General features: G+C 33.0%; 4 protein-coding genes, 1 long non-coding RNA gene and 1 pseudogene across 7 annotated transcripts; 3 read left to right on the forward strand and 3 right to left on the reverse strand.

The window, feature by feature from the left end:
* Nucleotides 1–21,343: 21,343 nt before the first annotated feature.
* Nucleotides 21,344–23,212, reverse strand: LOC133203978 (uncharacterized). Its single transcript, XM_061339768.1, has 2 exons — nt 23,200–23,212; nt 21,344–22,419 (listed from the first exon to the last, which is right to left on the reverse strand). The coding sequence occupies exons 1-2, from the start codon at nt 23,210–23,212 to the stop codon at nt 21,344–21,346; spliced, it is 1,089 nt and encodes a 362-aa protein (XP_061195752.1).
* A 2,794-nt stretch (nt 23,213–26,006) lies between these two features.
* On the reverse strand, nt 26,007–79,741 carry LOC133203866 (uncharacterized). 2 transcript variants are annotated; one of them, XM_061339665.1, is made up of 10 exons: nt 79,660–79,741; nt 58,377–59,003; nt 55,241–55,294; nt 52,390–52,460; nt 51,125–51,356; nt 40,060–40,179; nt 37,212–37,347; nt 33,259–33,357; nt 32,470–32,491; nt 26,007–26,268 (listed from the first exon to the last, which is right to left on the reverse strand). In XM_061339665.1, exons 2-10 carry the CDS (start codon nt 58,999–59,001, stop codon nt 26,260–26,262), a joined length of 1,368 nt encoding a protein of 455 aa, XP_061195649.1. In that variant the 5' UTR covers nt 59,002–59,003; nt 79,660–79,741; the 3' UTR covers nt 26,007–26,259. The 2 variants fall into 2 exon arrangements, with proteins under 2 accessions (XP_061195649.1, XP_061195647.1); XM_061339663.1 differs by having other exon boundaries at nt 33,263–33,357; nt 79,660–79,738.
* On the reverse strand, nt 59,792–68,877 carry LOC133204232 (uncharacterized). Its single transcript, XM_061339975.1, has 9 exons — nt 68,825–68,877; nt 65,185–65,484; nt 63,715–63,792; nt 63,455–63,511; nt 63,064–63,188; nt 62,410–62,481; nt 62,116–62,174; nt 60,341–60,569; nt 59,792–59,945 (listed from the first exon to the last, which is right to left on the reverse strand). The coding sequence occupies exons 1-9, from the start codon at nt 68,875–68,877 to the stop codon at nt 59,833–59,835; spliced, it is 1,086 nt and encodes a 361-aa protein (XP_061195959.1). The 3' UTR covers nt 59,792–59,832.
* Nucleotides 69,712–88,291, forward strand: LOC133204233 (uncharacterized; annotated as a pseudogene).
* Nucleotides 88,292–109,819: 21,528 nt separating this feature from the next.
* LOC133203869 (uncharacterized) lies at nt 109,820–110,700 on the forward strand. Its single transcript, XR_009723489.1, has 3 exons — nt 109,820–109,932; nt 110,068–110,126; nt 110,636–110,700. It is a non-coding gene; the product is annotated as an uncharacterized LOC133203869 (long non-coding RNA).
* Nucleotides 110,701–112,844: 2,144 nt separating this feature from the next.
* Nucleotides 112,845–116,136, forward strand: LOC133203867 (multiple epidermal growth factor-like domains protein 10). 2 transcript variants are annotated; one of them, XM_061339667.1, is made up of 4 exons: nt 112,845–112,912; nt 114,266–114,318; nt 114,482–114,630; nt 115,797–116,136. In XM_061339667.1, the coding sequence occupies exons 1-4, from the start codon at nt 112,896–112,898 to the stop codon at nt 115,812–115,814; spliced, it is 237 nt and encodes a 78-aa protein (XP_061195651.1). In that variant the 5' UTR covers nt 112,845–112,895; the 3' UTR covers nt 115,815–116,136. The 2 variants fall into 2 exon arrangements, with proteins under 2 accessions (XP_061195651.1, XP_061195650.1); XM_061339666.1 differs by having other exon boundaries at nt 114,482–114,619.
* The last annotated feature ends 15,746 nt before the right edge of the window (nt 116,137–131,882 follow it).

Below are 131,882 nucleotides of genomic sequence, written 5' to 3' on the forward strand. Positions count from 1 at the left end.
ATTTCGGCGGCATATGTATTTGCGTGCATGTTAGACGGTCATTGGATTCTGAAAAGGGAGCGCTGGTAGATGGCAAATAAATAATCTGTCCTTAGGAATGCTGACTGAGAAAATAAATAAATTGACCTTGAGTGGTGGTAACTACACCCACCCCCAAAAAACTGAGTTTTCGGGTTTGGGCGGATTTTCTTCTTTTTGTTTTTCTCCTTGTCTCTGGTCATATTGGAAATAAATATTCTCTCCTGCGAGAGAATGAAAATAAATAATCGGATTCGACACCCCCCGAGAATCAAATGGTCGTCCCTTAGCATGCACCGCAAATAGAGGAGCCGAGTTTGTGTTTGTAGAGAGTGCGCGATCGGAATTGTGGGAAGGGTACCAGACTAAGTTTGTGATGGGCACCTGAGACCTTTATACAGACTAAATTTTATGACCAATGACATCCTTCGTAACGAAATAAATAAACAATCCTCGGATACAATACAAATGAAAAATTATCGCATACAAATAAGAAATTATACAATAAAAATAAGAAATTATACAATGCAAATGGAAAATATAGAATACAAATGAAAAATTATACAATACAAATGATTTTTTTTACAGCACAAATGGAAAATATAGAATACAAATAAACATTATACAATCCAAATGGAAAATTATAAAATCCAAATGGAAAATTATAGAATACAAATAAAAAATATACAATACAAATTGAAAATTATACAATACAAATGAAAAATTATACAATACAAATGAAAAATTATACAATACAAATAAAAATTATACAATACAAATGGAAAGTTATACAATACAAATGGAAAAGATCGAATATTGCAACGTTTGACATGCCATAGGTTATATTGACGTTTTTTATTTACTTCGATTTATTTCGAAGTTAAGAAATGAAAATAATGTTATTGTAATTTTTGGCGGAAAAAGAATGCCTACTTCACTAAGATGTTATTCTAGCTGGAGTTGTAACACCCCCCCCCCCCCTTCCCCTCAAAAAAGCAAAAAAGAAAGGAGGGATAAAATAAAATCGGGTAGTTACATTAATATTGCTCCTACGATCATGAGCTTTTTGCCCCCGTTGAGATGGCCAGAGACATAAATAACATATAATAAATGTGTCTCCGAGATGGCGAATGATTATCCACGTTGCCACAATATCACATTTGTAATGGATAAACTCAGAAAGATAATACAAATATGTGTAAATTTTCATTGGAAATTTGCTACATATTCTGTTCATATATATTTATGATTTCTTATTTCTTATTAGAGAAATATAACTTAGTACTTCTTTTGTCTTGAACACCCTAATTTAGCGTGAGTGTAATGCACATGCGCAAGATTGTAAAATCCAAAAAATCCAGATGATTTCCGGAATTTTCTGAGGAATTTTCGGTGATTATTAATTAGCGAGGGTTAATTGAGAAAAAATAAAAATAAATTGGTAATCTTCAAGTACCAATTATGTTTAAAATATATAAAACAAAAGACAGTAATCTTCCGATTTATCGGTATTAAAGGCCAAAAATTCGAGTCTATTATTTTAATATAGTAGTATAGATAATGTTTGTCCTTTGAGGAAGATATTTTCTAAGTAGATCTTAATTCAATTTGAAATAAACCTTGGAATTTAATTTTTTTTATAATTTTTTTATGTCAAAAAAAAACTCGACGCGAGCCATCCTCGCAATGCTTGGGTTCCTGAGTCAAGAAGACCCTGGCATTGCGAGGATGGACGCGAACCCATTGCAGAGTGTCTGAGAGGAACGAACGACAACTCTGCATTGGAGATTGCTTAGACCCAAGTGACATCATTCGTTTGGCAGAGAAAAGTTTGTTTAAAATGACTCAGAAAAAGAAGTTTCCTTGATGCTCTCTATCGCCCGCCCACCTGTTTTCCGAAACAAACTGAAAGCTGATTTTTTTTTTCTAAAATGCTTTGATTGCTGTTTGCTGCTTACGTTTTCTGAATAAATGATACTTATGGTAGGTATGCTGATTCTGTGCTGATTAAATATGTAAAAGCTACCAGGAGCAGCATTAAATTCCAACTGTTAGAGGGAGACGAATTATTTGTCTTGATTTGAAGCAATGATGTTTTACATTTGAATAATGAAAACATATCTTAGACATTCTTTACTAATATGCATCGAAAGAGGTAATTTTGACAAAAAAAAAAGAAAGAAAAACATTTACGCTGAAAAAACTAATGCCCCAAAAACTGATTTTCTTTTAGTAATGACACATGTAGTGATCTTTGCAGATTTCTTTTTATTAACATATATTTCATTACATTTCATTATGGTCACATACATATAAATCGTTTGCAAGTTATATGTTTTTGGAAGAAATAATGAAAGCAACTCAATGCATGATAACTTAATGTCATAAGTATACAAAAGAAAAAAAAGTCTCGATAAAAAAAGGGAAAAAATAAAATCGATGCACTAGAGACGATTAAGAAGAGAAATACAAATAAGAAAACGCAACACTCCTTTTACCTTCTCTCAATTTCCGTATACATGATTGTAATTATGAAACATATGATTATCCTGTTGATGCTTAAAATAAGAGTACATCTTGATATGAGGATAAAGTTACAGTGAATTAAAATAGTAACTTTCCGTCTGTGCTGTACTAAGGTAAGCAGATTAGCAGATTCACACATATCTTTGACAACTCTGCACACTCGTTCAGATCAGCTTAGGCCGTATTACATCAATCTACAAAATCTACTGAAATGAGGTAGAGATAAGCATAACAAATTCAAAGAATCTGACCATAAAGTTGATAACAGATATGAGTAAATGACATTGATATCGTTAGACAGGAAAGAGATGTCGAAGATAAGAAATTGATAATATGCGATTTTTTCAAAATATTAAATAAAACAATTCAACACCAATTACTGATGTCAAACAGGACCGGTAATTTTTAGAACAAATATTTAGTATTAGATTGATACATGTAAATAGTAATTTGAGATTTAAAAACCTTTAATATACATTATCATAACAAATATATATATTTATTATATGATTGAATAATTCCCATCTCTCTGATTGGCTGAGATCAAAAAATGTTAGAAAAATACTACATTATATTGACCTGCACGTGACCTACCAGGTCAATATAAGGAATTATTTATTCTACATTGGACCAAAAATAGATAGGGATATTCCAAATTGATGCAAATAGTTTTGGAAAATAATTTCACTTGCACATGACATTATGAACATAACATTGATTAAGGCACATAGATTTTTGGGTGAGGGGTCGGGTGGTGCAAGAGGCCTGCCCCTCTCCTCACCTTTTGAGAATGTTAAGTTTTAATTTAGATTTTAAGGAGGAAAAAAAATGTAAGCCCCCCTCCCCTTGAAATGTTTATGAACCTTTACCTCCCACCAAAAAAAAATTGATTTGGGAGAATTCTTTTCCTTTTTTATGGTGGGGGGGGGGGAGGGGGCTAGTCAGAGATTTATTTTCAGGTAAGTTGTCATTTTTTTATTCCTTTTAATGCCCCTTTTTTTCAAAATCAATCCTATATATGTGCCTGACATTTATTTTTTCTACATTGCACCTAAACTTGAATTAAAAATTCCAAAATAATACAACTGGTTTTTTTTTTAACCCTGTTTCTCTCATTATGTTCGGCTAGTAGTTCAGCAGATGTGAACAAGTAAGATGGCACGGATTGCTTAATGAGTGTGTGTCATTTAATCATTGAATCATGTAATAAAACAATTATTGCTGTTTTTTCGGTCGATACGATGATTTAGCCACCTTCGAAGGGGACGGGAACACACCCTTTTCACATTGGCTTCTCTGGGTCTATGAAGAACAGTTAATACACAAAGATAATTTATAAAGTATTTTTGTCTCATTTCTTTTTATCTATAATTAACAAGTCTACCTGGCCATTACGAACTATAAAAGTACTTATTGTATTATACATTTTAACTATTCTTGTCTAAATCTCTAATTAAATTGGCCTTTCAATTATATTATTTACAGTGATTAAAGCTGAACATGATTCGTAAAAGGAATATGTCCGCCATATTTGACTGGTTTCTCGCTATATCTGAGGGCCCCTAATAAAGCCACTGACTTGGTCACTGTTCAGTGTAATATATAGTCACCGGTGTAGACGGACGTATGCTATACAGCACTCGGTAGCGACAAAATATAACTGTGTACTTCTTCTAATGCAGGAGAGAAAGATACCAAAGAAACTTACAACAGTTGCACAGGTCAGTGCAGTATACAAACACTTGTCAATACACGTAACTGCGATAAGATGCAAAAAAAGATAATGCAAGATAACCAGCACGAACACGGGTTGCCATTCCACGCCGATACCCGTGACAATAAAGCAGTCAGGTGTAACGAATGCGGAGAGTATACCCAGGTGCTGATATCGTAGATAGTAATATCGATAATGGCGTATGCCTACTAGTATTTACGAGTCGTGTTCAGCTTTAATTATCATACGTGAATAGTAAAGGGGAATAACTTCTCTTAGTAAGAAATAAATTAATAGAGCCTTGCCCAGCACCAGAACACTTGACCAAGTGGTAGACTTGACCCCTGAACCTTGGGCCACAAATTTCAAAATTTTGAAACCCTTACTCATCATACTACTTAGTTTATCTGCTTAATACCCAGGAGCAAAGGAGAAAATTTTCCAAAAAATAAATTATGCATTTTCACTATTTTAACAATAGAGACTCATCCTAACATCAGAAACCCTGATCCAGGGGCCATGAAATTCACATTTTGGAAGATGCTTCCTTGCTTATCCTGACTATGCACTAAGTTTGTTTGCTAAATACCCAGGAGCAATGCCTTCAAAAAAAAAAATAATAATAATGCATTTTCACTATGTACATATAATCGATAGAGGCTGCTTCAACACCAGGAGGAATGGAACTCAAAATTGTGGAAGAGGTACCCTTGGTCATCATAATAATGCACTTAGTTTATCTGCTTAATTTTCAGGAGCAGAGAAGACTTTCAAAGAATTTATGCATTTTCACTATATATTCAAAGGAGTCCCAACCAAATACCAGAACCCCTGACCCAGGGGCCATGAAATTCAAAATTTGGAAGAGACACCCTTACTCATTAACTATGTATTTATTTTGTTTGATTAATACCCAGGGATAGAAAAGAACATTTTAAAAGAAATAATGCATTTTCATTATATAATCAATAGAGCCCCCCCCCCCCCTCCTGCCAGAACGCCAATACCCAGAGGCCATGAAATTTACAATTTTGGAAGAGGCACCCCTGCTCATCATAATTATGAATGACCAGGAGCAGAGAAGAAGATATTCATTGAATTTATGCATTTTCATATATAGTCAATAAAGCCCCCCCCCCCCCCCTTTAACACTAGAATCCCTGACCCAGGAGCAACGGAATTCACAATTGTGGAAGAGGCACCCTTGCTCGTCATTATTATGCACTACATATGTTTGCTAAATACTCAGGAGCAGAGAAGAAGATTTTCAAAGAATTTATGTTTTTTTTTTTCACTATATAATCAAATACAGCCCCTCCCTCACCACCTGAACCCCTGACCCTGGGTCCACAAATTTCAAAATTTTGAAAAGACACCCTTGCTCATCATTTTTATGCATGTAGTTTATCTGCTAAATATACAGGGGAGAGGAGAAGATTTTTAAAGAATTGATGCATTTTCACTATGATCTAAGAGCCCCACCCTATCTCCAGAACCCCTTCAAATGGGGTCATTAATATCACAATTTTGGTAGAGGACTCAATGCTTATTACAATGATCATGACAACCGTTCAACTGCTTGTTGTTCAGGAGCAAAGAAGAAGATTTTCAATGATAATTTTGATGGTTTTCGCCCAACCCCTCAGGCCCCAGAGGGGGCAGGGACAAAAATTCACAAGTTCTGTTCCCCTCTACTCATATATGCTATATGCCGAAATTGGTTGGAATTGTTTTAGCATTTCCAGACCAGAAGATGAAAATATTCAAATGTTAATGGACGACGCAGAACGCACGAGGACGGACGAAAACAGCAATATGTCACCTGAGTGACTCAGTTGACTTAATAAAAATGATTTTATTCTGTTTCAAGAGTCCTGATTATGAAACCAAGAGCATGTACATTAAAACACATATGTTAATGCCTAAATTTAAAAAAAAAAAGACTTGTTTACCGATATTTGTTTTAATTATTAAATGTATTCTTATGTTACGGATGATAAGGAAGAGATAATTGCATTTAACTGTTACGATTTTTTTATAACCGCACATGTTAAGGTAGAAATAGGAATTTCTTAAATAAGTAAACAGATCAACACTCATGCTTGATTTGCACATGTAATTTCAGCTTCCGTACAGTAATTCTAGTTGAATATTTTGAGAAATTTCAATAAGTTATCCATATATAATTGGTTCCTTTTCTATCAGTATCATCTTTAAATATTTGCAGATTCTTCACAATATATGAGAGGGTCAAAGCAAAGTACATTTAGCTTCCCAAAGGAAAGTTTGCCCTCATTTACTTCGCTTTTACAGACAAAAAGTCCTCAGAGTTAACGTTCCTTTCCATATAGAAATTTACACTGGATTTATTTCAAGGATATTGCGAACTTAGTATGTAATGGAAGTACCGCAGATTATGAATTGGCTGGACGAAGTGCGCTCTAGTATTTGTGTCAGTATAGACAATACTTAACAGCACATGTACTTCAAGTATATACGGAAAATTCATGTCATTGACTTTTTCTAATCGTTGCCAATATTTGCATGTGTATCACTAAACGCTGATATGTGGTTTTCCATTTCTATTGCACTTGATTTTCCTGATTACCCCACTAGTGTGGGCCAATCACTTTTGAAGTATCACCTGAAATAAACATATAAAGATGCATGTAAATGCTTATTACATAATTTATCTATATTTTATGCTTAGTCTGCCAAAGAATTTGAAATGCATTTTCATTCGAAGCTATCATAAGCTACATACTTTATATAAGTATACATTAAAATTAAATGAAATCCCACCCAAGCACTTGAAAAATATCATTTTAATTAATTGACGTTTTCTCGCTACATTTAAGCGAATTTATTTGATACTTGGTATCTATGTTATAGATAATGTACTTCGGGTGTTCTGTTTCCATTTCCATGATGGATAAAAAAGCGATTATACACATTTTACCGATATATTTGTCAGCACATTTTTTGAAAAAAAAAAATGAAAAAAAAAGCGTCGTCAATATATCTGAAGAATTTCTTCTTCTCGTGTGGAACGTTTTGAATAAATTCTGCTTTATAAGTATAAAAAAGGGAGTCGGCCATTAAATGAGCTCAATAAATGCCTGTCACAAATCCAACAGTTTGTTGGATTAGATGCTCTTAATCGGATACTTCATAAATGTTATAAAAGAGGAACTCCAACATCCTTTTAATATCGGAGTACGTGTGTGTAGAATCAGAGTGATTTTTAACAAAGTAATTTTGTCGATGATTAAAAAAAAAGAAAAGAGAATTCAGGAATTTCATTTCTTTTGAAGAAGCAGTTGTTTAAGAAATCGAAAAGTCTCTTTTTTATTTTATAGTGAAGAACTGTTGTTTGAAGTGTACGAAAGTCATAAGGAGTTTTTGAGAGTACTTATCAGATTTACACCAATTATAGAATATGCTGTAGCACAGTACGAATGGGCTCATTACAAAGTGTGCATAAAATACAAATTATTTCTTTTTTCTGCGCTAGATACATCTAGCAAAAAAAGTGTCCATTTATTCAATAAGCATTCACACCTCTATTTCCAACTAAGAGATTTGTAGAAAAAAATGAGTGAGGATTATCACTCCTCACTTCACAAAAAGGTTTTTTTTTTACCTTTTAATCCTATACATCTGTCATATTACCTGTCTACAGATTAAAGTCTTTAAATTAAAATAATGAAACACGGATCCTCTACTTGTATTATGCTTGTTTTCAAGTTCGTTCAATCATCAGGAGAGCGCTCGCTCCGTGATCGGAAGGTCGTGTGTTCGAATCTCGGCCGCGACTGACCTAAGTCGATAAAAAATAGGTAGCAACTGTTCCTTCGCCATGCGCTCGGCACTTTGAAGTGAAAGCTACGGGTCCTTCGGATGAGACCTTTAAAACCGAGGCCCCGGCAGGCGTTGGCACGATAAAGATCCCTCACTGCTCGATGGCCCTAAGTGCCGAGAAAAAGTCAAAATTTGAAGTCCTTCACTGGCATATGGTGACGTCTCAATATGAGTGAAAAAACGTAAAAACAACATAAAATCAATCATTCAATCAGCAGGATGGAGCAAAACAATTTTTAAACGGAAAATTATGACAATCAGAACAAAGTGGGACCAAAGTACGCAACATTTTTTTCCTGGTTAAATTTCGATCACTTAGGTCCTGCATGCAAACATCACAGTAACTGAAATATAATTTCCTGTAATATTTGATTTTCAGCCCTTGTGAAGAACTGAGATTTCCATTTAATATGTTTAGTATCTGCTATTTGGAAAGCACATCAGTACAAAACAGAATCAGAAAATATAAAGTTAAGAATATTCAAAAGCATGTTTTTGAAATCAGGTCATTTTGATACTATAGTTTTCGATCTGTCCGTCCGTCCGTCTGTTTATCCGTTAAAAAAGATTAAAAATCCATTACCTTTGATCGGTGTGAGAAAGGATTTAAAACGTGTATTCCTTTTTACAAGACCCTTCTAGGGGTACAAAAATATTTGATCTCTTTTTTTTTTCGAGTTTGACACACTTTCGCAAAATCCTTAAAAAAGGTTAACTTGGCAAGAACTTTAGACCAGTTAATTGTTACTAGGGCTTTCATTCTTCACAAGTGTGCTTCGTGTTCTAAGAATTTCCCTAGATTACATGTACTTTTGGTCTTGATATTAGAGTTAGACCGACCTATTTTTGAAATATATTAACATTGGCCATGAATTTTTAAATGTTATAGCTACATGTAGGTCTTTTATGCTTTACATGTGCTTTCTTCCGGTGTTTTTTTTTTTTTTTTTTTTTTTTTTTTTTTTTTTTTTTTTTTTTGACATTTTGACTCTGGAGTTTGACTTATTTTTTAGAAACTTCGATTTTGGATATAACTTGATTTTTTTTTTATGCTAGGGCTTTCATATTTCACCTGTGTATTTCTTGTGATAAGACCTTTTCCTAAGTACCAATATGTTTGACCTCAAAACCTTGAGTTTGGCGTTTCATCTACTTTAAAAAATTTTGTTGCAAGGGCTTTAAAGGTGTATTCCTTGAAGCAAGACCTTTTTGGTACATTATACATGTACCAACACTTTTGATCTCTTGACCTTGAACTTAGAGTTTGACTTTCATTTGATAAAAGCTTACCTTCAATGTGAGCTGCCATATGGGGCATCAGTGTTTCCCAAACACATTCTGTTTTTTAAGTATTACAAATAACGGTGTTTGTTGAATATATCATTCTTTTCAGTTATATGGTTCTTACGATATCGTGTTTCTACATGTAGAGAATGTAGAAATAACGTCTTTCTACATTTTTTAGCTGCAAAAATTTGAAATTATCAACTTTTTATCTTTTTTTTTTTCCTCTTTATATTTGGAGGAACAGGCAATGTTACATTGTACATGTCATTTATTGTTGTATTTTTGTCTTGTATTATCGATTATCTCACAATTTCTGCACCTAAAAGAAATTAAAATTAACTTTCCGGTTACTTTCATGGCCTTTTTATATTGATTAATTCCTACTGTTCTATATTTTGTTAAACTGCACATTCAAATGACAATGATTTTCTTTTGAAACACTGTATACATCATGAGTTATATTACCTTCTTGGACGTTCCTTGTTTTGCTTGTTCTGCATCATTGATTATGAGGAATATTCTTTCTTTTTTCTTTTCCATTGGTCTTCATACATGTATATTATTGATGCTCCCACAGCATTTTCAATCCCAATACTTCGATTTCAGTAAAAGCTTGTTCAGGGTTAAATATAAAAGGCACAAAGTAAACATACAAACCAGAAAGGACATGATTGATGATTGCAAGGACGTCGCGCACAGAATTGGGGCCCATTTTGTAAAATAGTGTCATCAAAACGCAGTTAAAGTTTACATTCAAGTGAAAGTACTGACACTTCCCAATCAGAAATGTTGACTTTTTCTTACGAGAATTTTTTTTTTTTTTGGATTATCTTGTCTTCTTTCATTCTCTTTTTTCTTCTTTTTCCACTATTTAATATTTTATTCTGCTGATGACAGATTTGTATTTCCCTTAAAAATGGCAAACTTGCAAGTAAAACTATTTTTGACGTTAGGTTGTCTAAGCACGAAAAACGTTAAAAATTGAATGCGTAACAAATTAGACTATACATCCAATTTTTGCTCTGTTTTCTTTAAAAAGGTTTAACTTCTTTATATATATATATATATATATATATATATATATATATATATATATATATATATATATATATATATATATATTTTGATATAAAATTTTATTTATTGGCACATTTCGAAAATAAGACTTTTATCGATAACAAGTATTCCACTTAAAACAGAAAAGAGCTCACATCTCTGATATACGTCTCGTAAAATATCATAATACGCTTATTTGTGTAATAGTAACAAAACCGACTATACATCAAAATCACTCTACCATCTCTTCAATTACTTGCTTATATCTTTTTATAGAAAAATGTGTCTACTTCTTGATTTGCACATTTTATTTCTCCCTTTAGTTTTACCAAAAGAACTTGTTATATGGGAAAAATTCTTTACCAAACATTCCATCTCTCCTTGTTACTTGTCAAAATCACGACGTATTACGAAATGCTATAATTTTTACGAACAGTAGGAATCGGCCAGTATTGGAAATTTTTTAATGAATTTTGTATGACATCATCATAGGACATTATAGAACCTTTGTGCAAATTGGCGGAAAGATCCATGTGGCCAAAACGAAAAAAAATGACTAAAAACTACTAGCGCCCGTCTTTTAGTGTTACAAGTTACGCAATTACGTTACTCAATACTATGCGCGACGTCAAGAAGATTGTCAAAAAAGCGCGGCTTAGAGTGGTCTGTCATTGTATATATTACGTTTTTTTTTTTTTTTTTTTTTTTTTTTTTTTTGTATGAAAAAATATAGTTTTGTAATAGAGAGAACGCCCTTCTGTGTGTCAAACCCAAAAATTATAACTGAAACGAACAATCGTGTTTAAAAATATCAAAAAAACAAAAAAACAAAAAAACAAAAAAACAAAAAAAAAAGAACAGGAAGGATAAGAAATTTCTTGATTTGATGATGTCTCTTCATTGATTTTGAAATACTTTAAGAAATAAAAGCGTGCAATATATTGAATATATTATGTCAATTTTTCCAACTTCATGTACCAACCACAGATAAGAAGTACAATTAAAAGCTGTACATGTAATTGAAATTAATAGGAAGATAAAATCAGCAAGTTACATTTCAGAGTAATGCAATCATTTGATGAAAGAATCCTTACAATTACTCTGCTTTTAATTTAATGTTCATGTATTGCAATAAACTTTCTAATTTTAGGGTTATAAAATATTTGAAATATATTAATTGAAATATATGATGTGAGTATTGGTTTAAACTTTTCATTGTTGGAAATGTACAACGGATATAAGTATTTTAAAAACTGATTTTCAATACTTTACCAATGTTGAATTTTTTAGCATAATTTAACATCATAATTTAACATCAGAATTATCACGTACGTGCTTTGCGTTGATTGTAGTTATACTCATGTAATTAAATGAATTTCAAACATCCAGTATTTACACCCTTTGGCCTCTTTATACAATTCGGATACAAATATATAAACACAATATCGCTAAGTGCCATTTCTTTATATCTTTTTTACGTAATTGATGATGACGTGATGTATCCAAGTACACAGCGTGTACATATCTCTAACTCATTTAAAACATAGCATGGATTTACACAATTGATCTTTTCTTGTCCCTCAGTGTTTGATATACTAAGTTTCTAAAAATACCCGTCATTCCTTCCTTATAGTAATTTAAATATTCAAACAAATAAAACTTCAGTATCCTGTTAACTACATGTATACGTAGCATACGATGGAATACGAAAAAGGAGAGAACATGATGTTTTACATACAAGGGTCTCTAGCACTGCAGAATTTTATTATATTCATCTTCATTCCTCGTGCATATCTGCAGGGTTGTGATGGGTATGTAATTTGCACTTTCTGTAATGTTGATTTTCTTTTACCATTCAGACAAGCTTATTATACTCCACATTAAATGAATATAATATAATATATACTCAAACAGTGGCTTTTAACATGATTATACATGTACATGTAAATAGATAAATAAATGTTATTAAAACAATGAAGGAGTTTAAAGTCATATAAGATGAAAAGAACAGTTACGTATAATGCTATTATACAACATCATTTTAAAGAAATCGTGGTTGTTGCTCAGGATCACAATGGAATGAAACATTAAACAAATGTCTGCGTAAGTAATTATTTAATGAAAATGTATTTTTGTTCCTGAACAAGTCATGTCTTTTTCTGAAATGTTCTTGAGTTAGTGCTTAACATGCAGGCTTTTTCTCTCAAATGCAGCATGTATGGATGGATATACTGGGCTTAACTGCAACAAGACCTGTCTGTATCCTAAATACGGTTTTAGATGCCAACAAAACTGTACCACCTGTGACCGGACTTCTTGCAATTTTTCCACAGGCTGTCCTTTTCCTCTTATTAGTAGGTTTATTATATTATTTTTTCTAAATAGCAACTTAAAGCAATTGTCTGTATAGCTTCATTTAAAAGAGAGAGAGAGAAAGAGAAAGAGAGAGAGCATTTCCATGTTTCAACAAAATATGTATGGATATAACTCTTCTTATATAGATCACAGTAATTATCATTATGCATTTTCAGTCACCTGATGTGACGATACACTTAATTCGTACTTAAGATCTAGAGTCTCTTCACATAACTTAAACTTTGACAAGAGCAAACACTTTAAGGGATACAATCACTTTCGTTTGCAGAAAGGTAATGCGAATTCAAATTAATTACTAGAATTCATAAAATACAATGTCAGATATTTGATTGTTGCATTATTTTACTAAAAGATAACATAGGAGCTAATGAAACGGATTTTAATGGAACAACAAGAAGAAGATCAACAACTACAACAGGATCAACAACTAAATTCATGAAAGGAGAAAAATCTTTAAAGAATAACATTGTGTCTTTGAGTGCATTAGCTGCATCTAGTTCTTTAATCTTTGTTGCCATCATTTACGCTGTTTGTAGCGTTCTAAAATCCAAAGGACTTAACATTTTCCGACAACCCAGAGAGGAAACTCAGGACATATCTCACCCAATTGAAAACCATTATTGTGAAATCAAGGAAATGAGTATGTTAACTCAGATCGACATCAAAGCGTAAAATCATTCATGTGAAATAATTTTGTACTTTTCATTTTTTTTTTAAATTTCGTTATTGGATTAACTTTCCCATTTCCTACTTGTATTGAGAACATTTAAGGTGTAATTTTGTTTTCAAAATTCAGTGAAGTTGTGCTTATCTTAAAGAAGATGGGCGTATTTGGCCTGTGATTTGCAGGAATCATGTGTATGAAACATTTATATTTTAAATGTCCACGATTTGGTCAGCTGATCACAGCTGTACAGGCTTTACAAAGTTATGCACAAAGGAAAATGTGACATTAAGTTTGAAATAACGTCAAATTTTAATATTTTGGTCCGCTTATCCTAATAATCAAACTATAACATAGTAATGCCTCACATAAATAACAATGTTCTGAGAGTACTGCAGTAGCAATACCCTGCCAGCAAGTGTAATCTGGTCCCTATTAAAAATTTAAAATGCCGTATTTCCGTCAAAAAATCATTGAAGCGGAACATAATGCAAACTTGATCTCGTAGAAAAAAAAGTGCGGAAAAAATTAAAAAAATAAAAAGGCAGTAATTCCCAAGAAAATCATTGAGGCGGACTTTTTTGGGAAATGTTCATTTTTATGGTTATGGGTATTCTCTCCATTTTTTACAAATGATTGTTTCTTTGAATTAGAATGCATACAAATAACGTTTGAAAATCATGTAGAGACGATCCACATATAGCAAATTTTTATAAATGTGACATTTTGTACCAAATGAATCATCTAGCCTATTTTCAAATTATTTTTTTAGTAAATCAAAATACAATATCGGGAAAATATTTGCCTTTTTCACGGGAACCGAAATCATCAAAAGAATGCTAAAACTTCATGTGACAGAACGATGAAATTTTCACTTATCACGTGCGCCCAAATTCCTGCCGAATGCCAATCAAAAGCGCCCTGTGACGGTACATATTGTCGTTTTGTACATATTGTCGTCGGCGAGAATATGTACCTACCCTCACTCCACATATATTCGTCCATCGTTGCATATTGTCGCGGGCGACAATATATACCGAGACAAGCCTTATTTTCCTCCTGCAAAATTGACGACAAAATGTACAGTCAAACACCAGGACATATTGTCGTTGGCGACAATATGTACAGTCAAGTTCGGCATATATTGTCGTCGATATATTGTTTTGACGAATATTTGCTTGAGAAAGGAAAGAGAAATTGACAAACATACACACGAACGGAGGGAGACAGACAGCATTACTCGCAATACTGTAGGGAGAAAACTCTTTGGTGAGAAGATTGTGTCCAGGATTGATGTACATGACTATGATATGCCAGCGTACCGTAATTCTTGAGATATCTGATAAATCAGCCTATTCTTTTTTTCTTGAAATATATACTTGGAGATTGAATACATGTATTAATCTTTTTCAGTAATAATGATTATAATATTTGGAAATTATTTTTTGCGCTATTCTTATATACAATAATGTGCCCATATACATGTAATTGGTCTTGGGCTTGATATTTTTAGATCACTTGAACTGGAAGATCTTCTTGATCACATTTTGTCTTACCGTCCCTCTGTCTGTATATTTTTCACAATTTCAGCTTCTTCTCAAGAACTACTGGGTCAATTTCAACCAAACTTGCCACAAAGCATCAGTAGATAAAGGGGATTCAAGTTTATTCAAATGAAGGGACATGCCCTCTTTCAAGTGAATTAGTTAAGAATTAGTGTTAATTTAGTGACATTTTTAAAAGATCTTCTCAACAACCACTGTGTCAGAGAAGTTGACACTTATATGAAACCTTCATTATGAAGTGTAGATTCAGTTTTATTCAGATCATGTCCCTCGGGGGAAGGATGTGGCTTCAATAGGTGATCAAAGTTTTTCATAGAATATTTAGAAAAAAATCTTTCAAAATCTTTTTTTTTTTCAAGAACTACTGGGTCAGAAGAGATGATACTTTTGTGAAAGCTTTATTACATAGCGTACGTTCAATTTTGAGGTGCTGACACGAAAAAGACCCCTCACTGTTTAATGACCCTCAGTGCAAAGTATAGGTCTAAATTTGCAGCCCTCCACCTGGATGTGGTGACGTCTATACATACGAATGAAAAATACTCGCGATGGATACATTCTTATTGTTTTAAATATCCATTAATTATTTTTTTTATTAATTAGCACGACCATACCATTTGTATAACGAATAAGTGATTTTAAAATATGTGTGCTTGTGTAATTGTAATGAACAGTGGTTCAGTTGCGAATTTGATGGCCAAAATGCTGCGAATAAAAGTGGTTCACGTAAAGTCTGCAACATAGTAAAATTTCAAATGATGGAGAACCCTATGGACGACAATATGCGCAGTGAGGGTAGGTAGATATTGTCGCCGGCGACAATATGAACAAGACGATGAACAATGTACCGTCACAATCACGCTGATGAAATAGCATACGGACACGTCAGTGTGATTCACACACCAATTACATTCACAAAACTACCAAAAAACAACAAAAGAAAATCTTAAAGCAACGATATCTGTGGGGCGACAATATGTACCGTGAAGGTGAGGCACATAATGTCGCCAGCGACATATTTTTTAATGTGGTCAATACAAAAGTGTATTTTATTCAAAATAATAATTGTAGATTAACCTGCACTTCTTTAAACTATCAATATTAATTAACTGTGACATTTTTAGGGTCAAGTAACAATCTCTTTTGTAAAGTACGTTACAGTGATTTACATTACATTTGATAAATTTCATATTGTATCCATAAACAATTTTTTTGTTTTTTTTGAATCGTATTTCATTAAATCTTTCACCCAACTTTATTTTCATTAAATGACATACAGAAAAAATATTGTCATCTTTATAAGATAGAAAATAAAGTGAATATTTTTTCAAGGTCATTTGCACTACTTAATTAAAGAAAAGACATTTACATGTTGCTTTAGATAGGTACTGCTATAAAGTTCAGTATCTTAAATTAAAAATGGATCTAAATGGACAGAAAATGTAATAAATTAATATCGAAATTGAACGGTTTACCACCTGAAGAGAATATCCAAGGACAAAGGTAGATTTATGGTGACGCAGACGAACAAATCATTGTAAATATTTTTTTTTTTTTTTTTTTTTTTTAAAAAGACAGAAATATAATAAATATTACTATATAGAAAGTGTTTAAGTCCTTTGTTCCATTCTCTGTAGAAATGTTAAAAATACCTTAAATGTGTTTTTAAGTATTGTGATTTATAATAACTTGTCACCCGAAAGTATGTAAATCACACATACGTGTCTCTTTTGCTATTTTGTGCAGCACGATTGTGACGGTACATATTGTCGTCCTACTCATACAGGTATTGTCGCTGGCGATATTGCGCACCTCCCATAACTGCACATATTGTCGTCTGTCGGTATATATTATCGTAGGATGTTAATATTGTCGCCGGCAACACGTTACTGCACATATTGAAATAATGATGATGATGATTATAATGATGAAGATGATGATAATAATAATGAGGAAAGTTAAGGAGGCTAGGTTGCGCAAATTGTACATACATGTACTGATATATTCAATTCGAAATGTTATCCAAATTGCCTCCTGGTATTACTTAGCTCTGAAATAAAATACACAGATATCCAGTGCACTAAAGGTTTAAACCTATTTAATAAAACTTCTTTAGAAGCAGGTTTAATTTAACGAGAAGACTTTTAATCAAGAGGCTCATGGGCCACGACGCTCAAAGAGACACTTTGGCCCTGCTGTTTTGCATAAGATTTTTCCCAATTTAGATGTATTCGTATGTAAAATATTAATCGCATTTTGTGACACCACCCTAAACACAGGGACAGTAATTTGAACAAAAAATTGAATCTACTCTACCAAAGGATGCTTTGATATGATTCATCATGGCTTTCATGTTCTTAAGAAGGGGCAATTTAAGGATGATTTCCTCTTTAGTCCCTATTGTGGCGTCACCCTGCCCCTAAGGGTCCATGATCTGAACAATTTACAACATATATTACCTCCGTTGCCTCCCAAAATTCCTCTTTTCTGGTCCAGTTGTTCTTAAAAAGAAGATTTTGAAAAGATTTTCCTAATATATCTTAATGGAAAACTTTGATTCCCTGTGGTGGCCCTACCTACCCCCCCCCCCTCCCCCGCCCCGGGAACCATGATTTGAACAACTTACAATCTACACCATCTTAGGAAGCTTCATAAGTGGTCTTTAAGAGGAATTTTTAAAAATATTTTACCGATATTTTTCAATGTTTATCTTTTATCCTCATTTGTTGCCCCATTCTATCAGGAAAGCAAGCTTTCATCTAAATTTCACCTTTCTTGGTCTAGCAGTTCTTCAGAGGATTTTAAATTATTTTTTCCTATATATTTCAAAATAAAACTTTGATTCCCTCTGATGGCCCCACCCTTCCCCTGGGACCATGATCTGAACAATTTAGAATCAACATTACTTTAGGATGCTTTCACCTGAATTTCATCTTTTTTGGTCCAATGGTTCTTGGAAAAAGCTTTTTCCTATATTTCCAATGGAAAAATTTGATTTCATATTGTGACCCTGATCCATCCCGAGGGGCATGATTTAAACAATCTAAAATTTACACAACCTAAATTATCTTCCACATAAATTTCAGCTTTCCTGGTCCAATGGTTCTTGAGAAGAAGATTTTTTAAAATGACTCTCACCTTTTTGCCTTTTCTTGATTATCTCCCCTTGTAAGGGGTCTTGGTTCTTTCTACAATTTAGGATCCCCTGTACACAGGAATGCTTTGCAACAATTTTTTTTTAAATTTGTCTGTTGAGAAGAAGTTAAAAATGCGAAAGGTTTACAGAAGGACGTAGAGAAAGAAGAACGCCAGGAAGTGGGTGATCAGAATCTTAAGCTCACTTGAGCTTTCAACTAAGGTGAGCTAAAATATGGACCTCCAAAATATTATTTAAATAATTGCACCTACCCTCACTGCAAATATCGTCGTCCAACGGTACATATTGTCGCCGGTGACAATTTGTACCGATACGAGCCTTTTTCTCCTGCGTACAGTCAAGCATCGGCACATTTTGTCGTCGGCGTCAATATGTACTGTGAACATTTGCACATTTTGTCGCCGATATATTGCGTTGAAGAATATTTACAAAGGTCGTGAAGAGAGAGAGAGAGAGAGAAAGGGGGAATTGACAGAGTGTATGACTGATAAATAAGTAAAAAATTAAGACTTAGTTGTATTTATTCCGTAATTCTTGAGACATCTGAAAAATCTTCCCATTCTTTTTTTTCTCGTTATATATAAATGGAGATTGAAAGTTGAGTTTTTTGTTCAGTTGTAATGGTTATCTGAAAAATAATTTTTGCTTTATTCTCATACAAGTGCCGATATAATGGTGTTGGGGTTGACATTTTAAAGTTCTAGTGAGCTTTTCTATCGTCCGTCTGTCTGTCTGTAAACTTTTTTACATTTTCGGCTTCTTCTAAAGAAGTACTGGTCAATATCAACCAAACTTGCCAGAAAGCAAACGTGGATAAAAGGAGTCAAGATTGTTCAGATTAATTAATGGTCATGTCCTCTTTCAAGGAAAGTAGTTAAGAATTAGTGAAAAGAATGAGTGCACTTTAGTACGTCATTTGGAACCTTTTCGGCTACCCATTTTAAGCTTTACTTACAATATATCGCTTAATTAATCTATGATTATTGTGCAAGGATATTCTTTTGATATTTATTCCTTGATTTTTTTGTCAAACATATTTCTATAATTACAGACAATGTCATTGAAAAGAACACGTACAAGCCTTAAATTCCGGAAATTTGAACGGGACCACTTTCGAATTTAAGGTATCCGCAAATAGGCGGAGACATTTAAATCGCATGGATGTGGAATGTAAACATTAGCACATACGATTTTTTTCGCACTGCGAATTTAAATGGAGAAGAGAGAGATTGTGTAGTTTCATGGTGCACAAATAATAAATGATTCTAGTGTTTAGGGATGGGGAAGATGTCTCGCCCTGCAGACCATTATACAGAGGCGACATGAGCCTGTACATGTACTTACTAATCACACTGTCAATACCAGAATTCTTTCAAAACACCCCTAATGAAAAATACAAAGTAAAAATAAGAGACATATAATCTTCAAACCCTATTAAAATTTGCGCAAAAATCTTCCATAGTTTGAAGTTGGAAGTATGATAGATACTGTCACAATAGAAACTTTCAATGACAAACACAATGAAATGTTCAATGAAAGCCTTAGCGTATCGAACAGTGGAATGTCACGAGAGTAAAGTGATTATAATATCAATCGTTGACACTCGGTGAACTGTTAATTTAGTGGCTAATTCGACCGTAGTTTGGAGACTTTTTCAAAAAATTAGATATGAGCCGCAATTTGTCCAACATTGTCCTTTGGGTATGTTGAAGTTTAAATTAAAATACAGATTCTGTGCAAATGAGAACAATGGACAAGTTGCGGCTCGATGTAAACAATGTCGTTGAAAACTGGTATGCATATGAATAACAACAGAAATGTGACAAAACTGTTGGACCCCCGTCTCAAAAGCTAGTGTCGATCGGCATTATCTAATATCCTGGCGTCATGGGTTTCCGATAGTCTAACAACAACCAAGGTCCGATTTGATTCCCAGTTTTCTCAATGATTTTTAAATCGTATTATTTTTTAACCTTAAGCATTGCATTAAAAATCGCCGACAATAAATTGGCATAAAGTCGTCATCATATGCATTTTCTAGGCATAAATAAAATGGATACCGTATTTGACCAATCAAAACGAGCGTCATATGTTTCCGATAGTTTGATTCGTCAATATATTTCTTTACTAAAGTAAGGTGAACAACTGGTGCAATAATCAAAATAAAAAGTTATTTTATCGTAAAAATATGTTTAATATATTTAATCATATACACATATCTTAAATTCGCAATTATACAACTATGAATGAAATTCTACTAAATATTTACTAATATTTAGTGTATTGAAATACAATGCTAGCATAATAATAATGCTTGGAAAATGGATGTTTCAGTGAGTTAACCATTTTCTTTAAGTGCACAATTGTTTCAATTGCAATTATATTTTGTAGATATTATCTATTCACAGCATGGACAATTAAATGGTGTATTTTTCCTGACAACACGAACAGGTGAACAGTACTGGAGATGAACCCAGTGTCCACATGACTCACACTGAGCCCATTTGACAATAGCAATTTCATACACATTTCTTGACTTCACATAGAAATTTTTACAAACGCAACACTTCTCATTTTCACTCATCTGCGATTCATGTTCTTCCTCATCTGAGTTTAGAATATAATCATCTGAATCAGTAAGGTTGATACAAGATGGTCCAGGCTGTTGAGAGTCCGATGATGCGATACACTTCTTGTTCTTCTTTGTTTATTTTTGATTGGTTTTCTCACAGTTTTTGTACTTTTAGAAGTTAATTTGTTGCATGATTTTTTTGGTTTTTTAGCAGTATTGTTTAAATATTCTCTCATTTTCCCAAGTGTTTCATCCTCAGTTACAGCTTTCCCTCCAATACATGACTGATATTTCTTCTCTTCTTTTTTAAGTTTTCAATTTTACATTGAACTTCTCCCCCTTTCTTTGAAAAGAAATCTTCATTATTTGATAGGTTACTATCTCCAGTGCAATTTGTTTGTTTCTCTCTGCAGGCTGTGTCTGAATTTGCAGATGTCATTTTTGATGTTGCAAGTTCATTTGGTTCAGTGGTATTTTTTTCTTCAGTTTTAATTTCAAGATTATCTCCTGTTTCATTTTGGTAGAGGATTGATGGAGTAATTTTTTGCTATAGTTTTTCTATCATGCTATCGGCTGATTGAAAAGGATAGATACCAGATTTTGAAAATGCTGCCTGAATATTGGTTGGCGACAAGGCAGCAGTGTAGGCTTTGCAAGCAAGAGCACATACATCATAACGGGTGACTGTTTTGTGATTCAAACGTGAAAAAGATAGACATTCCTGATTGTATTTTAGTTGAAAGGGTCCAAAGCAACCTACATCCATTGGTTGCAAAATATGTGAGCAGTGAGGAGGCAGAACAAATAGAATAACATTGTTGTTTTTAGCCCAATCTATTAGATCTAAAGAAATGTGGCTTCTGTGACCGTCATAAAGGGCAAGTATAGTCGCAGACTGATCTCGACCTTGAACATACTTTAAAAAGTGGTTTTTCATATACGAACGGAAAACTTCAGAGTTTGACCATCCGCTAGGTGTCATCGTTCCGTCAGCACCAACGGATTTCCCTCTCAAAAGTTCCGGCATCATCCGCTGACCTGGAAAAACAAAGTATGGCGGGATTTGATTTCCTAGTGCATTCCCAGCACCGATAACTGTAATTGTTTTACTTTTTTCTGACATAACAGTTTGAGGATGGTATCCTTTTCCTGCAACTATATTACGGGGCTTAAACTCGGTATTCATTCCCTTTTCATCGATGTTATATATCAAATGGGGCTTATCCTTTAAGTTATACTTATCAAGAATTGATTCAAGTTCACTGAAGTATGATCTTATTGAAGTTTCTGATGCACATCTGGCCCTTAATTCCGACAAACTTGATGGTTTAACAACTCTTAATTCTGGCCATCTGCCCATAAAACTGTAGAACCATTGCTTGCTTAAGCATTTTTCTTCCATCCGTTTCTTTCCAAGATGAATGGCATAATCTGTTGCCATGGTGAGTACTTCTGTCCTTGTATAACCATATCCAACAGAAGCTAATTCTTTCAAATGGTTTACAAGTTTGGCCTCCTCAAACTGAGACAGAAGTGGCTCTGGACCAGTTTTTGTACAATCAATGTTAACCCTATTGTCAACACGGTCTCTAAGAGTAGTTAAGGGAACAGCATGTTCCTTAGCTGTAAGAGTAGCTTAAGAGTAGTTAAGGGAACAGCATGTTCCTTAGCTGCCCTATATACAGGGACTCCATCTTGTTTCACTGACTGATATGCCCTGACAAGTGCAGATGGGGAATAACAACGTTTTCTTTTATTTGATACAGCCTAAAATATTACAAAAAAGTGACGTTATTTACGCAAATCATCTAATTTTATGACGGTTTTAGGCTTCCATACATAGAAAAACTAATAGAGTCACATGATTAATTTCAATACCAAAATACCTCACCGGAAGTGTATTTTGTCAGATGATGAGCGTCTTTAGATACAGTGCGAATTAAAAGGGTTTTCAGACTATTTTGATGACCACAATTTTTGGTAATAAGAAAAATGAGTATTTTTACCACTGATTGCATTATTTTTATGATATTTACCTTTGCACGCAGCATATTATCGATCTTTTGCATATATTGATGTTGCGAGATTCCCTACGTCAGGTGTCCTTAGTAATTACAAATATGACGTCATTTAAGGGAAAACTCACGCGACGAAAATAGACTATCGGAAACATATGACTATCGGAAACATATGACGGCACGATACTTTCATGTAATATAATATACCAAAACCTACTCTTAAGACATTGTTTAATACCTATAAAACATAAAGTTTATGAACTCTGAATTTTATTTTGCGCAAAACGCCGGGACCCAACTCTCATAGCTTAAGTGCACTCATCCTTTAGAGACATCTGTTAATAATTTTCTCAAGAACAATTTTATCACAGAAGTTTAAACTTACGTGAACGCTTCATTATAAAGTGTAGATTCAGTGAAAATTTAGAGACATCTGTTAAAAATTTTCTCAAGAACAATTTTATCACATAAGTTTAAACTTATGTGAACGCTTCATTATAAAGTGTAGATTCAGTTTTATTCAGATAATGTCTTGGGAAAGGCTGGGTTACAATAGGTGATCAAAGTCTTTTATAGAGTATATAAGAAACATTCTTTCAAAATCCTCTATCCAAGAACTACTATGTCAGAAGAGATAATACTTATGTGAAAGTTTCAGTACATAGTGTACGTTCAATTTTGAAGATACTGGCACAATAAAGATCCAACACTTGTCAATGTCTCTGAGTGCCGAGTATGTGTCTAAAATTGGACATCTGCGGAATAGCGGACAATGGATTACAGACTTCAGACTTCGGACTTTAAATAAGGGGAACATTTCAAAGTGTACACAATATTAATCACCTTTTTATTTCCTCAATGGCAATTTCAAATCATGATTATCGAATAAACTGCAAACTTCTGTGACATCTATAAATAGGAATAAAAACGGAATATTAAGTTTACATATATAATTCAGTCACAGAAGTCACACCGAAAGCCTAAAATAGTACGGAACTTTTTTGCTTAGAAAAGCATAATATGCCCCACTAATTTACACGCAGGGTGTAAGAATTTGAGTTTCTAGTAGATAAACTCCTTGTTTATTTATTTATCTAATTTACTAAATTATTCTTTATTTTTTAAAATATATTATTTAGTATTATTTATTTAGCCTGTATTTTTTACACCTCCCCCCCCCCTCCCCCGGAAAAAGTGCTATGTGCCCTAATCAGGCCCGTAGGAAGCAATTTCACTTTAAGGGGGCACAATCATACATTTTCAGTTGGGGGGAGGGGGCACTATCAACTACCAAAATTCCTTGGCATAGTCTTGGCTTAGTCTCTTTTTGTGGCATGAGTTATTGAAAACAGAATAAAACTACAAGAAGAATAGCCTTTTAAAAAAATTACAAAAAAATTGATTTTAGTAACCATGGCAACATAATTCATCAAAATAAACAAGAGGCCCAAGGACCTTGAATCGCTCTTTTAATTAATTGTACAACCTATCACTTCTACTTGAAGCTTCTAAGTATTCTGTATAGTTGTATACTTAGATTAAGCCTTGAAATTCCAGAAGAAGGTCATCATGACCTTTATTTTGGTTAAAACACTCCGAGAACCCTGGGTGAATCAACTGACAAAGTGTCATGTTTCGAAGCCACCTATATTATCTCAGACCTGTTTACCCATATTGTTGTCTCTCAGTATTTTTTATTAGATTTGTCAGTGAGATTTGGCATTTCCCCGTAAGATTTCACTTTTCATCGATTGTACATATATTACTAAAAAACAACTACATTTCGGATTACCAAAAATAAACATGGTTTAATAACAAAGAAAAACATAATACCTTGCTTTCTTTCGAGTGGTTTCTGTCATTTTTAAACCACCGCGTTTTGGCAACCCGACATCACTCTTTTTTAGCGATTAAAAAGCGTCAAACGGAGACATCATAACGAAAACTAGCTGCTAAATCCAAATGAAAGAATTTCCCGATTTCCGTATTTTTATTATAGCAAAACGTGAGACGTATTTTGGACTCAAAATCCCTACAAAATACGGCGAAATCGTAAGAGTAAACAGGTCTGTTATCTTAAATATTCAGATATAGCCCGAGTTTATAGCATTCCAAAACGAGCAAACAAACATGCACTCATACTTAATTTTACAAAATAAGTGTTCAAAACAAATTTCTCAGTTCCATGGTTATGAATGGATTAACCCTTGTGTGACCTCCATTGATACGTAGAATATTACTTTTCACAATGTGTTGTCCAGCTGCGAGTGTACTTATTAAAAATATTCTAGAACTTTTCCTCGATCTAATTTACGTCATAGCAGCGGATTTGGTTGATCTGCAGAATAGAACAACTTAAAAAATGTTGCTATAATTTTGAGTGTCCTTACAATATTTACCAAAATTTTTTTTAGATAGATAACGCTGCAATTGTTGTAAACTACCATAAACATATTCAAACTAAAGAGAGGGAGAGAGAGAGAGGGAGAGAAAGGTAATCTATAGTCCCACCTCCTTTGAATATCGATTTGGTGATCTACAATCCACTCTGGGTAGATTTCAAATTCCGGAAGGCGACATTAATGCATCTATCGTTGCTTCAATATTTAATCTTGACACCAAGTAATGCTTTTGTACAAATGTTTTGCTAATATAATCGAGCATATGTCTATCCTTTCCAGCTTGGTAGAGGGTTTGAAAAAAGACCCAAAATAGAGTGTTAAGTCCCTTCAACCTTTTCATCAATTTTCATTTAATTTGGTTAAGAAAATACAGAGCACAAATTTGCCCATCTACCAAATTTATATCTTATGCACTAGTATGAAATGCATCTTGCATTGTATAAAAATCTCAGATAGTAAGCTTTCGCTCTATGTTTCACGAAGTGAAAAGTATCTCAGATTTGACGAAATTATATCGGAACTGAGGAAATTCAGCATCATCTTTTAGCTATAGACTTTATGTACGCCATGAATCAAAATGAGTGCTGTTTTTATTTTAAAAAACAAGCTTCATTTTACAATATATTAGTTACAATTTCAACTGTGTTCTGATTTTTTATATCAAATAATGGGTAAAATTCAGCCGTTACTAATCTTGTCCTTTCCAAATTGAAATTTCAAATACAAGGTTCCATTTTTAAAATGCAAACTTTCACGGTCACTATCGAGGTTTATTAAATCAATTAAATCATTTCAACTTCTTGACATTTATTCCAACATTCTCAAGTAATGGAGCATTCGCAGCTCAACACAACGTAACATTAAAGTCAGTGTGAAAAGTTTATCTTCGCTTTGTGAGTAAACTTTGAAAAAAAAAAAAGAATCCTATCACTTATATTTAGAATCATATCGTGACACGTTGTAAAATGCTGGTTCTTTTCCAGAACTAAACATGTGACGATCATTTTGTCTCAATTTCTCAAGTGTCTTTTAGTTCTCCTTGTTCAGTCATCCTACAATAAAGAGGAATCTTCTATTAAAAGTTATTTTTTGCAATATTGCTTCCCAAGTAACATGAAATGTGTTTGAATAAATCCAGTAATTCAGAGATGATTTGTATAATAATACATTTATATCGTCACAAACCACGGTTAAAATGTATGATCCTCTCCCATTCTGACCATAGTTGCATGAGACGAGAATATTTCAGCTCATTAAAATATTGACCAATGCGATTAAGGCATAGTCGGGAAATAACCTTTGATGCCACCTTGCATTATCCAATCGCAGTTTATGTAACATTTGTTGTTTATCGTTTAAATCAATATAAACAATTATTTTAATTGGATAGACGTCAACCATATTGAATAAAATACACACTGAATGACTCAAGTTTAAACGGTGAAACACGATTGGATAATATTACTAGTTGTTTACGGAATCAAATATGGCTGACCCGATTGAACTCTGAGCCTAATCGAGGGTGAAAATGGAGCTGATCTTTCAAGACGGACGATCAACGGTCCCTCAAATATTGTGAGGATGACCAAAAGCAGTTATATTTTTAAACATTGCTCTAAGAAAGAGTGCAACAGATAACAAGTGTGGAAAAATTAAGGTAACGCACGAAAAGTGCATGGAAAAAATGATGTAGGGTTAACGACGGTGACCTAATTCTCGGAAGTTCGAATATTTTTTTTCTAAGTTTTAATGAAGTAAGGTAAATGATCAATTTATGACAATAAAGGACAACATTCTGCCTTTCGACTGGCAAAACTGTTTCATGGGTTTTTAACAAAAATCGAAGTTTTTAGAGTTTGAAGCGAGGCACCGAGGAATTAATGGCGGCTCGTTAGGTCCCTTCTCCCCTATTATACTATATATCCGATTTTGCTAAGATTGTCTCAAGTCCCTGTGGCACCGCCTGTAAGGGAGTCTTTGAAACACTTTGAAGATAAAGGTTTTGTCAAGCGGAAAGTATGCAGTAAACTGAGAGCGACATCCTAATCATTAATAATGAACACATGGCATGATCACGGCGTGACCGAAAGAAAAAGATGTCGAGATTTTCAAAAAAGGAACAGCAGACCTTTGTGTTTATGTTGCAAAATAACTCGTAATTAACAGGTACCAGTACATCTACGAAAAAAGTTTTAGGTTATTTATACAATCAACTGCGATACCGTAAACAAAGTCTGTTGTGAAAGTTGATATTTTTGCACACTGATTTGTGCGTTTCAGTAATAGCTATTTCATCGTGTGTTTATAAATATTGATAAATAGTGTGCATTTCTAGCTTTGCTCATTTACATAGCTCTGTCCTGATCTGAATAACTTGAGTATGATGACATATACGGAGACTTACTAAAGTTTTTGAGTCCCGGGCAACAGGAAAGATAACTCTAAAAAGGAACATTCATTTGATACCAAAGATTTTGAAAATATTTTTTCTACATCAATAAATTTTATTTTAATTCAATTTCTCGTTGGAAATTAATTTATTAGTGTTTCTTCTATACTATCAGGAGTCTTCCTTAATTTTTTCTCCATGAGAATTTTAGAGAAAATGAGTTGTATTTATTTATTTGTAACTTTTATTACTTTCTTTTAAAAATATGTTGACTGATAAAGGTAAGATTTTGTGGTTGTTTTGTAAGCTTACTGTAATAATATACCATAGGAAAAAAAAAACGAAATGTTTTGCGCCACGTATCAAATCTCAATAGGAAACAAGATGTGTTTGTGAAACACTGATGCCCCCGTATGGCAGCTTATGGCGAAGGTTAAAGTTTCTTCAAATGCAAGTCAAAATCCAGGCCAAAAGATAAGAAATGTTGATACCCAAAGAAAGGTCTTGTCTCGAGGAATACACCTATGAAATTTGAAAGACCTAGATACAACTGTTCAGAAGTTATGGCGAAGGTTAAAGTTTTTTAAATAAAAGTCAAACGTCAAGGTCAAGGTCAAAGTGGTTGGTATCCAAAGGAAGAACTTGTCACAAGGATTACATATGTGAAGTATGAAAGCCCTAGCACCAACCGTTCAAAAGTTATGGCCAAGGTTAAAGTTTTTCAAAAGTAGGTCAAACTCCTAGGTCAAGGTCAAAGGGTCAAAGTGGTTGGTATCCAAAGGAAGGTTTTGTCACAAGGATTACATATGTGAAGTATGAAAGCCCTAGCATCAACCATTCAAAAGTTATGGCCAAGGTTAAAGTTTTTCAAAAGTAGGTCAAACTCCTAGGTCAAGGTCAAAGGGTCAAAGTGGTTGATATCCAGAGGAAGGTCTTGTCACAAGGAATACACATGTGAAGTTTGAAACCCTAAGCACCAACTGTTCAAAAGTTATGGCCAAGGTTAAAGTTTTTCAAAAGTAGGTCAAACTCCAAGGTCAAAAGGTCAGAGTTGTTGATATCCAAAGGAAGGCCTTGTCACAAAGAATACACATGTGAAGTTTGAAACCCCAAGCACCAACTGTTCAGAAGTTATGGAAGGTTAAAGTCTCATAAAATTTTGCAAAAGTAGGTCAAACTCCAAGGTCAAGGTCAAAAGGTCAAATATGATGGTACCCAAAGAAAGGTCTTGTCACAAGGAATACACATGTGAAATATGAAAGTCATAGCTCCAACCAATCAAAGGTTATGGGCAAGGTTAAAGTTGACAACAGACAGACAGACAAACAGACAAAGAGACAAACGGACGAACAGACAAACAGACAAACGGACAAACAGACAAACAGACAAACAGATAAACAGACAAACAGACAGACAGGACAAAAACAATATACCCCCGGGATCTTTCGATCCGGGGGCATAAAAATATCTTCAAACTTATGACATTAAATATTTAATAAATCAGTATAAATTGATATGCTTGTTTAAAGTAATGCTCAGTAATGTGATAACATAAGCTGGGGGTGTGTGGAGGACCCTTAAATCCAGTTTTAAAACCCCTTCAGTCTTTATATGGACCATTTTAAATATGCTTTAATGTATCAAGTACCATATGTAGAATTTTTATTAGTATTACATATTTTTTTATTGGAAAAATATTGACGAGAGAAATATCTCTTGCTAATTGATGTTTTCTTTTCTTACAAGCACATATAACATTGTGATATTCTGACTTAGGAAGATGCGCTTTATTATGTTTTCTAATATGATTTGAATAGGTACATGTATACCACTAAATATTATTTTCATATATACTTCATATTTCATTTTTATGTTGTGCTAATAAATTATTACTCTTCCTATTCCTGTGTTATTTTTTTTCATATCATGGTCTGACATAAAAATCACTTCTGAAAAAGTAAGCATAGTGAGCATAGTGACGCATAAGATACTCCTTAACCAGTTTTTATAAATTCGAAATAACTAATGACAGATATACTACAGTAAGATTTTACATACATGGGGCTGTTCAGTACTGTTCAGTAACCCTTACATTGTAACAGTGATGCGTGCATATCAATTGTGTCTTATAGACTTAACTAGAGGCTCGGTGCCTTAAAGGTCACCCGAGTATAACGCAACACTGTAATGTTTCCATAGCTTAAAACAAATTGATAGATGACGCTACGTTGCCCAAAACTAAAAGAAATTGGTTGATCAGGGATCATCAAAATAATAATTAGTCTAGTACTCCTTTATAAAACTTAAACTGGATCTGTTTATTTGTATTTGCCCAAATTAGTCACTATTACCATGTAAAATATCTAAAACAAGAGTACTTGAGTGCTATTAGTAAACACATATCATTCCCTCTCACACTGACCTCTCTTGGTCTTTGAAGAACATTTAATGTATAAAGAAAAGGCATTTTAAAGCAATTTTTATTTCTCTATTATCAATAAGTCTTCCTGACCATCAAAAACATTAAAGTAAAAAAAATTATAATAATAAAGTGTTTGACTACACATTCAACAAACCCCGGATCAGAATCAATGATCAAGGGTCCTTAAAATGCACAATTTTGGAAGAGGCACCCTAGCTCATCATTTACTTGCTCTTAGTTTGTTTGCTGAATACCAGGGAGCAGAAGCAAAATATTTTCAAAGAAATAATTTATTTTTTACTATATACATGAAATCAATGGAGTGCCCCCCCCCCCCCAATACCAAAACCACTGATCATGCCACAAATTTCACAATTTTAGAAGAGAAACCTTTGCTTGTCATAACTTTGCACTTAGTTTGTTTGCTTTATACCCAGGATCAGAGTACATTTTCAAAAAAAAAAAAAAAAAAAACCTACACTTATGTATGCCATGTGCCTAAATTGGTTGAAATTGGTTTAGCAGTTCGAGAAAACAAAATTTTACATTTTAAGGAACAATCACATCTGAAAATGAACGCCAACGGAGAAAAATTGATAGGAATAGGTCACCTGAGTGACTCTGTTGACCTAAAAAGTCCAAAATTAAACCTTATTTTCCAGTGTTAAATTGAGGATGCCAGTCTCATGCATTTAAACAATAAATTCATTTTGCTAACTTTTGTGAAATTGATTCTGCTCCTCAGAAAAATACGTACTTCAATATTTTTGGTTAATTGCAATAAAATAATTTTCTTTTTTAGAAAAGCACTTTATCATCCTTTATATCCTTTGTCTACAGAATAATAGAACGGTATCTTTTTTTTAATTTCAAGTGCACAAAAACGTGAAGGCATGCATCAACTAGTATATTTACTTAGTTAAAAGTTATGATTTATACAATAAATAAACTAGAAATATGTCCATAGGACATGAATGCCCCGCCAAGTGTATATTAGTAAATCAACATTTTAACACAAATTGAGAAAAGTGAGGTCAAGGTCAAAGGAAAGGTCAAGGTGAAAAAATATTGATGCAGTTGAATAGCTTACATCAGTATGTATCAGCATATGAAGTTTGACACTAATTTAAGAAAAGTGAGGTCAAAGAAAAGGTCAAGATCAAAAATTTTGATGCAGTTGAATAGCTTACATCAGTATGTATCAACATATGAAGTTTGATTACACTATCTTGAATGGTATCTTTAAAACTGAGCTAAACAATAATTTAAAAAAAGTGAGGTCAAGGTCAAAGGAAAGGTCAAGGTCAAAAAATGTTGATGCAGTTGAATAGCTCTCATCAGTATGTATCAGCATATAAAGTTTGATAACACTATTTTAAATGCTATCTTTAAAACTGGGCTAAACACTAATTTAAGAAAAGTGAGGTCTAAGGTCAAAGGAAAGGTCAAGGTAAAAAATATTGATGCAGTTGAATAGCTCTCATCAGTATGTATCAGCATGAAGTTTATTAAAAATATCTTGAATTGTTTCATTAAAACTGAGCTAAACACTAATTTAAAAAAAAGTGAGTTAAGGTCAAAAGAAAGGTCGAGGTCATAAAATGTTGATGCTGTTGAATAGCTTACATCAGTATGTATCAACATTTGAAGTTTGATTATACTATCTTGAATGGTATCTTTAAAACTGAGCTAAACACTTATTTAAGAAAAGTGGGGTCAAGGTCAAAGGAAAGGTCAAGGTCAAAAATGTTGATGCAGTTGAATAGCTCTCATCAATACCTATCAGCAAATGAAGTTTGATAAAATTATCTTGAATGGTATCTTTAAACTGAGCTAAACAGTAATTTAAGAAAAGTGAGGTCAAGGTCAAAGGAAAGGTCAAGGTAAAATATATTAAAGCAGTTGAATAGCTCTCATCAGTATGTATCAGCATATGAAGTTAATTAAAAATATCTTGAATTGTTTCATTAAAACTGAGCTAAACACTAATTTAAGAAAAGTGAGGTCAAGGTCAAAAGAAAGGTCAACGTAATAATATGTTGATGCAGTTTAATGGCTTACATCAGTATGTATCAACATATGAAGTTTGATTACACTATCTTGAATGGTATCTTTAAAACTGGGCTAAACACTAATTTAAGAAAAGTGAGGTCAAGGTCAAAGGAAAGGTCAAGGTCAAAAAATGTTGATGCAGTTGCATAGCTCTCAGCATATGAAGTTTGATAAAAATATCTTGGATAGTTTCTGTGAAACTGAGCTTTGAACAGAGCTAAACGCAAAGTGTGACGGAAGGACAGACAGAAGGACGGAAGACGGACATGACAAACCTATATGCCCCGGCCATATTCATGGCGGGGCATAAAAAATAAAAATAAAATGATATACATGTAAAGGTCTAGCTTGACTGATATAAAAAAAATTAACTTTTTAATTTTTTTTTACCTGACAGAGTGGTAGGCCTTCTCTACAAGAAAATAATCACACATTAGTCAATTTCATCTTCGCAAGAAAAAATACATACTTAACTTGATATGAAACACTCTTCAGCGTATACAAATATTCAACATTAAAAAAATCTGTTAAGCTTAAGTTATGCTGAAAACTTCAAAAATTAAGAAAGCGTATCTCAGGGGAAAGGATATAATAATTTATTTAAATATTTGGTAAATTCGGGTTGGCTTCTTCCCTCACTCTATATATAAGTTAATTTCTGCGCGATAATCAACATTAAAGCAAGATTTTGGTGCAGTCAACCAGCAAAGTTCACCTTTCCCTCGATATTTCACAATTCCACAATATTTGAAGTGATATTTCAAATCTTTGATTAAATAATTTACCAACATTCTAAGTAAACGTTTAGCTATCGAAATTTGTGATATTTGATGATCTTGGGGAAGTAATTTTTCAAAGTATATAAAAACCATAACCCCCCCCCCCCCCCAACATTTCATCATAAAAGTATGCAAAATAGCGAAATAAATAATATTAAGTTAATATAAAACAAGCGATTATTGCATTCAATAGATTCCATTGAAATGCTGTCTTTTTAGTGTTATAAATCTTATGTTGAAAGGAAAAAACAAGATCAAGATAGAAGAAATATTATATAAAAACGTGTAATCACATGTAAAACAAAGCGTCTGATGTCGTACAAGTCACTAGTGTCTTAAAGGTACCTGAATAGGATATTTCTAAAGCAAAATATTTCGATACTTAATCATATGTACCTACTTACTTGTATTCTTCTTTCTATCAATCCAAACATATGTTAGCATAATCAATATCAGAGACAAGAGGGGTAACACCACGCCAAAAGTAATAGCTAAATCCCTATAACAGACAAAAAAGAATAATTAATTTTGCATTTAAACACGAGTAATACTAACATGTGGGTGTAGAAATGGGTGGCTATTTCTATCTTCTTTTTTTTTTTACTTTTAATGTAATATTTTTATAATGTAAATCTTAAGATCTTAATCCTCATCCATAGGCATCGGAAGCAAATTGAAAGTGGGGGAGGGGTGAAAGTGTGTGTGTATTGGGGGGGGGGGGGTAAACCAACAAAAAATGTTTGGTGACTAAGCTCCAATTTTCAATGCCTATATTATGTCTATCTTTGCAAAAAAAGTGTGTGTGTGTGTGTGTGTGTGTGAGGGTGTGTGTGTATGTGTGGAAAAGAAAAAGGGGCCTACCCCTCCCCCTCCCCCCCCTCTTTCCGACGCCCATGTCATCAGTGTAAACTTTTGGTCATCTCTAACAAAAACACAAAATACTACTTTAAACAGCTATTATATGTATATGTAACCATGATAAATGGCCAGTAATACATTTAAAAGGTGATCTTCCATTCTTTTAATAGACTCCGTTCACGTCGCTTTCTTCGGCAGTCGCCCTAAGTTCTCTCTGTCCCGTATCTGTGTATTCAACTCTGCATGTTTCAGGGAGCAATGAAATATACCCGTATATACCATCTTAACACAAATACAGATTTTCAAGTGATTATATATTTAGTTGGTATGAAAATTAAAGACAATGAAGGGCAAGCTTATAAAAAAGGTATATTTGTATTTAAATATGCATTTAGTGCACAAACACAAAAGAGCAGAAAAAAGAAAAAAAAAATAAGGCATATATTTAGCATGCTCCAGACAGAGTTCAAGACACTTTTAACATCGTATGGATAAAAAAAAACATTATTATAATAGACTAATTGTATACTTCTGGCAGAAAAGCTACTTCAAGTATAAAGAGTTAAAATGACACACAGTAAAACATGGCACAAAGATAAGAGAAAGATTTTCCTGTTAACTATTTATAGGTGCATTAATTACATTTAAGCATGTTATAAAAGTTGCTTTTTTGTTAGTATTTGAAATGAACAACAGCTTGCATATGTATGTTAATATCATACTAAAATTATCTTTAAATATTTACATTTGTTGTGTTTTTCTACTAAGCCAACTGTGATATAGATTTGAAAACCATTTTTGTGTATACATACTCACGCGTAGAAATATACACGAAGAAACTTGCGCTAAGTTGACGTCACAATGAAGCTACAGAGACGTTAAAAAAAATATGACGATATAGGGCAGCAAGAAACCCAAACATTGAATATATTTTTGGTCTATCTCAAATCACCCATATACAGAAACTTGAATATATATTTAGTCCAACAATTGAAGTTATACCGGCTGTTTGCACTTTTATAAAACAATCATTAGAATTAAGAAATAAAAGGTCCACATCAGTGTAACAAATAAGGTGTAAATTACTTAAATTGCGCCTATTGTATAAATACATTCATTGTTCTTTGGGTTTTTTTAAATTATGGATTGTATTGCTTGACCCATATGGGTGTATTATGCAATAAAGAATTTAAAATGTAAAATGCAAAAATAAGGAATGTTTTTATGTTTAGTGTGAATTATTGATGTGGAAATCACACAGATTTGCACTTAGGCATATTTTTCATGAAGCGATTAAAACTTTTTTTTTAATTTTTTTTTTTTAAATTTATCATTTATGCAGAGACAAAAAAAATACTGGTAAGTTGAAAATACAATAAATTACAAATTGGACATTGCAGATCATATTCTAATGTTTATATTCATAATTACAGTATTAACATCATTTTTTCTTTCTAAGCCATTTTCATTACTAATATACAATATATATAAGGCCAAATAAAAAAATATGTGTGGTTCTGGTTACCCGACCGTCCCTATTTTATACCCCCGACCCTAAACTTTTTTCCAGCAATTTTCATATTTTTTCCAGAATTTTCCCCGACTTCCATCATCGGCTCCAGTATTAGTTTTAGTTTCAGCGATGGCGGCCTCCTTGTAAAACATCATTTCAACACATGGTGCAAGTTTTTGATGGTGTTAAAAATCCAAATCAAGCTAGCATGTAGGTGTCCCCTACCAATGTTGACTAGTATATTCTCACGCCACATCTAAATGCCACTTGCAAAGCAGTGATAGGTATTATTTTAAAAAAATTAAGAAAATCATTTTGTAAAAAAAAAAAAAAAAAAAAAAAAAAAAAAAAAAAAAAAAAATCCCTACCTACCTACCCTAATTTTTTATGCCCCCGGATCGAAAGATCCAGGGGGTATATTGTTTTTGTCCTGTCTGTCTGTTTGTCTGTTTGTCCGTTTGTCTGTTTGTCTGTCTGTCTGTTGTCAACTTTAACCTTGCCCATAACTTTTGATTGGTTGGAGCTATGACTTTCATATTTCACATGTGTATTCCTTGTGACAAGACCTTTCTTTGGGTACCATCATATTTGACCTTTTGACCTTGACCTTGGAGTTTGACCTACTTTTGCAAAATTTTATGAGACTTTAACCTTAGCCATAACTTCTGAACAGTTGGTGCTCAGGGTTTCAAACTTCACATGTGTATTCTTTGTGACAAGGCCTTCCTTTGGATATCAACAACTCTGACCTTTTGACCTTGACCTTGGAGTTTGACCTACTTTTGAAAAACTTTAACCTTGGCCATAACTTTTGAACAGTTGGTGCTTAGGGTTTCAAACTTCACATGTGTATTCCTTGTGACAAGACCTTCCTCTGGATATCAACCACTTTGACCCTTTGACCTTGACCTAGGAGTTTGACCTACTTTTGAAAAACTTTAACCTTGGCCATAACTTTTGAATGGTTGGTGCTAGGGCTTTCATACTTCACATATGTAATCCTTGCGACAAGACCTTCCTTTGGATACCAACCACTTTGACCCTTTGACCTTGACCTAGGAGTTTGACCTACTTTTGAAAAACTTTAACCTTGGCCATAACTTTTGAATGGTTGATGCTAGGGCTTTCATACTTCACATATGTAATCCTTGTGACAAAACCTTCCTTTGGATACCAACCACTTTGACCCTTTGACCTTGACCTAGGAGTTTGACCTACTTTTGAAAAACTTTAACCTTGGCCATAACTTTTGAACGGTTGGTGCTAGGGCTTTCATACTTCACATATGTAATCCTTGTGACAAGTTCTTCCTTTGGATACCAACCACTTTGACCTTGACCTTGACGTTTGACTTTTATTCAAAAAACTTTAACCTTCGCCATAACTTCTGAACAGTTGTATCTAGGTCTTTCAAATTTCATAGGTGTATTCCTCGAGACAAGACCTTTCTTTGGGTATCAACATTTCTTATCTTTTGGCCTGGATTTTGACTTGCATTTGAAGAAACTTTAACCTTCGCCATAAGCTGCCATACGGGGGCATCAGTGTTTCACAAACACATCTTGTTTGGAGATGTAACCGGAACCACACATATTTTTTTGTTTGGCCTAATAATATTTCATAGTGCTTATTTATGTTATTTGTTCTGAGGAGGATTATTTATTCAATATGGTTTACATGTGTTTCTAAATACATATTATATTGTAATGTTAAACTTTAATTTGAAGCAATGCTTCGGTTCCATCCAAAATTGGGCTTGATTTGAACAGCATTCGAACTACATTACTTAAAAATATTCATTTAAATAATTCATTAATTTTGAGTGAAATATTTGTCAAGAATTGCAGATTTTAATTTCAAGTATTGAATTTGAATCTAAATAAGGTTGAACAAGTAAAACAAAAGTCCACAGATGCAAAGATAACGGAAACACTCATGCCATTCCTTATATCATAAATCAATGCTAAAAGATCGAAATGTACCTTTGTAACTCAAAATTTGAGTTGGAGTCATTGTTTGTTGGAAATTCTGTAATATTTTTGGGAACAGGTTCTTCTCCCCTACTTATATCCGTTGTATGTGGAATTTCCTTTGGGGTAATATTGAAACAATCTGCGTCTGTAATACATGTACTGAATTATATTATGACATTTTCAGTGTAATACTTCACTGTAATATCAGTTAAACAAAACTTACTTTTCCCCCAGATCATTTTTCACCCTCATTTCAACCATGCCCAACCCCCTTTCATTATGTATTATAATGGATTCACAAGTCTACATAAGGATGTATACATGTGACATATTTATACCTTTATCAGTTTTTATTGTCATTTCCAAACAAACAAAATCACTCTCTAAACACTTCACTGTAATTATTCATCTACTTGCTGAAGTGACTAAGCAGCGATATTTATAATTGACATATATAAAAGGTATTGTTTAAGTACACACATTAATCTTCTTTTTTTAGTTAAAACACGGAAATGTACAATCTGTGAAAGAGTATTAAGTCTAAATTGAGTATTGAGTATATCATTTGTTATAGGTTAAAGCATCTTCCAACAATCAAAAAAATGTCCTTCATTAAATGCACGTGGCAGGAAAGGAAAACTTGTACTTACATTGTTCATGGAATAAATAGCAATTAATACGGTTTAAAGTAAAGGAGAAACAATAAAAAAGTCCTAAAAGGGACGGAAATGTGTATTTCACACATACATTTGCACATGTATTTCTAATAAAAATATGATCAGAAATACATCTTGAGTGTAATGAAATTGTGTGGTTCAATAGCTTTACTTGTATAATACAACATAAGGCCACAACAATAATTTTTTTGTTCATCTGAACCGCGCGCTCGTATTTAAACAAAACTACACAAATAATATTAATTTTAATTTCCCGCACCGTGGAAATCATGTGTTATTTTCTATTCCATTTCCAAGAGATCTCGTACAAACGGTACTCAGAATTATTTGTTACATGGATCATTCTGATTAAGGGAAAATTATAAAACATAATTTACGCTACATTTGTCAAGATCACTTTAAATACATTGTAGCAGGATGTTCTAGGAGTTCAGGATGACTTAATTGCCCTGGCGAGTTGCACCGATGGCTATTTCTCATGCAATCTGGAGTATGCGCAAACATACTTTAATTCCCCCCATAGCTTTCTGTTTAACCTCACCTTTATGCAATAATAATGCCCTTTTTAAAAGGGGGGGGGGGGCAACTCCTTGATAGGATCTCCGTAACGGTACAAGTGCGGGAGTGATTCACTCCTGCACAAATTTTGGCTCAAATTATCAGTAAGTGACTATTTTATTAAGTAAACAATATTTACTTGACCTTATTCTGTTCACTCATTGGATTGGACCATTTTTTGCAGCATGGACCGCTGTGTGCAGTAAAAACAATATCCATATAAGGTAGATTCCTTGACCTGGTAAAGGGCTGGATAGGTTATTTGTGTTATATAAAAAATCAATTCTATTTGAAAGAAGTAGAATGCGAAAGGTATTTATTTTGCCTGCAGCCATCCATATTTAAAAATATATATTCACCATCACCAAGATCCTTTTGAATTGTAGCCCTCAACTGTAAACACCAGATAAAAATATCGGAGAGAGCTGCATTATTGCAGTTATATTACTATACTCTCTGCTTGGACCTCTCAGAGTCCATGCATTCACGATTGAGGCAAATGATAGGATCTCCACTATACATGTTTATGTATATGGTAGTGATAATAAGTGTATAATTTTTTATTACAGTGAAAAAAAATATATTCTAAAGAAACAAGAGCCCCACGGACCTTACAGGTCACCTGCAAACTTTCCCACAATTGAATTTGGTTCGTGTTTTAAACCAGAGGCCATGAAATTAACAATTTTGAAAAAAGGCACCATTTATACTCAGGAGCAGAGTAGAAAGGCATTCATACATTTTCACTACAAAATCAATTATTGACACAATAGAGCTTCACCTTAACACCAGAACCCCAGACCCAGGAGCCGTGAAATTCACAAATTTGCTGGAGGCACACTTCCAAATCATAACTATGGACATGGTTCATTGGTCTAATAGCCAGGAGCAGAGGAGAGGATTTTCAAAAAATTAATGCATTTTCACTATATAATCATTAGAGTCCAGCCTAACACCAGGGGCTTTGAAATTCAAAATTCTTGAAGAAGCACCCTTGCACATGACATGAAACTCACAATTTTTGTTCCCCTTCAACTATAGATGCTATATGCCAAATTTGGTTGAAATTAGTTGAGTAGTTTCAGAGAAGATTGATTGATTGTATATTGTTTTACGTCCCATTCGAGAATTTTTCACTCATATAGAGACGTCACCATATACCGGTGAAGGGCTTCAAATTTTGACCTTTACTCGGCACTCAGGGCCATTGAGCAGTGAGGGATCTTTATCGTGCCAACGCCTGCCGTGACACGGGGCCTCGGTTTTTAAGGTCTCATCCGAAGGACCCGCAACTTTCACTTCAAAGTGCCGAGCGCATGGCGAAGGAACAGTTGCTACCTATTTTTTATCGACTTAGGTCTGTCGCGGCCGAGATTCGAACTCACGACCTCCCGATCACGGAGCGAGCGCTCTACCGACTGAGCTACCGTGAACGGTTGTTTCAGAGAAGAAGATAAAAATGTTCAAATGTTAACACTCAACACACGACGCACGCCGATGGAAGAAAACGGATAGCAATAAGTCACCCGAGTGACTCGGGTGACCTTAAAATTAATCTGCATATCATTCTTTGGTACCATAGATCTGTATGTATTTTACGAAATTCACAAAAGCGTACTTACATTTATATGTATCAACTGATGAATAACTTTCTATTGGACAAGGTTTTGGAAATTTTGTACAATCTGTTTGATAATTTTCCTGTATAACACCCCCTCCTTCATTGTATTCTGCACAGTGTCCTAAAATAAAATTATACAGGATAATGTACATCATCCCAAGGTGTCCAAAATTGCGTACTAGTATATTAACAAAATCAGCTTTGGTATCAATTTAAAGTTCTTAAGAGCATCGATCAATATCATCCTAAATATGCATGTAGATTCTTATTCTACTGGTAAACATTTTACAACCGGACTGTTTTGTTTGAAGTAACTTACAAATGTAGCAATTATATTGCATGCCATGAATAATACTTCTGAAAATTCTCTCTCTCTCTCTCTCTTTTCATTTAAACATACAAGTATGAACTTGACTATACGATATAACAAGTCAAAATTAAGGGAAAAATAAAATATATTCATTATTTAAAACCTATATAAAAGTCGTGCACTATTTCTAAAGCTTTAATTATAAAAAGAATAAAAAAAATCGATAAAATTTTTAAAAGTATTACTTTTCTTTCAAGGTCATACGAAACAGTTTTTAACGCTAGGGATTTTACTTTTTAAACATAAAGATTGGTATGAAAGAATGTCAAATTTTGTTTAGTACAAAAAAAATTTGTTTTGTTTAACTGAGAAACGAAGCTGTACTCTTGAGCACTTGATAAATTTGTTACCCGCTTATCGTTCTTGATTTTGTGGTTATAGGACGTCACAAAGACCCGTTGATATATAAAGAACGCATTAGACCTAGTGTAATTTTACTGTATTTTATTGAGATAATTTTAGCCATTCTTTATAGATATAAACATGATTTATGTTTTCAGATGAACTATCTGATTCTATAGTGCAGTCGGCTCTATTTGAACTAGTCGTTAATTAAGTGTAGCAACTGAAAACGAGAGCATTTCATCATTGGATGATCCTGATGAATACCCCATAGAAATCAAGAAAACCCTCTCAAACTTTATTTCTTATTTAAAACTAATACTAAGAAACAAAAACCTCTCATTCCTGTTTAATACATATATGATACGCACAAGAGGATTAAGATACATGATTTTATTGATGTGCAATATAAAAATGTGGTTTTTCATTCGAAGTGAAATTGTATAATTTACAATTAAGAATAGCGTAATTTATTAACAAAAGTCTGAAGCTTCTTTCAGTAAAAATTTTCTAGGCAAATAAAATTTTGTAAAACAAAGATATGGAAAAATACCCAGCTCACAAGCCCCCCCCCCCCCCCCCCTTTATCAAATTAAAATGGTATTGAAGTTCATGATAAACGTGGTTTAATGAAAAATGTCGGCGTCTTTGAAAGTGCATTTTCTGCAATGTGAAACCCGAGGACTAATATTAAAACGATATATAGAAATGAACTACCCGATTTAATGACGACATCATTCTGCTATAACAAATAAAAAAATACTTTAAAAAAATATATGGATTAGAACATACCGGCATTATGAAGATGTGTATACATACACTGTACAGAGCAAATACATGTAACAGTTTGTCTCAGCTATTGTAATTTGAAAACACTTGTACAGCTCGTGCACAAATTGATCAGTTAAAAAATTCATATCCCGATTGTTTGCGAGACTTATCCTGATCAATTTTTAATATTAATATTTTTACAGTTGAACAAAATTTTAAAATCAGATCTTATGACCTCTGTGATACTAAACTAATACAAATTTAAACAATTTAGTATGTAAAAGTACACGGAAAAAATAAGCAGGTTTACATTAGATAGAACCGCGTTTAAAGTTGGGTTTTCTAAATTATTCTAAATTATTTCTAAATTAAAACTATGATAATTACAGTGTATGTAGCAATTTTTTTTTTTTTTTGGAAAAAAAAAATACGGGAAAATATGTGTATGTATTCATTAAAATGAAAAAAAAAAAAGATTTCCACTATTTGTAACCCTTAAGTTACTTTTATAGAGATTATTCAAGGACTCTCTCAAGAGAGGGAGAGAGAGAGATTATTTAAAGTCTCGAAGGATAATACCCCGGTAATCCAATTGAATTTACACAGATAAAACATATTAAAATCTTGCAAATATGCAATGGAATTTGAAAAAAAAGAAATAATAATTTGTTCACAGGTACTTGTGGACAGGACTCCCCCCCCCCTCCCCCCCGCAATTCAACCTCGAGGTTTGTTGGATATTTTTTTCACAAATTATATTTATTAGACTTATTCATCATGTGTAGTTAGTTCTGTAACAGATAATGGAAGATATACATGTTTTGCATTTTTTGCTGATTCAGCATTTTTCTTGATTTTGGCAACATTCAAGGTCAAATTAAAATTTGCATATAAAAATGTCAACTTTTGCATGTATTTCACATAAAAGTAGAGGAATGTCTCTGATGACATCCGAATTCAAACACGTGGGTTTTTTGAAAATTAGTGTCCGTTGCCTAGCAACAATAATGGATGTTTTGATATATAAAAAGTGAATAATTGTGCAGTCTTATGCAGAAAAATTGTATAAATTGTTATCTTAGAGTACTAGAAATAAATTTTAAAGTGATAAAACATAAATCAGACTTATTAGTAAATTAAAGACTATGGTACAGTTACTTATCTCCATGGCAACAGCAAATTCCCCATAGCAACAAGGCCACAAAGCTTAATTTTGGCAGATATTCATGTACATGTACAGTGGTAAGAAATGTTTCAAATTTAGTCCTAAAATTGCAGTTTAGCAAAATTAAAAATGTATTATGGACCTCATAAAAGTATTTTTGTTATATAAACTTCCCATGGAAACGATTTTGATAACAACCACTTGATTTCATTGAGTGTTTGAAAGATTCATTCTCAGTCTGTATTTATATGAGCAGGAGAATACACAGAATTTCTTTTCATTGGCATTATGTGTTGTCAAGAAATTGTTACCTTTAATTCATATGAGGCAAAGATGTGTTGCTATATTACATGGCTACCATGGCAACGTACTCTAAATTTTGAAGAAAAAAAAAACATTTATGAACATGTTCAGAGTCCAATTATTAATGTTTACAGCAATTCAGAAAAGTGACAATGACTGTGTGTTAAAATCAAAAACTTACTGTCTTGTATGCAAATGGATAATGTAATTTTGGTCTAAAGAAAGTATTTATGTATTAACATATCCCATGACAACAATTTTGAACACATACATGTAACAACTAAGATGTATCTGATAAAGAGTTAAAGCATTTTTTTTTATATAACCATTGTCTTGAAGAAGAGTAATGGCACACAAATTATAGTTGGAATTCGATGTACTCATCTCAAAAATTCACTAGAGGAATACATTGTGCAAATAAACATAACTTTAAACTTTGAGATGATACAAAGATGGAAACCCTTTGTTAGCATCGAAATTGGTCCTTTAATGCTTCAGGGAGTACGAAGCACCCATGACATTATAAAATCATTTTTACATTAGAAAAAAAGAATAATATTACTCTAATGACAATAATCGATGATCTGTGTGAGAAATATAATAAACCGTGATATGTTTCACCATAATTTGAAAGAATGAAATTTTTAACTCATTTTTTACGTTAGAAAAAAAAAATATCACTCTGACAATAACCAGTGATCTGTATGAGAAATATAATAAACTGTTACATGTTTTCACCATATTTTCTTTAAAAAAAAACAAGATGGTGTTTGTGAAACACTGATGCCCCTGTATGGCAGCTTATAGCAAAGGTTAAAGTTTCTCAGATGTAAGTCAAACTTCAAGGTCAAGAGATCAAAATGTTGTTACCAAAAGAAAGGACTTGTGTCAATGGATATATCTGATAAATATGAAAGCCCAAGCACCAACCATTCAAAAGTTATGGTCAGGGATTACATTTTCTAAAAGTGGGTCAGACTCCAAGGTCAAGGTCAAAAAGTCAAAATTAAATGGTACACAGGGGATGGCTTTGTCATAAGAAATACACAAGCAAAATATAAGAGCCTTAGCACCAATGTTATGGCAAAGGTTAATGTTTTTCAAAAGTAGGTCGAACTCTACATTGAAGGTCAAAAGGTCAAAAATGTTTAAACCCATTGAAAGTTCTTGTCAAGATGAATACACCTGTGAAATATGAAACCCCTATAGCTAGCTCCAACTGTTAAAAAATTATGGCCAAGGTTAAAAATGGGTAAATTTTTGCAAAAGTGGGTCAAACTTCAAGGTCAAGAGGTCATATATGTTGGTACCCAAAGGAAGGTCTTGTCACAAGGAATACATATGTGAAATATGAAAGCCATAGCTCCAACCAACCAAAAAATATAGGCAAGGTTAAAGTTTTTTTTACAGACAAACAGACAGACAGACGGATGAACAGGACAAAAACTACATTCCCCCGAATATTTGATTACGGAGGCATAAGAATTAGAGACACCTTATATATTGGTCAATTAGAAGCCTTCAATTAGGTGGTGTTCTTGCCATCCACATACAATATGTCCATCTGTTATTAAATGCAAATTATATCTTCATCTATTTAAAATACAGACCTGACATTTGAACATATTTACAAGGAAGATGTATTTCTTATGTACAATAAAGGTCAAGGTCATATTAAAAAGTCAAATACTTTGATGTCCTCTATCGGTTGCATTAATTTTTTGGCATTGATTTTTTTCTAAATCGACAAAATATCTTAAATCACTAATTCAATTGTCCTCATTTTGAAACATTTTAATCTGTTTGTTTGTTTGTTCCTTTATTGTTTAACATCCCTCTCGAGAATTTTTCACTCATAAGGAGACGCCACCAATTGCCGGTGGAGGGCTGCAAATTTATACCTATACTCGGCACTCAGGGCCATTGAGCAGTGGGTCGGTTTATACGGTCTCATCTAAAGGACCGTTCTCCACATCCGGCAGTGGATTCGAACCCACGATGTAAGGATCAGTTCCTTACTTCGCGACTCTAGAGCAGACGCTCTAACCACTGTGCCACGCGGGAGACCATCTTAATCTGGTTTCCATTTCAATCATTATGTTGTTTTTTTCCCTTTAAAAATTGAGTAATTTATTTTCTCTTAAGAGAATTTAAAGTATAGTAAATGTACATGTGAATTTTTAATTCCTAGGCTACAGCCCCTGCCCCCAGAAAAAATCCAACATACAGCAAATCAATTTTTACCAACAACTCAAAAACTCGCATTGCTGCTATTGGTACACACTCAAATCACCATTATGAAGAAATGACAATTATGAATTCGTGCAGGATTTCCGAAAACTAAATATAATGTTGAAAGTATTCATCAAGTGCATGAAAACAAATTATTTAAGTTCAAAGTTATGCTTTTTAAAACAAATACTCAATTTTTTTAGTGAGGTAGGTATTAGTATTTGCCTCACTTTCCTCAATGATTGTTACGGCCTTGATTATGAGGTAATCTAGTGACTTTTTACAAGATCTTAGTTACCAGGGGTAAGGAGTTTTTATCATGCCATAGTATAAGTAGTATAATTTTTTGTGCTTGCTAATGTATTCATTAGATGGGTGTAAACCCTATTGGAATATAGTGTAATGGTGGAGAACTTTCTTTGTGGTTTGGAGGTCCTGGGTACGAATCTTGTCCCCGACTCCGCGTCAAACCTATGACATTAACATAGGTAGTTCCCTCGACAAGTCCAGCATAAGTATTAAATGTCATAGATCTTTTAGATAAGATATTTTAAATTAAAACAGATTGCATGTCATGTTAGGCATTCAGGCAAAAAAGATCTCCCAAAAGCAGCGCTGTCTTCCTTTTATTGATAAATGGATTCAGATTTTTAATTACTTTGAATAAATAAACCAAAAAAATGACTATGTAAACCAAAGTGACTAATTAAATAAGAACATAACAAATAGTTGCCACTTACGATATAAAGACTATATTTTAGAATTTATCTCTAAATAGGTGATAGCCACGGCTACACTTGGAATACATTTTATGTGCTAAAACATTCCATGTTTATTATAAATACATCATGTATGAGTTACATTACAAAAACTCAATTGCGATGGCAATGGCAAGAGAAACAACAACAACAAACAAGATGTGTTTGTGAAACAATGATGCCCCCGTATGCCAGCTTACAATACAAATCAAATATGTTGGTACCCATAGTAAGTTCTTGTCCCGAGGAATATACCTGTGAAATATGAAAGCCCTAGCAGCAACCATTAAAAAGATATGGAAAAGGTTAAAACTTTTCAAAGGTAAGTCAAACATCAAGGTCAAGGTCAAATGGTCAAAATAAATGGTGCCCAAGAAATACACCTGTGAAATATGAAAGCCCTAGCACCAAACGTTCAAAAAATAGTGCCAAGTTTAAAGTTTATGAAATGTAGGTCAAACTCCAAGGTCAAGGTCAAAGTTGTTGGTATCCAAACGAAGGTCTTGTCACAAGGATTACATATGTGAAGTATGAAAGCCCTAGCTCAAATTTTCAAAAGTTATGGCCAAGGTTAAAGTTGGGTAAAATTTTGCAAAACTGGGTCAAACTCCAAGGTCAAGATCAAAAGGTCAAATATGGTGGTACCCAAAGAAAGGTCTTTTTACAAGGAATACACGTGAAATATGAAAGCCATAGCTCCAACAATCAAAAGTTAAGAGGCAATGTTAAAGTTTTAGCGGTCAAACAGACAAACAAACAGAGAGACAGATGGACGGACAGGACAAAAACTATATACCCCCGAATCTTCGATACGGGGGCATAAAAATCCATCTAGTGATAAGATATGGAGAATCAAATCTACGAAATTAAATTTTTAGACCCTGTTACTGCAAAGAGCACAAAATAGGTCCAATTTTGGTTATGATACCGAAAAGAAACAAGATGTGTTTGTGAAACACTGATGCCCCCGTATGGCAACTTATAGCAAAGGTTAAACTTTCTCAAATGCAAATCAAATATGTTGGTACCCAAAGTAAGGTCTTGTGTCGAGGAATATATCTGTGAAATATGAGAGCCCTAGAAGCAACCATTGAATAGATATGGAAACGGTAAAAATTTCTTCAAAAGTAAGTCAAAAATCCAGGTCAAGGTCAAAATTAATGGTGCCTAAGGAAAGGCCTTCTCACAAGAAATATACTGGTAAAATATAAAAGCTGATGGACTAATCGTTCAAAAGTTATGACCAAGGTTTAAGTTTTTCAAAAGAAGGTCAAACTCCAAGGTCAAGGTCAATGGATTACAATTGTTGGTATCCAAAGGAAGGTTTTGTCACAAGGATTATATATGTGAAGTATGAAAGCCCTAGCACCATCGATTCAATAGATATGGCCAAAAATAAAGTTTTCCAAAAGTAGGTCAAACTCCAAGGTCAAGGTCAAAGGGTAAAAGTTGTTGGTATCCTAAGGAAGGTCTTGTCACAAGGATTACATATCTAAAGTATGAAAGCCCTAGCTTCAACGGTTCAAAAGTTATGGACAAGGTTTAAGTTTTTCAAAAGTAAGTCAATCTGCAAGGTCAAGGTCAAAGGGTCAAAATTGTTGGTATCCAAAGAACGGTCTTGTCACAAGGATTAAATATGTGAAGTATGAAAGCCTAAGCTTCAACTGTTCAAAAGTTATGGCCAATGTTAAAGTTTTTCAAAAGTAGGTTAAACACCAAGGTCAAGATCAAAGGGTCAAAGTTGTTGGTATCCAAAGAAAGGTCTTGTCACAAGGATTCCATATGTGAAGTATAAAAGCCCCAGCACCAACTGTTCAGAAGTTTTGGCCAAGGTTAAAGTTGAGTAAAATTTTGCAAAACTGGGTCAAACTCCAAGGTCAAGGTCAAAAGGTCAAAATATGATGGTACCCAAAGAAAGGTCTTGTCACAAGGAAAACACATGTGAAATATAAAAGCCATAGCTCTAACCAATCAAAAGTTATGGGCAATGTTAAAGTTTTTGCGGACGAACAGACAAACAGACAGACAGACAGACGAACAGGGCAAAAACTATATACCCCGGAATCTTCGATATGGGGGCATAAAAACGTTCAATTTTCTTAATACATGTATCATACTAGTAGTGTACATCATGTTATGTAGTTTATTATTTATTATTAGCTTCAGTTAGAGATTGTGTGGGGCCAGAACTGAAAGCCAGGGTTATTGTTAATACTTTTTATATATCAACTTCAAAAATTTAATAAATTTTAATGAATTTCCATATTTAAAATAAAAAAGTGAATATTTAATTTTTTAAAAACTTTTTATACTTTTTTTTTTCAAATATTTTCCATAATACATGTATTACATGTAATACATAGCAATGCTCTATATTTAGAGTAAGTTCCAAACTTTATTAAAATGTAGAAAATTAGACCACACCCTTGCCTATAAATTTGCATTTCACTTTTTAGAATGAAATGTTATTAAAAAATATCAACAGATAAAAACTTGCAGAGAGTTAATAAGAAATTCCTTTTCAATATTATTTCCAAAGTAACCCTTGTCGATCAAAGTTATCTTGAAATATCCAAACCATTATTGCTTTTATTTGTTGAATGTTTAACCAAAGTTAACAAAGAAATATTAAGAAATTATTGCTTTTCATACTTTGTTTCAAAAGTAACAAGACAGCAAGGTTTTTTTTTTAACTTTTAGACACAGTCATTGTCACTTTTCTGAATTGCTGTAAACATTAATAATTGGACTCTGAACATGTTCATAAATGTTCTTTTTTCAAAACTTAGAATACGTTGCCATGGTAACCATGTAATGTAGCAACACATATTTGCCTCATATGAATTAAAGGTATCAAATTCTTGACAACACATATATCAAGTTAAAAGAAATTCTGTGACTATGTATTCTTCTGCTCATATATAAGAGCCAAAGTAAATACAGAGAATGAATCTTTCAAACACTCAATGAAATCAAGTGGTTGTTATCAAAATTGTTTCCATGGGAAGTTTATATAACAAAAATACTTTTATGAGGTCCATAATACATTTTTAATTTTGCTAAACTGCAATTTTAGGACTAAATTTGAAACATTTCTTACCACTGTACATGAATATCTGCCAAAATTAAGCTTTGTGGCCTTGTTGCTATGGGGAATTTGCTGTTGCCATGGAGATAAGTAACTGTACAATAGTCTTTAATTTACTAAGAAGTCTGATTTATGTTTTATCACTTTAAAATTTATTTCTAGTACTCTAAGATAACAATTTATACAATTTTTCTGCGTAAGACTGCACAATTATTCACTTTTTATATATCAAAACATCTATTATTGTTGCTAGGCAACGGACACTAATTTTCAAAAAACCCACGTGTTTGAATTTGGATTTCATCAGAGACATTCCTCTACTTTTATGTGAAATACATGCAAAAGCTGATATTTTTATATGCAAATTTTAATTTGACCTTGAATGTTGCCAAAATCAAGATAAATGCTGAATCAGCAAAAAATGCAAAACATGTATATCTTCCATTGCCTGTTACAGAACTAACTTTAAATCTGATATCTTCGATTTGGGTTCTTAAAACACTTAAAATGTGTATCTTCTTTATGCTAGTAAATAGGAATAATTTTATTCATTATAATTTACATTTCATTTCAAGTCTTAAAGGATAAGTGACTTGTTGTCCTACCACAGGGAAAAATTGGCCGGTTGCTAGGGAAATTTCTTTGACCAGGTTTCCATAGTAACCATGAACTAAAACATTTTTTATTTTACATACAAGGATCATAGTGCAAGAGAAATCTATGTGTTGAAAATCATCAAATTCTGAGAACCTTCATGTATCACCTTTAGGAGTGAAATGGTTCACCGCGGTATCGATTCACTGCAGTATTTTTTCTCGGTTTGATACACGGCGCAGAATCTTTTCTTTTCGATTCGGTTCATTTTTTGGTCGGGATCGTTATTCAGTTGGGTTTGGCATAAGGTAAAACACGTTACACAGTATAAATAAGTATAGAAAACGTAAATTTTTGATGACTGATAGCTTGTAAAATAATTTTTGACAGTCAAATAATTTTAATCAATTTCTTCTAGTCAATTTGCAAATAAAATTTGTAAAATATGTGACTAGATTTAGAAAAAGAAAGCATAAAACAACGTTGAATTTGTTTCCTTCTATCAAAATGTATCGTATCGAAAATAACCGAACCGAGACAAAATTATACAATACGTATCGAACCGGGAAGGAGGTGTATCGTTTCACCCCTAATCACCTTTTGTCTGATTTTTATATGAACTGGTACTTAATCTCTCTAGGGTGTTATCATAATACATGTAGTTAATATATTCTCTATGCACTTCCGTTGCGTTTACCTAGAAGGAATTTTCAACGCGCTGACTACAATGCTGTTTATTATGTATTATTTGTGCAGAATTTATGTACGTGTATATGTATAAAAACTATCTGGTTTATTTCTTTTTTATGTCTTTCTCCTATCAATCATGCAACTCTTTCTCTCTTGTGTATATGTATATTGTATTACATGTATATGACTATATATAAATGTTAATTTACAATGTACTTTCTTTTTGCCCCATGAGGGCCCTTAATTGGTAAATAAACTAATTGTTCAATTGTTCATATAATGTATAGTGGGGGTATTTTTGTGTGGAATGATTATTTTGGGATTTTCACGATTTTTTCCTATGGTACACATGATGAATAAATGTAATAAATATAATTTGTAAAAAAAAAATCTCCAACAAACCTCAAGGTTGAATTGCCGGAGGGGGGGAGGGGGGGGGGGGGTCCTGTCCACAAGTATCTTTGGTAAAATGACATTATCTTTTGTAACATACATGTAAGTACTCTTCATAGCGCTGAGCATCGACTGGGTCTTACTGACATCATAAGCAAAAAGAGATTAGCCGCACTGGTTGAAGATCATTTTTAATAATAATTAATAGTAATTTTGATCGACTCTGCTGTCTCTACATTGCATAAAAAATCTAAAATATATTTTCATGCAGGCTTATTAAAATAGCTCAGATGAACTCATTTCCATACACAACTCAAAAACGTTTCGTATGATCTATAAAAAAAATATCACAAAATTTACCGTATATAATGTCGACGGCTACACTGCAAACTTCAACAAAGCTATTTAGGTAATGATTGGGTAAGCAGTGATATAAAAATAAGCGTGAAGATGTGCAATTTTGAGGAAATGATGAACAATTCTTTAGGCGACGGGCTTGTTCAAGCTCTGACAAGCTCAGAGGACATGATCGTACATAGTTGACCGTATCCTTTGTCTCTGGACAGGAAAGGATCGGCTGAGGATTAACAACCTGTAAAAGATAAGATTTTTTTTATCGCAGATTCTCCCTAAAGTACAGATACATACCGTAAACAAAATGTTTTTGTGAAACACTGATCATGATGTCCACTGTGTCACAGCTCAAGACTACCCCCACCCACCCGGGCTGGGTTTTTCAGATAAGGTGCCAAGTCACTAATACTAGTACATGTATTTGATGGATCTAAGAGGTGTTAACAATTTGTTTAAACATTTTGAGTGAAAATTTATGGTAATTGCTCATTATATTTTTTAATGAATGAAACTAAGGCGCAGCTTTATAAAACATCAAAACTAATAATAACATTGTTTTTTATTACACTGAAAAAATAAATAATTTTTCAAGTATTTGATAATTGCGAAATCTAGATGCATTATTTATCCATTTTTTCTACAGTGACTATAGGTCAAGATCATAACATACCCTCAGGTCATACAGTGTAAGTAATCTTTGTGTAAAGTGGCAACTGCCAACATCCCAACATTATTTTCAATAAGAAAGATAGACCGGACACAATTTATGAACTTTTTCTTTCAGTGACCTTGAACTTGCCAAAATGACCTTGGGTCAAGGTCATGATACACCCTCAGGTCAGGAACAATCTTTGTGTGAAGTAAGTAGATTCAAGTTTATCCATTAGAAAGATTTGGACTAGATACAAATTATGAACCTTTTCTGTCAATGACCTTGAACGTGCCCAAATGACCTTAAGTCAAGGTCATGACACACCCTCAGGTCATGAACAATCTTCATGTGAAGTAGTAGATTCTAATGTTCCTCCATATGAACCGGACACTGATGCAGTTGAATAGCTCTCATCAATATCTATCAGCGTATGAAGCTTGATGAAAATAACTTGCTAATAAATTGCTAAATGCAAAGCGCAATGGAAGTACAGAAGGATGGAAGGTGGTCATGACAAACTCTATATGCCCCGGCCATATTCATGGCGGGGCATAAAAATTAAAAAACACTTAGTCATAATTAATTTACATTGTGACAAAGATTTTTTTAAACCACTTACCTGTAAAAGAAGGAAAAGAAAAATAAAGAATAATATTCCTTTTTGCCAAACTTGAAACACATTTCTTTTTCCTACAAAAAAATATTATCTAATAGAGTTTCCCTCATAGCTTTGTGCTATATAAGGAATGTGTGTTGATTTGTGTCTGTGAGGGTGTGAAAATAGCACATTACAGAGAATGTCACTATTTTTTATATTAAATATCAACCTCAGCATCAAAATAGAGTTCAACTGTGGATAAAAGTATTATTCTCTAAAAAAGAGACATATTGGCCACAACGCACACCTGATTCACTATGGACCTGCTGATCTTCATCAGCTCCCCTATACAAGTAGTTGAACTGTATGTAATGAACTTTTGCATAATGTTCTTGTCTCAAATACAATGTAAAATATTTTGCCCACCCTATACTCATAAGTCATGATTTGAACAGGAAAACTTGAACTTGAATCTTCACAACAAGCATATGCTTCAGTAAAAAAAATGACTAATTTCAGCTTATTTTTCTTGAGAAGATGATATAATTTTGAATATTTTTCCTATAAATTCCTAAGTAAAAGTTTGATCACCCATTGTGGTCCCATCCTACCTCTGGGAGTTATGATATGAGCATACCTCAATCTACACTAAGTAATGAAGTTTTCACAAAATATTAATGTACTAAGTTGCATCTTTTCTGGCCCAGTAGTTTTTGAGGATTTTTTTTTCAGACTCTTAAATAATAGTGAAGAACAGCAGATTATTTTTTGCATTTACAAGACATAGAAAAACACATGGGTCATGTCAAACTTATGTGCAAATACATCGCAAGAAAGTGTAAGATGCATGTGAACCTGCGACACACAGTTTATTTGTAAATCCAAGTACAATGTACTAGTAGTTCTACAACAAGCATCCCCAATTCCAGGAAAATCAAATTGTTTCTACACCTGGTAGAAGCAACTAATATTGCAGGGATATTGCAGCAATCTGATTAAGGTAATTTAGAAAGCTTTAATAATTAGTTAGGAAACAAGAGGCCCATGGGTCACATCGCTCACCTGAGTAACTTTGGTCATGCTGTTCTTTACCAGATTTCCCCCTTGTAATACTTATTATGGCCCTGTCCTACCCCCAGGGGTCATGATTTTAAGAAATGAAATGAATTTAAAATCTACACTATCCCAGGATGCTTCCACATAAGTTTCAGTTTTTCTGGCTCAGTGGTTCTTGAGAAGAAGATTTTTCAAGATTTTTCTTACATATTTCAATGTAAAACTTGGATTCCCTATTGTGGCCCCGCCCTACCTACCGGGGTCATGATTTTTACAATTTAGCATCTACACTACCCCAGGATGCTTCCACATAAGTTTCAGTTTTTCTGGCCCAGTTGTTCTTGAGAAGAAGATTTTTCAAGATTTTTCTTACATATTTCAATGTAAAACTTGGATTCCCTATTGTGGCCCCACCTTACCCCTGGGGGTCATGATTTTTACAATTTAGCATCTACACTACCCCAGGATGCTTCCACATAAGTTTAAGCTTTTCTGGCTTAGTGGTTCTTGAGAAGATTTTTCAAGATTTTTCTTACATATTTCAATGTAAAACTTGGATTCCCTATTGTGGCCCCGCCCTACCCCCCGGGGTCATGATTTGAACAATTTAGAATCTCCACTACCCCAGGATGCTTCCATATAAGTTTCAGTTTTTCTGGCCAAGTGGTTCTTGAGAAAAAGATTTTTTAATGACTTTGACCCCACCCTATTTTTGTTTTTTCTTGATTATCTCCCCTTGTAATGGGACTTGGCTTTATTTTAACAATTAAAACTCCCCTTTACCCAAGAATACTTTGTACTAAGTTTGGTTAAAATTGGCCCAGTGGTTCTTGAGAAGAAGTTAAGAATGTGAAAAGTTTACAGACAGACGGATGGACAGACAGACGGACGAACGGACGGACAGACGGACGATGGACAACGGGTGATCAGAAAAGCTCACTTGAGCTTTCAGCTCAGGTGAGCTAAAAATGATTTGTTATAAATCTTGTCAGATTATTCCATCTTCAATGGCTATTATGAGAAGGATTTTCTCTTATGTCTACCTTTATGACCCCCCCCCCCCTTTCCAAAAAAAAAAAGGAATGGAAATAATTAATGACAAATTTCAAAAATTTAAAAAAAAAATAATATTAGGAATGTAGAACTGTGTCTAATTTGTAATTTTGTAGTAAATATATTGAATAAATGATGTTACATTTACTTATATATTTTATTTTACCTGTCAATTAAGGTTCTTTTCAATCTTATTGATTTTTCCCAATTTGACACAAATGTCGATGATTTTTCCCTATTGTAAAGGCCCAGGCCCCTTTTTAAAAATGTAGAAAAATCACTGCAACAGTTTGACTGCTTGATGTCCAGGAGTACAGAAGACGATTTTTAAAGATTGCATTAATTTTAGTGGTTTTGGCCCTACTCCTCAGGCCCCAGGGGGGCAGGGACCATGAAATTTACAGTTTTTGTTCCCCTTCACCATAGATGCAATATTCCAAAATTGGCTGAAATTGGTTAAGTGTTTTTAGAGAAGAAACTGAAAATGTTCAAATGTTAAGTATAACGCACGACAACAGACAAAAACAGATAGCAATAGGTCACCTGAGTGATTCAGGTGACCAAATAATGACAAAGGACTCTGCAATTTTGTGATGTTTCAAACTTCAAGCATCTCCTGCTGCCCAGTCTTTTAATACCTTTGGGCTGGAGCAATACTTGGATAAAGATACAGGGCAGGGAATACAACTGAGCTTTCCAGGCTGACAGAACATCTAGGCCTGTGTTACAAAAATGAGTTTAAACAATTTGTACTTGCACTTACTTGGAAACCTGCAATATTTTGGAAACATTCTGTCATTCTTTGCAACAGCATTCTCTGTAATTGAAAGCATTGAACATCTTATTCATCAAAAATATATATTCTAATCTACAAATTACAAAATTATTAAGTAGGACAACTAACAAGTGGTTGTGTGATATCTTTAAATGATAAATGAATGAAGATCCAATATGTATGGAACATACATGTTCATGTATGCGGTGAATATATGTAAATATAAATTACACTCAACTCTGAAATGGTGTGCACTTTTTGTTACACACAATAAATAATGCATAAATCCATAACTCTTATTGTCCATCCTATTTTTTCCAGACCAAAAAGAAACAGAAATGCAGCTAGGTAAATGGATGAAAAAGATTGCATTTGATGAGAATTATATATGTGTAGAAGTATTTCAAAAGCAATTTGTAAATTCAATGAGTAGAATAAATTTCACGTAAATATCTTCATCTTATTAATACTCACATGAAAATTAATGACCCTTAATTAGTAAATCAAAACTGGAAATTTTTTTGAACATCTTTTTTAGAAGACAAGAATGAAAAGGTTCTCTCTTAAATAAACATAAATGTAATAATCATTTATTTCATCAAAAAACACACTCAATATACAATGTACTAGTACCTTCATAATTTCTAGTCTTTTTTTTCTAGGTTTTCGAGATATATATCTCGAGATATGCATAAACTATCAAAAATTTGATGCATGGATTGATATATTATTTTTTGACTGATTTTGAATAGAAATGACATAAATAATAAATCCCTAAGATATAAAAAAAATCATAATTTTTCTTTAGTGCTTAGATATGCAATTTTGTGTTGTTTTCTATGTAATTCTAGACAAAATTTTGTACACTGTGACAAAATCTTATAAAATTCTCCAACTTTACCTGGCAAACATTTTTCAGGTTACCTATTTGAATATAAATCTATGAGAAATATTGCTGATTTCTGAAAAAAGTTTGTTTGTGTTATTTATCCTTAAGATTTTTTTTCCCCGTTTATTTATTTATTTTTTGTCAAATTAAAGTTCTCATGTCTTTCAACAATGAGGAGAATACATATTTGCTATTTACATGTAAAAGTGTTTGTTGGAATTACCTTTTTTTGATTTCTATTTTCCATTTCTTTTTTTTTTTTTTTCATTATAATGAACTCATTTTTCCGTCCCTTTTAGGACTTTAGTATATTAGTGTTTCTGCTTTACTCTTAACCATATTTTTATGAAATATATCTGAAATGAAGAATTATAACAAAATGTTAAAAAGGAGATGGGCGAACATAGTGTACAAAAAGCCTATAACAGCTTCAGATATATAAAAATCATGTTCAGTTAGTGAATTTAGTATTTGAGTAAAGATCTCATTATTGAAATTTATAAAATGATGATAAAGAAAACTTTTCTGAGGAAAATTTTCTTGGCAAAATTTATTCTTTCATTAAAAACTAATGAGGTATTAATGGGGCTCGAACCCTGGCAATAAAAATCCTGAGGATCATTTTCTTTCCAGACTAGCACGCCAACCACTAGACTACACAAGTCGGTGATTTTTTTCTACCCATTGGGAAAGGGTCCGGTACAGGTTTAATTGGGGAAAAAAATAGCATATCGAAGTAGAAAAAAGGCGAATTTTCTGTCATTTAAACAAATGAAACGTATTTTGCGTTTATTCCAACCTCATTACCTAATACCCCGTGTTTCAAAGAATAAACAACAAGTATTTATTGTTTTTCATATCAATGTCCCTTGTTTTTGTATTTTCATGCTTTCAGTTTGTCAAAATATATGACTGTCACACTACACTGTTTACACCACAGGTCCCGCCATATTACGACTAATCTCTACTTTTGATTTCACCGGAACTGAAACTATTAGTCAACTTGTTCAATGTTTCATTTAAAAAGAAATATGATGTCATGATCGTAGTCTGTTGCTTGGCAATTGAATTGGGAAATTTTAGTCTCAAAATTGGGAAAAATTAAAATTTTTGGGCATTGGGAGTGGTACCATTTATCGGTACCAGTTATATAAGGGAAAAAAACACTGCAAGTCCTGATTTCTTTTTGATTTTTTTTTATTTTTTCATAGTGGCATTTAAATCATGTTTGTGATAAGACCTTTTTTTCAATTGACTTCAAGTGCTAATGTTATGTCATAAAAGTATATTTTTAAGGTATAGTGGGTCTTTGCTCCCTGTTTTTGGAAACTAAATTATTTTTATGCAAACTATAAGGATTAACTTTCAAAAAAAATGTAGCGAAGACCCACTCATATCGAAAAAAAAGTGTTATGAGAAAATGACTCTTTTTGCCCTTTTTAGTGTGTGTATAATATTTCATAAGCAAATAATTTCAATCTTTGTGAGAATTTTGCCAATACGTTCTATTTCCATTATTGAAGAGTTATAGTTCTTAGTGCGCTCTTTTGTGAAAAAGTTGGAGAATGTACAAATCTCGCGGGATTTCTGGGACAAACGTAACATAAACATGTAAACAACACGTTGAATGTCGATGAACAAATCCTAACAAAATGAATATGAAATATTTTATTGTTGTGAACTTTATTTAAATCAAGAGTAGAGATGACAAGGATATTAATTTACATCTATTGGTGATCGTATGTATCTATTTATCGTAATGGTACATTTAAAGTCAATACACATACCTCGGAAATGTCGTATTTTTATTTATGGACAATAAAGTTAGGGTTTTCGCTCATTTTCATATGTCTTTTAGTTCTTCTATTCTTTAGTTAGAATGACAAATGCACTTAACATTTAAAATTGGTTAGATACTGGCATGTTTTGTATTATCTGCAATGCCATGCTGTCCCAGTCAGACGACCAAACTCTCCTCTAATTCTGAAGAGTTCACTAATGGAAATACAACGTATTGTAGGGTTTGTACATAAGTATATTTTAATGTAAGATGAAATATCAAGGAAAATTTTGATATAATTGAGATTTAATTTTTCACCTTCATGTTTGTCACACTATAGGCTTTTCGCTTGTCATGTTCACCAATCTTCTTTTATTAATGTACGATTTTTTTTTTCTGTGATTCCTGAGCATTCACAATTATTCTCCATTTATATAAATAAAGTGTTATATTACCTTCATATTTGATAGTTTGAGGAATGCATTTCTTTAATTTTGTCCCATTTATCTTGCTCACAAAATCCTTCTTTACTGTATATTTGTCATCTTTTCCACTCCATTTTAAAGAGGTCTTTACTTCTTCCAAAAATATATTATTAGGTTTTCCTCTGGTATGATGAATTGAAAATGATTGTGTTTCCTCTTTGCACACACTTGTTGAAGAATCTCGAATATGCAGCTGTTTCTGTCCAACTGGATATACTTGCACAGAAACAGCATTTAAATGCCTTAAAGCTTCAAACAGTAATGATAAATTTGGATGTCTTGAGGTAGAAACTGTACTTTCAAAGGTAGATGAAGAATAACTTAAACATGGAAGAATTTCTGACATCCGAAGATTCAATATCCTTGTGCAAACTAGTTTACTAATGTACATGTACAACTCTGAAATTGAACTGGATTTTTTTACAGAAAGATCCAAATTATCTTTTGAATTGGGATTGCGTGTGATCATCAGAAACTGACAAGGGCATTCGATTTTAAAATTTTCCATGTAACCTTTGGGTAAAAAGACTGGGTTGATTAACGGGTCACATCCTCCAAGGCCTTGATGGTCTCTATCCATGGATAATATATGCATGACTGAAAATGAAACAAGAGGCCCAAGGGCCTTAACGGTCACCTGAGTACAATTTAGAGGATCCATAAACTGATAAATGAAGCTTATGTTGTCCAAAAGCAAGAAAAACAGTATAATTAGGATCAACAAAATAATTGGTCTATCTGTCCCCCATTTACCATTATTACATGTACCATGCAGACTATTAACAAAATATTTATTTTTTAACCCTGTATTATTACCTCTCATATTGCCCTTACAGAATTGCAGCATAATTGCAGTACATATGCAGCACATTATCAGTATAAAATCCCAGTAGACTATCAGTAGAGCTACAGTAGTGCTGCAAATGTACTGCAGAGCTTTTAAATGGAAAAATGAAATGAAGCAGCAGACTTGCAGTATGTTTCAAATATGTTAATTAAGACTGCAATTGTACTGCAAAAAGGACTGCCAGGCAGTATATGCTGCCCTGCAGTAATTCTTGAATACCTCTAGTCTACTGGCCTGCAGTACTTGTGCTGTTAAGCAGTAGACATGTTTCAGTGTGTTTCAAACATCTACTGCACAGCAGTACTGTATACCCAAATATGGAAGCTTTGGTTGGCAGTAGAGTTGCAGCATGTTTCAAATATTTAAATTAGTACTGCACAGCAGTACTGTATACCCAAATATGGAAGCTTTGGTTGGCAGTAGAGATGCAGCGTGTTTCAAATATTTCAAGTACCCGTTAGGACAGCAAAACAGAACTGATGTATACCATGAATATGGTTGGCTGCCTTTGTAAAATACAACAACTATTAATAAAAACTAATGTGAATTCTTTTATCACACACATATGTATATTGAAGTCTACTCTACATGCTGCACAACCTTCTTGCTCTTAGCTCTTGCAGATGATAATTTTGCAGCCATTGCTTGACGAATAGCCCCTTTTGTTGCACATGACTTCTGCGCTGAAAAATCTGAAAACAAATTAATGAAAATAATAGATATTTAAATTTAAACATCATTAATTTAAAAAAAATGTCAGGTCTAAGGTGATTCTTAAAATGCAGGTCTATTATAAATTGTATTTATACAGAAAGATACGGAAATGAAAAAGACAGATGGAGCTCTTTTATAAATGGAAGGAGGTATAAAAAGGGTTAGATGTACATACACTGATATCCAGTGATCAAACAGAAGAGATAGATACAAAATCTCTTTCTTTTTTAAATTCCAAATATGTTACTCTGTTTACTTTGTTAAAAATAATGACTATTTAATCTGTATACTTTGTTAAAAATAATGACTATTCAATTTGTAAAGCCATAATGTTATGACTGACATGTGAAAGAACAATATAATGAAAACATACTGATAATTGCACTTGTTATGGTTTCATCTAGCAGTAGATGGCCTTTAGCATTGGGAGACAGCTTGCAATCAGGAAAGTCTTTCTTGGTGAAGAATATATTCATGAGGAGTTTTGCCATCCGTTTACCATAGGCAGCTGTTCCTTGGGCAGAAGGGTCTCGCACTCTTTGTACGTGGTCAATATCATGTTGATAGAGGTACACACCTGATCCAGGTGTTAGTTCAACCATCTGAAATAATACTAGATTACTGATTAGTCTGTATTTTTAAGATGTAGTCAGAAAAAATCTACATTAATCAAATATCAATGAAATTATTTACGTCTACATCTTGATTAAATATTTTTATATCATACTGTGGTCCTTGTCTACACCTGGAAAAAGTCCCTTGAATCAGCAGATAATTATGTTCCCCAAACGAAGTTTGGGAACATATTGTTTTTACTCTGTTTCTTATTATTATTATTATTATTATTCTTTTTTTCTACTTTCTTCTCCGGTACTTTTTTGTCCGGGAGTGTTCTCATAGAACCACTCATCCGATTGACATGAAACCTTTTTAGGGTTAATAGGCATGTTGTGTAGGTGTTCGGAACGAAGGTCATTTTGCGCGCACATGCATGCACGTGCGCGCGCGTGCAATGAGTGAAATGACTGATATACTTGATGAAGCCGTAACTTTTATATTTCTTGATGACTTGCTTTGAAACTCAAAATATAAAGATATATTAGTAGTCTAGACAAGATAACATGGTCAAATTAGCGTGAACTCACGCGCATGCACGTGCCCTCTTCTCTGATTGGCTGATACAAAAATCTCAGTAATTTCCTTCTTTTTTGACAAAATACTTTGAAATTTAGAATATAAGTATATATTATAAGGTGCTACAGCATGTTATATAGGAAATTTCTTGAACACACGCGCATGCAGGTGTGCTGCAATCTGATTGGTTGAAACTTTAAATGTCTATAACTCCCTTGGTTTTCAACAAAACAGGATGAAATTTACGACATGGATAGGCACATAGAGCTCCTACATTATGATACTATCAAAATTGAATGCAAGGCCATGCATGTGCGTATGCTGAATTCTGATTGGCTATTACTTAAAGGGTTACATCTCTCTTATTTTTCAATGAGATTCTTTAATATTTAACACAAATGTATGTATTGTGAGACACTATAAGAAAATTAATTTGAAAAATGTAGAAAACATGTGCAAGCACAGGCGCTGAAATTTGATTGGCTAATACCCATATGGCTATATCGGAGTAGTTTTCCAATGAAATACTCTTAAAAATAAAGTGTCCATCTATATTACAAAAGTATTGTCTAATTTATTGAAGCTTGTAGGGAATGGGGCATCATAAGGGATTGGGGAGCCGTTTGGGGAACATCTGTAACGGTTCCCGTTACAATTAGCACTAGTTGATTATGAAAGATATCATGATGAATAAACTGTACATGTGTCAAATAAGCAAAACTTTTTGCATTTTGGGGATAAAAAATTTCAAAATATTCAATTTAGTAAATACAAACAATTAAAAGCCCAAGCTGGATTCGAACTCGGGATGTGTGGTTCACAATTCCATACATTAACCATTAACCACTTGGCTATGGAGTTCATTGAACAAGATGGTCATTAAAACCATTTTAATAATTAAAACTAAATGGCTTTTCGAACAAGGTCAGCCATATTGATTTAAACTTTCCCCTTAAAACTTATTATTTGAATCATAACAGCTAGTACCTATAATACTTTAAATACATCAGTTACCTTGTATCTTTTTGCCACATCACTCGAAAGTTTACCAGGCTTTGGCATGGTGTAATCCTCTGTAAAATAATTCAATTTTTTAAAAATGTGGGGTTTCAATGACAATTGCAAAGTTTCTGTTTTTTAATGCAGACCCATTGAAACTATTAAACAACTGTTATGTGTTTACTTTATACATGATTACTAAATAGTCTTATGTAGTTCCATAGATTCTGAACCAATACAATTTTAATGACTATTGAAACTTGCATTGTCACACTAATTAACTGTAATTAATGACAGAATGAGATATACCATTATTTTCTTTTGACATATTCTGGCTTTTCAATTTCAACTCCTCCAACTCTTTGTAAGCCTCTGAAAGTTCTAAAAAAAAAAAAAAGTTGCACAATTTTAATATTCAAAATGAACAAAAAAAAGTCAAAACTTAGAAACCTAAAAAGCTGTAATTTAAATAATTATTAGAGAGGTTGAGATTTCAAACGTGTACAAGGGGAATCACCTAAATTCATCGCATATTACGTCCTCCGTTTTTGTGACGAGAAGGTTTTTATGAGTTAAATCTCTAAACTTGAAAAGTGTCGTCTACACTAAGTACAAACTTGTGCTTTTACAACAAAAATAATCTAATTGATGAGTGAATATATTCTTGTGATACATTAATTAGATTTTTAAACTTTATTTGCATGCAGATTGATTAAGAAATTCACCATTTATTTGAAGTTAATTAAGTAAATTCATGTACACGTTTATATCCTACAGGTTATGAAATCTCAACTGATAAATTACAAAAACAGGTACGTGTACATGTAGTTATACATGTAACACACGTACACGTTACCTGTACACGTCTTAATCTCAACCTCTCTAATAACTAAACTTTGACTTGTACAATTTACAGAAAAATTTTGCATCGATATACAATTTGAAATGATTAATTTAACCTACTGCATTTTAGAATGCCATTTTCTTTAATTGCTTCAGCATACTTCACCTCCAGTGCTCGGTTTCGAGGGGCTTTTTGAGCCACAGTATTGTGCCCTTTAGCATTCACTTGTTGAACTGGCAGGTCCCTATAAACACAATACAATGTATCATACTTTGCTACAGAAGCATAAACATTTTCAATTTGAATTGAATTACTAAGGATAACAATTATTACTCTAAATTCAATGTAATGGGAACAAACTTATATTTTGTTAGAATAATAACCTACATCATAATAAAATATCACTCATTATTTAGGCGATTGAATAACTCAATTAACCCTCTTTTGATGCAAACTCAGATTTTTAACAAAACTTCAATCTAATACAAATGTGAAATCACTTTTGCTTACGTTAAAGCAATCAATTCAGCATCGAGTGCATCCTCCTCATGATCAGAGTCATCAGCTCTAAAAAAAAGAATGATTTACCATATTAGTGTTAAAAAAATGTGTAACTGTTAATTTACCACACCAAGTAAAAACAAGTTACATATTATTCAAAATTTTACAGCAATTTGTTTTAAATTTTTAACATTGTTTTACTTTTAAATATTGTATAAATATACATATTATTTTAAGATGAGGAGATATCTTTGAGAACTATTACTCACAACTGTGTAAAGTCAATGTCCTGAAGAGGTAGTAGAGGTAGTAAGTCTTCCTCAGTGTCTTTGTTCTCGTTTTGAATTCTACAAATAAATAAAATATGAATGAACAACAGTCAATAATTGAAATGTTACAAAAATATTGACCAGTCAATATTTTAAGAGAATATTTTTTGCAATGAAATGGCTGACTTATTCTTTGCTACTGATAAAAAATGCGACATTATTAATTCATAATGGGTATGCAATTTAACAATTGCTTAAGGCTTTAAGCAGCAGTTTGCTAGCTATAGAAAAGACTTCCAAATTAACTGAAAAATAGTGACAAACTGCTTGTTAGCCAATTGGTAAGAGTTTATCAGGGTTGTCCCTAAGACCCGGGGGCAGGGGAATTTCCCCGCCTATAATGATGTAATCCCTTGGTTATTCTGGTATTCCCCCTCAACCCCCCCATCCTGTTAGGGAGGAACCCAAAAACCCCTTCTACTTTTTTAATGTCACCTGCTATTTCAATTCTTAGGGACAACCCTGTTTATACCTTGTTTTCCTTATACACTGATACTGAAACTGTGTTTTATTTTAATTTCTATTTCTTTGTTTTTATACATGTATAATACTATAGTGCTGTAACAGTGATTTTTCTACATCCTCTTTAGGTCCGAATATCGGCCCTTTCCCCTCTCAAAAATTACCGATTTTTTCCCCAATTTCTATTGCTTTTTTCCCAAAACAAAACCGATGTTGTTTTTGTTATATTGAATTTTTTACGTACGACTTATCTAAAATGGAACGCTATTGTTCTCGGTCATTCAGACTCTTAAAATAATAGTAAGAAACAACAGATTACGTCGTGCGTTTACAAGACTTAGAAAAACACATGGTCATGTCAAACCTGTTGTATAAATACATCGTAAGAAAGTGTAATGTGCATGTGAACCGGCAAAACGTAGCTCTATTTGTGAATCCAAGTACTAGTAACTCTACAGTAAGCATCAAAATCAAACTGTTTCTACATCCGGCAGATGCAACTAGTATTGCAGAGAAATGGCAGCAATATGATTAGCTAGGGTCATAAAAAAGCTTTAATAATTAGTTTGAAAAAAAAATGATTTGTCATTTATCATGTCAGATTAGTTTATCTTCAATGGCTATTACAAGAAAGATTTTCTCTTATGTCTACCATTATGACCAAAAAAAAATGGAAATATAGGTTGGTCACAATTAATGACAACTTTCAAAGATTAAAAAAAGGGTTAAGAATTTAGAACTGTGTCTAATTTGTTACTTTTTAGCAAATAAATTGAATAAATGATGTTACATTTACTTATATACCAGTATTTCATTTTACCTGCCAATTAAATTTCAATCTTTTTGATTTTTCCCAATTTGATACAAATGTCGATGATTTTTCCCAATTGTAAAGGCCCAGGCCCCTTTTAAAAAATGTAGAAAAATCACTGTGTAAAAAATGTTTACCTATTGAAGTCAATATTCAACTCTCGCAAAACTTTGGTATTTAGCTCTGTCCTGGCTTTTTTCTTCAGAATTGCCTCATTTTTTTTCTCTTCAAATTTCTTTTTTCTCATTTCTTCCTGTGCCTTTTTCTTGTCAATCGGATTGACTTCTTCCATTTTCTTCTTATTTGCTTTTTCGACTTTCTGCTTCTTATTCCTATCTTTACCCTGAAGCTGCTTTTCAGCTGATTTTTCCTGAGGCATGCTGTAAAATGTTTTAGAAAAATGAATAGAAAATTTACAATATTGCTCAAAGCTAAAATCATCATGTCAAAAATTTAAGTTACATTAAAAAAATGTACAAAATTAGTTGTAAGTGGTATATTAGTATGTAAACGCAGAGGCTAAAGTATTTTTTAGCAGTGTTTGTACATGTATCATTCATACCCAGCATGAAAAAAAACAAGAGGCCCAAGGGCCTTAACGGTCACCTGAGTACAACAATTTAGAGGATCCATAAACTGATAAATGAAGCTTTGTTGCCCAATAGCAAGAAAAATAGCACGATTAAGATCAACAAAATAATTGGTCTAGTATCTTTCTATCTGTCCCCCATTTATCACTATTATCATGCAGACTTTTAACAAAATGTCTATATTATAACCTCTCACATTGGCCTCACTTGGCCTTTGAAGAACATTTAAAAAGATAAGTTATTTTTGTTTCATTTTTATTCATCTATTATTTCCAAGTCTACCTGATTATTAAAACTATGAAAGTACTTTTTGTATTATACAATAAATGTTCTTGCATAATTCTCTTATTCTATTATCCTTTCAAATACATTATCTACAGTGATTGATTATCAAACTTAAGGTGAATGCCAAAGGGGAATAACCTCACTCAGTAGATTACAAATTAATAGAGCCCTGGCCAGGACCAGAACACTTGACTAAATGGTCCAGATGTTCAAAATTCTGGTAAAAATACCTTGCTTATTAAAACTTTTACTCTGTTTGCTTCCAATATGCCCAGGAGCAGAGGAGATTTTCAAAGAAATAATGTATTTTCACTATTTAACACAGCCCTACCCTAACACCAAAACCCATGACCTAGGATCATGAAAATTTACAAAATTGGAAGAGGTACCCTCATCATCCTAACTATGCAATTAGTTGAAGATTTTCAAAGAATTCACACATTTTCACCATATAATCTAATAGAGCCCCCCCCCCCCCCCCCGAGAAAAAACAGAACCCCTGGGACCACAAGTTTTAAAAATTTTGTAAAAGCATCCTTGCTCATCATAACTATACACTTGTTTCTTTGTTTCTTTGTTTTATAACCAGGAGTAGAAAAAAATATTTTGAAAGTAATTATGAATTTTCACTATATAATCAATAGAGTCCCACCCCCACCCTTTTACCAGAACCCCTGACCCAGGGGCCATGAAATTCACAATTTTGGCAGCCATGCTCATCATAACTATGTACTTAGTTAGTTTATTTCGTACCCAGGAGCAGAGAAGATGATTTTCAAAGATTTAATGCATTTTCACTATATAATCAATAGAGTCCCCCCCCCCCACACCTAACATCAGAACCCCTGGCCCTGGGGTCATGAAATTCTCAATTTTGGTAGAGGCACTCTTGCTCATCATAACTATGTACTTAGTTTATTTAATATCGAGGAGCAGACAAGAAGATTTTCAAAGAAATAATGCACTTTCACTATATGATGTATATAGCCCCACCCTAGCACCAGAACCCCCGACCCTGGGGCCATGAATTTCACAATTTTGGTAGAGGGCTCAATCCTTATAACAATCAGGCCAACAGTTTGACTGCTTGATGTCCAGGAGTAAAGAAGAAGATTTTTAAAGATTGCATTAATTTTGGTGATATCAGCCCTACCCTTCAGGCCCCAGGGGGGCAGGGACTATGAAATTCACAATTTTTGTTCCCCTTCACCTATAGGTGCTATATGCCAAAATTGGTTGAAATTGGTTGAGGGGTTTCAGAGAAGAAGCTAAAAATGTTCAATTGTTAACGCAAAACGCACGACAAATGCCGATGGACAAAAACGGATAGCAATAGGTCACCTGAGTGACTCAGGTGACCTGAAAATGTAAATTTTAGCAACTTATCAGTAAAGGGGGGGGGGGGGAGTCACTGTTAATTTTAATATATAAAAAATGTTGTATTTATAGAGTAAAATATTTTTAATTTCTGCATGCAATCACACTGTGAAACATATTGGATACAAATCCCATTTAAAGGCCGAGGTTTTCAACCGGTTGGTTTTCCTCAGGTAAGTTTGGTGTGGGGTGGAGCTTAATTGAAACGGCTGTGAAGCCCCAAGGGAACCAAGCTGGCTTGTGTATACCTACCCATATACACAGGATGTTACCTGTATATTACCTGTAAATGTTTTCCTAAGACATAGTTTAACTTCGCGTGTTGCTCAATCGTAATGTTGATCGTCAAATTTATGAAATAAAACATGCTAAATTTTTTATGTAGACTGATTCCTTTAGTTCAATTCTTTTTTAAAAAATATGTTTGAATAAAGGAGACAATTTTAGTTTAATTTTGTGCGTTAATCAATTTCAAATCTTTGGTTGTAAGCTGACGACACCGAGGGAAATAGTCATTTGCAAAACGAAAGTAGAAAAAAGCGCGGTCCTGAATAAGTCTCTAAAACTTAGAAATCCTGTTTGAAGGCTAAATTTTGTAGAAAATATATAATAAATTAGGCAAGTATTTTTTATATAATTCCTATGTGATTAACCCATGACGCATGTTTGAACAGTTTCGTAAAAATGGTCATGGCATCTGCGTATTGTTTCTCCGACAGTTAGACGAAACGGGAATATAGTCACTTTATCCTACTTTTTCCTCGGGATCCATAATTCTAAACATAACTTGCATATTCAATGACAGCTTTTATAATACTGCTTATTTCTCTTAAAAAAGGTTATTTTACCGTAACTTTCATCACCATGTCTCGGAGAAATATTACACGTCTTGAAATTTTTTTAACTTGGACAATATGACTATCTCATAATTATAAAAAAGAAATTATTATTTTATTAAATTACATGATGCTTCCAATGCAGTTCGGTATTTTCTGTTGTAAGTAAAATCGATGCACGTGTAAATTTGGATAACCTATACTGCATTATAGATTGTACAGTGAAATGAATCCCCCTTTCTTAATTACAATTTAAATAGATAAATGACTGATTTTCTTTTTCATTTATTTAATTGTCTGACAGACTGATTAAGTATAAATTATATATGGGTAATTACTTTATCATAAAGTAAAAAAAATAATATCAGCTCTGGCTGCTTCTTTATCACGATGTTTCATATATGCGGTAGGAATCAAAGACTGGCTGTTAATTCAATAATCGGTACGATCCCCAGCCAAGGTATACAAGATATACACAACGGCAGGTAACAAAATGTCAATCAATTTTCAGTATCCAATCTCAGGCTTAATTTCATCTGATTGACAGGGGTTCACAGACCAGGTAAAATTGAGGGTGGTGCTTATTTCCTCCCCCTTTAAACAAAAAAATTATGCTTACCCCCCTTTTTTTCAAGTTCAATACAGTCAAATAGACCATAATCAATAAATAAATCAATAAGTATAATTACCAAGTTTCTTCTTCAGTGGAACACAATCTAGGTGTTGTCCTAAGGAGATCCATTTCATTGTGTAATTCTCTTCTATCATCTATTAAAATGTACAGTTACATGTATATTGATTGTTACAAACATTTAGAAAGAGTTTAATTATCTTCATATTCCTTTGAATTAAAACTAATTAAAAATTTTAATAGCAAAAGTATTATATATTATGCATGATTATAATGACTTCTCACTGCATGTTTTGGGTGAAAGCCGTTTTAGACTTCACAGTAAATAAGGGAAATAACTCAAGATTTTCAACATTATTCTTATTATCATTTAAAATAGTGTTAAAACAAGAAAACAAGATATTTATCGTCTGTTGAAATGTACAATAAATTATAAATGAGACACATGATTTTAAAGATCATATTGCTCATAATTTATAATCTTGTGAACCTACCACCCATCTTTAAAATTTTGGCGGGATGTGACCCCGGGAATCCTTGGCATTTGGCGTAAACGTCTAACCCAACTGTGTAATCTTCAAATGGGAGAGGCGGGTCATCTATGGCACGTAAATTTATCACACCGAGGGGGAATCCTTCCTCCTGCCATTCGACAAGGGCTAGTAATAATTTTGACATCGTTGTCTAGGCCTAAATATTGCCGCGCTTTCAACTAGGAACTTTATGTACCGGAACTAAATGTGGTTAAATACATCGTACGATGTTCCTGTGCGCATCCACCGTTTTTTATTTATATAAACTAAAGTAAACTGACTAATTCACAATTTATTTATAATAATTTCAGTTAAAAAATATTATCAGAAATGTGAGATATCCGTGAATTGGAACTTTGGAAGAATAAGTTACGAAACGAAATAGCTTATGCACGATTTGCCCAAGAAAAAAATGGCGTCAAAAAAACGCGGGCCATATGCAGGAACATCGAGGACATCGAAGTGGAGAAAACAAGAGAAAGAGCAAGAACACGAGTCAAATGTTGAGGAAATTGCAGGTATATAGAGTTTTTTTGGTAGTAAAACGGTTCTGAATCTGTATAAATTTTATTGATTAATTAATTACGTGCATACATTTGGAAAGGGGAGTCACTCTATTGGTATTGTAAATAATAATGAAAAAGGGTGTCCGTTGATGAAATTAACGAGTGGAACTACGACGGCAAATTTATTGTGTACAACCTTCCTTCCCAAAATTTTAATCAAATGATGGGTATAATGCAGTTCATAAGTGATTTATAATTTTATATACACCAGTCATGAAGCCAGTTTTGAAATACAATGAACCTGAATAACTATAAATTATTTTAAAAATAACATTAGAGTAAGAAAAATTTTAATATGTGCAGCTTACTTTACAATTCTAAGAACTTTACCAAAGAAAAAAAATATAGTAATGAAAACAGTGTTATAAATTTGATGATGAATTATTTTATTTAACATTTAATAATAATAATTATAGCATCAACTTTTTCTATTTTATTTTATCCACCTCATCCCATTACAATAATGTATTACTATTTACTTTAGTTTCAGAAACAATTGAAGAATTAACCGATTACAATGATGAAGTTCCAAATGAATTTGACATAATGGTGGAAGAAATGCTGGAGGAAGAAAAACAGAAGTTAGACCAAAAAAGTAGTGATAATCAGAGAAATATTGACAATGAACCTATATATCAAGGAAGCAGGCTTACTGTTAGCATGAGTATGCTGCTGATTGTAACATTTGCTACAAGACACAATTATCAGGAGTTGCCCTTTGTGATTTATTAAATCTTATTGAAGTGCATTGTCCTCCAGATAATATATGCAGGGCAACCCTTACAATGTACCAAGACTTTTTTAGGCATTTGAAAACGCCTCTAATATACAACTATTTTTGTGAAAAGTGCTTCCTCAGCATTGAAAAGGATGCAAAATATGAAAAATGTCCAAACTGTTCATTGACTAGCATAAAATATTTCATCACCATACCCCTAAAGGACCAAATGGAAACAATTTTGAAAAGTGAGTCATTTTCATTTTAGACTTATTTTATCATTCTAGCTTGCAAGTAAGATGTAACTAGCGTTTAACCATAAATTTTATTGCAGTGATTATCAATGATATAATAAAAATTTTGGCCATGTGTTAATATCATGAAGGACTGTTTTGGGGCCCTGCACTGACATGCATGTGAAAGAATTAGAAATAAAATCAAACTTTAATACTGTAAAATTTAATAAAAGTATTGGTAAATACATACGCCATATTTAATACTACATACAATAGATAGTTGTCAATCCACAAAATTCCCTCCATGGCAAAAAAAATGTAACAATGTAAAATTCACTTTAATGTATATCCAACAAATATATTGATGATTTCATTTTATATTGTATGATGTATTTTTTAGGACCAGGCGTTCTTGACATTATAAGAAAAAGCAAAATTGAAAGGAGTGAACTTGGGAACACATCCATTATTGAAGATGTCTACAATGGAAATGTATACAAAACTCATTTTGATAGTAGTGGTTTTTTCCATGGAACAACCAAGGAAGAGAGGAATCTTCAATTGCACCTTTCTTTTCAAATTAACACTGATGGAGTTGCTGTGTTCAAGTCATCTAAATTTGGTGTTTGGCCTGTGTATGCAGTTATCAATGAATTGCCACCTGATGCAAGGTACCAGTTACAATTTGATTAATTATATGAATTCGGAAATTACGGTACTCTTAACATTCAATGATAAACATACAGTAAAACTTAATTCAATGATAAACATACAGTTAAACTCGTTTATAATGAACAGAGATATAGTGATATCTCGATATAACGAAGTTTTTTGGAGATAGCGAAGTAAAACCATTGGTCCCTATGACTTCGTTATAACCGAGCTTTACTGTAAATAACTCTACTGTTAACAACTTAACACTATTTTCTCTAAAATTTATTGCTAGATTCACAAGAGAAAACCGTATCTTCTTAGGACTATGGTTTGGAACTCAGAAACCAAATATGAAACTACTTTTTGGATCCTTTTTGAAAGAATTCAATTTGCTTTTTACAGGTGTGTATGTTATATTTTATGCCCCTGCCATGAAATTGCAGGGGTGCATATGGTGTAAACTGTTACCCTGTTCCATCATTCCGTCCTGAAGATATTTTTAGTTTCCGCTGAAGGGATGTATATATATATAAAGTTGATAATGCATTCAGGTCAAATTTGAACTTGGTTCCGATCTAATGATTTTTAACAGAGTTATGAATATGTCTCTTTGACTTTGAGAAAAAAAGAGAAATCTTCTGTTCAAACAAATAAATCAATATGTAACAAAACCTTTTAATTGATTGATTGATTGTATGTTGTTTTACGTCTCATTCAAGAATTTTTCATTCATATAGAGACGTCACCATACACCGGTGAAGGGCTTCAAATTTTGACCTTTACTCGGCACTCAGGGCCATTGAGCATGGGGGATCTTTATCGTGCCAATGCCTGCGGTGACGCGGGACCTCGGTTTTTAGGGTCTTATCCGAAGGACCCGCAACTTTCACTTCAAAGTGCCGAGCGCATGGCGAAGGAACAGTTGCTACCCATTTTTTATTGACTTAGGTCAGTCCCGGCCAAGATTTGAACTCACAACCTCCCGATCACGGAGCGAGCGCTCTACCGACTGAGCTACCGTAAACAGTAAAAATCCCCCCAAAATATGCATTGCAATTCCATGCCATAAATATGTTGTTCAAAATTTCATATATCAGTAAATATGAATATTTTTAAATATTTTCAGGCATTCCCATGAGTATTAAAGAAGAACAGTTAACAGTTAAAGCCATTCTTCTTAGCTGCACAGCTGATGCACCAGCGAGATGTTTAATGATGGATTTTGTCCAGTTTAATGGTAATTATGGGTGTCCTTGTTGTCTATCTCCTGGAGAAACATTTGCAATATCGGCAACAGGGAACTCGCATATATACCCCTACAAGTCAGAAAGTAATGAAGGCCATGACGAGTTAAGGACAATGGAGGAAACCAAAGCTACAGCGCATCGAGTAGAAACGGAATATTTGAGTGGAAGAAGACGAGATCCTGTGCCAGAAATGGGAGTCAAAGGAATATCCTTTTTGATGTCATTTCCAAAGTTTGATTTAATCAAAGGTACTGGCATAGATTATATGCACTGTGTTTTGCTTGGTGTTGTTAAGATGATCCTAGGGCTTTGGATTGATCAAGATCACAAAAATGAGCAATGGTCTCTTAGAAGCCATATTGATGTAGTTAATGATAGAATCAAAAAACTAAGACCACATTGTTTGATTTCACGCCTACCAAAAAAAATTGATGAGTATGGTGACTGGAAAGCATCTGAATTTAGAACATTTCTTCTTTATTACTCTGTTCCCCTTTTGGAAGATGTACTCCCTTCAAAATATTATGATCATTTTTGTAATTTAGTACTTGGCACTTTCTTACTTTTAAAGACTTCAATTTCACAGACTGATCTGAAATTAGCGAGATGTTGTTTCAAAAGATTTTGTATTGGTATAGAAGAACTTTATACGGAGCGTTACGCTACATTTAATGTTCATTGTCTTTTACACTTGTGTTCAAAAGTCGAAGATTTGGGACCACTTTGGTCCCAGTCTTGTTTTTTTTATGAAGGATTGAATGGTGATCTTAGAAATCTTTTCCATGGTACACAAAAAATTGATCTCCAAATTGTAACTGCTGTATGCATTCAAAATAAAATTCCTGAACTTGTTGACAAATTAGAAATAGGTTCTGTGAAGTCTTTTTATCAAAAGATGCAGTCATCTTTGCAACAGTCATTTACTAGGATATGTATTGGACTTAAAACTTTTGTGGTTGGCTCTATAAAGGCCTTTTTGCCTGAGGAACATGTTACACAATTACTGGAAAATAAGTTTGGAAATGTTGCTGAATATCATATCTTCTACAGAGTTTTACACAATAAGATAATGTATTATAGTGAGGAGTACAAGCCTGTGAAAAAAAGAAACTCCTATACATGTAAGAACAAGAGTGGTATTTGTCAGATTAGATATTTTTTACAGTGTGCAACTGAAAATGGATACACATATGTTGCTGTTACTAGAATACTTAATGTACAGAAATCTTGTACAAATGTTTGTCAAGTGTCCATTGGTTTAACAAATGTAATACTTGTAGATGATCTCGAGGAACCTGTCATGTACATAGATATTGATGAGAGAAAAAAGCAGGTGGCATTTTTCCCAAATCTTATTGAAAAAGATTAATATATTTAGTTGTCCATTGATTGTTTCAATGTCAGACTAAGAGTTTTTGTATACACTGAACTTACTAGCATTTACCACAAACTGTCATGAAGCTCATGTACAAAATGTAGTACAAATGTATGTCAATTAAGTGTCCATTGGGGTACCAAATATTATGCTAGCATATAGAGGATATATATTGAGGAACCTTTTATGTACATGAATATTGATAAGAAAAACTATGTAGAATTTTATCCAAGTATTATTGAAAATGATATAATAAAAGATACATTAATATTGAAACATCATGTCTATTAGTATATTTTCAATGTCAGAACAAATAGTTTTTTTTACACATGTATTTTGCATTTCCCACAAATCCCTTTGAACACCTGGTATTTAACTTGGTCTCAAATTTCATGCAGATGTTTTTAAGACATCATATAATATATCTTATTAAAAAGTCACCATTAAAACAGCTGTAATAAACATTAGATTTTAATTATTGCTGCATTTTTTCACAGTTATTAAGATAATGCAAATACAGCCAATTAATATATTGGCAAAATATGGTATACCTTCAGAATCTAAGTGATAAAGATATTGCAGTACAAATGCAGTACCTTTGATGCCAGTACATATATCTAATTATGATAAAGATAATGCAGTACAAATGCAGTACCATCAATACCAGTATCTAACTGATAAAGATAATGCAGTACAAATGCAGTACACCTATGACAGACTTGTGAATGATAATGATAATGCAGCAGAAATGCAGTATACCTTTAATACCAGTATATCAATAATAAAGATAATGCAGTAGAAATGCAGCTTATTTGCAGTACAAAAGCAGCATATGAAATTTTGTGTCACTGAAAAGAAAATACGAAAAGTTTTTGCAGCACATTTTCAGTATATTTACAGTAGATTATTAGAATATACTGCTGCGCAGTACATTATGCTAATAAGTACTGCAAATATACTTCATTTTTGCAGTAGACATTAAGTACAATTGCAGCGCTATAGCAGCAAATACTGCATTTGCAGTATCTGCTGCAATTCTGTAAGGGTGGCCTCTCTTGGCCTTCAAAGAACTTTAAAAAAGATAAGTTATTTTAAATTTGTCTCATTTTTATTCATCTATTATTTCCAAGTCTATCTGATCAATAAAACTATGAATTCAAAGTACTATTTTGTATTATACAATAAATGTTCTTGCATAATTCTCTTATTCTATTAAACCTTCAAATACATTATTTACAGTGATTAATTATCAATGGTGAATGGCAAAAGGGAATAACTTTGCTCAGTAGAATACAAATTAATAGAGCCCTGGCCAGGACCAGAACACTTGACTAAATGGACTAGATGTTCAGTAAAAACACCCTTGTTTATTAAAACTTTTACTTTGTTTGCCTCCAATATGCCCTGAGGAGCAGAGAAGATTTTCAAAGAAATAATGCATTTTCACTACAGATTTAACACAGCCCTAACACCGGTACTAGAAACCATGATCCAGGGTCATGAAATTTACAGATTTGGAAGAGTTACCGTCATCATCATAACTATGCAATTAGATGAAGATTTTCAAAGAATTCACACATTTACATTATATTATCAATAGAGCCCCCCCCCCACCCCCCTTCACAGAAACACCAGGCCTCGAGACCATAAACTGAGAACAGACTAAGTCCAAATTTTGACTTTGAATAGCTTGTCAATGGTCATTCATAATACTATGTTATCAAAAATTTGCTGGTTTGTAAAATACTCCAATTTTAACATATGGTAAAAATTTTGTTATCAAAATTATTTCAAAAGTTATATTGATTGAAATTTTTACTTAAGTCTGTTCTCAGTTTATGGTCTTGGGGCCAGAACCCCTGGGACCACATTTTTTAATAATTTTGTAAAGGACAAGATAGGCTAAGATCCCTTTTTGGCCCCCGGTTCGGGGTGTCTTTAAGAATGATGCAACTTTACAGTTTATCAGTTAAAAACCTGTTGTCACCCCTGCCACAAAATGAGACAGTACTGGTTCTAAGTTATGGGATACACAGAGGTCACAGGAAGGTCAGAAAATATGTCAATTTCCGAATTTTCTCTTTTTTTATGCAAATTTTCATCGATTTTGGTTCAGAAAATATAGATCACAAGCTTGCCTATCTACCAAATTTATATATTTCATACACTAGTATCAGTCGAGATGCATCTTATGTATAAAAATCTCAGATAGGCAAACTTGTGCTCTATGTTTCCCGAAGTGAAATGTATCTCAAATTTGACGAAGTTTGACCAGAATTGAGGAAATTGGGGAAAATGTCCTACTTTTGCACCCTCTTGTGGCCTCTGTGTAAGTGCTGGTTTTAAAACAAGCATCATTTTAAGTTCTTAACTACAAACTATCACAATTTTAAACGTGTTCTGATTTTTACATCAAATAAGGGGCCAGATTGGGTCGTTACCATACCTTGTCCTTTAAAATACTCTCGTCTTGCTAATCATAACTATACACTTGATTCCTTGAGTAGACCAGGAGTAGAAAAAATATTTTGAAAGTAATTATGCATTTTCATTGTATAATCAATAAAGCCCCCCCCCCTACCATCACCAGAACCCCTGACCCCGGGGCCATGAATTTCACAATTTTGGAAGAGGCATTCTTGCTTATCATAACCATGCACTTCCTTTGTTTAAATAATACCCAGGTGCAGAGAAGAAGATTTTCAAAGAAATAATGCATTTTCACTATATAATCAATACAGCCCTGCCCTAACACCAGAACCTCTGACCCAGGAGCCATGAATTTCACAATTTTGGTAGAGAGCTCAATGCTTATTACATCCATGCCAACAGTTTGACTTCTTGATGTTCATGAGTAAAGAAAAAGATTTTTAAAGAATTAATATATTTTCAATATATAGTCAATAGAGCCCCACCCAACACCAGAACCCCTGACCCAACGGCCATGAAATTCACAATTTTGGAAGAGGCAGTCTTATTCAACATAACTATGTACTTACTTAGTTTGATTAATACTTAATAGCAGAGAAGACGATTTTCAAAGTAATAATGCACTTTCACTTTATAATCTATACATGTAAAGCCTCACCCTAGCACCAGAACCCCTGACTGTGGGGCCATGAATTTCACAATTCTGGTAGAGAGCTCAATGATCATTATATTTATTCAAGCCAATAGTTTGACTTCTTGATGTTCATGAGTAAAGAAGGAGATATTTAAAGATTGCATTAATTTGGATGGTTTTAGCCCCACCCCTCAGGGGGCAGGGGCAATGAACAGGTCCAGTACAATCAGTACATTTAGCTACGTAGCTAAAATTACCTACCGTAGCTTTATTTACCTACCTCAGGTAGCTTTATTTAGCTATTTCAAGGCAACTTTTCACAATTTTGCTTTTTATTTTAAAAAGAAAAAAAAGTCGCAAGTAAATGACTACTAATATTTATTCTAGGTATTATTTAAAAAGCAATCTAAAGCAGAGATAGTTTTTCCATTGCTGAGTTTGAACACTTTTAAGGAAAATATGTATTTCCATTGTTTGAGTAACTGTACACCACCTTGTGTGCGATGAGGCGTGGATAAGTATGATTACTTCACATTGTGCTCACGTTAACCAAAACTGGTTTTCTTTGTTATTTCACTCAAGAAGTAACTGTTAGGTCACAAATTAACTGTTGGATATAGCCCCAAAACTTCTAGAACTTTGACTGCAACTGTGCAGAAAAAGACACATTTCCAAGGGTGATTTTTTCATGAATTGTTTTCAGATGCAGATGAGTTCAAAGTAGAAAATTATTACTGCATCAAAGTGTAATTTTCTGCACTTTCTGGGAAAAATGCTAATTTAAGAAATAAGTTTGATTTAGTAGCTAATACGAGGGGTTATCAAAAAGTTCGTGGACTAGCGCCATAAAAATAAAACCGCTATATGTACATCAATGAATTTTTAAACAATTAATAAGCATCATCTTTTCTAACTGTAAAATAAACTATAAATCATAAGTTTTATTTTTTTAGTGAATCGTAAATGTTTTTGTAAGCAATGGTATGTCCAGGCGGCGCAACCTCGAAAAGAACGTATTTTACACCTGAGTGTAACTTAGAAAAACTCTATCTTACATGAGCATTTGGCATCCGAAAATCCAATTATTTCACTCAAGTGATATGACACAATTTTTTCGTAAAAGTTGCAAGTTTTACTTCATTCTGTACATTCAATGAAATTTTATCGTAAATTTTATTTTGAATGTCCAAACAAAAAAGGGGTTAAAAATAACGTCGAAAGGGGGTAGGGTATCATTTTACAACATTCTATAAGGTTTCAGCCCCTGGAAAACCTGGCATAGCCTTAGAAAATGTTTAACAGGTTACAGAAAAATAAAATTCATCCAAAATACTTGTTTTTAAATACCAAAAGAGATTCAGCAAGAAAAGAAACACACGGTTAATATCGATTTGTAGCCAGGGTGTCCAAAGTCAGTCACATCGAAAAGTGACGTTGATCATTGGTTGACATTGAACGCCGACAAGAAAAATTATGTGGCAAAATCAAGAGAGGATCTTTTCCTATGTATTGATTTAATAATTACAATATTAATGCATTGAAATCAGGAGTTCATGACATTGTAAATTCATATAAACTTGACGGATTTAGGTCTTTACTTTATTCCAGAGAATCTCATCAAGATAAGTGTATTGAGGCAGAAGGAGCGTGCATTGAGAATTAATGACGTTGTCGGACGTCATGAAACTAAACGGCGACAGCGCCGGGTGATCATATAATTCCCTTTTTATTTAATGATAATTTGGCAAATAATCAACATATCAAGCTGAAATTTTCAACACTTCTTCAAATTTTGTTGTTTTATGTTCCCTATAAATTTTGTAATCAACGACTACATTGTATTAATTTTATCGCATCAGTCCACGAACTTTTTGATAACCCCTCGTAAAGCTACTTCTGGCCCAGGATCATGAAACATCTTAATCTTAAGTCAAAATCTTTATGTTCTGTTTATTTTTTGAAAAAGTCCAGCAGAACAAAATTATTTTTCAATATTGCTTTACAAACGCGTTGTTATGTGCAAATTTAGAGATTAATTCAATAATTAATAAACATTTTACAGGTGATTGAAAATTTGACTTAAGTCTAAGTCTGTTTCATGATCCTGGGGCCTGGTAGGTAAATAAAGCTATGTAGGTAATTCAAGCTACGTAGCTAAATCTAGTGATTGTACCAGACCTGATGAATTTCACAATTTTGTTCCCCTTCACCCATAGATGCTGACGAAATTGGTTGAAATTGGTTCAGTGGTTCCAGAGTTATATATATAACTGGGTTACCGTTGTGTTATCAGGTTATATCAGGCTGATCGACGACTGACAAAAAAGGATAGCAATAGCTCACCTGAGTGACTCAGGTGACCTCAAAAACATTTACCGATTTTTTCCTGCAGAATTGAAATGACACATACGCCATCGTAAATACGTCATGTAACGTTAAATAACTAATGAATGATTCAAAGACTGAGAAGAAATACGATTTATCAGAAAATGGTTATTACCTGGATCAGTAGATGAAACCCTCAAAACATGGCGCACTTTCCATCTATTTCAGACCTGACAGACATGTAAGCCAATATTGACAATGTATCAAGACACGAGATCTGCATGCTTTCACAATCCTATGACGTGTGGATCTTATTTACAGACACGGATCCAGGATCCGGTGAAAAGGCGGTGCGGGCATTCATGATCAGTTCGGGGTTTGGCCATTTGGGATGGGGGCCCGGGGGGGGGGGGGCGGAGCTCTTAGGTATCAGGAGTTTTTTCGACTTATTTTAGCTATATATTTTATTAAGAAATCACTGTTTAGTTTGTTGGATATGCCAGGGCATTAACGACCAACAAAACTAGCCAGTGCATGATTCTTAACATTTATACATTAAAATACGTAAGATTCAAGTGTTATAGATATAAATAAATAAAAGAAAAATGTTGTCTAATACACTGTAGATTTAAAAGACATGAGGAATTTCATGTTAACTTCCATAATTCCCACCCACTGTCGTCAGACACATAGATTGACACCACAGGCACTTGTTTCTGTAATAAATTTTTTGATCCATACATAGTATACTATGGGTCAAAATATTTATTACATAAGAAGTGCCTGTAATGGACACTCGATCCTTCACATGGCGAGATTTACATTCAGTTGTAATTATCGAGAAATTAACACAACTAATTAATTTTGAAAAAGTAATGATATCTCAGAGAAAAAAAGTTGGAACTGAAAAAATTGTAAAATTAATACAATTTTCATGATTTATTAATCTTCATGTGTATATTTTATATTTTTGGTCGGGAGGGGGGGGGGGGGTATATGCGCCCTTCTCTAAATCTGCCACCTGTGGTTAACATGATTGGACGAATTAATCATTGCTATTAGAATACGACAAGGTAGTAAATACTGCTGTTTGGGTTAAAATAGACAAAAGCCTTGTTGTATGCCCGAAAAATGTATTTATGTGTTTTTTGTACATTCCACATGAAAATAATGTCTATTATAATCTGTATGATAAGAATATTTTTGAGGAGCTGGAATATGATATGTTAAACTATAGTGAATTGGGTTTAATTGGTCTTATTGGGGATTGGAATAGTCGGGTGTGTACTCAATTAGATTACATAGAATCCGATGAAATTTCGAATGTGCTACATAGAACGCTGGAAGATATTTTCAATTATGATTCAGATAGTGATATGTCAGTGCGTTTAACAGAAGATAATAATACTAATAATTTTGGTAAACGAATGATTGAAATGTGTAAATCTTTTGGCTTGAGAATATGTAATGGTCGAAAACCCGGAGATATTAATGGTAAATTGACTTTTTACAATCATCTGGGGTGTAGTGTAATAGACTATGCAGTAGTTGATTATGAATTGTTTGGACATGAAGTCGATTTTAAAGTTCTTGATTTTAACGAATGGTAGATATCTCGGAATCTATTTCTAATTTTACACATTGTCTGAACGAGGTTTTTGAGCCATATTGTAAACGTAATGTATGTAATAAACAAAAACATAAGGAAGTAGGTAGGAATAACCCCTGGTTTAATGAGAGATGTAGAGAGTTGTATAGAATTTACAAGGAGAAACTTTTTATATTTAATATATGTAGAAGTCACTTTAATAGACAATTATTGATTGAATGTAAAAACGATTATAAAAAATGTATGCATAGGGCAAAATGTGAGTTTAGGCGATGTCAAGGTAGCCAGTTAGAATATGTGAGGCGCACTTCGCCTAGGGAATTTTTTAATTTCTTTAAGAATCGTAGACCAGAAAACAATTGTAATCTTAGTGTAGAAGAATTTTTTGAACATTTCAGAAACCTAGGAGTCTGTAAAGATGTTACATATACTGACTTTTCTAATATACAGAATATGATATGAATGCTGTATTTGATGAACTAGATGTTAATATAACTGTTGAAGAGGTTGTAGATGTTATAAATTGTTTAAAAAGCAGAAAATCGTCATGAAAAGATAATTTGATAAATGAGTATTTTAAATACATGTGTGAAGACCTAAGCCCACTTTTAACAAGAATATTTAATGTTATTTTTTATACTGGTAATATTCCTCTCACATGGTGTGAATTAGGTGAAATAGTACCTATCCTTAAAAAGACAGACCCAGATGTAACAGATAACTATAGGGGCATTACCCTTATGAGTTGTATGTTAAAAATATTTACAATTTACAACTATACTTAATAATAGACTGATGAAATGGTCCGAAAGTAACTCTATTCTAACTGATGCACAGTTTGGATTCAGACCAGGAGTTGGTACTATAGACGCAATTTTTGCACTGCAAAGTATAATTGATATAAACATCTTTCGAATGGGAAAAAACTCTACTGTTGTTTTGTGGACTTCCGTAAGGCATTCGATAATATTAATAGAAATTATCTTTTCAAAAAGCTCATAACATTAGGGATCAAGGGGAAAATGTTTAACAGTATATGGTCTCTGTATAAGAATGTTAGGAGTTGTGTGAAATATAAAAACAATTTTAGTGACTTTTTTAAAGTAGAACAAGGAGTCCTTCAGGGAGAAGCACTGTCTTCTCTACTTTTTTCTTTATATTTAAATGATTTTGAGAATGCTTTTATCATGTCTTATTGTCAAGATATTAATCTTCAAGAAGTGTCATTGTTTTTAATGTTATATGCAGATGACATGGTATTATTTTCCGATTCTCCTGAAGGATTACAAAAAATGCTTGATGAGCTTTACTCATATTGTAATGATTGGAAATTATCTGTAAATGTAAGTTAAACTAAAATAGTAGTATTTAGGAAATCTGGTCGATTGAATCAAAGTTTTAAATGGTTTTATAATGATGAGGAAGTTGAAGCTATCAATGAGTTTACTTATCTTGGTCTCACTCTGACATACACAGGTAATTTTCATAAATCTCAGGTAAAATTGGCTACTCAAGGGAGGAAATGTATGTTTAAACTTTTGAAGTCTATGAAAAATGTGCATTTTAACTTTGTTACTTGTTTATCTCTGTTTGATACTTATGTAAGTAGTATATTGAATTATGCAAGTGAAATATGGGGATTCCACAAAGGTGATGCTATAGAGAAAATACATTTAGAATATCTCAAAATTATGTTGAAAGTGAGAAAAAATACCTCGTCATTGATGATCTATAATGAACTTGGTCGTTTACCTCTTTCTATTCAAAGGAAAATTCGTATAATAAAGTTTTGGTTAAAATTATTAGAGTCAGAAAATTGTATATTGAAAAGTATTTACCAAGATATGCTTGAAAGAATTGAGACAAGTTCTTGTACAAAATATAATTGGTTACTTAATGTAAAATATTTATTATTTTCATTAGGGTTTGGAGAAGTTTGGTATTGTCAAAATATTACAAACAAAAATATATTTTTAAAAAATTTTAAACAAAGATTAACTGACTGTTTCCAACAAAAATGTGAGGCTTTTTTTTTCTTCGTCATCAAAGTGTTCTGTGTATAGATATTTAACAAATAAGCTGTGCATGCAATCCTACTTAATGAAACCTATTCCAACCAAGTATATTCAATTGATTACAAAATATAGACTAAGTGCACATTTATTAATGATTGAGAAGGGAAGATTTACTAATATTCCTAGGGAGAATAGATTATGTTTTTGTTGTCAAATGGAGGTTGAAGATGAGTACCATTTTATATTAAAATGCTCACTTTATCATGAGTACAGGAAATTTTATATTAAAAAGTATTATTGGTATAGATCTAGTATGCATAAACTTTTACAATTATTATCAACTGAAAATGTGAGTGAACTAAGTAATATAGGGAAATTAAGTCCTCCAAAAAGCAGAAGCACTTAGAGATTTACATCTGTAAACTAAAGATTTTTTTTTTTTTTTTTTTTTTTTTTTAATGTTTGATTGGAAATATTGTATACAAACAATCGTATGTTAAAACAAGTATATGTAGATATTTTATGTATGTATATCTCTTCCGTGCTATACATCCTGTATTTGTAATGTTGTAATCTGATAAGCCATATGGCTTAAGGAATAAATAAACAAAAACAAAAAACAAAAACAAAAAAATCGTACAGTCTTATTGTCTCAAAATAACGCAACTATTCATGATGAAAAGAAAAAAATTAGAAATATAATATAGAATGGAAATTTTTAAAATATGAATTTGGATCTCTTATGAATTTTTAAATGTTTTTAGATAGGAATAATAATTTAAAACAAAAATGTTAAGAATAAATACAAGTGAGTGGTTTATTCATAAGACAGTATGTAATACCCGCACATATAGATGTTTGCCTCTAAATAGCACTTCTTCATATTTGGGTAACCAGTAACCAGAGAAGAGGCATCAATAAGTCTATAATCTTATATATATATATATATATATATATATATATATATATATATATATATATATATATATATATATATATATATATATATATGTATGTATGTATGTATGTATTTATATAATACATGTATTATGTAAAATGCTCAATTGAGTCTGTGCCCTTGGGCCTCTTATAAAAATAGTTTATACACATGTACATGTATAGATAAATTCATCAGCAGTCTGAAATTACAGAAGTAAATTCATTTTGAAAAGGATTTTTCGACCTCAAGTTTTTGTGTTGAGGTGATGGTAGGGGTGGAGGTAATTTTTTGACTCATAATTGGAACTTGTTTTAATTGTTGACAACACAATGAATATACATGAAATTATTCTATTGCGCAGCAATTTTTATGAACTTTAATTATTAGTATCAAAATAGGGCTTCTTCGAAAAATGCGAAGGGAGAAAAACATCTTATTTTACCCCCCCCCCCCCCCCCAATAGACCACCGGCCCCTAGGTGAAAATCGAAATATATACACCTACACTCATGTGCCAAAAGTATGTCAATTTATTTTTTTTCCCTTTATATTTCATTGAAAACAAGACTTCCTTTGAAAAGGTTTTCTAATGTCATTTTTTGTCAGATTTTGAAGAAATTTATATTGGTTATAAAGCAGAATCAACTGGCACTTTTTGACATTCATTGAAATAATGTTTTGTCAACTCATTTGTAAAATGTGGGCATTTCAATCGCAACATAAAGACATTTTATAGAGCTCTACTATATATCTCTTGCAATATATGGGCCGAAAAATTTTACTTTGGATTGTTAAAATCAAATCTCAGGGGCAGAAGGTTGGAAAAATATTTTAATATCATCACCAAAAAGCTAGAGAAATTCTGAATTTATTAATCTATACCTTTTTAAAATCGATCAAAGGGTTACTTTTTAACAATTCTTTGAAAAATGTTGGTTTCCAATTAAATATATGGTGAAAAGAAAAAAATTGACATACTTTAATTTGGCACCTGAGTGTAATTGCAAATCTACAAGACACTTCCAGCCCTATTCCAAAGTATGATTGGGCTACTGCAAAAATGTTCAAGGAGTACAGCAAACCAGTTTTTCTTTTGTAGAAAAACGTTTTTGACAGCAAAACGTCAAACACTTTTTCTTCAGCTTCATATACATGTATAACTATATAGGGGTGTAACTCTCAGGCTACATCAAAAAAGGAGCATTAATACATTTGGGCTATTGTTAAAACGATTTCTATAAACAAACATTTGCCTTCAAAGAACATTAAAATTAATGATTTACATGTAATCAAATCGCATCAATAATTAGTTACATGTATTAGTTGAATAAGAAATACAATCAACTAAACACTAAGTGGTCGAACTCAATGGCGGATTTAGAGGGCCCAGCCCCCCCCCCCCCCCCTTTTGTGACCAAAAAATTGCATTAAATATACGTTAAATAAAACTACTGCATGTAAAATAAATTTCAAATCAAAAAATGTTTCATTAAACTCTTCTAACCTGAGAGAGCTTCCGGGGGCTCTCCCCCTTGGCCCCACTCCTGAACCCAACTAATTGCCCGCCCTCCCCCCCCCCCTTTCAAGAATCCTTGATCCGCCGCCGGAACTTATGTTAGTCGACACAGCTAACTCAAGTGACGTAACTCAACCCAACGATGTATGCACAATTTTAAAGTAACACTCTTTACCATCATCTTATAACAAACAACTCAGCAAGGAAGATTAACTTGTTCTGGACCACCATTTTGTGTCTGTCCAATTTAAATATTATTGATTTGCTGAAATATCCATACTGTGATTCGAAATATACAAATAATCAGACTGGATTTTTTCAGACGTACCTCGTTCATGCTTATGATGCCACTACATTGTAATGATAATAGAGATTGAGAAAAAAAGATGAACAGACATGATGTTGCATCTCTACTGACCTCCCCTGATCTATATCTCAGAAATGTAGTTTACATGTACGATTATCAAGACAATTTGTTTTAATTCAAGACGATATTTAAAACGTTATTATTTGTTTAGAAAATTCAATGTTTTATTCTTTCTATATTACATTCAGAAAACATTTGGGGCAATACGTAAAATTCGCTTATGACGCGATTGATGTATTGACGAATACATGCACATCGAATATGACTAGTCTACATAGTAGCCTTTGAATAATGCTCTGAAATCACGTTTTAATTTAGAAATGGCTCGTACCTGATACAATTTAAACTTTTGTACTTGCTTTTCTAATAAAAATTGATTGATGCCCAAGCTTAATTCTGAATCCTCTCGATATTTTCCATAAAAAGAGACTATCTCTATTCATGAAAGATATGTTGCAAACGTTTTCTATATACATGTACATGTATATTTATTTTGACTCGAGGCTATCCAATGACTTGGATAGATAACAGATTATATTATTCACGATCACGCACTTGAAGCTTTGGTTCAATAGTTTTGGTGGGTTGGAAATTCGTATGAAGAAAAAGAACTGGGGGGGGGGGGTCTTACATAAAGGTCCCATCGTATCTTTACTTATTCAAGAAGAGAGCGGGGCGCAAGAGCAAGAGAGAGAGAGAGAGAGAGAGAGAGAGAGAGAGAGCAAGCCCCACCCCTTATCAGCTTTCGCTGTTAGCGAAGCGATTACATGTATGCAAGCGGATCTTATATCTATTTTTTTATTAGAATGAAACCGTACCTACTTCTTAGATAAAATTACATTTTCCCGAGATTGTCAAATATGAAGACATTAAATGAAAAATGGGAATTGGTTGCCGGAATAAAACGATCAATAAATGAATTGCCCTAATTATCCCTTGAATGTAATCTGTTTAAAACAAATATACCATATATTTATGGCACGAATTTGGACTAACAATCGATGATTTTCTTTGGAAATTTGATATAACTTTACTAAAATCGATCACTTTTTTCCTAAAGACTACAAAGCTTTCTGAAGTAAGCTATACTTGTTTGATATACATTTAGGAAATTGCACGACGATTCTGCGAGATTTTAATGTTTTCTGCAAGAAGTTATAATTATTTGATATAAAAATTAATTTCTATGCAGAATAAGAATATGAAAATTTAAAAACTAATGTATGAGGGGAAAAAAATGCACGTAAACATGTCCTGGCAAGATGTTGTTTCATGGCTTGGTCAATAAAATGATTTCTAGCGACTTTATTGATAAATTGAACTCTTATAGTAGGTCATGGCAGATAGATAAAGTGCAGAGTGTTTTCAGTTTAACGCATGTATTTAAGGAATAACTGTCTTATTTTTTTGGATTCATGATGTGATCAATCGAGTGGCTTGCGTGATAATTTGCATAAACGCCGAAGGCGTTTATGCATAAAATTATCACGCAAGCCAATCGATTGATCATAGTCATGAATCCAAAAAATAAGACAGTTATTCCTTATATTTACATGCTCATGATTCTGCAAATTCCCGTGCTAATAGCCCCGCTTCTGTCTCTATTTGTCCCGCCCCGCACGTGATTTTTTTTAAGCGCGCCTATCGATGAACCAGTAGATTTATGTAGAAATAAAGTATTTTTACAATTTGTAATTTTATCTCGGACAAAGACAATGGAAATGTAAATATTAGATGGGTTATGACATCTACTTGTACAGTGTTGCCTTAAATCAGAGTGAACCTCATATTCATGTATGCTTGCAAATTAAGGAATACCGAGAGATGAAGAGTACTTCACTTCAAAGCTTAATTTTAGTAGAAATATGCATTTCGAATTAAATGGCAAAGTCGATTTTCAGATTTATTCATTTATTTCTTACTACGTCTTGCGCAGCAACGCAACGAAACCTAGCCTGACCTTATAATTCTCCTTTAATAGTATATAAATCAATTTTAAACTAATGGGAAGGGAACTTCATTGAATTTGTTTTTGTATCTGATAATGATACTAAACACAAAGTAAAATAAAAATCGTAGTAATGTTTTTAACAATTTTATTTTCAGTGTCATGATTAATTTTTCTCTTTGTTTTTACTCTTTCATCGATCTGTATATGTTCATGATTAACAAGCTCTGTTCCTGATTAGAACATAAATTATTTTAGGCTACAATGAAGAAAATGAACATATTCTGAGTACATCTTCGCTAGCCAAGTGTCCGATTCGTTTACCCTCATCTCCCCCAGGGGGAGATGAAGGTAAACGAATGGGGGAGATGAGGGTAAACGAATCGGACACTTGGCTAGCGAAGATGTGTTAAGTACTTTTACTCGAATACAATTTTTAACTCCTCAATTATCTCAAAGTACTAATGTATTGTATTTATATTTCTCTTAATTCTATAAAAACGAGATATGATTTCTCGTTATTGCTTTGAATCAATTAAATGCAACACTACGAAAGATAACTCGCGATTGTCAGTAGATAAACTGATAATATGCTTGTATTTCTAAGGGAGAAAAATTATTCTCCATCTAAGTTCGCGGGCGCGGGAATACTAATGAAACGTCATATTGACGCCACATTACAATGTACCGTGTATAAAGTGTCCTCGTATGATTATAGGGAAAAACGTTCTGAAGAGAGGGGGGGGGGGGCATAATCAGTTAGATTGTCCCAATTGAAGGAAATATCAATTTACATCATTCTAATAAATAAGAAATGAAATATATATGCAAGTCTAGTAATAGTTTATATTAATTATTAATAAAAATCATCAGTCTTTTTTAAAAAATAAAATTGTGTGCTTACGTGCTTGCAAAGTATGCATAGTTAATATTGTTATAAGTGAAATAATTGAGTACACTCACAGGTGCCCCCCCCCCCTCCCCTCATTTTTTCGATGTTCTATTCATAAATACATTTATCACTGGTACTTTTCGTGGATGTATCAAGAGGGACAAAATTATTAAAGTGAAATTCATTGGCTATGTACTCTGTAAATAATTTATGCTTTATCACTATGTGGTAAAAATAGGATCTGCCATATAGACATGAACCTCCACAGTCTTGACCCATCCCCCATCACCCTTCCACCCCCGAACTAAATGAAAAATTTTATCATTGAATCATGATACAATATATATCAGTTAAAATATGACTATCAGTGCATCAGATATTATTTCTTTTAACATAGAGTGATATAAAATAATTTATGCTTCATTGCAGCCAATCTGCATAAGCTTACTCACAAATTAAGAAGGGGAGTGTGTGGGGGGGGGGGGTGTAAACCAAATAAAATATTTGACAAGAAAAAAAGAGATTTAATTATTAAGCTGGGGATATTTTTTCTATTTTTTCCGGATATATTTATCGATCTATACTACGCTCAGGTAAAAAAAAAAAAAATGAAGGAGGGACTCAAAGATATACTTGCCTCTCACCCACTTCAATGTGGTGGTGGGGACAGTAGCCCCTATGACTATGCCTATGACCTACATATAACTGCTGATGTCTCTCCACCCCTTTTTCAAAACATTTTTGAATCTCAAAATTGATATATGTATATATCAGCCTATAATCGTTTACGATAGCATATACACTGTATATACATGGTGCAGGAGCCTTCTCTATGAAGTGAAGATTCATAAGAATTCCCGCCCCCTTGAAATTAATTCAATAACAATATTTTCTTTCTTCTTTCTCGGAAATATTCATATATTTATATCGATATAACTATATATTTATTTTTACATATCGATATTCCAATATTCATATTATTAAATATCATGCTTTGATCAAATAGATCTATCTTTAAAATCAATATTTTTTTAAGTCATTTTAACAATTTATGCAATAAATTCAATCAAATAATAAAGAAGGTGACTAAAATTATGGAAAAACACCTAGATACAATTCATAATACATGCATTTGTATAAATATATGGAGTCAAAACACTTTATATGTTGATAAGACAATAAAATTTAAGACAATATGCAAGTTGTAGAGACCTTTACGCTTCCGTAACATGTAGTATGATTGAATTCTTCGGATGCCAGCTATTATTGCTCATTTAGAAAAAAAAAAAATATCAAATTCTAAGTTTTATTGTCCGTGGTTTGTGCAACTCATCGGAATATCAATATAAATATAAATACATGTGTCGTGTGCTGATTTTTATGCCCCCGTAATTAAAGATTCGGGGGTACATAGTTTTTGCCCTGTCTGCCCGTCTATCTAGCAGCCGTCTGTCTGTCCGAAAAACTTTGCCCATAACTTTTGATTGGTTGGAGCTATGGCTTTCATATTTCACATGTATATTCCTTCTGACGAGGGCATTCTTTGGGTACCAAGATATTTGAGCTTTTGACCTCGACCTTGGAGTTTGACCCGCTTTTGCAAAAAATTACCAAACTTTAACTTTGGCCATAACTTTAGAACAGTTGGTGCAAGGGCTTTCATATTTCACATGAGTAATCCTTGTGACAAAATTTTTCCATAGATATATTTTTTTTTTACCTTTTGACCTTGACCTTTTGGTTTGACCCACTCCTAAAAAAATCTTGGACATACTGTAATTTTTGAACACTAAACAATAGGCCCTTCAAATTTCACAGGTGTATTTCTTGTGACAAGGCCTTCCTTTTAGCACCAATATTGACCTTTTGACCAACCTTGAAGCTTGACCTACTTTAGAAAAACCTTAATCTTGATTATAATTTTTGAACAGTTGGTGCTAGAGTTTTAATATTTACATGTGTATTTCTTATGACAATGCCTTACATTGGGTACCTTCAAGTTGACCCTTTGACCGTGACCTTGGAGTTTGACCTGCAACAGGTATATTCATTGAGACCAGTCCTTTCTTTGGCTAACAACATTTTTATTCTCCGGACCTTGGAGTTTGATTTACATTTGAGAAACTTTAACCTTCGCAAAAGCTGCCATACGGGGGCATCGATCAGTGTTTCACAAACACGTCTTGTTTATTTGGAAACTGAAATAAGTACATGACAATATATACATGTAGTCGTAAACTTACTTTAATTTTCAAATAAAAACCAGTTAACGACACACGCATTGATCACGTTCAGAGTGAATGGAGAGTGAAGAAAGATCACATATTATTATCAGTAAACTGTCGATTAAATTATTATAGTAATGCCAAACTGGCTGTTATGACATCACAGTGCTAAAATTCTTAAAATTTTGCATCTCGTTCTTCCAGATAGAAGTTCTTATATTATCGAGTCCTTTTGATTAAATAAGTAGATACATGTATTTACTACTAGTATTTACTCACGTTTATGTTGTTAATGGAATCCATTTTGAACAGCTGTCGAGGCAACGCCACGTGTACCTAATTTTACAATTGATATTTACCTTATCATGCATTTAATATGAATTTGAAAATGTCAGTCAAAAATACTAAATTGCTGTGACACTTTCATGCTAAGTGATATGTCGGCTGTCAAGTCTAATTTATGACCGCCGAAAAATAAAATTTGATGCAATGGCTTCGCTGAACAAGTATAATCTATCGTTTGTTCTGACAGATTTGAATATTGGTGAATTTTACATTAACTTTTCCTTAGATGTAATCTTTTTAAAAATAATACTTTTTTTTATACTTCTTATTTTTTGGGGAAAAGAAACTTTTAATTTAACACTGTATATGAAATTAATTAGTTTCATATTGATTTCATATTTTGGGTTTACAATGTCATGTACATTTTATCCATTCAGAAAATCACATATTAAACGTATGAAACTGAACATAAAAAAGGGAAAAACTCTATTGATCAAAAGATTAAGAAAGCTTTATTTGAAACTGCAACTATCAGGCCTGCAGATATATATTTCGTGTTTGCCAAATAAAATAGAATTCAATCTAAAAACAATCTTTTTTCACAATATCTTAAATTTTAAGGAGCTTGATTTATCTAAAACGATGATATTTAAGACTTGAAGCTTAAGACACAAATTTTGTTCAATAGGTAAAATATAATACATGTAGTTTTAGAAATCAAAAACAAAAGTTTATTTTGAAAAATGTTTGTTCATAAAAATATATTTAAGCGGCCTAACTGGCGGATTTTACTTTAAAGACGAGAGAATAAAGTGCAATCACCGCGGCAACGAAAATTCAAGCATACTCGATCGAGTTTTCCACGGTACGATTTACATCGTAGTGTGATCTAACAAGTTCTTTAGACTGGTATCCTGATATTGGTTAACGGGCGCAAGCGCCCTGAAAAACCAACGACAGGTATAACCACTGCCATTTTATCGCGTCACAGGAAACAACAATGATGATAAAAATCTATATTTAAACTAGCGTAAATTCATAGTGCTGTTATAAACAAACCTTCTCTCTGCACTCCACACTGCTCAAAGAAAGTAGACGGATTTTAACCATCTAAAACCGTTACGAAGTGCTGCCTTAAAAATCATTGGCAAGCGATATTTTAGGCCTTATTTAAATAACTCAATCTATGATTATTAACTTGCATATATTGGCCATTCACCCACTGGTATGGTAAATGTTTCAAGTTTACACGCAATGATAGCGTTTAACTCGCCTCTCCATACTCCATAAATCACTGTATATTTATGTGTTTATGCGTCAGGATCGCAATGTTAACACTATTGGAGACATTCTCGGGTTCATCGTGACATTTGTAAACTATATACTCAGTCATGATCAATACAGTCACTGTCATGTTATTTAAATATTTCCCACGTTTTTCATTGTTTTATTCTTCAATTAAGATATGCTACGTTTTGTTACCTCTGTTATTTAGATCACTGGATCCACCTAACATTCTTCTCCGCAAGCATGGATGCTATTTATTTTTAGAATGCGCAATTGCTATGCGCGACAAAGCAGTGAGATTTTCCACTGTCATGGCGGCGGTGGTTACCTGTCCTTGTAATTCCTAGCGGCAGCGACTGGAATCAAGGGCAGAGAACCAGTACTACAAGTTCTTTATCACACAAATTACAGAATCGTGTCAAGCTCTACATAATCAAGTAAGGGCGATAGTCTGGGAAAAAAAGGCCTGGTGTAAAATATGAAGGATGGAGTTTCAAAAAAGAGTGTCAGAAAGTGCAATTTAAGGGGTGGAGCTTCTTGAGTTAGATGATGCAAGGGATGGAGCATTGTGCTTTCAAATATTCGATCTAGACAGAACAGTTACAATAATATATATTGAAGTTTCTACTGACAGGCAATTACAGACAACAGGATTATAGCAGGAAGATACACAGTTAGTTTTGGAGCAGAAGCAGATGTACTCCCCCCTCCCCCTTTGCAAAATCTTTAAAAAAAAAACTTTCATTAAGATCAGACGATACGTTCCTCAAATATCTGTTTTGTATATCTTCGTAATGTACGAAAAATATTCAAAATTTTAACTGCCTTCTGACTTCTAAACCAGTTTCTAAACATCTTAAAAAGTCCAAAACCTAAAAAAATTGATATTGGTAAATTAATTTTTTTTCTCCCAAAAGGAATATATAAGAAAAAACTACCCTCTGGTATCTTGCACAAGTGCCTGGTAATTAAGGTACCTCAATTTTTTGTGGATAAACATGTTAAAGTAGCAATACTTAAAGTGACACTGTGACGGACAAACGGGGAAATTGACAACAGTAGAATTTTTGCATGACACATGCAAATTTTGTTCAGTTCTTGATGATATTAGGTTTCAGAAAATTACAGGTTTCAGAACCTAAAAAATCTAATTTAATGGAGAAAAATAAAAGTTAAAAAAAATCTTTGTATAACCCATCACAAATATATTGCTTCACTTCTTCCTCTTTATTGTACGCATGCGCTGAAAAGTTGAAGAATTTACCATGGTTTCAAACCCATAGATATAGATGTCGGATGACTGAGAATTTTGATACACTCTTCAAAAAAGATGATCATAACTTATTCCTTACTTCTGCTTGCCCCAATTCAATGTTGTTTACAAGTTTCACGCTAAAAATAAAGGACGCGTGACCTTGACATTGGTGGCATTGACGATAAAAACAAAGCGATAGATACAACATTTGTTTTTCCGGCACTTACCGTATATTTTGCAATTTTTTTTCATGCTTTACAGTGCAGTTGAGTTGTCAAAACTTCGCTATATTCATATTTAACAGAAATCTTTTGTTTTTGTGATACAATTTTCTTAAAAGAAACACATGGTTTTGACTCATTATGCAACTTTAAAAGACAAAATCGTGGAAAAAATTATATACTGTATCATTGAGGAACGTGTCGTCTGTCCTTTATTGACGCTTAAGCTTATTGTGTGTTATACTATGTTATTGATATTATTCTTCGAATGCTCTTATTACATGTCCGTCAAGGATAAAAGAAGCAAATATGCACATTTTACGTATAAATCGTATTTTTTTTTTCTTTTTTTGGTTAAAATAATGTACAGGCCGAGTATTTGATACAAAAGACTGTATTCAGGAAAACAAAAACCCAATGGAAATGTGTTGGTTAACATACAAACTTTTAACAGCTTTATTTAAATTATATAAATTATGCGTGAAATCTAAATATGATTTACGGACATTATCTTGTATCTACAATTATGTTGTGTATTCTAAGAGGTGTAAGTAACTAAGAACTCTGGTACAGAAGTTTCGGAGTTTATTTGCAATATCTATCTATCTATCTATCTATCTATCTATCTATCTATCTATATATATATATATATATATATATATATATATATATATATATATATATATATATATATATCCCCACTTTGTTGATGATATATCTCAAGGTCATGTTATTTTTTGCTAAATCTCATTTTCAGTTGATATTTTGTTGGGATATTTTTTTTCTTTTCGTGATTTACATAAACACAAGCTTTTGCAGACTTTTCTGTAATGTGAAATTTACTTTCTATTTCATAATAATTTGCAGACAAGTAATATATATTATGCATGCCATAATTATCTGCAATAATTCATTTTACGACAACCTATCTAAATCCAGTAATTAATTTCTGCCCGGCACCTATAGTCACAGATGGATAGCTCTACAAACAACCCAGCTAAATAAGGTCCTAAAAATATGTTAAAATTGACATGTGGCTCCACCCCTTGCACTTTCTGACACTCCATTTTGGAGACTCCATTCTCTGCATTTTACACCAAGCTGGAAAAAAAACCAGGGGAGGGATATAAAGTTCAATACAAATTTTCTTTATTGTTTCGATATCGAAGTCTTGATGAATTCCCCTTTTTCTTTGTATGACATAGAACTTTTGATACGAAAGCCCATTGAGCTCATTTTCGTAGATTAAAAAAAATATTTTTCGCATGAAAATTCAATGTTTTGTACATCAATATGGAATTTATTTCAATCGTGAGACAGGATTTTTTGATATTTTCACTCGTGCTTCGCACTCGTGAAAATATAAAAAAAATCCCGTCCCACTGGTGAAATAAATTCCATATTCATGTACAAAACATTAAATATCCTTTATTTACTTAAAATAATCTCTTCCGTCTAAAGAAAGAAATAGGACGTATTGTGTAGATACATGTATATATATACGTATATTGATACAAATATTAATCATCCAATTTTCACATTAGGTTACTCATGTGATGTGACATAATTGTTCCGTAAAATATACAAATTTACCTCATTTTTGTCAATTTTCTGAGATCTTAATTTTATTTAAAATTATATCGAGGGTGTTAAAAATAACGCCGGAAAGGGGGGATCGTTTTCCCGAAATTCATAATTATTGTTCACTTTGGAAAAAAAAACTCGCATAGACTTTGAAAATGTTTGACCAGCCTAGAGAAAGACAAAATGTGACGGCGAAAAAGATTAAGAAAGAGGAAAGACATAATCAATAGCGAGAAAACATAAAATTTCGACTCGTGGTAATGCAAGTTCAAAAAATTTTAATGTTATGAATAAACTAGATCATTAATTTAAAGAAAATGGAGAATTATGCAAATGTCTCTGTTTTACAGGGAAAGTTTCCCGTTATAACGCTAAAGTTACGCTTTATAACGCGAAAGTTATGCCTTATAAAGCGAAAGTTACGCGTTACAAAGCGAAAGTTACACGTTATAAAGCGAAAGTAACGCGTTATAACGCGAAAGTTTCGCGTTATATAACGCAACTTTTTTTTTTTACCTACGAAAATGAGCTCAGTGGGCTTTCGTAGATCTCGACCCTAATGCATGAAAATTTACACCGTAGCTTGAGACGAAGTGGACATACAGTAATTGCTTGTTGTTTTTCTATATCATTAGATATCTAATATTAATTTACCTGCAATATTATGGGGGGGGGGGGGCCACTTATAAAAACAAAAAAATGTACACTTACCTATCTAAACCAACAGTAAAGAAAACAGAATATACTTGTACTTATGCCAACATTTCTGAATAATTGCATAGATACGCTGCCTACAGGGGAATGTAAAGTAAAAGCTTACATGTACTTCAACAAACTGGCGCATAAACAATGAAGATTGCCAGTTGTAAATGACAGTTAAAGAGCGTTAGGAAGTCTCCTTCTCCCGCCCTCTAAGATTTTCAAAACAAGGTGCTTGTAAATCATAAGTCTTCTTGAACGTACAGGAGATTCTGGACTCTTCGTTTTCCTGAGCCCATGACAGGGCTTTGTCGTGGACCAGCTGCAGGTCTCAATGGCGGTCCACAGACCCCCTGGTTAATCAAATAACGCTCTAAGCTAGGCTTTTTAATTACTGCTTAATTATTCTAGATCCACCTCCTGATTGTCTCTTTTTCTCATAGATTATCGAAACAAAAATGAATAGATTACATGAAAAAAAAAACAAAACAAAACAAATCAAAACAAATCAAAAAAAAAAAAAAAAAAAAAAAAAAAAAAAAACTGGTTAACAATTAAAAACAATAAGATAATTCGAAAAACGATTGATTTTTTGCATTAAATATCATTATCTCTGCCCTAAATGCGCAACTCACTGGATTGTTCAAGTATATGCACGCCAGGAGGACAAATTAACATGAATATAGTTTAATTATAACGTCTGTCTAGCTTACGCCCGACCGTCCGTCCGCCTGTCCGTTACGCTTTGAATTACATGTACCCATCTCTTTGCCATTATAATCATATGCGAGGCGGGGGTATTATTTTGTGAGCTCATTGCTTACAGTAACTCTAGTTTTTATTAATATCTATACACACTTCTCCGTTTGTGGTTCTCATTATAAACACCTTGGAACGTATTAAATGAGATATCGTCATATGTCAAACATCTGGAAATAGAGTCCAGATAAAGGGAGAGAAATATTGGATCCTATATTGATTGCATTGATAGCTAGTGGTACTGTGAGCACTGAGCTCACAAAATGATAACCCCGCCTCTCGTTTGATTATAATGTTTTGCTCTGGGAGACCCAAAATAAGTGTCCGATCAAAAAGTAAAATAAGAAGTGAACAATGGCACTATGTAATAAAGAAACTTTGAAAGTATCATTAAATCTTATTCAGTGGTATAAGAGGAGTTGCGGATAAGAGATGGGTACCCCAAAGCGAAGCGGACGTACATGTACGTACATGTACAGCTAGACGGACGGACACCTCCATCACTTTATATCCCCCTGCTTTTCAAGCTGGGGGTATAATAAGCAGGAGTGAATAAAATGAATTTCCTCACATAATGAGGTTTATTTGTCTTTGGCCTGACTTAGATAAATGCAATATATTACTCCGGTCTCAAGCATTAAGACGAATAAGTTAAAGAGTAATGGAATTTAAAATTATGGCACGTCATCCACTTCGCTGATATTTCTCACTTGGTTTTCACTATCTTGTCAAAATAAAAATTAAAATCAATACATACATTGTACAGCAGTAAGGATACAAATTCAATCGATATTCTCTAAGATATAAATAAATGAAATTTAAGTTCAGTTTTTAAGTAGATCACTATTCTTAAAATTGGACAGTTTCAGCTGAGTTCTCAAAATGCCATTAATGTAGGCTGTCACTGAAAAAAATTGTCACATAGATGGACGGGCGTAGGTGTACATGTATACGTGAAAAGGACAGGGCAGACAAGGTATATGTAAGAAAGATAACTACAACATTCCATCGATTTATATTGTGCAAAAGTTATCTTCCTTCCTCAGATAGTTTCATTTTGCATAATATAAATCTGCGGAAAAAATTGAATTTACTTTTATCTTTTATGGTTAAGAATTTACAAACGTCCTATTAAGAAAAGCAATTTTAACCATTTGAGGTGAGAACATCGTAAGTTTTAAGAACTTGACGTGTTTTGAATCTTTTATATATATATATATATATATATATATATATATATATATATATATATATATATATATATATATATATATATATATATCTATGATATTTGTTTGTTTGTTTGACACGAAACCTCGGTTAATGCAGTCTCATCCGAAGGATCCACAATATTTAGCTTGATCAAATATCACGCAAAAACTATTCTGACTTCACAGCTTTGGATATAAAAACGATATCCTATAACAATAAATGCTATATCCACTGTATACAGGAATAAACATGTGATAAAAAGTATAATCATTAAAAATCCAAGGAACGTACTCTTGCTGTGGTGAGTATAAGAATATTCTCACTAGGGTCCATCTCAGTTGAATAGTTACTGTATAATCTTTAAAATGAGATTTCAATTTCGAGAAGGAAATGAATTGTCATTCCACTTATTTATTCTAAGAATATTCAATTTCAATAGTTTTTTTTTTTTTTTTTTATGCTCTTCAGGAATCGCTTGCAGTAAGTAAAAATCAATAATAAAACATGCAGAATATAATTATAAAACATGCAGATTAACATTGCCAGATTCACAAAAAATAATCTATATAAAAGTTTTAGGAATGACCGTGGCTGTTGTGATTGGGGGGGGGGGGGGTGACTTTTAATGCTTGTGTAAGTGAGTAAAGAAACTCCAATCGTTATTCAGCAAAAGGATTTTTTTTTAATATAGGAAATATAGATTTTTAAAATCAAAGGAAAAAATTCTCAAATCCTAAAATCTAAAAAAAAGGGGGGGGGGGGAGGTGAATGGTTGTATCATATCTGTAGCAAATTCCCTAAATGCATATAGTATCTTTAATTGGAAAAGATTACTTTTTAAAAAAAATCTTCGAATCAGGAAAATGCGAAGAAAGTAGTTAAAAAGGAAAACACTGACAGGAATCCACTGAAAAAGAACAGTTAAGTTTATTTACCAGTTATTGTATACATGCACATCTATAGATTGTCCAACAGGATATATATAGTCAACAGGATATTACAGCCATAAACTGCTCTGTACCCGAGCAATGGAGAGGATTGTCAACACGAATGTTAACATGCCAAGAAATACCGGTTATTTTCGATAGCAATGGAGAAAATAAAAGTGTAATTGATGCAAATCGCTCATATTCCCCAAACCCTTGCTAGGTAATTACAGGCAGCAGATTTAAGGGGGTGGATCTTAAGTTTTCAGTTTATTAGATAAAGAAAAATAAACTTTTATCCCAAGGAGGTAGCCTCCTATGCCATGAAAAAAATAGATTTTTTCAAAAACCTTTATTTACAGAGTGTCCCAAAATATATGATACATTTGAAATACATGCCACAAACATCCCTTGGCCAATTTCCTTGATATATGTCTCTAAAAATATTTGAATAAGTACACGTTTTAGCAACAAAATATTTCAAAAAATTCTCACACTTATGAAATTGCAACGTAACAAATTTACATCAAACTTTTGGAAAAAAACTGCAATTTCAATCAAAATAAATTATCAAAAGAGCTAGCTACCCTCATTTTGAAACTGTTATTATCAATCCTAGTCTTAGGTTACTGCTGCTAAACCCAAACCAGAATCCTTAACATATATACATGTAAAACTTTTATCTCTGATGAAAGTCCAGAAGTTACTACCAAGACAGGCCCTGTTGTCTCAAGTTAAGGAATTTTGTACAATGTCTAGACATTATCATTACACAGATAGAACGTCATTTAGAGGGCATCCTTTAAAAACCATAGCATTTTTCAAAGTGAACTCATTTTGTTGTTTTCTTTTTAATGACTGTCAAATTATGTGAATAAAATTGGACAGTAGATACAATGTTTATAATGCATATGTGGTAATTCGATATTCATTACATAAGGTTTTACAGAATCTTGAAATGGTGTGATATAATCTGGGACACCATGTATTTATAAAGTATGTAAAATGTACTCTAAGCAGAGGTATAATTTAAAAAAAAAAATAGACTAGAAAATCCTCAAAAGAAAAAATAATTTGATATTTATGGAACTAAATTGACCAAGTTCATTTTCATTGGTCAATTACTGGTTTGTTACATCAATACTGCGCATACTTCCTCATCAACCAAGTTCAGCGTGCCCGATGTTAATTTATACTAGGAAAAAAGTTATAGTATTTGATACTGAAACAACTAAAAGATTGAAAGGCCTCTAATTTTTTACTGAGCGATTAATTTTCTAAAATTTATTTTAATTTTCTTTTTCTTTTATTTTACTTTTTTAACCGCATATGATATGCATGACCCCCCCCCCCCCCCCCCCAATAAAATTGGAAAGTTTTCTAAATAGTTAGAATTCTAGCTTTAATTTAAAACCAGTAAAACTTAAGATCCCTCCCTCAAAACTGCTGACCTCAATTGCCTTCTCTCTAGGGAAAATGATAGATTAACGCTAATTTTCCTTTTCTTGAGTTCGTTCTAAAACTAAAATCTTAGAATTTAGAAATAAAAAGAAAATGCTCCTAATAAAGAGCAAAATGAAACGTGACAAGGCCAATGATCTGATGTATGTTCTCTCAGTGCTCTGAGATAATATGCCACCACAGTATGGAAGGGAATTACCGCCAAAAGTCTATTTATCTTGCTTTTATTCTTCTTCTGCCTACATTTTTATTCTTTGTTATTACTGTAACTATATTTCTCTTAATTGTTTTCATATTCTTCTTTACTACATTTCACTTTGACCTTTTTTCATTCTTCATTTTGCCCTTACTTCTATGTTGCTTTATTCTTGTTGTGACGATGCAATGTACATATTGTCTTTTTGTACATATTGTCGTCGGCGACAATATGTACCTACCCTCACTGCACATATTGTCGTCAATCGGTACATATTGTCGCCGGCGACAATATGTACCGAGACGAGCCTTATTTTCCTCCTGCATAATGGACGACAAAATGTACAGTCAAGCACCAGCACATATTGACGTTGCGCACGGTGTTGGTACACATTGACGTTACGTCAAAATAACGTTATTAAAGTCATAACGTTGTTACAACGTTTTAAACGTTAATTGAAAATTTTAGTTGTTTAATGTGAATTCTATTTATTAATTTTTTTTAAAATCTAAATAAAATGACAGAGCACAAACTTTTCAATTTTTGAATCTTCGTTGAAAATATTAAGATGTACACTAAAAATCTTATAATCTTATAAATATTTAATAAATTGTCAGATTTTTATTATGAAATTGTCACAGGCATACATATCCCCATTCATATTCTTGATTCTTCTTTCTATTTCTTTTTTCTCACTTTGTACGCTCTGTTTTGCAAAGAGAAAAACACATCAAGTAGCTTTCTCTTTCAACCATTTCTCCTTCATTTTTTTCCATTAGATCATTTCAAGTTTTCTATTTCTATCAAGCCCCGCATGCGCCTTGGTTTCTGACAACCAAGATCAGAGAAAAGCACAGAAAATCGGTTAATGCGCGGTTCCAGGAAATTTTGCGAAGGGGGGGGGGGGTCCAACCAATTAAAAAAATATGACATTCGAAGTTTTTGACAAGCAAAAAAAAATATAACTGAAAATCCCAGGGGGGAGGGGGGTCCGGAACCCCCTTCCCGACTTCCCCCGCCTGCCTTTTTTATTGAAACTTTCTTTCTATATTTTTCTAATATGTTAAATTAGGTAATGTACCTAGCATTTACAACCTTGATTTTGCGAAGGAATATATTTTTCTACGATAGAGAAAATATGTCTTTCTACGAGAAAAATGGAATTATGAAATCAAAACATATGAATGATGTAATTTTTATGACAACCGCTGTACAAAGTAGGATTTCCCCCATAACCAGCCCTCCACCCCATCCCGGAATCTATACTCAGGAATCTTACACTAGAGCTAATTTTCCTCTCTTTCTCTCTCAGAGTAGGTTTTCCCCTGTTTTATCAATGCTTAAATCATATCGACATTGCTAAAGTTTATATGAAAGTCAACTGGTTTTTTAATAGAAATATGAGTGTTTTCGCTCAAAAATTTTTCAAAGGATCACTTCTAGGTAAATATACACGCTGACTTATACGGCCGATATTGGTTTCAGTCTTTAGAGAAAGCTTATCGATATCCGTTCCGGTCCCTGACTTTAGGCCACATGCGTGTAGTTTCTTGTTTCTCATGTATCGTTTTAGTTCTAGTCAACTGTCTTCATATGACCCTACATCGATATTTACAGAAACATCCTTTATACGAGAGTCCTTACTTGATGCCTGGGTAATGGCAACGGGACATAAAACTTTAACTGACCTTACCACATTCTCTTCTAATCTGTAAACCTCCCCCTGCATTTTTGACATAACATGTCGCCAATGCACACAATTTTCCCGAGGAATGAACTGCATCTACTCTGCATAGCGCAGTATCTCTCCCAGTGGCACAACAGTACTATTACCCAGAGATGTTCTTGAAAGACAAACACAGCAATATTTGCTCGGCATGATTTTTTTTTCGTGACACCTGCAGTATCGAGTAACACAAAGTGAATGATTCGTGTCCTCGAACAAAGTGTGCTTACACTGAGGTACAGTTCCGGTTGATTGCGTTTAGTTAAAGAGAATTTATGATCTGCATTTCCATAAATGTCTTTTATATCAACAGCAAACATATACATTTAAGGAAGAAAATAGAAGTAAAATGAAAAATTAAATTCGTGTTTATACAGGTGAAAAATTTGAAAAAATAAAAGTGTGCCAACAAGTGGATTCGAACCAGGACGCTAAAATTGTCCATGGTGAAAGTCTACGGTCTGTCTCTCTGAGCTATACTAAATATGAGAACATACGTCTGACATAAATATAATCCAGTATGATAGAAATAGGTTTTCGCACTTTTTGTAGGTTTTTTACGAATTTCGACCCTAGGGCAGGGGTGTCCCTAAAAAAACCTTGTTTTAAATCATTCTTCAGATCAAAATCTATCAAAATTTCATAATTTAAATTAGGGGTAGGCCTGCCCTGAAGGACTTCTATTCCAAAATTTACGCAAAAATTAGTGCTTTAACGGATAATATACTGTCTTGACCAACTTTGTAGGTTAATTTCAAAGTTGCAAATAAAAAAAAAAGGTTCAAAATGCAAATTTGAAAAACTTAGACAAATTTACGATAGAAAACAACTAAAGAACATTGATTTTTAAATGTGACTTTTTCAGGAAATTGTTCTCTCCTATATAGGTCAAATCTTTTGTTATAACGAAAACATCCTTTAGTATGAAATTTTAGTAGTTAAAAAAATACAATACAAGAAGCACTGCTCTTGCAAGCCGTAGGATAGGTATGACCCCTCGACCACAGAGGTGTAATACTGGATAGCTATTTTAAACCCCAGAAACTTGGCGAGGCACTTAATCAATATTATGCACGTGTAGTTTTATGAAATATAACTGGAGAAAAAAAATCCATTAAAAATAAAATTCCTCGTTTTTTTTAAATTAAATGTTGACACAACTAGACTTTTTTTTATTACAATTTTTGTTAAGTTTCATTAAGATTGTCCACTGCGAGAGCACCTGTGAAAAAATTACAGAAAGTACATTTGTAACCATATGTCGCCCCCTCCCCCTCATATATAAGTACTGGCATGATATTTTATAGCAGAAGGGGTAAATTGGCTCTTGAGGGAATCGCACTTTATAACTGTTACACAGAGTAGGGATTTCCCCCGGAAAATTGAATGTGGTGTGAGATTTCTGATGAAGGGAAAATTATACTCAAGAGCCAGTTTTCCGAAAAAGACTTTAGAGGGGAAAGACCGGTATAAAGTTCTTGTTTTAATTTTGGGCTTTTGTACTGATATGTTTTTTGAATCGGTGGATAGGTTCTAGAATTATAGGAGGTCGCTAAACGGAAAAAAAATTAAATGGCCTTATACTGAATTAAACTTTTCTTGTTTTTTTTTCTTCACCCCAAGTAGTTAAGCTCTCTTTATAAATGGGGGGGGGGGGGGGGGAGGGGGTACTGACATGCAAAAAAGAAGGGATGGGGATGTTTCGCTATTAAAAACCTACTAAATTGAAAAAAAAAAAAACTAGCCAGAAAAAATAAAATTCAGAAACCCTTTCTTTTACTTTTTCGTGGAGGGTGGGGGGTGGGGCTCTCATTCTCATTTAGCAAAGAGAGAGAGAGAGAGAACAATAACGTGATATGTTTAGATATTGCTGCAGCAAAATAAAAAAAGGGGGGGGATTACCGGCCTTTGAATGAAAATTTTCAGAATATTTAAAACAAAAGATTGTTCTAAAATGGTACTCCGGACCTGCAGAAAATTGGAAAAAAAAAAGCACGGCGATACAATTTGACGCTCCCGACGTCATTCGCATATATGTAGTGTGTAAAATGACGTTTTTCGTACCTGTGACAAAATGGCTACATCTATATTAATGCTTGCGTTTATTTCATGTAGATGATAACCGTAAAAATTATTTTATTATCTAATACAGTATGAAATGTTCTTTCAAGATACAGTAATGATTGGTATATATATGACATTAATTTATGTATATTTGATATGTAACTGAGACATATTAAGTAAAAGTACAGCGACTCGTACGTGCATAACAAAATGGCTACACTTAACAAAGCCTTACTAATATTAACGTATCAGCAGTTATATAGCATGTATCAACATAACTAATTTTAGAAACATATGTACTTAAAGATTATTCATCAAAATTTATCTTTGTGTGGCATTTATGTCCAGTACACATCGCCATGCGGGCTAATATCAACTTTAGGAAACGATTTTTTCCTGTTGGACATATTACTTACGCACTGTAGATACAGCCCAAACTCGTGAAATTGAGAAAATGATGCTAAAAATTCAACAATATCACAAAGAATGCATACATATTATTGTATTTCCTAAATTTTATTTAATTTAGAGGATTGGAAGTGGATCTTTTTATATCTTGTAGTTGCGCGAACAATAATTTATGTAACGTTGGACACGGGAATTTCGCCGTAATAACCAATAATGAATAAAGCCATATCATAGCTAAGATATTTTTATATAATTAAAAAGAGAATTTTTAGAATAATTCATTACCTTGGATAAAATAATTAATTTCATTTTTAATTTCTAGTAACTTTAACATCTTGAAAACGCCAGTTTCTTTACGACATCTAAAGAGTAAGATTTTATAGTACCAACACCGTGCGCAACGTCATTGTCGTCGGCGACAATATGTACAATCAAGGTGGGCATATATTGTCGTCGATATATTGTTTTGACGAATATTTACGTGAGAAAAGAAAGAGAGATTGACAAACACATACACGCACGGAGGGAGACAGACAACATTACTCGCAATACTGTAGGGAGAATTGTGTCCAGGATAGATGTACATCACTATGACATATCAAGATACCGTAATTCTTGAGATATCTGATAAATCAGTTATTATTTTTTTCTTGCAATATATACTTGGAGATTGAATACAGGTATTTTTATTTGTTCAGTAGAAATGATTATTTGGAAAATTATTTTTTGCTTTATTCTTATTCTTCGATCATGTGCCGATATAATATTATAGATATAATTTATTGTTAATAATAATATAAGAATAACGCAAAAAATAACATTTTTACATCATCTGAACTGGAAGTTCAAGTGAGCGTTACTGATCACATTTTGTCTGGCCGTCCGTCCGTCTGTAAACTATTCATAATTTCAACTTCTTCTCAAGAACTACTGGGTCAATTTCAACCAAACTTGCATCCGTGGATAAAGGGGATCCAAGTTTGTTCAAATGAAGGACCATGTCCTCTGTCAAGGGAAGTAGTTAAGAATAAGTGAAAATTTAGTGACTTCTAAAAATATTCTCAACAACCACTGTGTCAGAAAAGTTGAAACTTGTGTGAAAGCTTCATTAAAAAGTATAGATTTAGTTTTATTCAGATCATGTCCCTCGGGGGATAGGTGTGGCTACAATAGATGATCTAAGTTTTTCATAGAATATTTAGGAAAAAAAATCTTTCAAAATCTTCTTTTCAAGAACTTCTGGGTCAGAAGAGATGATTATGTGAAAGCTTCAAAGCGTACGTTCAATTTTGAGTTGCTGAGACAAAAAAGATCCATCACTGCTCAATGATCCTGAGTGCCAAGTATAGGTCTAAATTTGCAGCCCTCCACCGGTAAGTGGTGACGTCTCAATTTGAATGAAAAATTCTCGAGAGGGACATTTTAACAATAAACAAACAAACAAAAAAAAATCAATTTTGTTCAAGTCATGATCCCAGGGATAATGCTGGGCCACAATGGTTGATCAAAGTTTTACATAGGAATATATACAGAAAATCTTTAAAAATGTTCTCAAACACGAAAGACAGATGTAGCACCCTCCCCTCCCCCCCCCCCCCCTCTCCTTCGCTTGGTCGTTTGATTTTTTTTTGGGGGGTAAATTCTGTTTAACTTGTATATACTTAGTCCACAGGTAAAATTTCATAATTAAATAATTAACATATACAATTACACGGATGGACAACAATATGCGCAGTGAGGGAAGGTACACATTGTCGCCGGCGACAATATGAACAGGACGACAAAATGTACCGTCACAACCACGGTGCATGAAATAGCATACGAGACACGTCAGTGTGATTCTCACACCAATTACATTCACAAAACTACCGAAAAACAACAAAAGACATCTTTAAATAACAACATCTGTGGGACGACAATATGTACAGTGAGGATGAGGCACATAATGTCGCCAACGACAATATGTACATATGTAACTTTTCAGCCGGCGACAATATGTACCGATGGACGACAATATGTGCAGTGAGGGTAGGTACATATTGTCGCCAACGACAATATGTACAAAACGACAATATGTACTGTCACAACCCTCACTGCACATATCGTCGTCCATCGGTACATATTGTCGCCGGCGACAATTTGTACCGAGACGAGCCTTTTTTCTCTCCTGCGTAATGGACGACAAAATGTACAGTCAAACATCGGCACATTCTGTCGTCAGCGACAATATGTACTGTGAACATATGCACATTTTGTCGCAGATATATTGCGTTGAGGAATGTTTACTAAGGTGGAGACACTATTGGTGATCAAAGTTTTACATAGGAATATACAGTATAGAGAAAATCTTTAAAAATCTTCTCAAAAACCACAGCCAGATCTAGCATCGGCGACCCCCCACATCCATCCTTTTGATTTTATTCTTTTTTTTTTTCTTTTCTTGTGTAAATTCTGTTTGTTTTTGCTTATATATATATATTTATCTATATGGAAACATTGTCATGCATTGTCATGCTACAGTTACTGATAGACAACAATATGCACAGTGAGGATATTTACACATTGTTGCCGGCGTCAATATGAAGAGGACGACAAAATGTACCGTCACAATCACACTGCATGAATAGCATACGAGATACGGCAATGTGATTTACACACCAATTACATTCACAAATCTAAAAAAAAAAAAAACTTTAAGTAGCAGTATATCTGTGGGTCGACAATAGGTGCAGTGAGGGTAAGGCGCATGATGTCGCCGGCAACAATATGTACATGACTGTGTAACTTTCCAGCCGGCGACAAGATGTACTGATGGACGTCAATATGTGCAGTAAGGGTAGGTGCATATTGTCGCCGACGATAATATGTACAAAACGACAATATGTACCGTCACAAAAGTCTGTAAATTTTTGTAACCCTTAGGTGTATACTTGTACATAGCATCTCCCATGGTTTGTGGTTTGATATATGTATCCATTGTTTTGGATAACAATCATATCAAATCAAAATCATGGAATTTTTTTTTTTTAATTTCTTAAACTGTTTTGATAGTTAAAAATCTACTATATATATTATTTAAACATTTATTTTAAAAGCACTGCGACGTCACAATTCTTGATTTCAAATTACGATATCATATAAGCGATGAACACTTCATAAAAAAGACCGAGTTTACAATTAAATATCAAATAAGAGTTTTCAATATATTACATTAATGACTAATATCTGGCATATTGTTTTGTTTTTTTTCGTAAAGTGTTGCAAAAGAAATAAAGTAATTTCATTAAAGAAGAAATAAACAAATTATTTTCCATATTTAGAATGGAGACTGTGAACCTAGTGGATACAAACTTTTTTTTTTAATTTTAAGAATACTTCGTTCATTTCATTATATATTAAACAAGATGTATTTATGAAACACTGATGCCCGCTTCTGGTAGCTTATGGGGAAGGTTTAAGTTTCTCAAATGCAAGTAAAACTCAAAGGTCAAGAGATCGAAAATGTCGTTACCCATAGAGAAGACTTGTCTCAGTGAACATACCTATGAAATATAAATGCACAAGCACCAATTATTCGAAAGGTATGGTCTAAGTTAAAGATCTTTTTTTTTTTTCAAGTAGATTAATTCCATGGTCAAGGCCAAAGGGTCAAAATTAATTATACCCAGAAAAAGGCCTTGTCATAAGAAATACAAATGTGAAATATAATTAAAGCCCTAGCACCAAATGTTCAAAAGTTACTGCAAAGATTTAAGTTTTAAAAAGTAGGACAAACTCCAGAGGTAAAATATTTTGGTATCCAAATGAAAGATCTTGTCACAAAAACACACCTATGAAATATGAAAACCCTGGCACCGACTGTTTAACAATTATGACCAAGGTTAAAGTATTTTTGTTGAAGGAAGAAAAACATCAAGGTCAAGGCCAAAAGGTAAAAAAATATTTATACCCTGGAAAGGTCTTTCTTAATAAATACACATGTGAAGTATGAATATGCCCTAGCACAAATTTTCAAAAATTATGGCAAGTTGATAATTTTTGCAAAAGTGGGTACAACTCCAATCTCAAGGCCAAGAGGTCAAATATGTTGGTTGTGAAATATGAATGTCATTGCTCCACCCAATCAAAATTTACGGGCAAAGGTAACGTTTTTGCGGACATACATACAAACAGACAGAAAGATAGACAGACGGACGGACAGGGCAAAAAACTATATACCCCGAATCTTCGATTACGGGGCATAAAAGATAACATAATTTAGAGTTTTAAAATACACTAAGAATATTATATATCTACAATGTAATTGCAAATGATTTATAATTAATAATCATATAAAGTAAAATACGCCTATAACGAAGTGCAAGGGACGGGCAATTTTCCTTCGTTATAAACGTAATTCGTTATATCCGTTAGCTTCACAATATGTTTAGACCCCATGGGGAACGAAAATCACTTCGCTATAAGCGTCAATTTAATATAAGAGTGTTCGCTATAAGCGTGTTTTACTGCAAATCGAAGATATCATTTTTATATCAGTTTTATTCGTTTTACAATCTTTACTAACAAAAATTCTTGAGGGATATAAGCGTGTTCCATAATCGTTGACAATTAATAATATAATGCGGATAAATGTAATTGGGGCGTTTCCTCGTGAAAACACGGAAGAAGATATTTTTTTTCTGAAATGATCATTACAATTTTTTGAGGAAATAATAAAATGTCTGAGAACATCATAACGGATCTTTTTCAAGAATGACCACTGAAAATGTTTATCAATTCAAATGCCCCTGTAATCATTTTATTATGCTCTTTTGGTGGTCTTCCGATTGTTTCTAATATGGATGGATGTGTTGGGTACGTACTATTATATGTATTGTCTGATCTTCATACGTAACATGGATTACATAAATTTGTCGGAAAATGTTGTGTATAGCGTTGATACTTTAAAACGTTTTGAACTAAATGGTCAAAGATGTCTTTACTCATTAGGTATGCTTACGGTTGCTGTGAAGGCTTCGTATGGAATGAAGAGAAGAGGGAGTGTGTTAGTGAGTATGATAATATTACTGTGACCGGTTAATAGGGGATGCTTACTCCTCCATGGCACCCGATCCCACATCTGACGTTTTTAAAGGTTCATGTTTGCTTTTTTATGTGTTTGCATAGTTTCAATGGACTTTTGAGCATGATTACCGTTCATTATCTGTATATTTCCTTTCCTTGTATCACTGCACTAGAATGCTACACAAGATGTAGATGGAAATGTGCTAAAATTTAACTGTAGGTTCGCATAATAATAAATATCGTACTTAATTATCATTATTTATGAAAATAAAAGGAAACAAGGTTAGCACATTTGATTAAAAAACATTAATAGTTCCATTAAGCAGTCCTAATTTGGATTGCACATTATCATTTATTTTTAGACCTTTCTTACAAACTGTTTACAATACTAGTTGCCAAAACCTTCAAGCAATTTCAACCACCCAAATTATATTTCATTTCTATTTAGCATATTTCTCTTGAAACTAATTCAAAACGATTCAATTTTCTGAAGTATGCCAAAATGGATATTCCGGGATAAATTGCTCTGAAATTTGTGAGTATCCAAACTATGGGGAGAACTGTCAAAATGAATGCAAATGTACGCAGGAAATGTGCCATCATAGTAAAGGCTGCCAAAATAAATCTTCAGGTATGTTTCTTTGAGACCCACTTCAAACTTAGACTCGTTTTAAATATTATTAAAAGTATAACCAAAAAAAAAAAAAAAACAAAACAAAACAAACAAACAAAAAAAAAAAAAAAAAAAAAAAACAAGGGCAAAGTAAGGCAGTGCATCCCCTCGCAAAGGTCATATCAATATATAAATCAAGAAGCATTCGACATCGATCTCAATGCAAGTTACGTTACTTCAGTATCGATCAAGGACAAACAAACACAAACACACACATTGCGTTACTATATCCCATCAAACTCCGTTGCGAGGGGACAATAATAAAAAAAAACTATAAATTTACTTCTAAAGACGGGGTTAAGAAGAAAATTATATAACTACATGTACCTATGCAATATTAATATGAATCTTGCGTAGTAAAAGTATTTGTGTTCATTAAGTTTAAACACGAACACACGACATAAAACAGATTTCTTTAAAAAAGATTATGTAGGTATAAAATACACGAAGAGAGTGTATATATATATATATATATATATATATATATATATATATATATATATATATATATATATATATATATATATATATATATATATATATATATATATATATATATATCATCAAATTGTTCAATGTTATGTTATCATTCTCCTTCGCAAAAAAATAACTTCTAAAGTTTTATATTTTTAACCTTAAACCTTCCTCTTTATCAAACTCGATAGTAAAAAGGTATCTTGACTTCGGTGAAATTTGACAAAATATTTCGTCTTATCACCTTTCTCTACTCGTGTTTCTATTGTTCTCTGATGTGATATTGTGTGATACGTGTACATGTCCTCTTTACTGAAATCCGACTAAAAACTAGAGGAAAAGTTAAGTGGACACAGAGCGAGTACAATAAAATGAAACCGAAATTCGATTTGACTGGAAGACAACGGCAATCTCACAGAGGTTAGTTAATATTTTTATTGCATGTCAATTCAACTTAATTTTATCCTTTTCCCGACGTATTCTTACAGAGAGTAAGTCTTGGAATCATACACGTAAGTCAAATTTATTTATTGGTAATCTCTAAGTTTGCAGATAACAGTTCATTGGTGATATCCAATATTGAAAACATTTTTTTTACATTATAGACTGTTTCACATTAACATTTCAGCCCGGCATATACAAGTTTTGACTTACGTGGTCATGGTCATAGGCTTGTATTTATAATAAATACGATTTTTTTTTATTGCAACACATATTTCTGTATTTCAATATCAAACTTTTGATAAACGTTGACTGCCAATTCAATGATTTTAAGGTTTATTATTAATTATAATTATAAAGTCTTCATGCTAATTATTGAGTTTGTTCATAAACTTCGTCAGGTATTGTATCAAATTATTTTTGACAGAGATTATAACCTAATTTTTAGTGTAATGCTCATACATTGTGATATTTTCAGTGACTTACAACTTCAAATCGTCAAAGCTTCAAACAATGATCAACCAATCAATTACACAACAAAAGATTTGGCTGCATTGCATAACAGGGAAAAAAAGAAAGCTAAAAGGATGGTCCATGTTTTAAAAAATGACATGCTTGTTTGCCCTCCTGACTAAGGGTTAAAAATTGGGTCGGCGGGTAGTTAGGAAAATTGTTTTTCCTAGAAAATTTCAACATCTATGCTGAATTTTCAAAATAAATAAAATCAAAATAATTATTAATATTATTATAATTAAAATACCGGTTGACAGGATGAGAAAATTCTACAATTATCTAATTTATAAAAAAAAATATTCGATTCCTTGGAGATTAAAGAAAGTCCTGAGCATCGCTAGCACAAAGACGATTTATATTAAAAGTAGTGTCATCTATATTGTGTATCTAATAATGGAAAGTTATGTAAACGATTGAACTTGTATTTTAAAATGCACATCGCATTTACAAAATATACTTCTTCATAATGAATAGGAGGAAATTGTCATCGAGAAACACGGAAATTATTTATTAGTATTAAAACTTATCTCTTGAACAACATTTTAGAGTATTGAAGAAATGGTTTTGGAAGATAATGTTTTCTGATCTACATTCATGTGCTATTTCGATTTTACTTTGGATCTTAATAGACAGTTTTTCGAGTGTTTTGAACATGGACAGCTGTCATGGGTAATGTAAACTTCATGAACTCTACATGCTTGCTATATTTATAAATTTACAACCGTTTAATAACTTACTAGTGTTTCAAATCTAAAAATAAATCTATTCATGTGTAGTTTCTTTCTGCTTAAATCTTTTGATCATTAAGGAGGGAAATGTGCGTAAACTTTGTAAGGCTCTGCACAATTAAGGAATAAACAACAATGTTAAAAAGTTCTCTGGGAAATGAACATGGTTGGTCACGTGATCAAATCCTGTGAAGCCCGAAGGTCTTCTCATCAGATTTGATCACGTACCAACCAAGTTCATTTCCCAGTGAACTTTTTACCATTGTTGTTTATTACTTTTATTTACATTTGAGACGAATATTCTGAAAAGAACTGCATTTATTACACGAACGGCCCGCCGTATTGCTATGTTGTGACGCACAATGACCTAGAAGCTGTTTGGTCTTGAGAGTTCGCCTCGCTCCAACATTTGAATACTTACATTGATATTCAGCAGTCCAGTTCAGGAAATATCTGTTCATAATGAAAAAACCATGATCGCTACTGAGAATAATCTTACTATTATTGTATGAGTTCTTAATATATGAAGTCAAAAACGGTGGCATCGTCTTCAGTTTACATACCTTCAAAGGAATTTCGGGTTAAAAAGGTAAGCGTGATTTTAGGCTAATTAAAAACATTCTTCATACCGAAGAAAGAACTAATGATCATTTGTCGAACGAAAAAAAAACATATATGTTTCAATAATTTTATCTTTTTCATCGCTGTAACGGCTTAGAAGTTCCGAAACCAGTGTCACCGTGACAGAAATATGTAGAGAAGATATCATTCGCGGTGTGATTCGGTCACGCCCTGACCTCTGACCCCCTAATAAGTTCATACAGAATTGAACATATTTTCTCTTCAATAGGTTCATCTAAGAAAAATATTTGCAAATGTAAATAAATATACATATGCATATATATGTATAATTAGAGAATTTATGAACATTCCTTAAAAATATTAAAGGGCAATTTTAAATGTTTAATACCAATCAAGACGTAATGATTGTAGGATAACAATAAAGCTCAGTCAACACATAAAACGTGTTAGGGTTATTATACATGTATACGTGTTCGCTTTTTTCCCTTACAGTTCAAAGAATGTTTTAAAATATTATTTCAAATAACCTTTGTTCTTTAGTAATAAATTGTGTTAATCAATTTTTTTCTAAATAGTTTTAAAGTAATAATATTTATTTGTGTTCAATTGCAAGCTATTATATATTTGAGGATATACTTGTACCTCTCGAAAGCACTCCATTTTTCAATGCTTTAAAAGTCTAATCAGGATTTTAAACACTTATACGTTTTAGGAACGCCCATGGTTGCTGTGACGGATATTTTTGGGATAGAAACGCTTGTGTCAGTGAGTAATAAATATTAGTACCAAGAATTTACCATTAGTTATATGCTAAAACGGCGTTTGGAATATACGTCATAATATTGAAAATTGGAATAAAAAATTCAAACACAATTTTTGTCAAATAAAAAGTAGTCGGTTTGTAACATTTATTTATGCATGTCTATAGGATGCCCAACAGGATATATTGCCATAAACTGCTCTGAAAAATGTACGTACCCGAGCTACGGAGAGGATTGTCAACACGAATGTCAATGCAATGAGACAGAGTGTCACCACAGCACTGGATGTATGAATATTTCTACAGGTACATATAGGGTGAGTTAACCATGCATCGGACACATACCTTGCTTCGGACAACTTTAAGCGATAAATTTTCATTGAACCTGAGTCTCCCCGTGTTTTTACTTGTTTCTGTCTTAAAGATGAAGAATTAAACTTTTTAATGATGTTGATTTTTATTTTCATGTTGTGATAAAAATACCACAAGAATGGCCTTGAAATTACGTCATATTTTGCATCATCAAAGGGGAGTAATTTTATGATTTTGCAATTTTTAGAGTTGTCGTTCTTTTAAATAGACGTCAACGGAACGGGTCGGACTTTTGTAAAACTTGCCAATGATTGATAATATTACAGAAATTTTTCAAAAATTTTACTTAAATGTTTGTATAATATATTTTAGAGTTGTTTTTAACTAGTATGTTTATTTCACCGTACTTCGGACACAAATTAACCATGCATCGGACACTTTCCGATGCATGGGTAATCACTTCCATTTTCATGTAAAACCCAAATGACAGCTGTTTTTTTACGGAAATAGAAAATAGAAAGTTAAACTCTAAATTTTCAGTGAAAATACAAATTATCGATATATGACGACTAGAAGTGGACTCAATTAATTTCTTTTAACTAGATGGTTATAACCCATGAGACAAAGGCGCGAGTTGCCATATTACTAGCATTGTAAAGCCTTTCTAAGGCGATGTGATGCAACTAAAATCTCCTCATATTTGTGGATCAAAATAGTCATTCAAATTTAATTAGAAGGTCAATTTTTAAATAAACGATAAACATGTTTCGATATCACTAATTTTAAAGCACCGAGGTCAAGGTATGATATTTTTCTGGTTTAAATATTGTATGTCCGATGCATGGTGAATATTGTCCGATCCATGGTGAATTCTGACTTATTTCGAAAAAAATCGGTTTTAATGATATTTTCTCAATAAATAGGGCATGATTGTGTCAAAAATTTATATTTTAACCACATACTACATGTTAAGTTCCATTTTTATAATGTTCGGTCGGTAGCGATATCGCTAGAACATGTTGAAGTGCAAGGGTGTACGATGCATGGTAAACTCACCCTATGCTTTTTCAACATTCATTTTAAGATCATACTTAATGTCAGATTTGTTATGCCCATACACATGTGCATATTTTGAATTCATTTTTTTTTTATTTTTCAACGACGAATTTAGACGAATATTCTACATTGAATAATAAGAATGATTTGGGTGTAGATTTCTCAAACAAAGCTCAGAGTCCGTGGAGTACGAACAAAATCATCGCTCTATGCACATTAGTGATATTTTCAATCAGTATTGTACTTTGTGGTGTGCGTTTTATAGTAAAAATGAAGAACCGGATAACTCAAAATGTATCAAACTTACAAAATCAAACTCCAAATGATCCACTGTACCAGGAAATTCCAGATGGACTTATTCTAAGAAATTTCAGGGAAGAGAATCGGAATTTTACATGTTTCACGCATGTACAGAGTAATGTGGACTGAATACATGTACAAGTACAGTAATCAAATATAAGACGCATTTATGAAAAAAACTGTCTGAAAATATTGATCTAATTTCACCATGCAAACATTCAATTAAATATATGTTGTTTTATTTTTTTAAATGCATTATTTCCTGATGTTCAGTATTTTTAAATAATAAAGCTTACGTGTCATTGTTCATTTGAATGTGTACTTGTATGCGATGTCATCGGAAGTACAAAAGTTTATTTGATTTAATTTTACCATTCTATTCACTCGACATAAAATATTAGCTTTTTGATTCAATTATTAAATTGCTTTTAATTTTATACTTAAAATAGCTGCAATATCACTTTTAATTTTTTTTTTAATCTTTTGCCATAGGTTACATTAGCCTAGGATTTATACCATATCTTTTATGGTAAATATACAATACCAATCAAATTTAAAATACTTACATCAACTAAGAAAATTATAAAATGTATACACATAAGCAGGAAATGAATAAATAATGTATCATTACTATGAACCAAAACACTTCTTCCAAATGACTAGGCTTGTCTAAATTTGCATATTCGCATCCTGGCCATTTAGCACTGTAACCTGTGCTCATATCTGAAAAAAAAACGTTGCTGTTTTCCAGAGGGTGACACAGCCTAAAATAATTTTATTTCATGAAGTTCAATGACACGAACGATAAGAATTAAAAGTCAATGTTCAGCGAGTCACTTCACGGAGGAACACAAGTACCTCTTTCTTGGCAAAAAGAAAATGTACCGCATTTGTGTTATAACCATAGATTGTCGGAGTGAATTTCATAATAATACATGGTCAAGAAAAAGCAAAACACATTTATGTCCAGAGGATGATTGTCTGCAACTTCAGGTCATGCATCAAAACTGGGTCATGTTCATGAAATATGGAAGAGTGAGCATTCCCTGCCGACCGGTCACACCCGCCATGTACTCATGTGTGTTTATAATGTACTAACAATTAGTATGAGAAACGTCAGTCATTATTTGACTTAATAATAGGTTGTATTTGCTGACAGGGTCATTGCATCGACCATAGAAGTTGCGAAATGATGACTTCAAAAGAGACTGTTGATATTCTTATTTCATCAACTTCTTGGTTAATAGCTTGCCTCGTTTTAAAAATGCATCGTACGTAGAGCATGCTCTTGTGTATCGAATCATCTGGGAGACATATCTCCATATGTGGGTGATAATGGTATATTGTTACATAAGTAAGGGAAGTTGACGATTGAAAAATTGAAGTCATCACATTTATCATTATCTTTATTATGTCTTTTTCTAGCAAAATATCCAAATATGAAACAGATGTGACAGATTCTGTGGTGTCTTTTATTTCAAGTTCACTAGGATATATCGATTCGACATATGCATGGAAGTAACTATTATTAATTGATAGTACGTCGTCGATAGAGCAAAACGTCGAGTTGAAGGCCACAGAAAGCGTTTTCCTCTTCTCGTCTAGAATTTTTTGAATAAATTCCGTTTCATATGAAAACATAAATAGGTCTACTAATAACAAGGCACAATTAACACCAATTGGAATTCAAACATATTGTTGGAAGATCTGATCTCCAAAAACATCAGTAGATGTTGTCGATCAGAAACTCAAACATCATTTTTTTTTTTTTTTTTTTTTTTTTTTTTTTTTTTTACATTTTTATGTTTTACTGACTAAAGACGATAAGGGCCAACAAGAACTAAACTGTATGACAAACGAGATGTCTGCGGTATTTCCATGCTCGGGCATGCCTGAGTAAGAATACTTTTCAAATGAAATATGAATGAAATGTGGTATACTCTGTAGTGTCTTTTATTTCGAATTCACGTGTACCTTGTTTTAAAGAAATTAAAATAAAGACTATTTATAGCACCCTGGGTACTTTTTACAAACGGATGTACATGTATAATGCGATACCTGACCACACTTCGGGTCTTAAGTGTAAAAGTCCACGTGTACTGGTGCTTTAAGTAGTTTTGATTTTGATTTCTTTAAAACATGCTACACATGCACTAATGTCACACGATATTCTCTTTAACCCTCGTAGCCTTACGACAAATTTGGAAAATGCCCCTCACATTGTAAAGGACTAAGGGTTCCAATCCAGTGAAAATTTCCGAGTTCCATTTTTAAAAAAAGTACATGATTAGGATTTCAAAAAGCCTTTTTTCAATTTATCGTGAAGAATGATTGTATTAAGTGCAGACATGTCATACATTTTGGTGTTGCTAATCTTTGAAAATCAGTTGTGATTTTAAATTTTCTGTAAGTTCTTTTCAGAATCAACATTTGATTCACATTACTTCTAAAATATACTGTAGCCTGAAAATTCTCCTTTTACAGCAGTTAATATTTTTATGAGGAGTAAAGATAGAGCACTTACTGGGCCCGGCAATATATCTTTATTTGTAAAGATTTTTATGAGTTTTAGGAATCCAGTATGGACAGGGTAGAACAAACTCACCTTCATATACTAGAACGCTACAAGTATTAAAGAATTCGAATTTCATTCTAAGCGAGTGAACTGTGAGCACTAGTATAAGTAGGGTTTTCAGATGTAGGATTAAAACACAGTTCTTCTAAAATACGGCTATGATAATGAGCCGTACAAACAAAGATGGTATTGTTAGAAGCCTTGTCTGCTGGAACCATTACATATTGTTTATCTAGTCTTTCTAATGTTTTATCACCTCTATTAAGTGAAAACGGAAGGTTATATGCTTTGAATATTACCTTTTAACTTTCGAAAACGATTCTTTAACATATTTCTAGAATACGTAATCCATTCTGACAACATGTTCAGGTCTTGCTCTTCATATTTCTCCCAACGCCTCGCATAATCTTCGACAGAATTCCTAATAGAAATGAAGTTCTATCCTCAGTTGAAACACCGGGGTCTTTGTATTTAGGAGCTTTTAAAATGATTACTTTTAGGTCGTCATTTTTTAACTATATTAACATCCCCAGCAATGACGTGTCTAGCAAGACTATCGTTGAAAGAAGAGGAAGAATAAGAAAACTTACTTTTTGTTTTACATGTTCAATATCTAGGCACTGCAAGGTTTGTTCATAATTAAAAAGTTTGGAAGCAACAGTTTGAAGATATCTGTAGGATATGCAGGGTGTAAACTTCAACTTGAAATACAGTGGAATACAAGACTGAACATTTTATAATTAAGAATGTTACTAATGTTCACAGCATGTATTCATTTATTGGCAAATTTATGTTTAAGGAACCGATGGGTTGCATCGGAATAACATGTACTATCGTCCGACACACTTGGCGGCTTAAAGAGTTTGCGCTTGGCAGCATCCATAATCACAATTACAAGCATGTACATGTATTCTACAGCTGTAAGATCAAAATATGGACTTGCTTTAGCTTTTTTATATAGTCTATTTACAAATTCAAGGGAACCGACTAATGCGTATGTAAAGATGACCTAATTGTTTATTGACGTAAAGTAAAAGTGAATCAAAAGAGACTTCATGTATTTGATATATTATTTTAAGAAGTATTTTATTAACGATATACATAGAAGGATATACAATGAACATGGATTGAATAGCACGCAAAAATGGCCTACATGTATATTAGTTCTCTCCATTAGAGATCAAGGTACAAATCATAATACAATGGTATATATTTCAACTTTTACAAAGACATGTATTTTAGCTAATTTTCAAGAAGAATATAGAGTAAAACTTTTAACAAAGAGGGGAAATAAACAATAAAATAGAGAAATGAAAGGAAAGAAAAAAGAACACTATTTGGTACATTGTATGATCGATCACCATGACTACGTCTACGTCTATTTTTATTGTTAAACAGTCCCATTACATTCAATTGGCACACTGTCTACGGAATGGGGTACAGAGAGAGAGAGAGAGAGAGAGAGAGAGAGAGATTCATTTATACAGATACTTACTTTCTTCCGAACCTAAGGTTTAACTCACGACCTGTGGAATCTGTCTACCAGAATTGCAGGAACACCGTGCTAGGCCGCTCAGCTATCTAGGCAAGTAAAAGTAAAAAAAAAACTTGCTTTTGATGCCGGTTGAATTCTCGGAGAGCCGCCCTACACTACATTGAAGTCACTGAGAATGGAAATGAGGTACAGCTTTTTTGGACATAAGTTTTATTATAGGATCCTTACCGAATCTTTACTATCTCATGAATGGTACTTATTTATTATTTCCCTACCGGTGAAACCGGAGGGGACTATAGGTTTCTTCTGCGTCTGTCCGTCCGTCCATCTATCTGTCCGTCCGTCTAGCTGTCCCTCTGTCTGTTTGTCAGTCTGTTCCAATTGTTTTCCGCACTTTTCTTCTGTTGCTTTTGAGATTTGATATGAAACTTGCTGGGTACCTTTATAGTGACAAACTACAGATCAAGTTTGAGTTTTGTCACTTTTGACCAACAGATGCTAGAGTAATTCAGTTTAAAACATTCCTCTTTTTTATGACGGGTTTTGCGATTGGGTTCGTGCTGCACTAAATTAATGATCCTAAACATTGTTCCGGGAACATTAATTTAGTGCACGAACCCGATTCCCGGAAATTAACTGTGCTCGCCCTTACAACATCAAAAAGTGGGGGTGGGGTTTGGGGGGGGGGCAACCGGCATCTAAAGGGAAACTTACTATATAGCAAAAACTATACACAGAAAAAAAGTCCCCCCCACCCCACCCCCTGCGTTCTACGGGCCTGAAAGGTTAGTTATTTATTTTACATGTAATAATGTCAATGCAACTAAGCTGTATTTTATTTTGGACGCAAGCACATTCTAATTGTGATTAAACCGCCAAATAATAGGGATCTATGGCAAGTTCACCTGTAACATTAATTAATTGTCAATCACTAGATTTGCAGGTAGTAGCATATTGGAGACGTAATATTGAAAACATTTTTTATTATAGACTGTATGACTTCTGAGTCTACATTTCAGCAAGCAAGCAAATCTTCACTTAATTACTAGTATAAGCGTATAATGTATCTTGATCCCCGGGCTTGTATGCATAATTAGTACCTAAAAAAGTTTTCGGTATTCCCTAGGTTTAATAAATAAGGCTGGCTGAAATTAGTTCTATGTTAAACGTCATCTAAAATCTTCAAAACCTACAAGGGTGGGAAAAAATCAAACAAAAATTTCAAAATGAGTGTAAACATATCTACATGAATTAAAATTCTGTCAATATTTGTATATCATGTAGGCTTATTGTTTTCAGGAATTCGGTCAGTTTTAATGATATAGGCTCAGCTCATATATACATCACAAAGGGCCCAAATATTGTTTTTCTCTACTGAATGCAGCTATTATGTGTAAAAATAAAGTAAAGTGGAAAAGAAATTAAAAAAACAAACAAATATATTTGTAACGTAAGAGCAACTCTTTGAAAAAGAAATCACGAACAGTAAAGATATTTTTAGAGTAAGTCAAGGTCACATTTCCGTACACATAGACGATTTTGTTGAATTAAAATTTATTTAAATTAGTGTCGCCTATGCTCTCTATCTAATTATGAAATCGTATATTAAACATCGATATCAGACTTGAATTTAAGAATGCACATCACAATTTACGAAATATACTTCTTCATCACAAATCGCAAGAAATTGTCACCCAGAAACAAGGAAATTATTTATTAAAATAAAAACCTATCGCCTGAACAACATTTTTAAATACTGAAGAAGTGGTTTTGGAAAATAATGTTATCTAGTCTACATGCTTATGCTGTTTTCATTTTACTTTGGATCATAATAGATCGTCTTTCGAGTGTTCATAACATGGACAGCTGTCATGGGTAATGTAAGATTAAAAAATTCTAACTTTCTATACATATACTAGTTAGCTATATACTTTCACAGACGTTTCACAACTTACCAGTATGTTTTTCAAATCTAAATTTTAAAAATTCTAAAGTCTCCTTTCTGCTTAGCCTTCTAATCAAGCAGAAGGGGAAAACAATGTTCGTCAGCTTTATAAGGCATTGCACAAGTATACATACGTATGCATAATTGGAGTATTTATGAACATTTCTTTAAAAATAAATCAACAGTGAAAACCCAAACGCTAAATATCAATCAAGGCATTTTGACTGTAGAATAACAGTATAGCCCAGTCAACACACAACTCGGTTTAGGAATATCATGTTGTATATGTAGATTTCAAGGAAATGTTTTTAAAAAAATCATTTCAATTGAACTTTGTTCTTTTGTTTAATAAAACTTCCTAAAAAGTCTTAAAATAATGCTATATATTTCTGTTTCAGCGATAATACACCAGGATACTCCACTTACAGGCACTCCATTTTTCAATGCTTTAAACCTTTAATTAGGTATCAAAACTTGTATACATTTTAGGAACGCCCATGGTTGCTGTGATGGATACTTCTGGGAGAGAACCACCACGACGTGTGTCATTGAGTATCAAATATAAATGCCAATAACTTACCATAAGTCGTTGTTGAAACGTTTTTGGAATATGCAAGTCAAAATACAGGAAATTGTGTGTGTTTTTTCAAATTCAACTACTATTTTTATCAAATGAAAAAGTCAGTAACATTTACTTTATACATGTCTGTAGAATGCCCAACAGGATGTGTTGCCATAAACTGCTCTGAAAAATGTACGTACCCGAGCTACGGAGAGGATTGTCAACACGAATGTCAATGCAATGAGACAGAGTGTCACCACAGCAATGGCTGTATGAATATTTTAACAGGTACATGTATGCTTTTCCAATATAAGATATGATACTTAGTATCAGATTTGTTTTGCTCATTTGCATGTGCATATTTTTCATCACTTTCAATATTTTTTCAGTGACGAATTTAGACGAATATTCGGCATTGAATAATAAGAACGCCTCGAGCGTAGGTCTCTTAAAGAAAGTTCAGAGTCCAGAGTACAAACAAAAAAAACAAAAACAAATTAGTAATATTTTTATTCAGTAGTGAATTTTGTTCAGTGCATTTTATCGTAAAAATGAAGAGAAGACGAATGACTTAAAATATTTCGAATTTACATATAGAAACTTATCAAAATGATACCAAATACTAGGGAATTCCAGATAACCCTATTGTCAGAAACCTCAGGGAAGAGAATCCAGATTGTAAACATGTCATGCGTGTATAGATTAAACCTGGACTAAATACAAGTACATTCGACAAATATAAGACATATTTAAGTAAAAGGCTGTCTAGTTTTACATGTATGTTTTAAGGTACTACATATTGTATATATATGTATACATTGGAAGAAGGTAGCATGCAGAATACTTCACTTTAGGCTTGTTTTCCTGTTTGGGATTGTGTGTCTAAAACTTGAATGTAAACAAAAATCCATTAAACATGTTACTATGTCTAAATATGTTGATCTAAATTCACCATGCAAACATTCAAAAATAATAAACACATATATTTTGATTTTTTTTAATGCATTATTTCCTGAATTTCAGCATTTTTAAAACAATAAAGCTGACGTGTTCGTATTCGTTTTCATCTGTACATGTATGCGATGTCACCAGACGTTTACGATTCTAGGTTGATGTAATTTTGTCATTTCTTTTATTTGACATAAAATATATCAATTACTAAGTCTGATTTTAAAAGGGAAGTAACTTATTTATGCTTAAAGTAGGTGCAGCACGACCTTATTTTAATTTTTAACCGTTTGCCATAGGATACCATAGTGAAGTATTTATACCAAAACTTTTTTAAAAAAAATATACAATCGAATTTCAAATACTTATAATAATCAAGGATATTAAAGAATGTTAACTCATTAGTAGGAAATGGGTGAATGATGTAGCATTACTATGAAGCAATAACATTTCTTCGATATGACGAGGATTTCCTAAATTTCAATAACCGTATCCTGGTCATTTAGAGCATTCGAGGTTCTCTTATTTGAAAAAATAAGTTTACCACAGGATGACGTTACCTTAAAATAAGGCTATTTCATGAGATTTGATATCACGAAAGTTTGTCGCTTTTGGTGGAAAACAAATAGCTCTTTTTTGACTTAGAGGAAAAAGTACGGTACCTCATTCATGTTATACATGTAACTATAGATTGTCGGAGTGAATTTATGATAGCATAGGTCAAGAAAAAGCAAATTTATGGCAAGAGGATGATTAGCTAACACTTCAAGAGATGCATTAAAAGTGTCTTATGTTCCTGTGAAACAAAAACAAGTATTCATTCATTTTAGATTTATTTTCAGCATCCTCGAGCTCTTTTCTATCTATATCATTCAATTGAAATGTTAAAAGTTATGAAGGATTAAATTAATTCATTTCTGAGTGCAATGATCAGTACAGACAAAAAAGGGAAAAGCACATAAAATGGTGGCCATTCTACAAAAACCTGACCTTATTTTACGTTAACTTGGAAAGGATATTTTTTAAAGAGAAAAAAAAAACTATACTGTAGTCTCACCGTTAGTCAGGATACCTTATCTCAAAGAATCTCTTTCTAACATATGAAGAAAGTGCCTATATCAATTTAATAATTTGAAGTAAGTGTTTTTAAAAATTAAGTATTTTGTTCATTTTCTTTTACCTGGTGATTTTATATTCAAAAGGAATGTGGTGCTGTCGCTTTTTTATCCAGTTACTCTTTATTTCCTTAACTTATTCTGTGTTATGGTAACTTTGGTAAAAATTGGCCCCGTGAAACAGAAATTTCAAACATTTCAAAGTTTGCTCAAGATAGAAAACACATAGTCTTGCAAACTAGGATGACAAGTGTCGACATTTTATCTTACAGAGAAGGTAAATATCTATATTAAAACAGGAAAGATTGAAATATATAGCAAACTAGTATTAATTGTAACGGGGACCGTTACAGATGTTCCCCAAACGCTCCCCAACTTCCATTTGGTGTCTTATTCCCTGTAAGCTTCATTAAATAAGGCAATCAAGTATATTGGTTTTTTTTACGCATTACACACGCGCGGACGGGCATGCATGTACAAAATGACCATGTCAACTTGTCTACACTTTTAATACATCTTTATATTCAAATTTCATTAAAAGATAAAAAAAAAATTCGGCTATATTAAGTATATCTGTCATTATACGCATTGCATGCGCGCGCACGTGCATGCATGTCCATGATGACCATGTCATCTTGTCAACACTATAAATATATCTACATATTTCGGGTATCAAATCATTTCATCAAAAAATATAAAAGTTACAGCTATATCAAGTATATTAGTCATTTTAGCATTGCATGCGCGCGCACGTGCATGCATATGCATGTTGACAATGTCGTCTTGTCTACATTTATAATATGTCTATATATTCTGAGTATCAAAGCATAACATCAAAAAATGTAAAAGTTATGGCTATATCAAGTATATTGGTGATTTTACTCATTGCACGCGCAAGCACGTGCAAGCAAATGCATGCATGTCCGCGCTGATCGTGTCATCCTGTCTATACTTCTAATATATATTTATATTCTGAGTTTCAAAGCAATTCATCAAAAAATATACAAGTTAAGTCTATATCATTCGTATAGGTTATTTCAATCATTGCGCATGCGCACACGTGCATGAATGTGCATTTTGACCATGTCATCTTGTCTACACTATTAATATATCCTGATATCCTGAGTATCAAAGCATTTAATCAAAAGAGTTGAAAGTTATGGCTATATTTGTCATTTTACTCATTGCACGCGCACGCACATGCACGCACGTGCATGCATGTGTGCGCTGATCAAGTCTTCTTGTCTACACTTCTAATATATATTTATATTCTGAGTATCAAAGCAATTCATCAAAAAATATACAAGTTAAGTCTATATCAATTGTATTGGTTATTTTAATCAATGCGCATGCGCGCACGTGCATGCATGAGCATCCTGACCATGTCATCTTGTCTACACTATTACTATATCCTTATATTCTGAGTATTTCATCAAAAGATATAAAAGTTATGGCTATATCAAGTATATTGGTCATTTTACTCATTGCACGCGCACGCACGTGCATGCACTTGCGAGCAAAATGACCTTCGTTCCGCAAATCTACATAACATTCCTATTAACCCTAAAAAGGTTTCAACTCAATCGGATGTATAGTTTCGGAGATCACTCACGGACAAAAAAGTACCCAGGAAGAAAAATAATAATAACTAGAAACTCATTGCGAGCAATGAGAGGTCTTCCGTCCGATTCTGAAAAAAAAGAAAACTCAAGCTGAAAAGTGATAAAAGAAATTCAGACACTCATGAGATTTAACCCGGGTCGTCAGCCTGAAAATCCAACGTGCTAACCATTAACCATTCCCTTTTTTGCATCACTTCCTGTCACGATCCGAAGTAACGGCGATACAAGATTTTGTCACGATTCAAATAAACTGATGACTGACTATCAGTCCTGAAAGTTTTAGACTTCAGTCGTTTACTGTTTCCGAGCAATAGACCGGAAGTTGACGATTATTTCCGGTGGAATCTTACATAATTTAAAACAGCGAAAGAGATGCAATAAAGTGATGCAAGTTTTAGTTTAAAAAAGAAAGAAGAGAAATAATATGAACACATCCTCTGATCTAAAAAAATAAAACAGGTTTTGTAATCCTCAGAAATAGTTCTATCATTTAATTGTTGCATATTTAAGATCAGAGGTTACGTCCTAAATTAAATATCGAAAAATAGCTTTAAAAGTTGGCTGTTTTGTAGAAATTTTCAGGATACGAGGAAAATGACGCATTTCATGACGTCTTAATGCATAGGCTAGCCAGAAAATTACATCATTTTTGATAGATACGCAGTCATCAAAGGTCTAAATGATATTTAATGCATTGTCAACTAAAACCAAGCAGTTTCAGTTTTTCTGAAATTCACAGGGCCAAAAAAGGTCCTAAGAGAACCTTGTTCTTTAATATTGAAACCACTACACTAGCGCAATGTACCAGCCATCATCGATGTTTACCTTGCACTCATTCCCTGAAGTAACGAGTGTCAGGCAGGTTAATTTTGTTTTCTTATAGTGCCGAATTATAGGATGAAAACTAGCCAGCTAAATTTTGTGCAAGTGCTAGTAGATTTACATGGGATTTGTTACTTGATTTTTAACAATAACTGATAGCAGAGAAAATAATCTGTTACTGATAAAAACTAAAAAAAAAAAAACTATTGTGTTTACTTCCTTTATTCTTTATGCATTCAGCTTTCTATTCTATGCAATTCCAAATACAGACATGTCCGTGTAATCTTTTTCTGTACTTCTACACTACTGCATCAGACCATTTGTGAAAGGCGGGTCAAGATACATTATTTCGCGCCAAACGTCACGAGTAAATCTTCGCACCTTTTCTTTGAAATGTGTCTTCAATTGAATAAGTGTAGTGATAGCTTCAATGAAATTTAAAAAGAAAATATGTTGCTATAGCCTGATTTTCGAGCCTAAGAATGTTTATTTATCACACTGTACATATAACATATCATATACGGGCAAGTAACATAAAGGCAGCGCTAAGTTTTCTTACACATTTTATATTCCTCTTAACCCCCAAAGTGGACTATTCCATTTAGTAAAACATTAATGAAAAGTCTTGAATGTTTTGCAACAAAACACGTCTCGCCATATGACGCTCAAGGAATCTGATACCTATTATGTTCGGTAACTTGCATCTATAAAGGAATATAACCCTACTAAAATCAAAGAAAAATATTGAAAAACGTAAAAGTTGAAAAAATGGACTTTTTTAATTCGCTTCCGGTAGCGACCGGAAGTACTCACGACGCACGAAAAGGCAAACCCGCATATCTAGAAGTCATGTTCTATGGTCTCCAACAATTCTCCAATTCATATCTTTAGCCGTTCTTCAGATCTCGCGCGGATAAAATTTCATTTCAAAATCAGAAAATGTCCATAACTTGGAACCGGAAACGAATTTTTCCAAAATTCTTTCAAATGTAACAATGGCATTTTATAGCGCATTATCCCTGAAAGTATGATGGAAAACCATTGAATACTTCTTGAGATATTGCGTGCACAAGATTTGTGTAAAAAATCTATTTTTAAAATGTATTCTGGTAGACAATTTTAAAAACAATTATATATTAAGCATTACAATAAAAGTCTCTATTAAGCCTATTAAAATCGAAGAAAAATATTGAAAAACGTAAAAGTTGAAAAAATTGACTTTTTAAATTCGCTTCCGGTAGCGACCGGAAGTACTCACGACGCACGAAAAGGCAAACCTGCATATCTAGAAGTCATGTTCTATGCTCTCCAACAAGTCTCCAGTTCATATCTTTAGCCGTTCTTTAGATCTCGCGCGGATAAAATGTCATTTCAAAATCAGAAAAATGTCCATAACTTGGAACCGGAAACGAATTTCTCCAAAACTCTTTCAAATGTAACAATGGCATTTCATAGCGCATTATCCCTGAAAGTTTGATGAAAAACCACTGAATAGTTCTCGAGATATTGCGTGCACAAAATTTGTCTAAAAAATAAGAATAATAATAATAATAATAATAATAACTAGATGCGATCTCGTTGCGAGCAACGAGTGGGTCTTCCGTCCGATTTTTGATAAGATGAGATACGAATTTGACTGAGATTTTCGTTCATAAATATATAAATAGTGAAAACGTACAATTTGCTTCAGTTATGTTTAACAAAATTTTGATCATTATGGCACCAAAAACCGCAATATTTGATAACGATTTTAAAATATTTATAGTAACAGATCGTGAAGATGAACATTACTGTAAAAGGGTTATAGATGAAAGACTTTTAGCCCCTTTGAGCCCCTAATTCGAGGTGTCTTGATTTCACTCGAAAGGTCTTGTAATTCTGAAGACTTTTTGTTCAACACCTATTCGAGATATGCAGACTTGAAATATTTAGGGGCCGTCCCTTTAAGTCATTATAGGTGTTGTTTAGGAAAAATTCAAAGGATGCACATTGTTCAGATCATCATTCTTAACAACTTTTGTTCAATATTGCTTTTCAAAATGTTTCCCCTTTTCGAGATATAAAGCGTCAAAGATTAAGCATTCTGGCCCCTTATGGCCCCTAATTACGTAATATTTGATCAAAATTTTAAAATATATGGTTGCAGATTGTGAAGATGAACATTTTTGCTTCAATAATTTATATCAAAATATTTAACGTTAAAAAGTTATAGGTGAAAGACTTTTGTCCCCTCTGAGCCCCTTATCTGAGGGGTCAACCCCTTTTTCTTGATATCACATGAAAGGTCTTGTAATTCTGAAGACTTTTTGTTCAACGACTATTCAGAAGTTTCGTTTCGTTTTCGATATATGTGGACTTGAAATATTTAGGGGCCGTCCCTTTAAGTCCTTATAGGGACTGTTTAGGAAAAATTAAAAGGATGCACTTTGTTGAGACCATTATTCTAAACAACTTTTGTTCAATATTGCTTTTCAAAATGTTTCCCCTTTTCGAGATATAAAGTGTCAAAGATTAAGCTTTCTGGCCCCTTATGGCCCCTAATTACGTAATATTTGATGAAAATTTTAAAATATATAGTTGCAGATTGTGAAGATAAAAATTTTTGCTTCAATAATTAATATCAAAATATTTAACGTTAAGGAGTTATAGATGAAAGAATTTTGGCCCCTCTGAGCCCCTAATTTGAGGGATCAGCTCCTTTTTCTTGATATGACATGAAAGGTCTTGTAATTCTGAAGACTTTTTGTTCAACAAGTATTCAGAAGTTTCGTTTCGTTTTCGAGATATGTGAACTTGAAATATTTAGGGGCCGTCCCTTTAAGTCCTTATAGGGACTGTTTAGGAAAAATTCAAAGGATGCACATTGTTGAGACCATCATTCTAAACAACTTTTGTTCAATATTGCTTTTCAAAATGTTTCCCCTTTTCGAGATATAAAGCGTCAAAGATTTAGCATTCTAGCCCCTTGTGGCCCCTAATTATGTGCCATACGACGTAAAAATCATAATATATAGTTGTAAATTGTTAAGATAAATATTTTTGCTTCAGTAATGTATACCAAAATATTGCTTTTTTAAGAGTTATCAATTTCAGGCTTTTGGCCCCTATAGGCCCCTAATGTGATTAGTCAGCCCTTTTTTCTTGATATCATGTTACAGATCTTGTCATTTCGCACAAATTTTGTTCAATATGTTTTAACAAAATAATTATACTTTAAAAGATATGATACAAAATGTCTCAAAAATTCACTCATGATTCGTGTCCTAAATTTCGACCCCTACCGAGCTTCCATACTAGGCACTTCCGGAAAATATCTAAACCCAGGTGCATAATGGCAACATGTCCACTATCATCACTGAAAATTTCAGCGCTCTAGCTTAAGCCGTTTTTGAGTTCCATCGCAGACAAGGAGGTCCTCTGAATTTTAATAAAAGGGCGATAACTTCCGACCGGAAGTGATTTTCAAAAAACGATATTGCCGGAATTAACTTCAGATGTCAACGCATCTACCATGAAAATTTGAATAAAATCGAACGAGCCATCTCTGAGAAATCTTCTGCACAAATTTTGTAAAGAAAAAAAAGAATAATAATAATAATAACTAGACTCTTGTTGCCATGGCAACAAAAAAGTCTTCCGTTCTACTAAATCTGTAAGAATTTGCTTTTTTCTGTGTAAAAAAACATACATATCATATTTATTGTGAAAGAAATAAATAACTGGAGGAAAGTCCTTTCAGTACTTAAGGTACTTTGATTTTCATGATCAATCTTGTATAATGCATTTGGCACCTATGAGATATTTACGTATATCATAGAGCAAGGATAATTAGCATTTAAAAAAAATGTTTGCAATCTATTCTAAGACAAACAAACAGACGAACGAACACCGTACTATCATAAACTTTACTGTGTATATGTTCTGGCATAATTGTGATGGTGTTATAAAAAAAATATAATGAATTAAGTTAGTATCAAATTAAAGGTAAAGTCACTGAGTTTTGAATATAATATAATATTAAGATTTGACAGCATACCTATAAGAAAGATTATTCAATTACAGTAATTATTCAGCAATCGATTGATTGATTGATTGATTGATTGATTGATTGACTATTCATCTTCTTCTCTTAGAATCATTTGGCCCATTTATCACACTGGTCAAATCCTCACATTATATGACAAGAAAAACATTTAGCGTATTAGATAATAAAACGCTCTCGTGTTATGATCAATCCATTCTATTCATGTGAATGATATGTAGAATTCAAACGTATGCTGGAGATGCCCGTTTTCATACTTGTATTAAATGTTTAGTCAGTAACACGTCTTTCCGATGATGGCAAATTCACAGCTAATTAATACCTATTTAAAATTCTAATATAAGCCCCGTATTGCACCACCGAAACACTAAATCTGTGTCAGAGTCAAGTGATTTTAGTGCGTTACTGTTGGGACCCACTTTCTTTGAAACAGGTCAAAGTGTTAACAATGAGTAGGTTGTTTGCTTAGTTCATTAAAATTTCTAATTAAATTTTTCTTGGTCATCCTTCCAAAGTTTAAATAAAAGTGATGCACCAACTACGGGTGTATGTATGATAAATTCTCAAATTTGATTTTTTTGTTTGTTTGTTTGTTCTTTAACGTCCCTCTCGAGAATTTATCACTCACATGGAGACGCCAGCACTCGCCGGTGGAGACTGCAAATTTTTGTCCTATACTTTCGCACTTATCGCCATTGATCAGTGAGGAATCTTTTTTGTGCCAGCACCTTCTGCGACACGGGACCTCGATTTAAAGGATCCAAAGGACCGGTCT

Source organism: Saccostrea echinata, unplaced genomic scaffold (assembly GCF_033153115.1).
Source record: "Saccostrea echinata isolate AGI-Se365-2 ecotype Australia unplaced genomic scaffold, CSIRO_AGI_Sech_v1 ptg000052l, whole genome shotgun sequence".
Classification (NCBI taxonomy): Eukaryota; Metazoa; Mollusca; class Bivalvia; order Ostreida; family Ostreidae; genus Saccostrea; species Saccostrea echinata.

What these genes read in the sequence shown, in the direction of transcription:
- LOC133203866 (XM_061339663.1), bottom strand. Translation starts at nt 59,001, where the DNA reads ATGCATATATTATCCATGGATAGAGACCATCAAGGCCTTGGAGGATGT. An exon ending in TCAAATTTTGAGTTACAAAG is followed by an intron (nt 33,358 to 37,211) that starts GTACATTTCGAT and finishes TGTCTGTTATAG; the next exon opens with GGATTTAGCTATTACTTTTG. An exon ending in TGATAGAAAGAAGAATACAA is followed by an intron (nt 32,492 to 33,262) that starts GTAAGTAGGTAC and finishes ATTTTCTTGTAG; the next exon opens with AGAAGGCCTACCACTCTGTC.
- LOC133204232 (XM_061339975.1), bottom strand. Translation starts at nt 68,877, where the DNA reads ATGGATCTCCTTAGGACAACACCTAGATTGTGTTCCACTGAAGAAGAA. An exon ending in TCCACTGAAGAAGAAACTTG is followed by an intron (nt 65,485 to 68,824) that starts GTAATTATACTT and finishes TTGACATGATGA; the next exon opens with TTTTAGCTTTGAGCAATATT. An exon ending in CATAACAAGTGCAATTATCA is followed by an intron (nt 59,946 to 60,340) that starts GTATGTTTTCAT and finishes ATTTGTTTTCAG; the next exon opens with ATTTTTCAGCGCAGAAGTCA.
- LOC133203867 (XM_061339666.1), top strand. An exon ending in GGATAGAAACGCTTGTGTCA is followed by an intron (nt 114,319 to 114,481) that starts GTGAGTAATAAA and finishes GCATGTCTATAG; the next exon opens with GATGCCCAACAGGATATATT. An exon ending in ATGTATGAATATTTCTACAG is followed by an intron (nt 114,620 to 115,796) that starts GTACATATAGGG and finishes CGACGAATTTAG; the next exon opens with ACGAATATTCTACATTGAAT.